At 39.5% G+C, this 144,179-nt stretch overlaps 5 protein-coding genes, 1 long non-coding RNA gene, 1 other non-coding gene and 1 pseudogene across 7 annotated transcripts in view; 4 read left to right on the top strand and 4 right to left on the bottom strand.

Annotated features, from left to right (window-relative positions):
* Positions 1-2,168, bottom strand: part of LOC139739939 (uncharacterized) — a 7,625-nt gene extending 5,457 nt beyond the window's left edge. The window contains exon 1 of the mRNA XM_071650539.1: positions 2,111-2,168. Coding sequence (XP_071506640.1) covers positions 2,111-2,168 — 58 coding nt within the window. The remainder of the gene's footprint in view (positions 1-2,110) is intronic.
* A 21,438-nt stretch (positions 2,169-23,606) lies between these two features.
* On the bottom strand, positions 23,607-26,816 carry LOC139739887 (uncharacterized). The gene is made up of 3 exons (XR_011711532.1): positions 26,775-26,816; positions 24,370-24,467; positions 23,607-23,929 (listed from the first exon to the last, which is right to left on the bottom strand). It is a non-coding gene; the product is annotated as an uncharacterized lncRNA (long non-coding RNA).
* A 5,566-nt stretch (positions 26,817-32,382) lies between these two features.
* LOC139739938 (tudor domain-containing protein 1-like) lies at positions 32,383-71,366 on the top strand. Its single transcript, XM_071650538.1, has 20 exons — positions 32,383-32,419; positions 42,168-42,395; positions 45,455-45,533; positions 47,061-47,149; positions 53,017-53,142; positions 53,802-54,652; positions 55,126-55,228; positions 56,109-56,199; positions 58,017-58,154; positions 58,761-58,940; positions 59,738-59,912; positions 60,874-60,951; positions 63,090-63,209; positions 64,768-64,878; positions 65,484-65,654; positions 66,229-66,534; positions 68,058-68,168; positions 68,839-69,009; positions 69,750-69,913; positions 71,121-71,366. The coding sequence occupies exons 2-20, from the start codon at positions 42,307-42,309 to the stop codon at positions 71,364-71,366; spliced, it is 3,399 nt and encodes a 1,132-aa protein (XP_071506639.1). The 5' UTR covers positions 32,383-32,419; positions 42,168-42,306.
* LOC139739886 (uncharacterized) lies at positions 32,874-33,589 on the bottom strand (annotated as a pseudogene).
* A 19,670-nt stretch (positions 71,367-91,036) lies between the features above and the next one.
* On the top strand, positions 91,037-99,674 carry LOC139739937 (uncharacterized). Its single transcript, XM_071650537.1, has 9 exons — positions 91,037-91,100; positions 92,406-92,624; positions 93,884-94,038; positions 94,368-94,512; positions 95,701-95,877; positions 96,786-96,918; positions 97,321-97,478; positions 98,596-98,775; positions 99,388-99,674. The coding sequence occupies exons 1-9, from the start codon at positions 91,037-91,039 to the stop codon at positions 99,672-99,674; spliced, it is 1,518 nt and encodes a 505-aa protein (XP_071506638.1).
* An 8,510-nt stretch (positions 99,675-108,184) lies between these two features.
* LOC139739885 (testis-expressed protein 36-like) lies at positions 108,185-111,578 on the top strand. The gene is made up of 4 exons (XM_071650488.1): positions 108,185-108,275; positions 109,528-109,668; positions 110,381-110,461; positions 111,204-111,578. Exons 1-4 carry the CDS (start codon positions 108,225-108,227, stop codon positions 111,531-111,533), a joined length of 603 nt encoding a protein of 200 aa, XP_071506589.1. The 5' UTR covers positions 108,185-108,224; the 3' UTR covers positions 111,534-111,578.
* A 2,447-nt stretch (positions 111,579-114,025) lies between these two features.
* Positions 114,026-131,579, bottom strand: LOC139739884 (oxaloacetate decarboxylase, mitochondrial-like). The gene is made up of 3 exons (XM_071650487.1): positions 131,377-131,579; positions 116,900-116,999; positions 114,026-116,213 (listed from the first exon to the last, which is right to left on the bottom strand). Exons 1-3 carry the CDS (start codon positions 131,505-131,507, stop codon positions 115,728-115,730), a joined length of 717 nt encoding a protein of 238 aa, XP_071506588.1. The 5' UTR covers positions 131,508-131,579; the 3' UTR covers positions 114,026-115,727.
* A 4,555-nt stretch (positions 131,580-136,134) lies between these two features.
* LOC139739948 (U2 spliceosomal RNA) lies at positions 136,135-136,326 on the top strand. The gene has a single exon (XR_011711533.1). It is a non-coding gene; the product is annotated as a U2 spliceosomal RNA (small nuclear RNA).
* The last annotated feature ends 7,853 nt before the right edge of the window (positions 136,327-144,179 follow it).

Raw genomic sequence — 144,179 nt, 5'->3', positions numbered from 1 at the left:
GCGTAAACAGCTATTTTGCACAATAAATTTATAACCTATCATGCAGTATCGTAGCAGTGAATCATACAATCGAATGCTGGTGACCATTTTCCCCTGATCAGGCGAAAAATGTCCAATGATTAACGCTATTATTATGAACTATGATTATTTTGGTACGTAACAACGTGCTCTAAACGAGACTTTGCCCATTGACTGTTGATAATTATCATAAAACTATCGGGAGTGAGTTGCTCAGTTACGTGTATAATAATGCGTATAGGACTTTGACACCCTCTCTCGGATAACAAAGTCTATTCTCTCTGAAACTTTCAAGGGCGTGAAAAACCTCATAAATCAGCGTAAATTCGTCATTATGTAAACTGCGGTTATAGTTATACACGATTTCGTGCACTTTGAACAGAAATCCATAATGAGGGTGAGCTTGTGAAACGAACTTCCGGATTAAGTTGGCTGTTGGCATAACAATAATTATGAAATGAAAGAAAGAAAGATATCATTTAGAGGGGTGAAGGTTCAGGTGTGAGTTTCTTCAATTTGTCTCCCCCTACAAATTGAATTGAATTAAACACTGGTTCCTTTTTTTCCCGACACGTTTGTTAATTTACAGATCAGTAGTTGCGATCTTAACAAATGTAATTTGTAGAGGGAGACAAATTGAAGAAACTCACACCTGAATAATTATGAACTTAGAATCCAGTTGAACCAGCATGTTTCCCATATGAGATGGCGTAGAAATCACAACACGACAGGTATATACATAGTAAATGCATTATTATGGAGAGAGAACAATATGACGAGTTAAATCAAAAACAAAAAAAAAAACAACAACAGATAAACATCATTTTCGAAGTTTTTTTGTCATCAACAATACAATGATATGGTAGGCCTATGTACTAGAGTTTTTCGTCACTGACGGAAAAATGAGGTGGAATAATGTCATCATTATTGAAACTGAAGAGAGAGCGGTAATGAGGATAGATTTTAGATGATTTATAATAACCATGCCTATAATCTTAGACTTAAGGCAGCGTCCACCCCCCCCCCACCCCGTTTCACGGTCCTTAGAAAAGAGGGCTATTATAGGCCTATATGCATATTAACCCAGTTAGCTTTTTTTTTCAACCTAATCAGCGCGGACACACTTACGCTTGTTTTTGTTTTTTACTTCACATTATTCATTTATTGCACCTATACCTAGCTGTCCTAGAGTTGTTTTTCAGCCATTAAAATACGTTGTTACAAATATATAATATCACATATAGGCGTTTGCACATCAGCCCGATGTTTCGAAATAGCGCGCTATTTTCTGACTTGGGAAATTAAACCGATCACGAAATAGCGCGCTATTTGGTAATGTGAATACAAATTTGCGCGCTAATTGATCGAGAAAATTTCTCGAGTCCAGCTCGGGAAATTTCCGAAATTGCAGGATAATTAATGCGAAACATTGTATTCATCTTTGATATTGCCTTATCTAAATTATGGAATTTTGGTATGGGGAAACACGCATCAATTATTATTGGATAGTATTCTACTGTTACAAAAGAAGGCTCTTCGCATTATTTGTAATACTGTTCCATATTCTCGTACAGATCCTTTGTTTTTTGATAACAAGATTCTGAAAATTAAGGATTTGTTTTTATTACAATTAGGGCAGTTTATGTATACTTATAATAATAATTGCCTCCCGTTTGTATTTAACTCCATGTTTATGCGTAACCGGACATACCATAGATACCCAACTAGACAGTCAAATGAATTTCATTTACCTCTGTTAAGAACCTTGTTAGCTCAACAGACTTTTATTTTTGTAGGTCCAAGACTCTGGAACTCCCTTCCTATGGATATAAAAAATGCATCTTCATTGAATTCTTTTAAAACGAGATTGAAAATGTTTCTTTTAAAGTCTTATAATGTAAGTGAATGTATTTAATTTTGTAATATATTTTGTGAGCACGATATCATCTTCTCTTCTTTCACTGTAAGGCTGCGTTCTCTTGAGGCATCAATTATTTTTACTACATGGTAGTATTCTATACGTGCTCTCGTTCTCTCGTCCTCACAGTTGAATCTCTTCCGCTGGAAAGCTGCTCGACAATTTGTCACTTACGAAAACAGTTGGCTAATTGTCTCTGTGGGCTTTCGCCCTTGGTGTATGCATCAACCATTTTTTGGCTTCTCTCTCTCTTTCTCTCTCTCTCTTCCTCTTTTCCCTGTTTTCTATTCCCTTTTTTCACACTTTTGCTTTCTTTTTTTCCCCTCTATTCCCCACTTCCCCAGTTTCCCGCACTCTTTGTAGTTGTAAGTTTTCACCCCATTTTCCCCCTTTCCCTCAGAGGTATCCACATGTTACAAGCTTAGTCTTTTGAGTGGGTACCTCCACTTTTTTTTTCTCCTCAGGGTGTATATAGAGTGTATGTATCTTTATTGTACTGATCATGTAGACAAGAACATGTTGTCAATCCTGTCTAGTTATATATATTTACAACGATTCGCATGTCAAATTTATGATATTGTTTCTTGTACATTCTGTTGAAGAAAGAAAGTGAAAATAAAGTTTGAATTTGATTTTGAATTTGAACTAGCGCGCTATTTGATAATGTTCGGGCTGATGTGAGAAATGAAATAGCGCGCTAATTTGCGATAGCGAAAAATATCTCGAGCTTGGATTTTTATCGGGCTGATGTGAAAACGCCTATTGAAATTAACTGGAATGCATGACTATCACTATATAGTTTTTCACAGGGGTAACGAAAGTGGAGTAGAAGAAGTCTATCATACATTTCAATCCTAACCCACTCCATTCAATACACATTTACATACCGCTATACATCTTGCTCTTAACGAGAGGAAAAAATCACCCCAGAAATGAAAAGGATTTTAAGAGAGGATGTGTGCAGGTGGAAGTTACGGTTACAGTTCGGTATTCCGAAGGTTCCTTATCCCGAAGGTTCCTTATTCCGAAGCTTCGTTATTCCGATGGTTCGTTATTCCGAAGGAATTCGTTACTCCCGAAGCGAAATCTATAAGTTTCGTTATTCTGGAGGTTGGTTCGTACGCATCTTTTTTTTTTTTTTTGTTAATCAATTTTCGGATTAACGAACCTTCGGAGCAATAAACATTACCCGAAGATTGTCAAGATTTGTCCATATGGGTTTACGAAAGCATGTTATGACCTCCCAAATGTCATCTTGTGGCTTTGAAAACTATATTATCATCAAAACGGAAGAATAAATTATAATATTTTGAGATACCATACGAAATCACACGGCTTATAAACTTAGGTGAGAATGGTTTTCCTGGAATAATCATAAGTAATTACAGTACGTCAGTTTTTTCTTTCGTGCACAGTAAATTTAGCCCATGCATCGCTGCCTGTGTAGCTGTGCTTTTTATCAAATTCCTTGAAGCGTCATTATTCATCGTCAAGTCACAGTGACTGATCAAAATTTCTACGATTTTTTTGTTTCATCTATAAGTTTGTCTGTCCTGAAAAGAGGTCTCGGCATATTATTATCTTAATAGAAACATGAATTATCACAACTACAATCCATGTATAATCATTATTTCTACATTATCAATTATCATCATTTTATAAAATTAACGTCATTAGCGTAATCATTTTGTTACTATTATCATTATCATAATCATATCATCATCATTACCATCATTACAAGCCATTAAGGCCAGTACGTAAAGTAAGATGAGTACGCTTAAAGTAATACGCAATACTTTACATTATCAGTAATTTTTGTGTCAATTCCGTTCAAATTATAGTCACACTGGTCCTTGTAACCCGGTTGTCGAGAACTTCATTAACTACAAAACTGTCATCACAGAGCCTAGACTAATTTTGATATGTCAATTGATTGACAGATTGTACAGGCTCTGTTTTTTTAAAGTTCCCTCCATCCTTACTATCTAGTGCTATTTCAACTCAAAGTGATTTCATGAAGATCAAAATGTTTGTATACTACGTATATAGGTTCATATGTGTTTGTAGGTGCAGGTGTGTATGTATTATACTTCTGTTATAATACTATTGTTTGTAAATTTCCTTCATGACATTGCACCTTCTTGTACAAATCGTCAATAATACTTTGCAATAATTTTGTATCATTTGATTATGGAAATGAATGAAATGAAATGAAATAGATTCGGCACTGTATCGATTATATAAGGTTGTTACAGGTCGTCGTCTCTTCTGCACCACTTAATTTTTCTCTGCATAAAATTATCTCTTTATTGATAAAGTCAAAGGAGACATCGAGGGGGCCCCTATCACATGCAATGTTCTTATCTGATATGAATACTCACATTATCTCATACTTTTGTATTTCATAACTATAGATTTTGCAACCATCATCCTCAGGTACATAAGGACGATCGCTGCACAATCGGTCTTTCTGGTTATCAAGTACACTCAAGAGAATAAAAATTGCGATAAAACTTTTCAAGATCATAATTCAAATATTTAGATTGTATAACAGCTCCCTATTTGAACCCCGTGCAATAACACTTGTGCTCTTAACCGCATGACCCGTGGCTCTATATCAAATAATTACATCTGGAAAAGCAAACAATGAAGTTCAACGTGAGCCAATTCTATTTCAATCCTGTGTGGGATAAAATGTACACTCACACAGATACAAAAACGCATCTTAAAAGGAAGAAATGAAGAGAACGAACTTATAAAAACGATGTCAGTGTATGACGCAACCTATATGGGGAAAATGACTGAGTATCATAAATGAGAAAAAATGACTGAACAAAAGCAATTTATGATGTGCATTGTCCCCCCCCCCCCCCCACACTAAAAGGACCACAGAAAACCATTTCACGAGAAAAATGAATAAGATTTATAGAAAGAAACACAGAGTTGGTAAGATATAGTATGTTTACTTGCAATGTGCATACATAAATTATTTCTGTCTGTTTTGCTTTATTAGAGGGGCCGCGGAACTTTTGCTTCAAGAAATAAATATGGAAAATTTGGGGGAAAAAACGAAAGAAAACCCAGAACTTTGGAGGGCTCCTTGATGGGCGGCCCCCAGCTGTTTTGAACTTCGTGCCCATGCAAGAGCATCTTCCTGACAAGATAATCTCAATTCTTATTTTCAATCTAAAATTTCCACTTGGAAGATAAAAGAGTGAACGCAAAAATGATGGATCCTCGTTGGTTACAGTAACACAGTAACTCTAGGGAGGGAATAAAGACATGTCGACAGCCATTGTCATCAAGATAGATGTCTGCATTCTATAATAGTCTTTCATTCAAACTCGTCACCAGCACACGCATGTCACAACATAGATTCTGTTCATTTGCCTTTGCGTTGGAAGTTTAGGCCCTAATTATGTGTGCTGCAAAGTTTTCTCGTCAGGGAAAAGTAAACTTGTCACATGGATAATAAACTTTGTTATAAGTATAATATGACAAAAATAATGATTTGGTTCCTCTACATCAGGAAAACTTCGTCCGTTCTAAATTTGTGGATACATTATACTTACAATGTTTTCTCATTCTGTTTCTGGCTTTCATGGATATACATCATACAAGACATCGACAAACATTTTGTAAAATGATACACATCTGATTCCTTACAGGTCCTGTTTACCTTGGGGAGCGGTGATTTAAAAAATGTTCAAGATGTCACATTTGTCAGCCATTTCAAAACCGATTTTCATCAAATAAACTTTTGATAACCCTTAGAATCGCATGCTCTTTGACATCTCATATATAAGAGTGGTTTCTGAATATGTCGCAAAACGTTAAAAGCTACATGTAAATCCTCACCTGAACCAGAACTGTACACACCCTTTAAACCCTTACTCATCTTCAGCCATGGACTCGTTTATTTTGCCGTCATTATAATCATCAAATATTAACCAGCCTTAGCAACAGGCATTAGCACGTCAGCTGTCATAAAGCCTTGCCAAATTAGATTCCCATGCAGATAGCACAGCTATGCCAGCGGTCATCCGTACCCTTGCAAAAAATCACGCCGTAGACCAGGGAGGTGGAAGAGAGACCACCTCCCTGCTAGACCAAGGGGAGGATTTAAAAAATGCTTCGAAATGTCACTAAATTGTTTCTAAATGACTGAAATCTCGCATATCAATAGCAGGGAATAGAGTTATCACTCTGGCCATGTAATGGAACTACTATAGCTCCATGCTCTGGGTTAGGCATGATATTGTATAGGCCTACTTGCTCGCCACAAAAAAAAGCGTGCAAGGCCACAATGTCCGACTCAAAGGACGAGGAGTTACGTAATCACTCAATAATTCCCTCAGGATAACAAAGCACACGGATAAGATCTAGTTGATAATGACGCACAAGGTAGCAGGCATGCTTATGATGCTGGGCTCTCATTTAACTGATCTGCAACTAGTATAGTTCTTGGCTATGGGACAAAATAAATCTTTTGACATGATGTTATCCTGCGATGTAACGTCATGTTGATATCACAATACCAAATTGATATATTCATTATCTCGTAATTCTCTGGTTACTTGTCTGTTTATATATTCTGCATTTCACATTACAAAAAAGCCAACACAGAGCAATACACGAATCATACATAAATAAAAAAAAAGATAACAAAATGGATGCATTGCCCATTTCAGCTAGATTCGCGATTATAATGGGTTCGTTTTTCCATTTGGATCTATTGCAGTCACATCATCATTTTGACGCAACCTTGTCGAGCACGATGTATGCAGCAACATAAAGCTCCCATCAATGTTTCGAAATTAGTTTTTGTGCTAACATAAGCAGCTTCAGTCTTATCAGCTTACTCAAACAGAGGCCCTGAAGATAATTGTGTATAGTTATCATGATAATTATACTTCATAATGAGAGCAGGATCATGATTGTAGGATTCTTGTTTTTCATTGAGATGAAAACTAAAAAAAAAAAAAAAAAAAAACACGACCAAGCTAATGAAGATCGGAAAGTGGGGGAACTCGATTCAGTCTATGCATGTTCTAGTTGACTTGCATGAAAAGAATAAAGTAAAACCGATAGAATACATAAATGTACTGCTTTGAAATGTCGTCAGAACAATAATTATTATGTCCATAACTACGCCACTAAAATCATTCCGCATGAATAAGGGAATCCTTCCACCTTCCGGGGAATGATAACCTGTTTCGTTACTCATCATATTTCCACAATGATTTGATCCAAATCACATGATGTCTTGTTGTAAGAGAAATAGAAAGATTGGTAAAAAAAAAAGGCAGCGAGACGTGTAATTCCCATCATAAAGATATGACAGAGATCACTGCTTAACTAAACAGGTGGAACTTTCAAAATGATATTCCGAAACAGCCTATATGTGACTTTTCTTCTGGACTGAGTTTACCATAGTTGCTTGCTAACTTGCTAGTTGCTGTAAGTCAAGTTGGTAATGGATTGAAATACCTTTGATTTCGACTGGCGTTGACTTCTTGTGGCCATTTTGTCCGGCGATGTGTTTTTCCTCATCGACCGTCGAATCGACCACGCTTACAAGCTCCACAGAATTCTTCTCTTTCGATGTCATTTTCGATCATCTGCTGTCATCTGCAATGAATATCCAAAAAGAATAGTTCCCCTCTATCACAAACTCACGACCAGGTAAACGGTTAACAATATAAAATGGCAGTTTTTTTTTTTTTTTTGGTGGAAACAGATAGGCCTACAGCAGGTCCACGTAGATCTGGTCCAATCGCGATGATGACGTTGTGGCGCATATTATGGCGCTGCTCGCAAAATCTACAACATAATACACTGTACAGTGTATATAATCTATAGATGAAGAACAATTTCAATACTGCGAAAAGTGCAGTTGTTCAAGCGGTGACATGGTATTGTTGAAAACAGGCACCAAGAAAACTCACATGAATGAATGAATTGTGATCGTCAGTTGACTGGTAATGAATAGCACGCATCGCCTCGTGTGAGGACACACGAACATTCAACGTGAATGTACGCAGAACGCATTGATATAGGCGGATGGGAAAAGCTCCTATATACCTCAATGTTCAATTACTATATCTGTATGGATAATAGATAGATAGATAGATAGATAGATAGATAGATAGATAGATAGATAGATAGATAGATAGATAGATAGATGGATTGATAGATGTTGTATAGATGGATGGATAGACAGATATAGGTATAGATGCATATGATATACATACATAGAAACATGTGAGATAGGCGAATATTGCAGATACAATGTAGATATATATAGACAGAGAAGTAAGACATGATCAGTGCATTATCATAATGAATTCAATCAACGTAATGGAATAGCATACCGCTATACTATATACCCTCACTGAATCCAAGTGACGCCTGCCATATAATAATCTTACAATAGATTGTCCTCGATCATCCACCTCCGTCACGATAATAATACAACAGATATATACTCTTTTTGAATTCAGTAGTCTGTATATCATACTCACGAAATACTCTGTCGAATCGCAAAGGATGTCTCTTGCACTCTTTTCCTCGATCTTCGGCACGACCAAATCTTGATTTCAGTAATGTGCAACTGGAAGATCTCCCCCACTCGCTACAAAGGAGATTCAAAGACCGAGAAAATACGTTCTATGAGAATGAGGATACCTCCTTGGAATCTCTTGCGCTTATGCTGTCGGGAGTGGGTGTAGAGGGGAATTAATAAATCATATCTCAACTGTGGGGTCATTCAAGGGGGGGGGGAGGTTGAGAACGCTATCAGTCTCCTTCAGACGCTGTAGAAATTGTACGGGACTGTCAGAACGGCGTACTATCACGCAGGAAAAAAAGAATGCGCCAAATCCTTCCTAGGTCCCATGCGCGAAAGATGTGTTTACGTCACAAATGTATTAAATGATAAGAGCTACACAGTTTGATAATGGTCTTGCAGCAGTATTGAGAACTACAATATAATTTTGAAAAAAAAAGTACTTGCAAGTCCAAGCGAATACACTGCGCAGCGTCGTCTACACATGGAGCTGTACACAATAGATTGGTCAGTGCATTGGTCTGTGACAGGATGAGTGTTGCTATTCATTAACCGGACTAACAATAACACACGTGGGGTGTCCACGTGCAGAATGGACTGTCCACGGTTGAATGGCATCCTGGTTTGTGAATGGGCGGGGCCTAGAGAGGGGGCGAAAAAAAAGGTTCGGTGTAATAATGTCACAGGTAAAAAAGTCAGAGGTGAAAATGTCAGAGGTGAAAATGTAAGAGGTAGTAATGTTAGAGGTAAAAATGTCAGAGGTAAAAATGACATTATTACCTCTGACATTGTTACCTCTGACATTTTTACCTCTGACATTTTACCTGGCACTGGAAAAAAGCTCCCCCTCCCCCATCCCCACCCCCCCCCCCCCCCGAAAGAGAGAGAAGGAAAAACACGCATATTATACACACCAAAAAAAAAAAAAAAATACCACAGCAGCTTGAAGGTCAAGTTCGTCATTCTCCTTTTCTGTAGAAAATTTCAGATTTCTTTGGTATTTGCAAAAACTAGACCTATTATATAGGACTTTAACTAATATTGACAAACCACTCGGGGAGTACATGACATAGGAATTGGATATCCAAGATATGCAATGACCACAAAGAGCGAGGACTCATTCTTTTCATGGTTTTATGTTTATAAGTGTGTATGGTGGTGTAGTTGTACTTATATTAAGCGGAAGTAGTTGGACTTGTTCAAAGCCAAGCATTAGGTATATTGCTGACTAATTTTCATCGACGTGAAATGTTGCACCTCCTCATTTTCCATCATGTAACGGTTATTATTGTCACTTCTGGGAATATGAAAACTTTGAAGCTGTAGCCTCTTTAATATTCCCATTTTAATGTCTTAATCAAGATGAGATTAGACCTCCCTGTTCTAATAAAACTATTTTCAATAAAGTTGAATCGATTTTAAAGGGGGCTGGAACCCTTAAAGGGATGGTACAGTATTGGTGGAGATGAGAATTCTAGGCTTTTGATATTTTGCGAGGTACCAAGGAAACACTTATGAAATAGTACAGAGCATACCATTTTAAGAGGAATTCAAAGTTTATTTGATGCAAATCGGGTTTGGAATGACTGAATCATCCAAAAACAAAGTAAAACAAAGTGATCGTAACAAAAGGTGGGTCCTACACCTTATTAGAATCGCTCTGTTTGGGATATCTCAGCCATATCAAAACCAATTTTCATCAAATAAACGTTGAATTCCTCATGGAATTATATGCTCTTTCATATTTCATAATAGGTTTCTCATTGTCTCTCCCAAAAATGTTGGAAACCTGAAATTAGGTCTCAACCAAAACTATACGATCCCTTTAATATAATGGTCCCTTTAATGTAATGTGGATTATACGTGTTATAGAACATAATCCAGTGGCGGATCTAGCGAGGGAGCGCGCCCCCTTTATATATTTTTTTTTTCGTTAAAACAAAAGAAATTAAAAAAAAGTGAAATAAAACCCGTAAGTTGCACCAGAAATATTTTTTTTCGCTCCCTCCCCCCCCCCCCCCCCTTTGAGGAATTCCTGGATTTGATCCTGCATTAATGAAGCTTCAGGAATATCAGATATTTCAAAGTTATGATTTTTTTTAAAATTTCGTCAGGATAAGAATGACCTCAACAATTCGTAACGTCACAATGGAACGATATAAACAAATTGGACACAAATAATTCAATACCTTGTCATTCTTCCAGCATAATGAAAGTGCACTTGGTTTACCTCTTTCAGAAGGCAAGGAGAACAATTTTACCCTGAACATATCACTAACAAGACTGTGTGGGAGGAATGTGCAATGCCTGTTTTTTCCAAAGAAAGAAAGAAAAAAAAAGACAGAGAAATCATATGGAATGATCAATTCATTTCCCTTTAACTTTATCGATAGGTAAACATTACTTTAGATTGGATTTATCGACTGATCTTGAATATTACCTCCTTACCTCGGATCCTCTCAGAGGTTGATGGTTAACACAACGGGGTAGCCAGGATTTGATCTTGGGGGGGGGGGGGGAATGGTGTGGGAGGGGTTGCTTTTTTTTGGCACTTTTTGCACTTTGATGTTGCAAATGGTGCAATTTGATGCATGTTTTTGCTTGTTTTGGCGTGTTTCATCGACTTGAAACTACTTTTTCCTCAGATGCCATCTTGGGAGTGTAAAGGTGGGTCAAAGGTCATATGTATTCGTTGCTGTATCTTCGTTATTCAGTGTATACAGAATTTGGTACCAAAGATGGCAGATATGACTCCCTTTTCTAAATGAGAATCCAAACATCACACGGCCAATGTCTCTAAACGCAGATGAAACTTGTATGGTCATGCCTATTGCGATCAGGACTCGAATCATTGATTAAAAAAATCGGATCACCTTAATTTGTCAGTGATGACAAATTACAATCTCTAGTTGCACTTTGATGTTGCAAATGGTGCAATTTGATGCATGTTTTTGCTTGTTTTGGCGTGTTTCATCGACTTGAAACAGTCCCTCTTAATTTTCATGTCGATTATTATTGAACATTGTCGCTATAAAATGGTATTATTTAAATAAACGTCTTGTATGAATTCTTACACTAAATATCATGAACGCTGTCTGTTCAGCAATCAAACAGAAAAAGCATGCACACGAGGGTGTAGATAGGGGCATTTCCCCTCCCACATCGCACGAAGGTGATTTTGCATTTTCAGACCTTAAATTCAGCGATCTGGTGAAAACTTTTGGTGAAATATATTCTTTTTCATCGAAGTGTTAAAATCACGGAATGTAGCTCTTATTCCGAATGTGCATCATCTGTGTGTATGTACAAAGTCTATGTGAGGAAGAGCATAGAGGAAGGGGATTCCCCCTCCCGTTTGGCGGAGTTTTGCGTTGTTTATAAGAATTGAAATAAAGCGATCTGGAGTACACTTTTTGTGGAAAATTCGGAAATTGTCATTCCCAAAAATATATTAAGTCTAAAGTGGGTAACAAGCAATGGAAGGGTGGCAAGATACCTCTCCCATATTCAAGGGAGCCTTTTTTTTTTTCAGTTTTAAGCTTTTTGAACTGAAATTCAACAATCTGGCGCAAACTTTTGTTGGAATATCTGGAAATTTTTCAATCAGAAGAGAAGTGTAGCAAGTCTGTGGAAGGAGATTCTGTATAATTTTCTGATTGCAGTTAAACGTTTTGGTGCACACATTTTGTGTCATTTGGAAAACTGTTTATGTTCACAGCGTAGACATAGTCTACTTCTATGCTGGGGGGGGGGGGGGGGGAGGGAGGGGCGGGTGAGCAGGGAGAAGGCGTGTATGGGCGAGTGTTGTCTCCACCCTTCCCGTACGATGGAGCTTTTGAAATTGAGATATCTTGTATACGCATATTTGATGGAATATTTGGGAAATCATTTAAAAAAAAAACTGATGGGGGGGGGGACTGAGGGAGGAAAGGGTCAATTAAAAGGGGACATTCCCCTTTTACATGAGGAAACTTTGAGTTTTCGGAATGTAATAAGTCTTGTGCACTCAGAATAAATTATTATTCATAATTTTTTGTAAATCTAAAAAGTGTACTAAGGCTAGGGAAAGAGGCACAGAAGGGGAGGGTTTGGGAGGGGAATACCCCCTCCCAAGCACGAGAGATTTTGCATATTTTGAATTGAAATTCAGCGATCTGGTGCACACTTCGAGTGAAATATTAAAAAAAAAATATGATCATATTGATGAAAGGTTGAAAAGGAGACCCGCTTCATGTGCATGCATACAGTATTCTGTACTCGCATTTTTTTTCCGCCTCGCAAATCCCCGGTCCAAATCTTAGGGGGGGGGGGGGCACCGCCCCCATCGCCCCCCACACCCCCCCCCCCCACCCCCGGCTACGCCAGTGGGCTAACATAGTGCTACGAAGTCAGTCGCTTTGTTAGTTCACGACTCCACATATTATTTCTATTATGAGAAGACTCACAGTCATCGGAGTGTAAAGATCGCGTGAGACATTAATGGAGTGGCTGAATATGATACAAGGAGATTATTACGTGAAATCATCCGACCTTATCGTTATCAGCATACAGTTGTCGTATAATATCTGTTATTTTGAGATGTATTCGGTATGTCTTCCATGTACAAAACAAATAATGACTATTGTATCATTCACGTGAAGTGCAATCAATAGCTGTCTAGAGTATCATGCACATACAGTTGCGCAAGGTCGTTTTAGTGTCTGAGGTTCCCACGGGTGATATAGAGAGAATGCTATAACATTGAGTGTGCAACCGGTTATCAAACATTGCATGTTCGCAATAACCAATGTAAAGAATGTACCATGGACCTTAAATTGTTATACGTACTGATTCAGTCAGAGGGGTAGACATTTAAAGGTATAATTTACCATTTGCAGATGAAACAAAAACTCAGCATTAGTGCTTTAAAAAATAGTTCTTAAATGTGAGTTAGGGATAGAAACAAGCACTGTAAAAATTTGAATCTGTATAACCAATGTTAAGTATTGTTAATTAGACAAAATGCGAACAATAGTTATAATAAAAATGTTTCCAGACTAAACCGTCTTCAGATATGGTTTATTGAAAAAAATACTGATATCTCCTTATATTTTAGATTTTATTGTGAACATTTTATATTCCAGGATGTTTTGTGATACAACAGACCTATACACATATGGATGCGTTATATGTAATATCATGATTTTTTTAAATCACTGCTCCCAAAGGTTAACAGGACCTTTTATTGTTGCAAAGCTTCTTTGCTGAAATTATGTCGTAATCATCTGTTCATAATCATAGAAACTTGAATTAGGTCTGTGTTCATAGCAGGAAAATCATGATCTTATGGGTTCCTCAATGATCTCTCCTGGGTCCGCTTTTATTGATTCTTTGCTTGATCTACCTCAAAAGTTTGTCAAACGTCATGCCCCCCTTTTATGATTGCAGAAATTCCAACATTTTCCTTGTCACAAAAGCCCTTTATAGCTCTAATAGGGATTCAAGCTAACAAAATGTCTCTATAGGCCTAATTGCATAAGCAAAGCATTTTTTTTTTCATTTGTTGTTAATACCTTCGTCATATTTATGTATCATCTACCAACAACTTGCCAGACATTATCTGCGAATATGTTCAAATAAAAAACCATGCAACCCATACTTATCAGACTCCACGAGACAAAAATATGAATTTCACCTTCCACGTGTAATACTCAGTACTTGCGCTAGTCTTTTTAAAAGACTATAGAATTATCCCAGAAAATTGCATTTACCGGACCCACTCATTTTGGAATTATCTTTCTGAAGATATTTTATCAAAAGTTCTTTATCTCTGTGTTAGTTTACTTTTGAAACAAAATTATATTACGTTGCCTGATAGAATGCATTATGTTATCTTATCATTATCCTCTACCTTACGTGTGATAATAATGTTTAGACCTATTATGGAGTGTACGTTTGCTTTACTTCTTGTCTCAAAGGCAAAGAAAAATATTTTTGCTTTCGCTTTCGTAGTCTCTTTGCGCCCGTTTTCTTAAGTCCGTGACGAACCTGACGTTAGGTAAATATGCTCGTATACTTCTTTACCCTGTTATCCTTCTCGTTAATTCTTCTTTCGACGATTTCCTTTCACCCTTTTTTCTTTGCTATTACAGCTCATACATGTGTCCTTCAGTACTTTTTTGTGCCTCATCGCCATTTATGATAATGATAATGAAAAACATTTATATAGTGCCATTTATCTGCAGCACATTCGAAGGTGCCCGGCCTTGTATAATAAGGACAAAATACTTCACCCTTTACCGCTGGAAAAAGCTACGCAGGGTCTACATACAGTACATATCCCTACATCTTATTAGTCAATAGAGGGCGTACTAATAACATAGAAGTCGAGAAACCGCTTGAGAACAGTACCCTTTGGCTCTGTGTGAGGCCCACCGCCAGCATCTAGGGCTCTGTATGTGCAAGCCAAACTTCATCAGTGTGGCGAGTGGATTCAGCTACAAATTGTACTTTTGAGAAGTTGTTCACTTCATATTGCAACAACATGAAAAAACTCCTTACCTCGGCCAAAGATGTTTTATTTCTACAGCGGTCGTTTATCTGATATTTCTGTTCTGATACCAATGTTCCTCGAAAACTTGAGTATGTGACTTCATTGGCTATTTATTTTTATTTTTTAAAAATTTCTTTCTCTTTTTAAAGTTTGACCTAATAATGTATCATTACTTTTCACTTATCACTCCCTTGAAGGCGTTTGTCACGGACCAAGGAATGTTTAATTGTGTTTTATTCAAAAATCTGCGTATTCATTAATTCGTAATTGTGTTTTATTAAAAAAAAGATCTGCGTATTCATTTCGTAATTGTGTTTTATTAAAAAATCTGCGTATTCATTTCTGTCATTTTTTTTTTTTGGGGGGGGGGGGGAGGGGAAGGGGCAGGGGGTGTCAGTGCCCAAGGTTGGTGAAAGTGTAGGTCTCTTAAGGCACACACACACACACACACACACACACATAACAGACAGACACACACACAAAAAAAAATCAATGAAATGCTAGGATGATTGAATCTTTGGAAAGTGATGAGTTTTCGCGTCTCTCTCTGTGTGTGTAAAGGTGTTTTTTTTTCCGTCGACAGTCTTTTTTTTAATTCTAAACTAAAATTACTGTATATCAGTCAACAAACTACAATATTCAATTCATTTTTTCTCTCTCTCCCTCCCTCTCTCTCTCTCTCAAAAGTGCATGGGGCAGGGGGTGCCTGATTTTGGGGGGGGGGGGGCGTGCTGCAGTTCCCCACCCAATTCTGAGACCCCTTAGCCTAACTTAAAAGAGCACTTCAAGTGGTACAACATCATGTCCTCACTCAAGTCACGCAAATCAAACATAAAACAATTATTATGAAAACAAAGTCGAAGTCAAATAAATGACAAATTAAAATCATTTTTTAAAATAAATGTCAATGATTTGAATGCTTGGCAAAAGCTCAGTAATGGAACTTCATAACAAAGAGGTCGCATATAACAAAACCGTCTTAAAACCAAGGTGGTTTTCAGGCCCCATCCCGATAGAGCATAAGCCCTATATAAGTAATACTTTTCCCTATCATTTTAAGTGTACTTGATCTGATAACTGTACGTAAGTAATTCTATAGGCATTTTGTGTGTTGACCGCTAATTGCCGTGTTTTTTCTCCATTTTCTGATCAAAATAAGATACCGTGCCTTATATATATTGATTCCAATAAGCATAAAATATCATAAAGACCCTATCAATTATAATGAGGATGATGAATAAATGGCTATGTATATTATGTAATTACTATCATTCTTATTATTTTCATCATTATTAATAAAGGGTTAACAATGTACTGATAATCATTTTTTTTTTACTAATATCATTATCTGATTCTACACCTTTTTCCTTCTCAAATTCAAATTCCATCTGGAGAGAAAACTACTAGTATATCGCTCGTACACCTTTAATACATCGTGTACCTCTTCTTTACATTTATAACTCGATCAAAATATTGTATCTTCCTTAATTGCAGAGCTAAATCATCAAAACTTTAAAACAATCATGGTATAGATCGAACCACCGGGCATGAGGGGACCTTGTCTGCATGGCGCCATGAACAAGATTAGGTCTTATATACCTTGATAATCAAAAAGGTTCTTGTCCATACGTGAGTAGCCATAGTGGTGGAGGCGAGGACTGAGATTTTAACTTTGAGAAACCAAGAAACCACTTATGAAATGGTACACGGCAAACCATTCCATATAAGACAAATTCAAAGTGTTTTGATGAAAATCGGTTTGGGAATGGCTGAAGCATCCAAAAACACAAGTAAAATAAAGCGATCGTATAAAGGTGGGTCTCATCTTTTACAAGGATTACTCTGTTTTGGGTATCTCAACCATTTCAAAACCAATTTTCATCAAATGATCGTTGAATTCCCTTTGGAACTACCGTGATATCTTTCATGTCTCATAAGAGGTTCAATCAATCAATCAATCAATCAATCAATCAATCAATCAATCAATCAATCAATCAATCAATCAATCAATCAATCGATCAATCATAGTTTATTTCCAATCAACAAAAAGTCAAAAACATAGTACAGGGCTCACACGGGTAAATAATTCCCCATAGAGACGTGTGTTAAAATTCAAATTTCAAAAAATTCTGTAAAATAGCTGGGAGAAATGAGGTGTTTCATCTTCACTAACCTGAATAAGTGAGATATTACTTTTCATCCATCAGATTGCCAGGGTGGGTTGTTCTGCTCTAATTCTGTCCAGGGGTCCGCAAAGCCAGACTACGAGTTCTTGTCACTCAAAAAATCACCTATTTTCCGTACACGTACCCAATGAATTATAGTCCCCTCAAATTCCATCAGAAAAGCTTTCATCTTCCAACCAAAATGCAGTTTGTAGAGGAATTCATACTCAATATCTACAGCTATTCAGTTTTTTGCCAAACTACATCATTGATTTTTAATTAATTTTTTTCTTCATTTATTTTGGTATCTTTGGTACGAATTTGTGAAGGGGTCTGGGACAGTCCCTTTTATTTACAGGTGTGAGCCCTACAAAGTATACATGTCATGAAATAATATTGTTCAAACGTTTGCAAAAGATTCATGTAATATACGAGACAAATTATAGAACAAATTATGTACAATAATTAGGAGGAATACTGTATAACTTCGTGGGCGAGCGGAAAATGAATTCGATTATGGAAAATAGTGATCCACTCATTACCTCACCCGAATATCCCAGAAACCTGAATTTAGGTCTCGACGAAAATAAAATAAAATCACAGTTACAAGTATATGTCGTGTAAGAATCTTGAGTTATGCGATGGGCATGTCTGACCACAAAGGCTGATTTTGATATGGATGCTGTTGAGCAGTAGGAGCAGGAAGGTGTTTCGTCTCACCTCCCTAGTAGGAGATAATACCGGTAATATAAACCAATCAGCTTTCCCCGAATCCCGTTTCCTATAATGGGCCTCATTTTTGTGAGAAGTGTTGTTGCTTGAACTTAAATTTGGTAATAAATCATTCATTCATTCATTCATTCCTTCATTCATTCATTCATTCATTCATTCATTCATTCATTCATTCATTCATTCATTCATTCATTCATTCGTTCATTCATTGATTCATACGTATATTCCCATATAATTTGTACGGACATTGAATTATTAATGACTGTATTGGCGAGCGTTCGGGCGGGTTTCCAGCATCATGCTTCTCTTTTCCACCAATATAGACCGGGGGCCCAGAGCATTTATTCAGCTGAAAAGGGTCACACTTTTTGATGGTCTCATCATGTAAGGATGTGGCCAAGGGTCAATAAAATGAATTGCTGGCAAGTCACATCCTGTACCGTAAGCCTAGGGGCCACAAAAAGGGACCCCGAAAAATGGATTTATTCAGCCGAAGGGGGTCACGGACAAAAGTTGGTGGATATTGTTCCTTTGGGTGTACTTATCATGAAAACAGCAATGCCAGCTATTTTATCCTGTACGGGGCCCCAGACAGTAGCCCCAAAGGGCCCCACAAATATGGTGTTATTCAGCTGAAAAGGGTCACGGCTAATTTCTTTTGCAATGGAAGTAGTTCCCATCAGAGATATCCAAAACACCAAAGCCAGCTATTTCATCCTGTACGGGGCCCCAGACAGTAGCCCCAAAGGGCCCCACCCCCCATAGGCCTACGTACAAACACACAAAAACATTGATTTTATTCAGTTGAAAAGAGTCACGGCTAATTTCTTTTGCAATGTAAGGAGTGCCAATCAGAGATATCCAAAACACCAAAGCCAGCTATTTTATCCTGCACGGGGCCCCAGACAGTAGCCCCAAAGTGCCCCACCCCCTATATGCCCTACGTACAAACACACACACACGCACACATTGACTTTATTCAGCTGATAAGAGTAACGGCTAATTTCATTTGCAATGGAAGTACCCATCAGAGACATACAAAACACCAAAGCCAGTTATTTTGTCCTGTACGGGGCCCCAGTCAGTGGCCCCAAAGTGCCCCCCCCCCCAACACACATACTCACACAATAGTTTCATTCAGCTGAAACGGGTCACGGCTAATTTCTTTTGCAATGGAATTAGTACCCATCAGAGAAATCCAAAATACCAAATCCTGCACCCAATCCTGCATGGGGCCCCAGACAGTAGCCCCAGACAGTAGCCCCAGACAGTTGCCCCAGATTGCCCCCTTACCCCCTCCCCCTCCCCCCCCCCCCCACACACACACATTGATTTTATTCAGCTGAAAAGGGTCACAGCTACTTTCTTTTGCAATCGGAAGTAGTACTCATCAGAGATATCCAAAGCACTAAAGCCAGTTATTTCATCCTGTACGGGGCCCCGGACAGTATAGCCCCAAAGTGGCCCCTACACACACACACACACACACACACACACACACACACACATATTGGTTTCATTCAGCCGAAAAGGGTCACGACTAATTTCTTTTGCAATGGAAGTAGTATTCATCGGATATCAAAATACCAAAGTCAGATATTTTATCCTGCACGGGGCCCCAGACAGTAGCTCCAAAGTGTTTTGCTTTATTCTCTTTATTGTTTGCATCTCTTCTTCTTCTTAAACCGTGTAACGAGCGGATAAAGTAACGAATGAAAGCGAATGTGTACAGTCCATCCAACGGATACTGATGAGCGGACAAAGCGAATGAGCAGCGAATGCCCAACATATGCAGAGCGATACTGCGGCAATTACCTGACGGATCTCGGATGACGCACACTTTACCAAATCATTTTGAGCAGTGACAGTGTCAAGTAATGTTGTCTCTCTAAAAAAAGAAGAGTGAAATTGTTCACTCATAAAGGAGTAAATAACAAAAAAGAGTGAGTGTCGAGTGAAATTGGAGTAACTTTGGAGTGAAAATGTTCATTTTCACTAATTTTGGAGTGACCTCAGGGATCACTCGAAGATTTTGGAGTGATCTTCTTTTTTTTAGATAGTTGTGACTGTGAAAATGGCCCCAAAAAGAAGGAAGCCGAAGTAACCACCAAGTACTCGCAGCAGAATTTATATCGTTACGAATTTAGTACGTCCTTATCTTTTCCTCGGGCCGGCCATCTTTTCAAGCAATGCTTATAATGGCGGCCCTCTGCATAATCGTTTCTTAACTATAAATGTTATTCTTATCACTGCTGCATAGACATGCATACTGTATATTAAATTTCTTTCATATCGTTGTTTATGCAAGTCAAAAGACTGTGTTAAATTTACTTTACATAATAATTCGTCGGCGTTTTCACGAACCGACGCTATTTCGTTTTTGAGCGAAAATGCAGTTCTGAGAAAATCGCGTTTAAAGATCTCACAAGTTTTAGACAACGTTTTCAATGACTTTTCCTGTCTTGTGTGTGAAAATTTTGACAGGGTGATGAGAGTGGAAGTTGTTCTTCCTATCCATAGTGTAATTTTAGTGTGAATTCAAAAAATTTACGATATTTCTGTCTTCAAACTCACTGCGTCGGTTCGTAAATCCATCGTTTCTTGCGCGCACCATAGGTTATGTACTTAAGCGCGGGTCTCACGAACCGACGTAAGTTGTATTACGCCGGTTCGTGAGACCCGCGCTGTAGGGCCTGTACAATAGGTAACGTGCAATACGCGTGTATTTACGAACCGTCGCTATTTCATTTTCGTATGTGTTTACATACAAATACTATTAGGGCTATACCTGCTTATCAACAATAACCTTATTAATTGAAATTAATTGTCATGTTATGATTGTTGTGATGATTACAATACATTTAGTGATAATTAAGATGATAATACAAGCCAGTTTCTCTTAATTGTTCTAAAAAGAGTGTTGTCATTGTTTTCATCTTCATTTAGTACACGCATGTATTGTTATTATAGCTGTGGTTGATCGTTCCAAAGATTTCTTTGCCCCCCCCCCCCACTTTTTTGTGGATATATTATTATTTAACACTTTTGCATTTGGACATCTATCATTTGGTAATACATGTATTCGGTATACTGTGTTTCATATTTTTTACTTTTTACTGTTTTGTTTTTTTACTTAATTAACTTACTTTTTCATTTTTTCACATTATTTTTAATTCAAATTCAGTTCACTTCTTTCATAATAATTATGAATGTTTGTTCTAAGATGAAGGATACCGCTAAATCTTGGGAAAAAGACGTGCCAGTCAATAATAATTACTTGTATTTACTCATCTTTCATACTCATGCATGCACTCTGTTATTTCTTTCTCTGAAATAATATATTAATTTCTTTATTTCTTATTATTCCACATATTTGTGACATTTACTTTGTCACAATTTTTATCAGTGTCATTATTGTCATTTGGCTCGCATGCGAATTCACTCATAATTCCTCATTTTCCATCTTTCTCTTTCCTGCTCAACAGATTCTATGATAGCTGCACCTGATCATATAAAAACATAAACTCATCCTGCATGCACTCTTCGAAACTGATAAACTCCTAAAAATACATGAATATCGACACTATCAGAATTTCAAGCTTCATTTTAAATATATAATAATGGTCATGTTTTATTATGCCTTTTGCAGCAATATATTGAAGAGGTACATTATGTAATCGAAGAAACATAGGTCCTCAATAGAATATCAAATTTGAATTATTCAGAGATGAGTAATGACAATGGGAAGGATAACAATTGTGGAAGAGCTCCATAAATCAATACATATCTAATGGCAAATGGAGATGGAATCAAGATTCAAGAATATGTGTAATTCAAGTTCATTATTATATCAGTTCTTGTGTGTTCACAAAAAGAGGAACACAGTTCGAACATGCACACCAAATCTTACATCGTACATTTACATCTATAGAGTGCGGACGGAACATATACAAGAGAAAGAATAACATTCTCAAATTAATATATCAAGCATAACTACATGTATGTATATGACCACACAAAGATGTTGCTGCATATGCATGAAGCTTGAGAGTGCTGCAACACCCATATGCTCAGATAAAAACTTGATGTATATCATACAAAAGAGAAGAGGTACTGCATGTACATGTAGTTACACTATTCACAGGACAGTAGAGAAAAAGCACGAGAGAGAGAGGGAAATGGGTGTCTAAAATAGGTCGATGTAAGGAGTGCCAAGCCAATTAAGTCTCTAATAGAAGTCATACATATATAAGGAAACAAATTAATCACAACATAAATGATCATGCTCATGTTAACCAATAATTAGCATCTAAAAATGTGAGTAGAAAGCCCATAATATCAGCCTTTCGCCCCGAAGGCTTGTTACATATGAGAAAAGAGAAATTTTGGCCGACCCCCCCCCTCCCTGTGAATCCTTAATCCACCAGTACTATAAACACATTCTGAGAATGTGTTTTAGTACATGTACTAGCAAATTCACAAGAGGGTTGGGGAAATTCAGCCAAAATTGTGTGTGGCTAAAATAATTAAAAAGAAAGGTCATCAGCAAAACTACGGGGTGGATGCAGACGAATTTTCATGTGATGACTAAAAAATATGCAGCTAAAGGGAAAAAAAAAGACGGCGGAGAGGGGCCAAGGCTAATTTGACTCCCCTCCTCCCCCCCCCCCCAACCAAAAAACAAACAAACAAACAAACACCACTGTTTTACAGCACCTTTAAAGGACTCTTAATTTTTTGTTTGTTAAAAACAAACGTCTCGAAGTAAAGAATTCCATATTGTAGGCGAAATGTAGACCGATACAGTGTATAAAGTGTACATCCCAAGCTATTAAAGAAAAAAAAAAAACAGATTATGAATATCATTTAAAGTAAGAATTTCAGTGTGTTTAATCATCTTTAGTTGAGTTGCAAATGACATGTACATATTTAATAAGAGCAGTAAACTTCGAAGCGCCCCCAAGCCCTTCTATACTTAATTATTCATGTGTAAAGGTAGCGCCAGGGCACTCCGGTGGTCTAGTGGTTATGACGCTGGTCTAGTAATCCAGAGGTCGTGGTTCGAATCCTGCTTGGGCTGCCTGTGATTTTTTTTTTTTTCACAGCAGCCTACAAACTGCACACTGCAGTTGCGTGCGTTACTACGGATGGAGACAAATGAATAATCTATTATTTTAATATACGATGTTTGACATCCTTATTGCAATCACTTTCTTTAATTGTAAATTTAGAGACATAATGAATTATTATTAAAAGAAATCAAATTTCTGTATTTTGTTGTGAGTTTGCATGGGAACATACACGTATCATAATTTACAATTTTAGTTAGATAAAGAACATCTTATAACAGAACTGTCTAGTGATGGTTGAATAATTATGTCAATTTGTTATAAGTCCTATCATTTACATGGAGTGCATGTTCCCATGTTTATAAGAATCATACGTGACACATTCAAAGTGGGTTGAAGACAACAAAATAATAAATAAAAGAATAAAGGAGAATAGAACTTAATCTGATTACAGCATCATCTAAATATTGCCAATGTGCACTTTGAAATCTATCAAGATTTATCACAAGGTTATGATTACCACACAAAACCTTCAAGATTTATTATCATGAAATACATACCAATGAACACTTAAAAAAATCTAACATTCCATATCCACATGAAGCTTTCCTTGATATAAATGTCTCTCTGTAGTGTTATTAAAGTGTAGCAAAATTGTAATTACGACATCACAGAATGGAATGCCTTGTTTTCACCTTCAATCTTAGGATCTCCTTTCATGTTTCCACTTTACAATCACATTTCACTGTAGATATACCGTCCTTATGTTGTCGCCCTTCATCCCAATTTCTCCCTTCTATCCTATCTGTAGATTGTCTTCTTTCCTAAGCCATTGTATTCACATTCCTTGATGATCAGCACGATGCTGTACTTTTTTCTTCTTCTCTGAAACAGTCCAGCTCTTCGCTACTGCATGGCATCAGTCATCTGAAAGAAAAGACAGAAATTAAGAACTTTCAATTAAAATCAAACATCATGATACAAGATACAACTTTCATTTTGAGAAAAAGAAATCAGCCAACTAAACTGTAGTTGAAATTATTTTGCTCTATTTATATTAAACATAAAACAAAACGGTATACAGGATCAAAGAATGTCAAAAAGATACTGCTGTTTTTGATGCGTATTCAAATTGTCTCGCCTTTTACATATTTTAATGATGCAAGATATTATGTCTAGCACTTAGTAAGTCTCATGTAGAATTTAAACTATTATTCACATGAATAAATCTGCATGTCCTTGTAAACAAGGCATTGCTTTGAAAAAGCTGAATATTACTAATTGCATTTGGGAAAGAGTCTACGACAATCAAACTTGTTTATTATCAGAGACTTTAACATCTTAATTAGACCTAGACTCTACATTACCATTGTATTCACATCCGTTGGTGATGTACACGACCCTGTACTTTTCCTTTTCTTTTCTGAGACAGTCCAGTTCTTCGCTACTACATGGCACCAGTCATCTGAAAGAAAAGAAAGAAATTAAGAACTTTTGATTAAAATCAAACATCATGGCACAAGATACAACTTTAATTTTGAGAAGAAAAAAAAATCAGCCAACAAAACTGAAGTTGAAATTATTTTGCTCTATTTATATTAAACATAAAACAAAATGGTAGGCCTATGCAGGATCAAAGAATGTCAAAAAATGCTGCTGTTCGTATTTGATGCATATTCAAATTGTCTCTTCATTTACACATTTTACTGATGCAAGATATTATGTTTAGCACTTGGTATGTCTCATGTAGAAATTGAATTATCATTCACATGAATATAAATCTACATGTATTTGTAAACAAGGCATTGCATTGAAATAGCTGAATATTACTACATGTACCTGCATTTGGGAAACAGTCTATGACAATCAAACCTGTTTCTTATCAGAGACTGTAACATCTTAATTAGACCTAGACTCTACATTATCATTCAGCTTTTAAAGGTATTAACCATTCACCTATAAAACACTGGCATTGTCATGTGCATCATATTTCTTTGATACTGCACATATTTTCATGAAGTCTGCACAAGAATGCAAATGAAACACGTCTGCTGTTTGGTATTTATGAGAAAAAAAAAATCACTAACCCGGAAGTCCTTGGCCTTAGGAATAACACGTGGCGAGTTAGTAGGAATTGACGTTAAAATAGAATAAGAATAGATCTACTAAATAGGCCTTTGCCTCATGAATGTCTGGTCTAATTATAGACTAAGTGAAGTCTAGACCTTTCACTTTTAAGTTACCAGTGGTTCACAAAATTTATATTATAGATCTAGACTACATCTAGATCTAGACATCTAATACTATTAGATCTAGGCAACTTTTGTCTTTGTGACACGAAATTAACACGTCACGGATGATATTGCGGCGATATCCAACAGGATGACAGTACCACTATTACTGACTCAGTAAGTTGACATAGATAACTAACATCAACTTGTTAACGTACGTTAGAGATGGCACCATATACAATAACCGGTGACACTGACACTGACAGATCTAACGACTACGTTTAGACTAACGTTAAAGAGTTAGACTCGCCATCTCAGTAAGTCGGCCAAAGACAAAGTCAATACAGGGCTAAGTCAGTGTTACTGTTATGTTAGGCCTAACAAATGTTAACGGTTACTCGGTTAGGTTAGGTTTACCAGGACTCAAGAGTCCTGGTTAAATCAGTCGAGGGACATTTCTTAGAAGTCCTTCGATTCCAAGAATAAAAAGGGTGAAAGAACAAAGGGAAAAAAGGAAAGAAGAAAGGACAAAAGATTATGTATGGATGCTGTGGAAATCGACAGCGCTACTGTATCACTATCAATCACGCGTGAATATGTAAACGCCATTTGGTTGGGCCGCATTCACAAGTTTTAGGGAAAAAAAGCCCCACCGCTGTGCTTCAAAGGTACTCCACTCGAACTAACGTTAGACATAATGTCACATATCTACACACAGTACGGTACTAGGGCTGAATTCACAAGTATACTATAACACTGCACTGTACAGGAAAGCCACCTAACCTGTAGAGTACTACTCGTAGTGTTTAGGTAGTATCACTAGACCACATATTGTCATAGATGACATCTACAGCAACGCTGCACACTGGCACTGGTCTGACGGTCCCTGACCAGGAAAAATCACTGTTGGACACTGACCAGTAACTTTTTCAGGAATGGACAAGTAAAAATTGGGGGAAAAAATGGGTGGACTCTACCTACTATTACCACTAGTCTAGATGTAGATCTAGAGCTAGACTATAGACTCTGTGTTAATTTGACTTGGTCTTAGACTTCAGCTGATCTTAGTTTTAGTAACTGGCATTACAAGTAAAGTCTTAACTTAGACTTAATAGTTAAACTTGAAAGTTAAAGTCTAACATGTCTAACTTTATTCTTTACTCTTCCTTTGAGTTTTACTTTTAGACTTTTTACTTTTTTTTTAGTTTAGTAGGCCTACTTTGTCAATCTCATGATTTCATTTTCAACTCAAGTCAAGGCATAGCCATGAGTGTCTTCGAGACTTTGACATCTTGCATGTCTTGCACACAGACGTTACGACTACAGTACTCAGTAGTCTCAGAAGTAACGACATAAGTTGAAAAGAAACTATAAATAATATGATTTGGGATCTAATTTGAAATTGGATGGCGTTTACAGACTAGGCTTCATAAGCATCACGCGATTGAATACATGGGACTACACTCTACCGCAATTAATGGTTATGGTAGTCCAACTGAAACTGTTATTTTGAGCATGATTTTAATAGGATTATAGCTTACCATTCACTTCACTCGTGGACAGTGGGCTGGCTTAGGTCGTCAGTCATCTTTCAGATGGTTTGGTTCTCACTCTGAGATCTGGATTAGGGCCAAAACCTAATTCTAGGCCAGTAAGTTGAACAAAGCTCAAAATAATGCAACTGCGACGGTTCGTAAAACCCGCATTGCTCTTCACCCTCGCAATTCGGGTTTCACGAACCGGCGTATCTTTACTGCGTCGGTTCGTGAAACCCCTTTTTCTCAATTTCTCGATATTTCGAGTACCGTCGTTTTTTTCTTTCTTTGATAAAATTAAGAATAATTAATTTTGTGATCTAAAATTTTGGGATTTGGTAGAGTTTTGAAAGCACTTTCATTTGGTACCAATATCTCGATTTTGAAAATTTTGACCAAAATCGAAATAGCGTCGGTTCGTGAAAACGCCGACGAATTATGTCCTACATGTTCATGATTATGTACCTAATATGTATCGTGGTTTATGCAAGTCAAACGACTTTGCGTTGAATTTACTTTGTATATTTCCTGCATTTTCATGATTATGTAACTTATGTATATTGATTTGCAGAAAATAAAGTATCTATCAAACAAACTCCTGATGTCACTCATTCAAGATTCCCCTAAAAGTGTACTTCCTTCTGATGATCACGTGACGATGATGTTGGTAGTCCAACATCCTCCATTGCGTCTGGTGCCTCCAACTGGAGTCGAACTTTCACAATTCCCAATTTCCATTCAGAGATTCCCATTTACTACAGGTTGACTTTTATAGCAGTGGTTTAGAATAATGTTCTCTTATTACTTAATGTCAGAATACGTATAATGAAATGTCATGTGGGGGGGGGGGGGGGGGCTGTGGCATAGTGGATCCGACTCCCGAACCGAGGACCCGGGTTCGAATCCCGCCTAGTGCTTACATCCTTGGACAAGATTTTTTTACCCATACGATGTCCTGCTCGACCCAGGTGTATAAATGGGTACCTGGCAACGCTAGGGTAATAATAATGGCAGGGCCCTCTGGTAGAGCAGTGACAACACTGAAGAGGCTACCCTGGGCAAATAAGACCTTTTTTTTCTTATCATTATAACTATCATTATCATTATTATGTGCTATATATGAATATCTATTTTTTTATCTACGTTTGATTAACGTGTGTTGCTGTGCACATTTGCTGGGCGAATTTGGACGAACGGCGGACGAATGAGAAACGAATGCAGAGTGACCAAAACTTTCAATCAGCGGATGCTAAGCGAACACAGAGCGGATTGTCATTCCGTTCGTCATCGCCCGATCCGCTCAAGATTTTGGACATGTCTGCGAATCTCTGCGAACAACGAACGTCAAGCGGGTCACGAACGACGAGCAACGGATGTGAGCGTATGTCCAAATTTTCGGATCCGATGGGCATTCGTTGGCTCGATCCGCTCCAGTGTGACGGGGGCTTAGTGAGAGCGTCGTTAAAGCGGGAAGGTCGTGCTTTGATCAAGAAAGCAGCAGCGGGACCATGTCGTCGGTGTCTAGTTTAGACTATTTTTCCCGTTCTTGTGCCGCTGTTACTACGGTCAGAAAAACCTGGAATTGTTACGCTCATCCCGCGGTATTTACACTGTCACTGCTCTCTCCCCGTTTGAGCTACGATTCAAAATAGGTCAATCTTGATGGGGAGATGAGGAAGAAATTTTGAACCAGTTCAAAATTTCTTCCCGATCTGTAAAATTGCGAGATCCAACCCCATCACCCAAACGCTGCTGCTACGATGCTCCCGGTCCCCGTACACTTTTGCCGCTCTCTCCCGATCTGACAGATTGAATAGATCGGGATGCAGATCTTGATAGTGGAATTACATGTGGGGACACTTTAGGAACACTCTGTGGGGCCTCGTACAGCTATATAACTGGTTTCGGTGTTTTTGATACCTCGTTGAGTACTACTTCCATTGCAAAAGAAATTATAGCAGTGATTCTTTTCACTTAGAATAAAATAATACGGGAGCACTTTCCAGCTACTGGCTGGGGGCCCCTTAACTGGATAGGTTTGTGTTTTACGTATCTCAGCTGTTAATTCCACTAGCTGCCAAGGAAAATAGGCATACATGACTCTTTTCACCTAAAAACACTTAATTCATATGGGGTGGGAATACCTTGGGGCTATACCTGTCAAGGGCCCTGCATCCGGGCCAATATCGCACCTCTTTTAATCGAATTCTTTAATGTTGAATTAAATTTAGCAAAAATTTCGCCTAGATGACATGGTAGTTCAATGTCATATTAATCTCTTCATTCAAATTTATTTTGAAGCATTCACATTACCTCTAACCTTATTCTAAATAACACTTTTTCAACTGAAATCCATATATAAGACAAGTACCATTCCACTACAATATCCGTTCATTCATAAATTCATAGTGATATAGTCACGTGATTACATGCTGCGCTCGTTCATTCAAATTGATTTCTGGCCATCTAATTCAACATGTTCTGCAGTCAATTAAACAGATATGTTCATGCTTGGCCTCTTTCCTTATTTTCTTTCATCGTAGTTATTGTTTTGTAAGCATCATAGCATTTCATGTTTTCGTATTCTTTAAAAGAGACTTTGACACCATTTTTTTAACGTGCTTTTTGAATCCAAAGAAGTAAGAAGCCACAAATTATCTGGCCGTTACGAGCGCTTTATTACGAGCGGTCGGCCAGTTCCAAGAAGTCAAGGTTATGATCCTCAAATGTTTTTTTTTAAATAATTCTTTCTATGTCTTCTAGAGATATACGTCTGTATCTATTGTGCTGTCATGACTGTAAAAAATGAAGTTAATCTGCATTACTGGTACACGTATAGGCCTATAACGACATGTACATGAAAGAGAAGGAGCGTTACCAGTCTGGTTACAGAACAACCAAATCCAGTTATATTAGATAAGAAATGTGATACGTTTACTGCTTTATAACAGTAATTCATAGATGAAACGAAAACACACATAGAAAGACATGTTAAAATGATCTGAAACAAAGAAATAGCATGATTTGAATTTGAATGAACACGTTTGGAATTTGACTGTCTTTCGCAAAATTTAATGGCTGAAATACCCTTTTCGGCAAGTCAAGGCGAATTTTAATGAACGTAGGGTACCAGCCAATTTGAATACCCATTTTACGAATTCGAACCTTCTATCAAATGAACCAACAAAAGTGCGAAATTGGCTGGGAAAACCTAACTGGCTTTGATGTTTTGGGTATCTATGATGTTAACTAAGGCCTACTTCGATTGTAAAAGAAAAACAACTATGACTCTTTTCAGCTAAATGATGTCATAATAATTATGTGGGGGAGGGGCACTGTATGGCTATTGTAACCTGGGCCCAGTACAAGATGAAATGACTGGTTTTCGTAATATGGTCATCTTAGTTGTGCACTATACAGACGTATGCTTCTTTTGCAAATTTCTTGAGTGTTTTGCTACTGTAACCTATGGGACCCCGTATACAGGATAAGATGACTTGCTGTAGTGTTTGTGATATCTCTGTTCAGTAGGCCCTGATATTAACGCTACAAAAGAATTTGTAAGACCATTTTCAGCTGATTCACAGTACATGTATAATGGATGGGACACTGTGGAGCTACTGTCTGGGGCTCTGTGCAGGATAAAATAACTAGCCTTGGTGTGTTGAATATCTCTGATAGGTACATGTACTTCTTCCAGTGCAAAAGAAATTACCCGTGTTTGGGGCTATACTGTACGGGGCCCCGTACAGGATAAATTAACTGGCTTTGGTATTTTGGATATCTCTGATGGGTACTACTCCCATTGCAAAAGAAATTAGCCGTGACCCTTTTCAGCTGAATGAAACTAATGTGTGTGTGTGTGTGTGTATGTGTGTGTATGTGGAGAGGGGGGGGGGGGGGGGGGAGGCACTTTGGGGCTACTGTCTGGGGCCCCGTACAGGATAAAATAACTGGCTTTGGTGCTTTGGATATCTCTGATGGGTATACTTCCATTGAAAAAGAAATTAGCCGTGACCCATTTTGGCTGAATGAAACTAATGTGTGTGTGTGTGTGTGTGTGTGTGTGTGTGTGTGTGTGTGTGTGTGTGTGTGTGCTGGGGGGAGGGGGTGCACTTCGGGGCTACTGTCTGGGACCCCGTACAGGATAGAATAACTGGCTTTAGTGTTTTGGATATCTCTGATGAGTATGCCTACTACTTCCAATTGCAAAAGAAAGTAGCCATGACCCTTTTCAGCTGAATAAAATCAATGTGTGTGTGTGTGGGGGGGGGGGGGGGAGGGAGCAATTTGGGGCTACTGACTGGGGCCCCGTGCAGGATAAAATAGCTGGCTTTGGTGTTTTGGATATCTCTGATGGGTACTACTTTCATTGCAAAAGAATAGCCGTGACTCTTTTCAGCTGAATGAAACTAATGTGTGTTTGTGTGTGTGTGTGTGTGGGGGGGGGGAGCTCCTTTGGGGCTACTGTCCGGGGCCCCGTACTGGATAACATAGCTGGCTTTGGTGTTCTTGGTATCTCTGATGGGAACTCCTTCCATTGCAAATGAAATTAGCCGTTACTCTTCTCAGCTGCACGAATGAAATCAATATTTGTGTGTGTTTGTACGTATGACCTATGGGGGGTGGGGCACTTTGGGGCTACTGTCTGGGGCCCCGTACAGGATAAAATAGCTGGCTTTGGTGTTTTGGATATCTCTGATGGGAACTACTTCAATTGCAAAAGAAATTAGCCGTGACTCTTTTCAACTGAATAAAATCAATGTTTGTGTGTGTTTGTACGTAGGCCTATGGGGGGTGGGGCCCTTTGGGGCTACTGTCTGGAGCCCCGTACAGGATAAAATAGCTGGCATTGGTGTTTTGGATATCTCTGATGGGAACTACTTCCATTGCAAAAGAAATTAGCCGTGACCCTTTTCAGCTGAATAACACCATATTTGTGGGGCCCTTTGGGGCTACTGTCTGGGGCCCCGTACAGGATAAAATAGCTGGCATTGCTGTTTTCATGATAAGTACACCCAAAGGAACAATATCCACCAACTTTTGTCCGTGACCCCCTTCGGCTGAATAAATCCATTTTTCGGGGTCTCTTTTTGTGGTCCCTAGGCTTACGGTACAGGATGTGACTTGCCAGCAATTCATTTTATTGACCCTTGGACACATCCTTATATGATGAGACCATTAAAAAGTGTGACCCTTTTCAGCTGAATAAATCTTCTGGGCCCCCGGTCTAATAGTTCATAACTCAAAGAGTGCAACCACAGATTTTCACACAGGCCCCCTACTCTTTTTTATTTTCATTTATTATTCTTTTCTTTTTATGTGGGAGCAATCCGAGCTTGCACGCATGCACTTTTTATTTTGGGGAGCACGTGTCCGTCCGCCGTACGCGCCGCACTGCACTACGACATTTGCAAGGTGTATGCATTGCATGTATTATCTAGTGCATGTACATGTATGTTGCATGCAGCTCGGTGCTGCTCATGCCATGCTTTCATGACAGACTCGACTCGACGTCACCCACCCAATACCCAGGCACGGCGCGGCGCGGCGGGCAGGCGCTAGGCAGGCATGCATGTGCAGCTTTTTGTAAACAACATCATTCAGCTGCCTACACTGACACTGTTGTACCTATCAACGTAGGAACACGGGTAAACAATTAATTTACTGAATTGAATCATTGTCAAGGTTAATCTACGTCATTGCTCCCACAGTGATAAGCGACTGAAGCGTATGCACGATTGCAGATTGTTGTTGGATTTGTGTAAACGAGTGTTGTTGGTGAATCGAACGAATGTTGACTGGCTATGCAACCTCTGTCTGCTGTCTGAATGCCCTAGGAAAGCACGTTGTCTCGGCCACGTGCGTGCATACATGCTGCCATATCTACTGCAGTATTGCACTAACGTAGGTTGATGTGTCAAGGTGACGGACATGTTGATTGTTGACGTGTGTTTACTCATACCATAATTACTTCTTCTTCTTGTCAGTAGTCTGCTTCCTTCAACCTTGAAGATTCTCGCAGAACTTGGTGATAGTGTGTGTCATAGGGGTAAGGTGCATGTGCCAATAATTTACAGGGTGCAAGTAAAAACTGCCTCGATTCTAGCTGTTGCTGCCTTCCGTCAGCAGGAGACGAAAGGCGTTAACTGAAGAGGCCGTCACAACATCGTCAGGGAGGGCATTCCAGGATCTAACAGTTCTAGGAAAGAACAAGTTTTGGTGCTGTTGTGTCCGGGATTGAGGGATGTGGTAGCCTTGGGTGTTCACACCTCTGGATGGTCTGGTGGATTTGGTGATGAAAGCCTCACAGTTGAATGGTACAAGCTGGGTGTGGATCTTGTAGAAACTAGAACATCACAAGACGCAGATGTTCACGTCTCTGTTGTAGTGATGTCCATCCCAGCTCCTGCAGCATTGATGATACACTTGATGTATTCCGATATCGGTTTAGAGTGTATCTGGCTGCCCTCCGCTGGATCATCTCCATCTTGCTGATATTCCTTGCAGTTGATGGATCCCACACGGAGGAGGCATATTCAACTAGAGGTCTGACCAGTGTTCTGTATGCTGTGGTTTTGAGTTTCGGTGAGTGGAGGTGTAGATTTCTTCTCAGGAAGGCCAGGGTGTTATTAGCTTTTTGGCAGACATTGTCAACATGCTTATTCCAGTTTAAGTCTGATGTTATTGTGTCGCCGAGGTACTTTGTGGCTTCCACAGGGGTCAGGATTGAGTTGTTGAGTTTGTACTGATATACAGATCCGTTTCCTCTTCCTAGAGACTGATATTACTTTACACTTACTGATGTTCAGCTCCATCATCCATTTGTCTGTCCATTCACCGAGCATGTCAAGATCTTGTTGCAGCTGTTTGGTGTCAGCATCCGAGTGGATTGTGAGGTAGACAATGGCATCGTCAGCAAACATTCGGACCTTTGATCTAAGTTGGTCAGGCAGGTCATTTATGAAGTACAGGAAGAGACACGGACCTATGTACGGACCCCTGCGGCACTCCAGAGTCTACGTCAACATGTGATGATCTACAGCCATCGAGAAGTACCTGTTGTTTTTGGTTCTTCAGAAAGCTGGTAATCCAACGATGGCTGAGTCCTCTAACTCCATAGTAGTCAAGCTTCTGAAGGAGGCGCTGGTGGCCGACCTTGTCAAAAGCCTTGCTGAAGTCCAGCACCAGGATGTCTGTCTGTTTTCCTTCTTGTAGGCTTTTCATCAGGTCACTCACCAACCCCAACAACTGGAGCTCACATGATCTTTGTTGTCTGAAACCATGTTGGAGTGGGTACAGGATGTCTTGGTGATTTCCATGCGCCATGATGTTGCTTGCTAGGATGTGCTCCATCAGCTTACAGGAGATGCATGTAAGGGAGATGGGCCTGTAGTTGCTTGGGTCAGCTCTATCTCCTTTCTTGAAGACTGGCACTATGTTTGCATGTCTCCAATCATCTGGGATTTCTCCTGAGTTGTAGGACTTCCTGAAGATGTTACACAGGCAAGGTGCAATGGTATTCGACAGCTTATTACTTATGAATTACAGCGAATTACTTATGAACCGTGCCTGTGTCACACATCCGCCTGTCATCTAGTTGTTGTCTATCAAGTATCATATTCATGCCTGGTACAGACTGATGGAAAGTGGATTGAGAAAGAGTGAAATAATTACCCTGTGCTGTGTGTGGCACACTTTGTACAGCTGAGTCATGTCTTGACCGAAAGATCGGTCTGTATCTGTCCGTCGGGGAATGTTCCGCGGAGACTACGTCTGGCTTCACGGATCCCCTCCGTATACTAGGACAGCGTCAATGGCAAAATATAAAAAGAGTCCTCCGGACAGACGGATCTTTCCGTCTAAGTCATGTCATACGACAAGTTGACCATTTTGTGTGTGTGTATGTGTGTGTGTGTGTGTGGCAGGGGCTATTTTATTCATTGATAGACAGCCTGTTGCAAGCTGCATGACTGCAAACGTGGATAATATTGTTCTAGGCTTAAGGCCAAAAAAAAAAAAAAAGATGGTTTGTTTGCCCTTCACGACCGACCGAAAATAACGGAAATTTACAAGTTTATTTTTCCCACAAATTTCATCATCTGCAAATTTGTGAATGGTTTTAAACCCAAAATTATCCATTTTAAGCTAAAGAAAGAATGAAAAAAAAAGTCTAAAAATGTTTTTTTTTCATCTCATCGACCCGTCGTAATCGTGTTCAGGCCTCGCGGGGCCGCAGGCTGCGTTTTAAAGCATGCATTGCATGCTACATGTAGCTACCTTTTTGGCTCATGTGCATAGGTAGTGCGCTAGCTAGCTACCGTACCGGCCACAGCGCGACTACCAAGATGGCTACTTTTGCAGTATCCGTTATCAGCTGCCATGGTGTGAGAAAACTGTTTAGAGTTCAGTTGCCAGCATCTCACTGGAAGGTACTTCGGAGCTTTTTGCAAAATTCAACAAAGGCTGCATTTATTATCTTTCCCTTGTTTGAAACAGCTTTCAAAAGCTTTTTCCAAAGCCCTGTCGAAAGCCGTTTCCAAAGCCCATTAGAAACGGCTTCCAAAATAGTTGCGTTTATCAACTCATCGCGAACACGAAAACTGGCCCTGTCACTTTGCAGCTGCATTGCGCGATTTGACTTAAATACTGTAACCGCAGTACAAAGCCGTTTCAAAACAGCTTTGCGTTTATCTTGCTTCAAAGGGTTCTAGAAACAGGTTTCTGGAGACCTGTTTCTGAAAGCACAAATTTGTGGCTTTCGAAAAGGCTTTCCGAACCCCATTATCAAAACAACTTTGCGTTTATCAACTCGTAAAAAATCCTTGAAAGCCGTTTGGAAAACCTGTTTCTGCCAAGAAAAAGACTTGATAAACGCACCCAAAGATGAACGTTTTAAGTGTTTGTCAGTGTTTCTGCCTCCCCTACGGGCCCTGGCAAGACGTAAATTTGAGTGAATCCCTTGGAGTTTTGAGTGCAGTAAACTTGCGCCACATCCTGTACAAAGTTGAACTAGAACTCATGCCAGAAGGATGAGTGTATTACGAGATGCCCTGCCAAAGTTACAAAATTACATCCATGGGTAAAAAGGGTATTTAAAAAGAAACCCCCCCCCCAAAAAAAAAAAAAAAAAAACCCAACCTACCGACCCTCTTGGGTTTTGACAATTAAGGGCAGACAAATTTTTTTTTTTTTTTGGCCTAACCGCAGCCCGGCCCAGGCGGGGAACTTGTATCTGTAGTTTCTAACTACTGGTACTTAAACTAGTAGTCTAATGTCAGTATCGTAACGAACACGAGTTGGGACTGGTCCCTCGGCCAATCAGAGCGTGGCTTACATTAAATGGTGACTTGAAGAGTGGCCCTCTGCCCCTGATTGCTGCAAATATGTTGGCCTAAAATGAACGATTTCACAAAGTTTTGTGGGAAGGCTGCTAAAAACAGGGCTAAATGATAGAGGGCGCATGTTCAGGTTTGCATCAGATGGCATATCAGACATGCATTTACCGCACGCATGCAATCTGCAGTGCTGTTATAACCTAGCCTCTTATTGTGCGTACCTCCTATCGCCTCATTCGATCATGCCACAGACCGGAACATTCCCCTGCCGCAAAGTCGGACACCAGCCACCAACAGGGACATACCGGGATACATACCTTCGTGCAAAGAGGGACACGCTGACTTCACTTCCACTATTCGCTTTTGACCATGCAAATCACTAAATGAGCTGATACAGGAAATAATTTTCAAACTCAAAATTGATTAGCAATTTCAGCTGATGAACAAAATATTTCACATGGTATCCTGTACACTTCTATGGAAGAAGACTACTATACAAAAGTTGGTTTGTGGAGCAGTGATGTAAAAATGCACCAGGAAATTATTCCCTGCGATATGTGTGTCCTTTGTGTTGAGTGAGTTGTTTTTGTCATATTTATAGTACAATGAGTGATCCTAGATTTCTTCTAACTCTTCTGAGAGGGTTTAAGATTTTCCAAGGGTGCAAAAGTGTTTAAAAGTACCATATATATGCCACAAACCCGTAGGATTAGTGTACAACTCCCAGGGCCCTTGGGTAAACCTTGATCTAATCAATCATGGATTTGGGTGATACGAATGGCGATTAAAAAAAAAAATACAGCAACCTCTGTGTGACTTGGGGTGTGTTTATGCTCAGTTTGCAAAGGCAGAATCAGCGTTTTGAAATGATTATTCAAAATGCTGATTCAAAACGCCGTTCACGGGAGCACTGTTTATGCTCACTTTCTTCGAGTCTTGGAAAGAGAGTTTGTGATTGCTTCGCTGACCTCAGCAGAGGCAGGTCAAATTGGAGCGCGAGCTTTTTTTGGAAGTTCTGGCCTGAGTGTGTGCATTGTTCATGTTCGTTGCCTGTCTACATAATTTCGATTGCTTTACTAATACACACGTACATGAACTGTAGACAATGATGGGAAATACTTTATTTATTTCTTCTACAAATCGTTGACAAAATGGGAATGTTTGATAATATTGTGAGCTCTTCATGCATTAATATGTCTGTCACCATGTACAGTAAGTACAGTAATGTACCAACAGGGAGCTCGAGGGTCAGCAATTGCAAATTGTGTTGCGAAGCACAGTACAAGGTCGGCTGGCCTGGCGCTCTCATTTTCAAGTGAACTGGAAAGGCGATGGAGATGACGTAATTTAAACGCGTTTGTGATGTGAGTTGTGTTTATGCTTCCCTGTCAAATGTGATTAGTCAGAAACGCCGATCGTAAAGGCACCTTTTTGTGCATTTTGGATCAGCGTTTTGAATCAGAGTTTCTATCGAAGAGCATGAACGCAACAGCGTTTTGCACTAATCACGTTTCAAAAGCCTGATTTTGGCCCCAAAATGGAAGCATAAACACACCCTTGGTCTAAGATGCATGAGCTGGAAATTGCTTTACTCGAACCCTCCAAAAATTAAAAATCCTGATATTTTTCCCATGCATTGGTGGTAAATGTACAATGTAGCTACATTAAATTTCTGCTGATCAACTTAAAAGCTTAAGTAATGGGTCGAACAATTCAATGCAATGGGGTAGACCTACTGACCGTACTGTGACAGTCTTCTGACTGAGCTGTCGGTTATTTGGATTTGGCTGACAGGACTGCACATACGGTGTTACCTTTCACTCCTAATTGATCCATCAACCCCTGTTGTACATATTTTACTTCACTCAGTGAGAATATTTCCCCCATTTTATCATTTATATCATCATAGCGAAAAAAGTGAGAATAAAGAGGGTCTCGCATCTTGAATGGAAAGATAAAGGTGAGAATCAAGACTGGTTTTGCCGAGAGTGAGCACGTGCACGTCCTGGCCTACTGAATGGATGACATGCAGTACTCCAGATATTCACACTTTCCTAGGTATGGCTGTGTGCTGTGCCCACCCACCAACAAGAATGTTGAAGATTGGAACCAGCTGAGTGTGCAGTTCATCTTCTGCAGTTGTTTTTCGTGATCGTTTTCAGTTATCAAAGGGGAATTCTGGGCTAGTTCAAAAGCTCGCCTGGAAAGGGGGGGTAAAATTTTGTAAGCATGACACTGACAGTGAAAACTTTATCAAAATATGATAAGGATGAGGGAAGTTGTGAGATTATGAAGTTTTGCTAATTTTATGCAGAGCAATGCACAAAAAATTGATCTGAATATGCTGATGATGTCGTCACCTCACAATTTTGCGAGTTAATTACAACAAATTACATGTTAAATTGTGTGCCGATGACACCATCAGCTCACTCATTCGCATTCTCATATGGACTATTTAAGGAGTGTTGCATAAATTAGCAAAATTTCATGAATACATGACATCCCTGATTTGTATACAATTTTGATGAAATTTTCCCTGTTCTAATTAATTTTCACTCTTTTCTTTTCAAACTAACTTTTTCTTGGTGTGGAATTCCCCTGTAACAAATTGTCGAAGGATTTTACCCTTTGTTGATCAATTCCTGAATCTGAACTAAAAGCCTGCAGTTTGTTATTTCATGCATGATGAAATTTGACGTAATTTATTGAGTTACTTCTTTTACTGTCATGTATGCCAGTGATTGATTGGTTATTAAAGAAATATTTCTGGCTGACTTGAAGGTGAATTGTAATGTAGACCGTTCAGTTGAAGGTAAACTCCTTTTTTGTTCAGGTTTGCTATTTAGTTCAGTTTGTATTGGTCCTCACAGGTTTTCACCACTTCTTATTGAATGTCTATGCTATTTCCCCCATCACCTTCATTCCTTTCCTATTCTGATGTACTGTAAACGCTGTTCAGTTTTTGCAGTACATAACATTGATAACTGCATATTTCACCTTTTTCGGCTAGCGCAAATTCTAAAACCTGTGAAAATATACACAATTCTATCTGCCCATTTTGAATGGGTTGACAATTTGTATAGCATGAGTTCAAGAACCTAAGAACATGTTTTTGAGCTGCTCAGTGCAAAAAAAAAAAAAATTAATCTTGTGAAAGTATTGACGTTTACAGTATGCATTAATTTCACATATCTCTTGTGTTCAAATTTTTATGCCTCCGCCACGAAGTGGTGCTGGAGGCATTATGTTTTCGGGTTGTCCGTCCGTCTGTCCTTCTGTCCATCCGTAATGAATTTTGTGGACAGCGTAACTATAAAAACCTTTTGAGGTATCCTAATGAAACTTGGCATGTATGTGTATTAGGGGGTGAAGTTGTGCCTATCAACTTTTGAGTGCACCTTAAGGTCAAAGGTCAAAAGGTCAAATATGTAAAATTTCACTATTTCCACCATATCTATGCATTGCGTGAAGATATTTTCTTGAAACTTAGTGTATACATGTTTTACCCGATCAAGATTCTATGGTGAAAGTTTGGGATCATGAGGTCAAAGGTCAAAGGTCAAAAGGTCAAGTAAAAATATAAAAATTTCACTTTTTTCTCCGTACCTTGGAAATTGTTCAAGGTATCTTCATGGACTGACTGGCAGTGATTATCTAGAGAATTTAGGGTTCATGGAATCGAAGGTCAGAGGTCAAAGGTCCAGGGCAACACTTCAAAATTTTACTATTTCCCTCATATTTGTGTAATGCCAGCAGTATTATTATAATTTTTTTTTTTTGGTGTATGCATGGATAACCCAATAGAGATTCTCTTGGTAGTTTCTTCTTCTTTTTTTTTTGCCGCAAAGGTCAAAAGGTCAGAGGTCAAGTGAAAGTGCTGAACTAACTTTTTCCTCCATATCTCGAAAGTTACTCTCCTGAAAGTTATCTTGAAACTTATTTATGCATGTTCTGCCTGACAGTGATTTTCTTACGAATGTTAGGGTCAAAGGCCAGATGAAAATGGTAACAATTTACTGTTCAATACAGAAATTGCACTTTTTCTCCATACCTTGAAAATTACTCAATGCATAAACTTCTGAATGGGTCAAAGTGAAGTTAAAGTCCTGAAATCCCCAAATACATGCTCTCCTATTTATCCAATTAAACCTAGGTCAAGGAAGGTGAACATTCAACACATTTGTGACAAACTTGTTATTTTAATATTTGGCCAATTTTGTTAAAATGTAATCACACATTGTCCACATGTGCTATAGACCTATTAGGAGAATCATGCATTATGGCGGAGGCATACCAGTCGCCATAGCGACATTTCTAGTTGTGTTATGTATTCACACAGCAGGTTGCTAGCTCTCTCTTACTTCCTTTCATTGGTAGTTTAGGTAAATTTATAAGCTCTTACATTTTAGTTGGCCACCTTCAATTCTTTTACCTCTTTGGTTCTCTTTCTTAATATGAATATGTTAATATATGCAAATTTTACCATGCATATACATCTATGTTTATTTTGCTAAATTTTGCTAAATTTTGCTGAGGGCAAGCAGCCTCAGAATAAATCAGTGCACCCTGGGACTTCAACACTCATGCTGTACTAGTGTCCAGCACTATGTAGCGTCGTAGTGGTAATGAAATGTGTGTGTGTGTTTAATCTTCCCCTCACTTTGTGCTATAAATTGGCTCAAAATAGAACTAATCACCTTCAGTGGATCAAGGTATTGTCCAGACAAATAGATTAGCAACTTTATGGTAATCAAGAGATTCATCATCAGATTACCTTGATATAATGAGATCACATGTGAAAATGCATTTGATAATAATAATGATAAACAATCAGGGCATGGTCTTAGTGAAATTATCAGGAGATGAGTCAAAGTGTTTACGAAGAACTCATTTATTGTCTTATTTCTGAAATGTGTTTCTCACACACTTCAAAGCAAGGACTTGTTAAGACTGAAATTTTGCAAATGACTTTCCATATTGAAGAGCTCTGTCACACATCCATGACCTGTCAATCACTGGTTGGCTGGCATTGGTCCTTACCATGGCAACATAGTCATAACTATGCTTCGCCTCCTCAGTTGCATTCAAAGGTTAACCCATTCGTTATGTTAACACACAAGAACAGAATTGAGCAAAACCTTATTTGAAAATTACCTGTGAGCCACAAGTGGGCATAATTTATTTGAGAAACATGTTTTGAAGATGTATGGATTTAAGTTTGCTTGCACAATTACTGAAGTGACTTTGATTTTGCATGAAATGTGTTTGTTTACATATTTATGGTGAAGTTGTCTGTTGTGTGATGATACCTTCTTTAGCTTTGAATGCTGTAGTGTACTACAAATTGTTTTGTGACTGTTGCGTATCATTTTCTGTTGTTCATTCCTGGAACTGTTACCTCCTGTTTTGACAAGCCTACGTATCTCTTGATATTATTTCCATCTGTAATACATGATGATGTTACATTAAAAGGATGTAATGTTATTGACCTTAAAATGTCACATACAGTGTACAGCAAGGCTCGACACTATAAACATGTATATCGCAGGCCACCAAAATCATCAAAGTTTTTTGATGGCCCTCCAAAATAACGAAAAACATAAGAAATGATGTAATTTGATTAAGCATTCAGATCATAAAATAAACCTTAATAATCATGTGTAAATTGGTGGATATGATAAAGTGCTTCAAATAGTCAAGGTCAAAGGTCACCAAAGGTGGCTAAAACTGGTATTTTCTGGCCATGGCTTCCACTAGCTTTGATGATAATGGTACTGGAAAAAAAGTGTTCCAATGGATGTATAAATTGGAACCATTTCCTTTATGCAGAGAGGGTAAAGGACCAATCCTTGATTGATGGTCAAGATTGCCTGTGGTCAAGATTGTCTGTGGTCAAGATCATTGATGGTCAAGAACAGTGAAATTCAAAATGACAGTGAAGGGAATTGTACTTTGATATGAATAATACCATGATTGCTTGAGAAAGTAGTCCAGTGGATTGTGCATTGCAATGAAAATGCTCATACGTTTGGTCTTATTTCTGTCTCATCTTTGCCGACAGTTCGCCCCCACTCTACAACTCGCCCCAGGTATACTCCTCTCCCCAGCTGTACAGCACGCCCCCGTGCTACAACACGCCCCCGTGCTACAACACGCCCCCACGCTACAGCACGCCCCAACACTATAATTCACAACCCGTCATGGATTCGTGGAACCCAATGGAAGAGGACTTCCATAATCAGGGCTTCAACTCTTACAACAGAGGTCCAGCCATGGGACTTGGCGGAAAGTAAGACCATCACACCTGTCACATTGAGTCTATGTCATTTGTGATGCATCACCATGAAAGCAATATTAGATAGGCCTACAGCAAAAATTATTATTTGTTGTTTAGCAGATACTGATTCTCCAGATACTGAACTGTACATTGACATATAATTTGCTCTATTTCATTGCAAGAAGATAAGAGAAAAGATGGTGAATTTGAAACTGTAAAAGCTGTATTGCTAGAATGTATTTTCCAGGCATTTTCTTCTGCTAATTATCTACTGTGCACTCCCGTTATAATGAAATGCTCGGGACCGGCAGTTTTCTTTCGTTGTAACAAAATTTCGTTATAACCGAACAAATACAATATATAATAATGAAAACAAGGAAGCCAAGCATATATGATATTCTGTTTGTTGCATACTTGTCATACACTGAAAATAACACAAGTAGTTATTGTCCCCGCCGAACGAGTTCGAGCAGGGGACTATGAAACGGGCTCCGTACGTGTGTGTGTCCGTGTGTGTGTCCGTCCGTCCGTGTGTCCGTGTGTCCGTGTGTGATCAAAATCTTCAATTTGCTACTACTCTGTCATTTATGAGCCAATTTTGATTCTGTTTGCTTTATATGATAGCACTATGTGGGAGCTTTGAAACTTCTACACTTAATTTCAGTTGTGACCTTTGACCTTGACCTTTGACCTATATTGTACATTTTGCTACAAAATGCTACTCCTTCGCCATTTCTAACCCGATTTTGATTCCGTTTGCTTTATGTGATGGCACTAGTTAAGGGCTTCAAAGCTTCTACACAGAAATTTGACCTTTGACTTCTTTGACCTTTGACCTTGATTTTTTTACCTTTATTGTGCATTTTGCTACAAAATGCTACTCCTTCGCCATTTCTAACCCGATTTCGATTCCGTTTGCTTTATGTGATGGCACGAGGTGAGGGCTTCAAAACTTCTACACAGAATTTTGACCTTTGACTTCTTTGACCTTTGACCTTGATTTTTGACCTATATTGTACATTGGCTACAAAATGCTACTCCACCATTTTTAACCCGATTTTGATTCTGTTTGCTTTATGTGATGGCACTAGGTAAGGGCTTCAAAACTTCTACACAGAATTTTGACCTTTGACTTCTGTGACCTTTGACCTTGATTTTTGACCTGTATTGTACATTTTGCTACAAAATGCTACTCCTTCGCCATTTCTAACCCGATTTTGATTCCGTTTGCTTTATGTGATGGCACTAGGTGAGGGCTTCAAAACTTCTACACAGAATTTTGACCTTTGACTTCTTTGACCTTTGACCTTGATTTTTGACCTTTATTGTGCAGTGGCTACAAAATGCTACTCCTTCGCCATTTCTAACCCGATTTCGATTCCGTTTGCTTTATGTGATGGCACTAGGTGAGGGCTTCAAAACTTCTACACAGAATTTTGACCTTTGACCTTTGACCTTGATTTGTCACCTGTATTGTACATTTTGCTACAAAATGCTACTTCCGGCAGGGACATATATTACGCACCGCGTAATTTCTACTTAAATTCCTTGTTCAATTTCAGATCATTGTATTACCATAATGCAAGTTCCCCTCGAAAACAGTGCGTGACACACCAAGCGAACACACTGTGATGTAACGCGTTCGCCCATGCAGAGACGCTGTAAATGCTTGTTCCGCTATGTATTTTCGAAAGCTATCCTCAGTTTGTTATAACGGAGCACATTTCTTTTGTTTTTCTTTGTCAGTGGTGCTCGGAAAAGACTTCGTTATCACGAGAATTTCGTTATAACCGTGTTTGTTATAAGCGAATTTTGTACCATAGACGTAAATGGCGATAATTTTGGGACCAGAAGTTTTACTTCGTTATAACGAAATATTGTTATAACCGTGTTCGTTATAACGGGAGTCCACTGTATTGTCTTTATACGGGTAACGTGATGATGTACCAGATATGTGTTAAAATGAAGCATTGGTATGCATCAATAGTGAATTCAAAAGAACACGTCATAGATACTGTATGTGCAACTACTGTGGAGCAGTGATAACTTGATCATTGTGAATTGCAGTTAGCTGTCTTTTATGCCTCCTTCATGAAAGGAGGTATTATGTCATGGGGTTGTCCGTCTGTGCTCCGAATTCAAATTTTGTGGACAGCGTAATGATCAGAACCATTTGAGGTATGCAAATTAAGCCTGGTTTGTAAATAAAAGCTGCATGTCAACTTGTGGGTGCAGACACTCATAGTCTAATGTCATAGGTCAAGGTCAAATTCCAAAATTTTGCTATACCCCCCCCCACCTCTGCAATGCCTGAAGGTATTTGAGTGAAAGTACATCAAGATTCTCTTTCAAAAGCATCTACAGGGCCATTGGGTGAAAGGTCAAATGCAAATGCTAAACTTTAACTTTAATCTCCATATCTTCGAAATGGCTCAAGGTATCAAAGGCTCAAGGCTCAATTGTATCTTAGTGAAACTTTGTAGATACACACGTACTGCTTGACTGTGATTCTCTTGGGAAGTTTGGGTCACAGGATCTAAGGTCCAGGGTCAACAGTCGTGTTAAAGTACATGTACTATGATTATGTATTTGCAGAAAGTAGTGGGCTTTGGAGTCAAAGTGGAGTCATACTTGCCCTTAGTAACAAATCTACCATCCGAATGAATCTTAGTTCAAGGAATATTGTATATTCACTCAGCACATTTTGATGTTGTGCCTTCAAACTATCAAACATTTCATTTCAGTTTCTTGCTAATCATAAGAAATGGAAATCTGTTGAGATATACCATAGACCTATTGGGAGAATAATGCGATATGGTGGAGGCATACCAGTGGCCATAGCAACATTTCTAACTTTACAAAACTGTTTTGTGCAGACCACAAGGTTTCTTGCACATAAACTGGTGAGATGTCTGGAGTGTGATGATATAACAAGTTTCACAATTTAGAATAAAGGAACGTGTAAAATATAATGATTTTGACCATTGAAATATGTTGTGGAATAGAATGGGCATAAGGTGTAAGTTGATAACAGTTTTCACCATCGCCAGTTTTGTGTGTCACCTCTGCAGTGAATCACGTGGACACACAGGGGCGGGACCACCGAATCTCAAACTTCATGTCGGTGGACTCCCAACAGAAATGACTAATGTGAGTATTCTCATCTTGGTCTTCTTTGCATCCGTTGCATTGCATTTTGCTTCATTTATTTATTCTTATAATTTCTATGAGTATTCGTGTACTTTAAAAAGAATACATATATTTATTTGTATATTTGATAGTCTATTGATCAAATCCATGAAAATTATTTTATGAGTTTCTCTTCCCAAAAATCATAGCCATGTCATAGATATCACATTGGCATGTGTCTTGAAAGCAAAAACAGATTCAATCTTCCTTATGCCCCAGTCACATAGACATCCCGGATCACCCCGGACCATCCCGGACCACCCCGGATCTGATCCGGGGAGAGATCCGTGTTGACGCTGGGAGGCCAACGCGGCAACTTTTGGAAGTCAAAAACATCTGGCGTCATTCGGGGATTGCCGTGCTGGCAGAGCAATCCGGGGTGGTCCGTGTGGCTGCCGTGTAGATGCCGTGTTGATCCGTGTAGCTGCCGTGTTGATCCGTGTAGCTGCCGTGTTGATCCGTGTAGATGCCGTGTTTGTCCGTGTAGACGCCACACTCTTCCGGCCTTATCCGTGTAACTGCCGTGTTGATACCGTGTGTACAGTCATACCAGAATCCCGGATCTCCCCGGATCTCCCGGATTTCCCTTGACGTCCCCGGATTTTCCCGGATCACCGTGTAGATCCTTGAGCGTCCTCGTTTATACGTGACTGGGGCATTAGCCCAACAGTCCCCTTTAAAGGAGACATCCAGATGATTTACATTTTTTTTACTGTAACTAATATCACTACTTAATTCTGGTAAAATATGGGAAAGATGGGAATTCCATAATTTTCCTTTGTTGTATATCTCTCAAAGTCAACTGTACGGTGGAATAGACTTAATAATCTGAAGGATTCTGCATGAATGCAAAGAGGGATGTTTTGCTGGATTAACAGGAGGTGGAAAATCGTGAAAGGGGATGGCTAGTAACTGATCAGTGGGAATCAGTGGGAATGCTGGGGGACGATTGTTCCAATTCTTGTGGGATTCATTTAAGAGAACATTATCTATTGTGTGAAAATTGTTTGCTTCAGAACAGTCTCATATTCAAGTAATGTGCAGTTTAATGCCCCATCACTGTACAGGCATGTTAACCTGGAAACATTAAACTGCACATTACTTGAATATGAGACCATTCTGAAGCAAGTAATTTTCACACAACAATAGATATATGATGTACTCTTAAATTAATCTCACAAGGATCGGAACAATCATCCCCCAGCATTCCCACTGGTTCCCACTGATCAGTTACTACCCATCCCCTTTAAGCGCAGAATGATTCCATAATGATTAGGGGCTGTGTTTTTTTTTTCTTTTTTTTTTCTTTTTTTTTTTGGTATGAAGGGGCGGGGGAGTGGGGCTGGCTGAGGTCTGAGTGGAGGTCAAAGGTCACTCATGCCCTTTTTTTTCTAAATTCATTTATTAAAATATTTTTTCATTAAAAAAAAAAAAAGAGCCCCAAAATATTCCGCGGCCCCATTAATCATGCTTCCTTTTCTCTTACAGGAGGGTCTAACCAGTCTCTTCTCTTCAGTTGTCAAAGTTAGAAATGCCTATGTCATGCCAGCCAAGGGGGATCGTCAGTTCACCTTTGGGTAAGTCCCACAATGCACTTTTTTAGCACAGACAAAGAGCTAGAGAAAGAACAAAGAGTGAAATAATGTATGACTTCTGCCCTGAGGGTATCTTCAAAGATCTGGTGATAGCATCATGATCTTCAGGTATTATGATCCTTTAATTGAATGGATCTTCATTTGTTGCCCACTGTGAAAGACCATGACAAGCACAGACCTGCTAAACTAGAATTTCTGGCCAGGGAATATGTACACCAAAGTGAATTGCATTATGAATCCTCCACACAGACTATGGAGGTCAGCAGAAGATGTCTTCAACCGCTTCATATTTTTCTTTAGGGCCGCCTGCAAGAGCATGTTGTAAGAGCGTTTTCTGAAGTATTTCAGAGATGTCAGAATGTCAATAGTCAGGCCAGCAGTTGCAATACAGTCTTCCCATGATGCCTTCTCTTTATGCTACATATTTATATTTAAACTGCTGGCTCAGGACTGAAACGCCGAATGGTTTATGATGTTTTTATTTTCGCAAATTTTACGAGTCAGCTCCTATTCGCGAATAAAATATTGACTCTGATCCCGATATGAATGTGATTTCCACGTATACATAATCTATTCAGTACTTAAAACTCCACGATCACGAATTTACCCACTCGCGAAATCGTTGGGAAGTCCTGAATCACAAAAATTTAGACTCGCTAAATATATGGCGTACGGTATTCCAGTATCTTCAGCCCAGAGTAGTTGCTTTGAATCAAGCATGTAGACATGATGTCCAACTTTCAGTTTCAGAACTCCAGTCCAGGCAAGACTGTCTATAGTCTCTTAAAAAAGAAAAAGAAAAAGAAAAAACACCTAAAACGACTCTAGCTGTACAATTGGTTGATTGCTCATCATGTGATGTGCGGTCAAAAGTACATTGCACGCTGTCGTTGTTGAGCCGTGCACTTTTTGTTGGAACCAACCTTTGAAATACTGGGCAGGGGTCGCACTCAACTTTTTTTTAAACTAGCCAGGCGGACTACTTAGAATCAATTTTGACACTGAAGCAATATTTTGGCTAGCCAGACGGACGAGTAACTTCAGAATTTTATGATTTCTAGCTAGTCCGACGTGATTTTGGGTGGCCAATGGCCAGCGGACCATCGCCAATTTCGAACCCTGCTGGGTCACACATTGTCTGAATTTAGTGTACAAGTAGAGAATGGTCACAAGTGCAATGGTAGAAGGTTTAGCATGAAGTGAAAGATGAGGCACTCTATTTAATGAGGCAAAGCTGAGTGCGTGAAGAGTGAAATCTTGTTCCATTTGTTTTTATAGAGGGCAAACAGTTAAAGAAAACTTATACCTCATACATGTATCTTCATCTCTCTGCTTAATAATCTTTTAGTTTCTTTAGCTCTGTCAAGGTAGGAGGTTATGTTTCCATTACCGTTGGTTTGTCAGAGTGCAAAATAACTCTAAATGTTGCAAATGGATTTTGATGAACCTTGCAGGAGAGGTTGAGAATGACACAAGAAACAGATGATTCAATTTTGGTGGTGATCCGGAAATTTTTATGAATTTTATGAAGGATTTTTAATATTTTGGCAGGTAGGGTCAATGAACTTGTGAGTTCAAGCTGAGCATTTTGAGGTTTTCATACGTGCACTAAAGTGCGTGCTCTAGTTTCTGCTAGGGCGAGGTACACCATGCAGCTGAGGGTTGATGATGTAACAAAAGGCTTAAATGTTGGGGAAAATTGGGCAATTTTCAGCATATATATGAATGGGTGGAAATCACTGATCTCTATGGAAGAACAAGATCATCATTGGAAAGAAGTTGCTTGGCAGAGGTTTGAGCTCTTATAGTGCTTTTCTAGTTTAAATGATAATTCTGTTCAGGAAAGTTGGTCATTCAATACTAATATTTCCTGCAAGAAAGGAGAAAGAGTTCAATCTTCATTCACCCCCCCCCCCCAAAAAAAAAAAAAAAAAAAATGGTCGTTCATTTTTTGCACAAGTGACATAATGAATGCAGGTATTGAAGGGAATGTTTCAACGTAGCATTGTGTTGCTTGATATGAAAGAAGAAAAATCAGAAAAACAGATCAATAAATAATTAAGAAAAATGTGGACACATACAAGCTTTATGTAAATTGCCAAACTGTAGAGAGTGAGGCAAATTAGTTACTGTGTGATACTGAGATTGAGCAGCTCCCCATTAGTTTTGTACACAAAATATGTTCAGCACAGACAGATGTCATGCTTTGAGGGAGACAAACAAAAGTGTATACTCACCTATCTACCAAAAACAAGTCTAAAGAAAAGTTTCTCTGGAGAAAATTAAAACTGGTGAATTTTTGTGTACAAACCGAAGGGAGAGCAACTTAACACCAAAATCAGGTGGGGGGGGGGGGCCTCCCAGGCCCCCCCTCCGGATCTCGGCCGTCGACCACGCGATCGCGACGAAAATTGGCACACGCATTGCCTATGATGTAATCTAAAGTACCATGAACTTAATTTTTTCAAAAATTATCATTTACACTAAATGTGACAGTGCACCTCAAAACAAACAAAAAGTCGCCAGGCATGAATTTTTAGCTTAGACCATTTTCTGAAAGAGCAGACTTTAAGCTTTAAAATGATATATAACTCAAATCAAATGGACTCTCCTAACCTATCTAAATATTGGAAAGAAAGCACAAACTCAGGAAAAGTGTGAACTGAGAAAAGAGGCTCTGAAGTACAGTGTCTATTCAAGCGCTTAATCTTTACCAAACCGTGCTGGCTGTGCGATGAATGGGACAAAGAACAGGAAGTAAACTACCAGAGTAACAACAATGAAGGGATTATCAGATTAAATTGAAATTAAGCATGCCTCATTAACACATTCTGTCCATAATAAATGCCAACTTTCAAAGCAGTAGCGCTTTCCTTTCAAAAGTTATTAGAGTTGAAAGTGAAGAGTGTGGACAAGGTTTTTCAGAAATGAAAAAGGGATTCTAAAGACACACCTAATCACACTATTCTACCCAATATGTTCGAGATAAACTGCTTAAAAAACACACTTTCCTGCCCGTTTTATGATACCAAATTTTAGCATAATGTAAAAGAAGACCCGCTCTTTCAGAAAATATGAAAAAGTCAAGTTCGGCTAGGTTGACCCGTTTCACTTATTTTCAGTCCTCACGCAAAATCAGTGTGTGCGACTTTATGTTCGTTTTGAGGTGCACGGTCACAAATTATGCTAATTTATGCATAACGATGCATGAAATCAATTTGGTATAAATCACTAAATAAAGCTCAAAACAGGCACATTTTTGGTGTAAATATTCTTTTTAGTGTCCTTAGCAAATGTAAGAGAAAAAAATTGCACAATCAGAAAAAATTTCCTAAGTATTTTATTGTTTTTTGAATTTCTTATGTATTTCCTTGTTTTTTCGAATTTTTGTTTTTCATTGTTTTTTCGATGAAATTTGTCCGTGACATTGTTCCGAACAAGAAAATGCGTTATTAATTGATTTTAATCAATAAACCCCCAAAATAATCATGCTTTTATGAAATTTGCCTGTAAACACAGTTTGCATTGAAATTGTACACAAATTCACGTTTTTGAGCAATTTTTGGTCCGACATGCATGTGCGTATTTATGCGCAACTTCGGAACCGCGCACTCGGGCATCGCAAATTTGGTGTCAAAAGATGCGGGAGACTCAAAAGAAAAAAGTCATGAAACGTCGCGGCGATAGCTTCTCGCGATAGCAATACATCGCGCGAAACGTCGAGGGGGGGCCTCGGAGGCCCCCCCCCCCCCCCCCCCCCCCCCCCCCCGGCCTAGTTAGGGTTAAATGAATTATAGATAGATGTAACAGATTTGAAATTATAGATAAAAATGCAAACAGTGGTAACAAGTGAATTAAAAAAAGAAAATTGAGGGTAAAAAATTGTATAAGTGTCGATAATGTGAGAAAGTTTTATGCAGCAAAAAAATAAATAAATAAATAAAAATAAAGGCTGTCTGTTCCAATTTGTGAAAGTTTCATGCCACAAATATTTCTGGTTTTGCAGTACATAGCTAATGACAAATGCAGTTATAGTCAAAACTGCCAGGAGGTAAACCAATGTTTCAAAAAAAATGTGTATGTGTCTATGTGGTTTTCTGCAAGAATATTGTCTATGATAGTTTGCAGAAACTACAGAAATTACTTTGTGTGGGACTGATAGGTATGAATGACGTCAAAGATCTCTTTTTTTTTTTCTATTGGGGAATACCCCACAGTGAAAGTTGCGCAATGCCCATACTTCCTTTCCCAGCGATTGCCAAGTGCACTGCTGGGAAGCTTACATACTCATTCTCAGGCAAACCCTTGTCGTTGTTTTCTGTCGGGTATGACTGTTCAGCAGAATAGGAGGCAGTCTGTTGTCATGTGTGTATTTTCTAAACTATGGCCCAGGAAAGTGAGGACTTACTAGCATCTGGCTTTGTTAGGTAAGAATGAGCTAGAGTACCAGGCATATTTTAGGCATAACCTGTACTTCAAATTCTCCCTAATCTGTGATAAGTACTGTATCTGACTGTTATTGTATGAAATCCTTTTGTGAGTCAGGAATTGAGCAGGTAGAATGATAAGATTACCTAGGCACGAAGGGATAAAAATTAGAAGAAATTAACAATCTGAAATAAACCACTAAAATTAATTGAATAACTGACATAATCATGATGCCTTGTCTACTTCACCTGTTCTTTGTGTGTTTTTATGACTTCACAAGTATTTTATGCCTCTATCCCTGTGGTGATGGAGGCATTATATTTACAGATTTGTGTTCATGCTAATATCCCCCTTGTGACTTTGTTGTCATTGTTTTCCCCACCAAAGCTTCTCAGAATGGTCGGTTACTTCTAGTGTTTATTGAATGTGTTAGTGTGTGAATAGTAGATATAGATGTCATGTATTCTTGTTGATCTAATCATTTGAAGTCAAAGTGAGTTTTAGTTTCTAACAATATTTTTGACATTTTTAGCTCTTATCTCTGTCATGTTTGCTTAGTTTTCTTAAGCATATTGTAGCTGAGGCAGTTGTCTATGAGACAGTTTTCTTTATTTTTCAGTTAGGTGATGTCATCATTGTGGTAATTTTGATTAAAGGCGACATTCAAACTGTGTCGTGTTTACATGTTGTGTCAATGGGAATGTGTGAAGATCAAATTGGAAGAGTCTACCTTTCACACCACGTGACCAACTGATAGTAATATGTAATATCATCAAGTTGATGCAGGGCCATCTTTGTTATGCAAATTAGGGTCAAAGTTGATATTTTAAAAGCTAAATTTGAATGTGAAGATGACCTTTAAAATACTTGGTTTCATGATTTGATTGTTATCATATCAAGTCCTTTTGCTGAAAAAACATTTTCTGACCTTGTTACACAGACACATTCACACACATTCACACTTGCAATATTCATTGTTTTGTATCTCGGGAACTGTTTGTCCAAACGTGCCCAAATTTTATGTGCATATATAGAAGTTAGCAAGACAAAGGTATTAATACTTCCCGTCTGTATGTCGTCCCCTTTAGTGGTGCAAATGAGAGTCAAAATTGATGTACACTGTACGGAGGCGGTTATTTCTTTTCTGAAAACAACTAAGTATATATTTCTAGGCTTACTGATATCATCTGCCATTATCTGATATCAAATCTGATGTACACATCCAACCCGTCTCAGTGATGAGTTTATGTCTCGTTTTTCTTTTGTTGAACTAGATTATTGCTAAAATGTTGCTTTTTATGTTAATGATATGACAGGAAGCCGTTTTCTGTTGGAGGGAAAAATGTTCCCTTTCAGAGAAGAATTGCACCGAATATGGCATGCATCTTAGAATTGTTCATGTTTTTGTTGTATTATTTCAGCTTTGTGACCGTTGCTTCTGTGAGTGATGTGGAGAAGGCCATCCGGCAGCTTAACGGCCATCGACTGAAGAACTTTTGTCTTCGCATCAACCTAGCGAGGGAGCCCTCCGCTCAAGTCTCTCAGGGGTAATGATGATTATGAAGAAGTTATTCAAGATACTTCCTACTACTAGTGCATAACTATTCCTTACTGTAAAAGTGGACATTTTCCCACATTTCGTGCAACCAGAAGCTAGCGCAAATATTAAAGTACGTGAATACTTTTGCGTGCCATATTTTCCAGTAGTTGATGTCTTGATTCCGCGGAATTAAAAACACGGGAAACTCTTCTCATGCGGCCAAGCATGAAAAATTAGTCTCGCAAAAATATCCACTTGTACAGTACATAAAACATTATTCTATTGTTTATTTTGAACCATTGCTTTGAACACAGCACAAGGACTTGGCAAACAAACGTCGCCCCCCCCCCCCAAAAAAAAAGGCATTTGGCTGTTGTCTTATCGTTCATGTCTTACCATATCCAAGCTATTAAGGGATTGCTTGCTAAGAGAAGGTGATGGTTGCTCCTTGTGAAGTACTGCAAAATTCATCAGCAGCCTATTTGGCACATCCCATGCCAGCTCACAGAAAGTTTTCTGTCCCCTTGCCCCTCCCCCAATAATGTTTTTCACAATGAGAACTGAGAGACATATAATCACTCGCAAGTATGAGAAGAAAGCTGATGTCATGTACTGTCTGTGATATTCTGTCATATTTTACTCATCTCCTATGTTCTCCCACTTTAGGTTCAAGCCCCCAAGACCAATCCGCACACCGGATGAAACGGGCGACGCCCATGACAGTATGAATGGCAAGTTGTCTCCCTCCCCATCTGTGAGCAGTAACAGCAGCAAGCGTGCCATGAACAACAGCCACGACATCGATGGTGATGCCTCTGCATCCAATGGACATGGAGATGGAATCCACAGGGATGGAAGGAGGAAGAGTGGTAGCTCTGTACACAGCCCATCTCCGTCGCCCATGGCGATGATGGGGATGCCTTGCGAGGAGTGCCAGCGGCTCTGGATGGCTTTTACAGGCCACTTCCAGGAGGAACACATGGAGGAGGGCAGCTCTCCCATGATGTACCCATTCTTCCCCTTCTTTGGCATGGGTGGCGGTCGGAGGAGCCGGGGTAGGGAGTCGGATGCAAGCGACGGCCAATCACCCCACCCAAAGTCTGGCACCTCAGAGCCCATTGTGCGCAACCTCTTCAATGGGAAAGCGGACGACAGCGAAGGCAGCACCAGTAAGAAGACTGAGTCTGGAAAGAAACTGTCCAAATCTAACCAGTACCAGCGGGAGGACCTTGCCCAATCCGACAAGACACCTCCATCTCAGGGGAGACAAGAAAAGGAACAACCACCGCAGCGATTCAAACAAAGTCCAGGTCCCAGTGCTTTTGGGAAACCTTCCCCCAAGAACCCATCAGCTAGCCCCCAACGAGTCAAACCTGTGCCCATGTCCAAAGGAGTTGAGACCACCAACGACGCCAGGAGCCCCCGGAGTCCACGAGGACAGTCTGGCAGCCCAAGAGATCAGAGGTCGAGAAAGACCCCCGGAGAACCCAAACCTTGTGAAGCTTGTGGGAAGGCGGGTAATAATCCATTCCTCTCTTTTACCCTGCAATACATCATTTTTACTCTCTGCAACACTTGTGTACAAGACTTGAACTATGCAGCAAAGTCTCCTCCATTGAGATAGGCCCTTAAAATAACACGATCTGCATATTCCTGAACTATTTCCCATAGCTTTCAAAGATGCAGACATCCCAGTCATTCTGAATTCGGAAGAAATAATCAGTGTTCTGACCATTCCCAGCTCTTGTTTTAAGGGGAGTTTTCTATTTTTCTTGATAATTTTACAACACACTCCTATGGGAACTGCATTTTCTGACCTACTTTTGAGCCAAATCAACCTTATTTTTTAGTCAGAAAGGTAGGGAGGTCTGAAAATGGTCTATGTCTTGTGTAAGCGTGAGTGTCTCCCAAAACATATCTGCATCTATGACACATCTCTGTCTACCGTATGGCATTTACTACGCTGAGAATTCTTTCCCCCCTCACGCAGGCACGAAGCACTGCTCAAAGTGCTATGTGACCTACTGCTCCATCAAGTGTCAGAAGGAAGACTGGGCTCGTCACAAAAACAAATGCAAACCAAATCAGCCAAGGTATTTACCAATGATTGTTCTTCCACACGCAGTGATTATGTTTATCCTTTATGCTTTCCCCTTATACTGTAAAACCAGAAATTTTCGCGGGAACGGAACCTTTGCGAGGAGCTAGGATTCGTGAAGGGAGGAGGAGAATGCACACGTGAGTGTTATGCTTACACAATGCGTGGAATGCTAGAGGTCATTGGCGAATGTTTCACACCGCGATAAAATTCCGTTGGCTGCAATTCGCTGGAGATGCATGCCGCGAATGTTTCTAGTTTTACAGCATCACTGAAGCAAACCCAAGGTAACATACCACCTGATAGTTACGAAAGATAATGAAATTATATGCCAAATGCATGCATTTTCCACAAAACAGTAGTGTTGGAAACATAATTGAACCACTTTGTGGTGCAAAGGTGTGCAGCTCCGACTGCATGAACTCCCGATTATTCAAAATGGCCGTCAGTGAGACGATGTACCTTTTGCACACACTACATATAATCTTCGTTTTCAGTAAGTTGGGAATAATGTATGTCAATATCGATAACATAGAAATGAAGTCTAATTAATGAAGATTGTCGTTAGTGAGTTTGAGGTGACAGACACAATGTCGGGTATCACCCACCCAAGGCAATTGCCCTTTTCGCTTTGTGTTTGCTTTGGTGTTGTGCACCACCCTGGTACAGCCCTGTCACTTTTTTACTGCAAGTGGGCTGTGTATAGTTAGCAGTTACATATGAACAGAAAAGGATGCAAATAAGTACTATCCAAGAATCATAACAACTGTAAGAGAATATGCAGCCCCAAACCATAGATGAAAGTTTTATGGAACTAATTTTTTGGGACTAATACAACTCGCCCCAAAATAACTGGTGTTCTCTTTTGCCCGCAGTGACCAGACTGAATCTGATACGTCATCAGGACCGTATAAGTTGTCTGCCAAAGATCTGGTCTACGTGAAACCAAGACCTGAAGAACAATTGGTAATCACAGGGTTTCAAATTACTAATTAGTCATAGTGGAAGGGGACTGAAAAAATTTCTTTGAAAATTTCAAGAAAGTCAGCCCCGCCTCAGTTGAATCCAAAGAGACAAGAGACAATTGTGCGAATTTTGACTTACACAATAGATTTGACACATGTTTATATCGATATGGGTAAAACCCCACCTCGGGTTTGGGGGGGGGGGGGGGGTTGTAGAGGTGGTGAAAACTTCTGGTGTTACAGTATGCTTGATTAAAATTGCTGCTGCATAGTATAACTGAATGTGATGAAGTATTATAACAAGGATTCTAAACATGTTGTTATCAATCAACAGCATCGCTAAGTTACTAATGGCGTGACCTCGCTTTCCACCTCAAATTTAATCTTTGAGATTTTCATATCAGCCAGTAAGTGCCAGAAGGGACACGCATTCAGAGCAGAGACACGAAAACTTCAAGAAGGGGATCTGTTAACCCTGTTTTAACTGGGCTATTTGAGACCAAGTTTTTACTGGGGGGGTTGGTGGGACCCCCCCTTCAGATCTCGGCCGCCAATCGCACGATCGCAGCAAAATTTTGCCTGAACATAGAGCCGGATGTCAACTACAAGATTACATGGTCATACAATAGAAAAATTTTGATTTTATATTTTTTGATAAATTAGTTATGCAAATTTACGCATGAAATCATATTTTCACCTATATCTCCATCAAAAAGAATGAAGGATTGCTAAATTTTTGTGTCAGAGTTCCTCAAGACACATCAAACAATTTTCTTGTAAAAAGATAGCGCAATCAAAATCAGTTTCTTTTGTTTTTTATTGTTTTTGTTAATTTCTTATGCATTTTATTGTTTTTTTGACCTTTTGTTTTCTATTTTGTTTGCCAAAATTTGTTGCAGGCACTTTTTCAAGCTTATCTACATTAGACTTGATTAATTTCAATATTCAAAAGTTGAAATAATCTAATTTATATCAATTAAACAAAAAAACACAATTTGCATTGGATTTGCACACGAAATCATGCCTTTGAGCTGTTTTCGGGTTGACGTGCATATGCAAAACATTGCGTAACTTCAGAACGGTGTACCCTGACGTCGCAAATTTGGTCTCAAAATATACGGGAGACTTCAATGAAAAAAGTCATGAAATGATGCGGCAAAATCTTTGCGCGTTGCGGAATTGTGGCACGAAATGTCGAGGGGGGGTCAATTTGACCCCCCCCCCCCATTAAAATAGGGTTAAAGCTTACATCTATAGTATAGTTTCCTCATTCAGAATAAGAAGATCTGAAGGTGTCATACAAAATTTGTCGCAAGGTGCCTTGTTCAGAATGAGATAGACGAGAGGGCAGCTTGCTGTAACACACCAACGTGCCTACTTGTCTCAGTGCACCTCGGCAAGTGTTTAGTAGTTACCTTAGGTCTGCGACGTGAATGGTAAGACATTGCATACTCCAGGGTTGGACAATGGAAACGTCTGTTTCACGCATGTGCAGAACATCATTTTTTATGCATCTCAGATGCATCTCAGATTTAAGGCTTGCCATCAGTCTCCTGGGCTAGATGTAAAATGTTTCTTCTTTCTCTAAACAGGGTGCCCAAATGCATCGTAAGTTGATGAATTTGTGAAATCGCCTTCTAGCCTTCTAATCTAAAAAGAGGTCTCAGGGCCAGATTTGAAAAAGTTGTTACCTTTTCTTCTATTCCTAAAGACAGTGCTTAGGCAAGTTTGAACAAGTTGCCTGCTGGATGCGCATTGACTTCAAGGTTTCTGTTTAAGAGTTCATGGCATGTTACAAAATGTCTCTTGCCTTCATAGGTGATAGTCACTGCAGCATCTCACCCAGGGTCGGTCTGGGTACAGCTTGGCGTCAAGAGCCATGTGCAGGAGTACCTGCAGCTACAGCAGATGATCAACAAGCATGTGAGGACTGCCGGTGCCCTAACAGATCCCAAGGTATGGTGTGAAAAGGAAATTCACTGCAAATTGCTTCTAATCAAAGGTTGCTGTATCTGATAGGAATCAATGAGATACACAAAAATTCTATAGTTAATCATGATTTGTGAAATTCCAACTTTACTCAAGTACACCAGTGGCACCATCATTTCATTTTATACGTGATCAAATCTTTTATCAGGTCATAGTCATTTGGGCTGTGTTAGATATACAGAGCGTCACTGGGTCTGTCAGTTACTATTGCTTCTTTTTCCAAAGATGAAATCTGCAAATCAAAATGACAGGATTTGTAGGCATAGGGTAGGGACAATTTTGTAGTATGCCCATTTTTCTGTGCCTCGCCACTAACAGAAGTCAGCATTATATATGTGCAGAACATCAACTGCAGTTTTAAGTAGTAGATGAATTTGCTTCATAACAGCTGTGGATATTGGTGTTTACTATGTAGTTGGAGATCCCTTGAGCATTATGCGGGGATAGGTAATGTTCATTGGGAATAGCATTGTGCTATAGAATGTATTTCATGTTTAGCCATATTGTGTATTTTTGGTTTTGTTTTTCAATAGAAAATTGGTTTAAATTGGCATGCATTTTTTTTCCTCACAGCCAGAAATGGTTTGCCTGGTACAGAGTGAACAGAATGAGGGTTGGTACCGAGGAACCATTCTGTCAGACCGAGGCCAAGATGTCTTCACAGTGCGCCTGGTGGACTTTGGCAACCGTGAGGACGTCCCTCTTCGCAACCTCAAACCGGCCACTGCAGAGATGATGACCATTCCAGTGCAGGTCGGTCACTGTCGTCAAATCACCATCACTGTCTTCATTTTAGGATATCTCCTCATTTTCCTGAGAATTGTTGCATTAAACTGTTGTAACTTTGTGATAAATGGTAATTCTGAAATCAGTGGCAACCAGTAGTGATTTCTTGGTTTTGATTGGCTGTGGAATAGTGTAGCTATGGTAGTTCCACTGATTTGCTGAGTTACCATTACTGTAAAAGTGGAAATTTTGCACATTTCATGTAACCAAAAGCTACTGCAAAAATAGAAATTTGCAAATATTTTTGCTTTTATATGTACCACTATAAATATTTTGATTATGATATTTTAATAAAAAGACATTAAATTCACCTTATCCAGCCCAAATCAAAAAATTACTTGCACAAAATATCTACTTTTACAGTACTTGTAAAGTTGCCATGGTTTTATGCAACAAGTGTTGAAAGGATGATGAATAAAGAGATTCTTACTGGGGAAACCCTTGTCACATTTACTGAGCACTTCAGCATTCATTTACTGAGAAGTACTGTGAAACTGTGAGTACTCTAAAATTGTATCGCTCTAATTGGAGTAATCTTTCATAGAGAGCAAATTCTTCAAAACTTGAAAAAAAAAATTAAAGTTTCATCTGCAGTGCAAAGCAGAAACCTCAGGATGAACTACTGACCTTTGAACTTGTGAAAGGGTAACTGTTAAGCACCTTGATGACAGATCTTCAAATCTATTTCACCTTCTTTGATTTCTTTGCACATGTGTGGACTTTTTTTAGTGTTCCCTCAAATCAAGAATCTTTCCTCCCTCTAGGGCGTCCACTGCGCCATTGCAGGCGTGGAGCCCCGAAGCACCACCGGTCAGTGGACACCAGCCAGCGGCAAACTTCTCCGTTCGCTGACCGAGAAGCCGGAGATGAGGGCAGCATTCGTCGGCAAGGAGGCGGGGGTCTACCAGATCATCCTAAAGCTTGAGGATGAGAAGCAAGGTGCGAACCTAGCCTACCCATTGGCTCGAGTTGGTGGTTGAATTTCTGCTAGATTATGACAGCAATGAGCTTCACAAACTACTGTATGAATGGACATTTTTGTGCTGCATATTTTTTTTTTCTGTGTTATGCTAGGTAACATGAATTTTGCATGTCTGTAATTTGTTGGATAGTCAAGACAATTGAGAAAGGACTTCAAACAGCTCACTGCTGCTTTAGCAGCCACGAGCTTTGGCAGTACATACTACGGCATAACGTAACTTTTGTGCATGACAACAGCAAGTCCACTCATGCAACTGGACTATTGAGTGGAATGAAAATTGCAGATAACATACATGTAGGTTTACACACCCTTACAATACACCCAGTGTGAAATCAAAGATAAAGATTGATAATACAAGGATATAACAAGCAGAAATTTTGTGTAGTTTTATTGTCATGCTCGCTTCATGTTCTTTAAACTGTGCAAAAATGTCCACCCTATGAAACTTTCCACTTCATTGTATACCATTTTACTTTGATTTGGTGACCTTATGTAAAGATTTCTTATCTGCTTGCTGTGATGCTATGCCTATCAACTTTTGGACAAACATGCTTGAGAGCAAAGGTCAAGGTCAATTGCTAAAAATTCACTCTTTCCTTTGATATTTTTGCAATGCCTGCATGTATTTTCATGAAACTTCATTAACATGTATTACCAGATTAAGATTCTGCATTGAAAGTTTGGGATCATAAGATCAAAGGTGAAGTGAAAATGCTAAAATTTTGCTTCTTTCCTCCATGTTTCAGAAAAGGGTCTTCATGAAACTCAGTATATACATGTATTGCCTGACTTTGATTCTTTTTGAATTTTTTGGTTAGAGGTCATATATATCTACATCCATGAGTCGTGATTGGTGGTCATGTTAGGTCTCATCTTGTACTCAAATCGAAAACTAATGCTTCATTCTCAACTATCCAGGTCTCATCTCTGTCAGTGATGTGTTGGTGGAAAAAGACGTTGCATGGCCAAAGAAAATTGCAGACGGGAACGAGGGTGGTATGTTTCCTCTGCTGTATCATCTTTCAGTTGTCAGTGTAATTTATTCCTCTTTTAGTATCTCATTTGCTGAATCCTCCATTCTGATTTGTTGATATTGGGAGCAAAAATCCAATAATTTCCTTTAGTCCCATAGTACCTAAACTGCACCATAGTACTAAGTGCCCCATGGTACAAAGCACCCCATAGTACTAAACTGCCCTCTTGGTATGTATATAGATATGTATGTGCCATGTGTTGTAAATGCTTGGCTCCAATAGTGCCAGAGGTGATCCTTATGCGATCACAAAGCAAAAGTCATGGCAGCGCCTGATGTGTGAAATGACTTTCATCGTAGTGATGGACGGACTAAAATTTCATTAATTTTCTTCAAATTATAAAACATTTGGACTGCATTTATATGAGGCGTTGATGATATTATAGCCCCTTGGGATCTCAACTCTGTACGATGTCTCTGGGAGGAAGTTCCTTGGGTCATGACATGGAGTTCAGATACCTCGGAACAATTTTATACACAATGCCTTTAAAAGCAGTCCATATCTTTATACTAAGTGGTGTCTAGTCCTGTCATAACAATAGGTCGTATTTGTACCAAGCCCCTGTATCTTTGGGCATTTTTATGCCTCCGCCAACGAAGTGGCCGGAGGCATTATGTTTTCGGGTCGTCCGTCCGTCCGTCCCGTTTTGTTTTTGTCGATATCTCAAGAACCGTGTGGTGGTTTTACATCAAACTTGGTATGAGGGTATATCCTGGGGGGATAATACTTTGTTTAGATTTTAGGGTCATGGGGTCAAAATTCAAAGGTCACAGGTCATTTTGTGAAAAAAAAGGTTGAAAATTCATGTTTTTCTCCATATCTCGCAAATGGTTCAAGGTATCTTCATGGAACTTAGTATATATGCTTGTTCCAATGGGCAGTGATTATCTAGGGAAGTTGGGGGTCATGGTTCAAAGATCAGGGGATCAAAGGTGATAGTCAACTCCTCAAAATATCACTACTTTCCTTATATTTTTGCAATTCCTGAAGGTTTTTTTTTTTTTTTTTTTTAAACTTGATGTATGCATGTATTACCCAATATATATTCTGTGGGAAGTTTCTTGCCAAAAGGTCAAAGGTCAAAAGGTCAAAGGTCAAGTGAAAGTGCTGAATTGCACTTTTTCCTCCATATCTCAAAAGTAACTCAAGGTATCATCATGAAACTTACATATTTATGCATGTTCAACCTAACAGTGAGTCTCTTTGGAACTGTGAGGTCAAAGGTCAAAGGCCAGGTTTAGATAATGCTATTTTCCCATTTGATACTGAAATTATACTTTTTCTCAATACCTTGAAAATTACTCAATGCATAAACTTATAAAAGGGTCAAAAGTCAAGTAAAAATCATCAGTTCCCCAAATACCTGCACTCTGACATTTTAATCATTCATCCAATTGAACCTAGTTCTAGGAAAGTGAACATTCAGCACATTTGTGGCAAACCTGTCATTTTAATATTTTGCCAATTGTGTGGAACTGTCATCACATATTGTCAAGACATTGTACTATAGATCTATTAGGAGAACCATGCATTATGGCGGAGGCATATCAGTCGCCGTAGCGATATATCTAGTTTCCCCTGACTTGAAGGTCAGTCAAAGATTTGAAATAGCAAAATTGTGTGTTAAGAGAAGTCATGAGGAACTTACTCTGAATACTGTGAAAGTGATAATTTTGTGCTTTGTCAAGTGAGATGAATTTCACATCTTTAATCTCATTTTAGACAAGTATTACATCCTAAACTGAACTCTCACAGTCTAAATACATTGTGTAAAACTTTCTGTTTTCCTACTAGTATCGCTTCTGACTGCAAAATGCTCAAATTCCCACACTACAAACTTTTTCATGTTTGGTGTAGTTGACAAAGAGCATGAATGTAAACATACTTAGCATAAAAGTGGTAGACTGCTTTCATGTAAATGTACAAGAAAGGTATTAAGGAAAACAAACAAACAAACAAAATTCTGTCTACTTATGATCTCTCCATGGTAAGAATAACCTTGGATATCTCTCATGGTACATGATAAACTTGTCATAGCAGTGCTGAATGAGATTGAATGTCACAACTGTTTGGCCCACACATCATTTTGAACATCCTCAGTTCCCATGATATCATCGCTGAAGACGATAACGGTCCCAGTCAGAGAGAAACCCGTGAAGATAGCCATCAACAACTACATCGACCCCAGAGAGTTCCACTGCCAGCTGGTAGATGATGAGAGTAAGATTAGAATCAGCAAGTCTTTTCATTTGTTTGAGAAAAGCTTAAAGGGATCGTATAGTTGTGGTAGAAACCTAACTTCAAGTTTCTAACATTTTTTTGTGAGATAATGAGAAACCTCTTTTGAAATATGAAAGAGAATGTAATTCCAAGAGGGAGTCAACATGTATTTGATGAAAATTGGTCTTGAAATGGCCGAGATATCCAAAAAAGAGCAATCCTAATAAAAGATGGGACCCACCTTTTATTAGGATTACTTTGTTTTACTTTGTGTTTGGATGTCTCAGCCATTCCAAAACCGATTTTCATCTAATAAACTTTGAATTCCTCTTAGTATGGTATGCTCTGTGTTATTTCCTAAGTGTTTTTTATATCTTGCAAAAAGTTAAAACCCCAGTCCTCATCTCCACCAATACTATACCATCCCTTTAATGTCCTGCTATGAAAACAGGAAGAAAGTTTTGTTTTCAGAAACAAGCCATAAAGTCTGTATAAAGCTTGCAGTCTCTCTAATTTACAAGTATACATACCAGTTTGTCTGTGCTTTGTATGACAAATTCATGTTTCCATTGACATGTCATGCAATGTACTGTAAAGCAAGATATTTTAGTTTCTTGAAACTTCACAAATTATAGCCGACGGCCTTTTTCTTTGCATGCATGTTAATTTCGTGAAACTTGGCTCGTGCGAAATTCACAAAATTAAAATGCACACGACCAATTCCGGTTATACAATAGTTGGTGACAATGATGAAAGTTGAAAAAATATACAACATCCAAGAACCCTGAAAAGAAGAAGAAGAAAACAATCCCAGAGAAAGAGAATGATGAATTACTGATGGTACAGCAGAGGTGAAATCAGTGAACGGAGTTGTGTCCGTAACCATTACAGATATAGCGTTGCAGGGTCAGATGAGGAGTAGGTAAATTTAGAATTTTTTTTGGACTACGGAAGTTTTATGACCTAGCTATTTCTTGACAGACAAGAATATAACACTGGTGGAAAAACAAATAAGAACTTAGAATTAGTCCTGGTGTCATAAATGTTAGGAAATTTATATTATCTTGTGCTCATTTCCTAAAAAATAAAAGATATATGTGGATGATTGATGATTTTGTGTATTTTTTTTTTCATCTGTAGCATGTACTATGCAAGGGTCTAGATGAGTCCATGGATTGTCATTGAGAAAGATAACAGGCTTTAGATCAGAAACTCAGTAGCAGAACACGGATAGTGTGAGCTACCTCGTGGAAGAGGGAGAATGTAATCAATCATGATTGTATTTTGCCGAGATTGATTATCATATTTTCTGTGGCATGATATCTATGTTTTTATCTACCAGCCCAATGCTATTTAACACTACACAAAGCAAAGAATGAAATTTGGTTGTTGAAATGCTTTTTGATATTTTAGTCTCTTACACAAAGTCATCATTCTGATGATATCTGATGAAAGCTGAATAATTTCTGTATGATTTCCAAAGAAGTGGCCTAGTTTAATCTAGTCATTTTTTATTTATTTATGACCTCCTGTCCAATGTCTGACTGCTCTGTTGCAGACAAGCAGAAGCTTGAGAATTTCTCCCGTGCTCTCAACGAGGCTCTTGGAAGTCAGGAAAGTGGTCAGTTCATCCCCAAAGTTGGGCAAGTCTGCACTGGTCGCTTCACAGGTGAGGCACTGTTCCCCCATCCACCCACATGATGCAGTCTGTATTTGTTATAGCCCATATTTCTCTTGTAACCATGTTGGTCAAGACAAAATGGTAATCATGGTACAGTGCACTCCTGCCATAATGAACATGGTTGAAACGATATTCTGGTGACAATCCGCTCTGTTTTTTTGTTGTGTATTTTTAAGGTTAAACAAGTGAAGTGAATGGGCTTTCACCTCTTGAAAGTTTGAGGCCTGTGCCCATTTGCCAATTCTAACAAGTTTGAGAGATATCGTTTGTAATGCACTGAAATTAATGTCAATCTTTAACACTAGAATGTTTTTATTGTCCCCCCCAAAACTCCCAAAATGAGGGAAATGAATAGTTGGGGGTATATTTTGATAGTTATGCACGAGCAGAGTGCATTATTTATTCATTTTTGTAATTACTGTACTCTTGTAACACTTCAAGCTACCTTTGGGAGATAGTTGTGAACCATGAATTGACCTACGCAGGTTGTGTGTTGTAGTGCCAAACACCATCTGTTGTTGCTCTGCTTGGGTGTATTTGCTCTTTCATCTTCATCAGTTGAAACATGATGATCTCTTTTGTATTAAATCCAGAGGACAATACGTGGTACCGGGCTCACGTCATGTCTGCAAAGGGAGATGGAGAATACGATGTTCAGTACATCGACTTTGGGAACTGTGAGACCATCAGTGCATCTAGGATGTGTCCTCTCCCCGCCCGATTCATCGACTTCCCAAGACAGTCATTCAAGGCCTCCTTTGCAGGTGAAATGAGTTCTGTGTGCACCCATCTGCAAAACTGGACTTTCCTATGAATAGGAAAATGACCTAGCACCCATCAATGCTGTTGTTCTTGTTCTCTTATCAATTAGTCCAGAGCCGTAACCTGCATGTCCAGCTCAAAGTTTTCATATTGAATAGCAAAACTTCAGAAAGATTCAGCTGAAGAAGTTTCTCGTGTCTCGAAAAGGAATAATACTAATGTTGTCACTCCTTGGCTGTGGTTGTTAATTGCAAATCTAATTGCTTGCAAAATTATATGCCAAGTCTGGAAATGTGACACATGCTTATGTTATTGATGTTGAATACTCGTACAGCATATGTTGATTTCATACATATAGTATTCAATCTTCTCGTCTTTAAAATAGTGCTACTCAGTTGAGATTGTATCCTCCTTTGAAAAAAGAAAAACTGTTTCCATGCCCATATCATTTTCTATCTGCCAGTGTGAAACACTATGTTATCTGAATAGGCGAGTAAAGTACCTTGGTAGAGAAGTTGAATCTCTTTTTTTTTTCTCTCTCTCCATCTAATTATATCTCGTCTCTGACAAACCCAGACATCCCGCCTGGGGATATCTCCCAAGACGTTGCCACGGCAACTCTTCAGCGTCTTGCCCAGTGCACAGAGGGATTCTTCATGGCGACCGTATCCAGCAAGGTGGATGACACATACCACCTGAGGGTCGCCATTCCCAGCACAGGCGAGGACATCGCCATGGTGACAGGACTAGCACCAAGGGTGGAGCATCACAGACTGTCTGACCTTCCACGAGAAGCGGTTCCATTGAAATGTGACCTCCAGTACATTGCCACAGAGGTTGTCAGCCCGGCAGAGTTCTACGGTCTCTTCGGCACCCCTGAAGGTAAGTATTTCGTCTGTATCATTAAGCAATTCATAGTCGTCTTGGAAATGGTTCTCCGTAGATAAAAAACTAGGCAAATATGTGGGATTGGTGGAGAGTAAGCAGCATTCAAGGGCCTTCATCTGTGCTGGTAGGATTTTTTATGACATGGGCTTTAGATTCTCTGCAATCTGATTGGTCAAATATCATGCATTGATTTTCACTGATCAACCCTGAGCCATATATCTGGTAAAATCTGAACACATGGCTCAACCCGTGTATGTTATTGTGTAGGTGTACCGGATGCATGATAAGGAAAGAGGTTGAATTTCATGAATATACAGGCCCATTTTATAAAACGAATGATGCACAGGCATATTTCACGGATCAGTGAGAATTGGATGCTCTTTAACTTTGGAAGCAGTCTAAAACCCACTCGCTACACTTGTGGGCGTGAACAGTTCCAGAGGTAAACTCATGCATCGAATTCTCAATGATCCACTTTGTCTTGTGCATCATTTGTATAATGGTCTTCATGGAAGATTTGAAATACTTCATGGTAGGAAAAACTAGGCAAATATGTTATGAATAATGACGGGTTACGAATGTTCATGGGTAATATCATGACAGCCTTGTGTCGTACCATGCACGGGACTGTCGGCAGAAATTGGCCTTGATGTTGAAATCCGATGGTAGAAAAGTATTACTGTATTGATCTTTGGCTTTTAAATACATCCCTTGCTTTTAACCCTAACTAGGTGGGGCTATTTAGGTAGTTGATAGAGCCGCGGGCCGTCGACCGCGCGATCGCGACGAAAATTGGCACACACATTGCCTATGATGTAATCTAATATACCATGAAGTTAATTTAAAAAAAAATTCTAATTTATGCTAAATTATGCTAATTTATGCATGATGATGCATAAAATCAGACTATTTGGTATAAATCACAAAATAAAGCTCAAAACAGGCACATTTTTTGTGTAAATATTCTTTTTAGTGTCCGTAGCAAATGTAATAAAAAAAATTGTGATATCAGAAAAAATTCTTAAGTATTTTGTCGTTTTTTTGAATTTCTTATGTATTTCTTTGTTTTTTCGACTTTATGTTTTTCATTGTTTTTTCATTGAAATTTGTCCGCGACATCGCTCCGAACAAGAAAATATGTTATGCATTGATTTTAATCAATAAAACACCAAAATAATCATGCTTTTATGAAATTTGCCAGTAAGCACAGTTTGCATTGAAATTGTACACGAATTAACGTTTTTGAGCAATTTGGTCTGACATGCATGTACATATTTATGCGTAACTTCGGAACCGCGCGCCCGGGCGTCGCAAATTTGGTGTCAAAAGATGCGGGAGACTCGAAAGAAAAAAGTCATGAAACGTCGCGGCGATAGCTTTTTGCGATTGCGATACATCGCGCGGAACGGCCTAGTTAGGGTTAAACCATACTGGGAAATTTTCTCGAAGAAAATGTTGTAGTTACAGATGAAATAAGGGATGAACCCATGAGCCTTGTGTGGTCTTTGTTATTACAGTGCAGGAAAGGAGGTTGAAAGTGACGGAAGGAGCAGCGAAAGCTGGAAGCCAGCCAGTAGAGCCAAACTTCAAACCTAGAGTGGGAGACCTGTGCTGTGCCCAGTTCTCAGGTTTGTCCTCTTCCATTTACCCCCCTCCTCACCAGGATTTCAATTTGTAATGGCAATAGGCTGATGTCAGTTGCTTGTTCAGAAAGTGTAGGTGTATACAGTGCACTCCCGTTATAACATACACAATTATAATGAAGTTCCGGTTACAACGAAGTCAAAATTCAGGCCACAACATTATCCACTCCATGTACTTTTATTGTTTGTGTGTTGGGTTATAACAAAATTTCAATATAACGAAAGAAAACTGCCGGTTCCAAGGACTGCGTTATAATGGGAGTCCACTGTAGTAGTGGTAGCAGCGCTATGCAAGATTTTGTGTTGGGTAAACCATGGCACATTTTCTGTATATTTTGTAGTGTGTGATCTCTTTTACATTGTCTGTACTAATGGTTGATTGTGTGGTCTGTGATCAGCCACAAAAACGAAGCTTGAGTAGTCCCTGTGCAACTGCTCTGCAATAGATATATGCGACATTGTGAATGAATGATTGAATACGTGGGTATCACTTCAGATTATAACCATGTGATTTGATGATGTGGTCAACAAGATCAACGTACAGTGCTTGAAAATGTACTGTAGGGGACACTTCAAGGGGATAAAAGAGGTGCTGAAAAATATCAGATGGTTGAAATCAAATTGCTTTTTTTTTGCTCCTATTTGCTCCTTACAGAGGACAAGGAATGGTATCGGGCAGCTGTCCTGGAGGAGTTGCCTGGCAACAAGTTTGAGCTCCAGTACATTGACTTTGGTAACAGGGAGCGGGTTGGGCAGGCCACCATCAGACCTATTGACAAGGAGCTTGCTACAATCCCCTGTCTGTCAACCAGATGCTGTCTAGCTGGTAGGTGTCTTCTCTCACTAGGCACATCTCATCATATGTTTTCAAATGTGTGCATGTTTCCTTGACAACCTAGTCGTTATCTTCTTTTTTTTCTCTCTTTCTCTCTTGTTATTGCAATTGAAGCTGATTGGGCTCCATTTTACAAAATTTGCTATGATAGCAACTCATACTGCAGTGACAAGTGTTGACGTGATAAGAATTTTGCTTCCTGAAATGCTGTTGCTGCAAAAAGTTGCTATTCTATAGCAAGAGTCGCTCTCCTAACATCTGTTATGAAATTAGGTCCTGGTTTTAAGTCAGTAGAATGCTTACATTAGTCACGGCTGAGTTAAACAAGTGTTTAGAAGAGGTTTTTTTAATATGCTTGGCTCATTTGAAATAAAAGATTGAAATGAAACATTTCTCAGGGATATCGGTTTCCATGCAAAAGCCCTGAATTCAGGCCCTGGCAGTTTCAAATTTCAGGCTCTTTCATGTACAAACCAGCTTCGTATAGATGGTTTTCAATTCCTTGTACATTCTAACGTGCATTCTGGGTTCCATGATCATAGATCTCTCTACCCTCTTTCTCTAATTAAGTTTGAACTTGAGAGGGGAGTCTCCCTTTCATTATCACTATGTGTCAGGTCATGTGATAGGTCATGTGATAGGTCATGTGGTAGGTCACATGACAAGAAACCTAGGCTGCAGCACCTTGCTGCCATTGAGTTCTGGCTCTTTTTATCTCGTCCTGACATCAGGCCTTGGGAGTGAGACTGGACCATGGAAGGAAGAAGTGACCACTAGCCTGAAGGAAATGACCGGTATGGGAACCAAGGCCGTCACAGCCAGGGTGACAGAGTTTCGGGACGGCACCGCCTACGTCGAGTTAGAGGATGCCTCGACGGGTCTAAATATCTCAGGGGTGAGTGAAGACATTCCTGGAGATGCTGATGTCTGGAGCTGCAAGATGATGTATTGGTGTAACAGAGATGCCAGCTGTTACTTTTTTGCAGTATTTTTGTACTGTTTATTGCCAAAAATACAGCAGGTCTCTCTGAAAATGCTGTAAAATATGATATTTTAGTGGCATGAAATTTCTGCAAATTGGAGCCGACAGCCTTTATCTCGGCATGAAATTTTCGCAAAGTGCCTCTGGCATTCAGTACATATAGTGTAGACAAGAGCTTTCGCGTGCATTTTAATTTCACGAACTTGGCTCTTGCGAAATTCGCAAAATTAAAACGCATGCGAAAATTCCTCGTTTTACAGTACTATATTTCCTAAATTGTATAACTATGAATGTCTGATGCAGGAAAGTTAGGAATTACTAAAGAAGCCCAAGAAGCATTGTAGGCCTCAGAATACTGAAGTGCCATTCACTAGGTTGGCAGCATTGCCATTCAGATATTCACTGCATCTCTGTGTGTATGGGTGTGTTCGAGCGCTCTCCTAAAGCGAACTGTACCGTACCGTACCCGCGCCAGAGGAGCGTTCGAACACTCCTAAAGTGTACCGTACCGTACTGTACTGAGCCAAAAGTGGACCATTTCCCGATGTGCTCCAAAAGTGTACCAAAGCGTACCAAAAGTTTGTTGTAAAGCATGCGCGTATCATGCGCATACATCACAAGGCAAAGACATCATTCTCTTTGTTCGGGACAGGTGCAAGTAGTTCAAGCGCCAGGTGGATGACATTCTTCCTACAAAATGCGTTACCTTTTCTAAAAATAACTTGTGAGGTACGCTTTCTCCACAGAGCGCTCGAATGCTCCAAAACTGGCACAGTTCGGTACGGTACGCTTTAGTTCAGTTCACTTTGGTTTGCTTAAAAAGCGCTCGAACGCACCCTATGAGACACCACAAAGTCATACGAGGTGCCACCATGGGCTAACTCAACAATTTTTGTAATCAGCAACATGAGAATATTGATCTTGAATAATACGGACCCAGCTACAACCTCCGTCAATAGATTTTGATACACTATCAGTTGGTGCCAAGACTTAATGTAATAATACTCTCCATATTTATGCAGGAAATCATGAACTTCATAAGTAGATTTTGATACATTATCAGTTGGTGCCAAGACTCAATGTAATCATACTCTCCATATTTATGTCTATATTTATGTAGGAGATCATTAACCTCATCAAGGAATCCTCCTCAGAGCCCAACCAGTCTCCCAGTGGACCATGCTCCTTATCCTCCAACCCACAAGCCGCCAGGGGTGCCCGTGGTCAAGCTGTCGACCACGCCCAAAGTGGGAATCCCCCCCAGAGTGCCCCGCCCGGTATGAGCCCAGACCAGATTAAGTACATGGAAGAACAACTGGCCATGCTGCAGGCCCAGCTTCTGAGGGCAAAGGGCGCTTCCACCTAAGACTCCACCTCTCACCTCGTGTCTCTCATTGCTGCTCGGAAGCAGCTCATCTTAACTTTGCCTTCTAACCTGGTATGGGGGAAGAGATTCACCCCCTCCCCCTCCCCATGCTTTTTGCTTTCTGCAGACAGTTTTGACCACCATTTATGATTTCTTTACTCTTCAGAGTAAGAGAGAATCAGTTGTCTCCCTCTTGTGTGTAGAGGAAGGACTTTCTGTCAGAGATGAGGTTGATGTGAAGGAGATTTAAGTCCTTTTGCACTGCACAATGTAATAACCATGCATTTCTGCACAACTCTTTGAATCTATCAAGGCTTCTATTAGCTTTGTGCATTTTCTCACTCTTTTTCCACTTGACCCCTGTCATCATTTGGCTGTATTTAAGACTGCAGATGCTGACTCTTTTCTATTTGTTTGTATTTCTATCATTAGTATGTTGTGAAAGTTATTTTGTTGCTTTTGTCAGTAGGCTTGTCGTTTTTCATATGATCCAAGACTTTGCTGATCTAAGCGCAATTTTTTTTTTTACGTGACTAGACTAGAAGTAACAGTTTGCGATCAGGTTTGTAATTTGTTAGGGAGGGGATTTTGTTGTTGAAAAATGAAGATGTGCAACCAATTTGTAAGGTAATTAGATAATTAATCACAGTTGTATGGTAATGTGTCCCAAAGGGATCAGGTTTTCAAACTTGACATTCTATTTGTTAAAAAGATGCCTAAAGTATTATGGCTCAAAAGGGATAATTTCCAGGTGTTTTGTTAAATAAACTTATTCTATACATACATCAATATGATCTATCCCCCATTTGTGTTCTCATCTCTTGCCCAAAAGCAGAGATCCAAGGCAATAACCTTACAAATTTAAAGCACTCATGGTAAAAAAAAAAACAAAAGAGGAAAATCCTTTCCTCCAGATTAAGCAATTCACTCCCGTGATATTATTGTGAGGTGCATAAAGATGTACTGACAGTTCATTTAAAAACTTTCAATGAGTGGGCATGACAGGGATAGGAATGTTGCACTAAGGTTAAGTGTGTCTTGAAACTCGGATGATCGTCTTTAGTTTTAGCTTTGTGTTTGTAATCAAGTGGAGTCAAATCAAGTCAGATTCTTAAGTGCAGAGCCTGTGATACACGATGAAAAGGAAAAAAAACCCATCAAAGGTGACATAAATTGGAAAGATCATGACTGGGTGAAATGGGGATGAGGGGAACTTGATGCCATAATGGTTAGAAGTCAAGGTCGGGGGTCAAGGTCACCACTGAGGCAGACAGCCTGAAATGAGTAACTTTACGTTTTTCACGAGAAAGGATGTGCACAGGATGTGTCTTGGTGTTGACGTTTTATATCGTCTATCTCACACATGATGTGATTGACTCTCCTGCTTTTCTTAGCCCATTGTCTCTTGATCTGGTGCGTGCGTTAGCAGCTCTGTCCAGCTGTCCATCTCTGTGCCTTTTATTTTGTCAACACGATATAAGAAACTAGAAGAGCACTCTGAGAGAGCAGACCTCTGCCAAGGAGTTAACTTCCACCCATACCCTCATGATGAAAATCACTTCATTTCCCAATATAGAAGCCTTTGTTTATGTCATCATCTTCCAGCTATGTGACGCCTTGCCTGAGGTTTGTATACCGCTATAGAGCGTATATGCAAACCTCAAATACGCACAGCTTGAACTCCCAAGTTCATTGACCCATCTGCAAAATGATAAAAAATCCTTCAAAAATCCATGAAAATACCCGGATCACTACCAAAATTTCATCATCTGTTCCTTGTGTCATTATAAACTTTTCCTGCAAGTTTCATCCAAAATCCGTCCACAACTTGGTGACTTACTTTACACACAGACAAACAAACAAACGCAAATGAAAACATAACCTCCTTATTTGGCGGAAATAGATATCAAGTGTGGATTTCAAACATAGTCCAGGAACTCCTTCCATTGAGTGAATAGACTGATGACATTTTTAGGCAAAAATCCCTCAGAGTAAGAGGTTAGAGAATACTGAACTTTTGTTGTACGTAGTCAGTTTCTATCCATAACTTCAGATGGGAATGCCCAAAAGTAACATGATTTGCCCAATAGGATAGAAATAAAGAAAAATATTTACATGACATTACACTGAAGAGTTAAGTTAAAAGTGGCTAAACTTTCGTTTTAAATGTCATTTCAGTCCATAGCTTTCCCTTGAAATGTCGCATAGAAATAAGATTTCATGGAAAAAATTGAAAATAAAACTGTCAATCATGAAGCTGATATGATACAGGTATAAGGCAAAAAGTCATGGTCTCATACAGGTTGAGATGTCTTGTTTTGCAGCATTCAGCAGATGAATTGCTCATATTTCATCATGCTATCTTCTACCTTATTTTTTTATGCCTCTGCCACAAAGTGTCTCCGGAGGCATTATGTTTTCGGGTTGTCAGTCCGTCCATCTTTCCGTCTGACCTGTCTGTAATTTATTTAGTGGATATCGTAGCTTAACCATTTCAGGACAGTGTCCAAATGAAACTTGTCATGTGTATGTATGAGTGGCCTAAGTTGTCCGCCCATCTTTGTGTCCATCCATCCGTCTTTCCATCCGTCCGTCTGTCCGTCCATCTGTCCTTCCATCTGTCTTTCAATCCATAATCAAATTTGTGGACAGCGTGACTCACGGTTTGAGGTATCCATATCCAAATTAAACTTGTCATATGTATGTACATGTATGAGTGGACAAAGTTGTGCCTGTCAACTTTTAGGAGCACATGCTGGAAGTCTAAGGTCAGGGGTCAAGCTCAAGTTCTTAAAATTTCACTATTTACCCCTATAATTCTGTAGTGTCTTAAGGTATATTCATGAAACCTAGTGTATACTTGAACCACCAGGGAAACATTCTCTCCAGAAAGTTTGGGCCATGGGGTCAAAGCTCAAAAGTCAAGGAAAATGCTAGCAGTATATCCCCCCTATTTTGAAAATAGCTCAGTGTTGTCATGAAAATTGGATATTACCAGATAGTGATTATTTTAAGAAAGATGAGGGGCATGGGGCCAAAGGGCAAGGGTTGAAGGTCAAATGATAATGCATAAATTTGTGGATACTTGCTCTCTGAAAAAATTTGGTCATCCATATGAAACCTGTTCCAAGGAATGTATAAATACTAAATGCGTTGGGGTTGTGCCATCAAATTTTCAAGCATATCATTGCGGGTTTTTACCATTCATGTGAAGCTGTCATCTCAAAACTGTCATCTCAAACTGTCAAGATGTACATCGAAAGTGTCAGACCTATGGGAGAATAATGTGATATGGCAGAGGCATAGCAGTCACCATCGCGACATCTCTAGTTTTTTAGTCGAGCCCACTGGAGGTCAGGGGAGACTAAGGGATCGCCGTCCGTCGTCTGTCCGCAACGCTACAAAAACTTTAATAACTCTTTACTCTGGGCTTCAATTGCAATCAAACTTCAATGGAAGAGGGGTCATACAAAGTTTCACATTTTACCATATATGAAGGTCACCTCAAGGTCAAAGCTCACAGGCAGGGGTCAATGAACTTTAAGGCCCAATGTTAAGTTTTTATGGCGCGTTTCTATTATGAGTCATGACTTTTGATCCATAGATCCATTTGTGACCAAACTTGGATGGTAGATGTCCCTTGGGGAGTTGAAGATCACCACAAGTTCAAAGGTCACAGACAGGGGTCAACAAACTTTTAGGGCCCAATGTTAAGTTTTTACGGCGCATTTCGATTATGGCTCGTAACTTTTTATCCCTTTGTCCATTTGGGACCAAACTTGGATGGTACATGTAAATGTCCCTTGGGGAGTTGAAGGTCACCACCAGGTCAAAGGTCATAGGCATGTCAACGAATTTCCGGCAATTAGATTAACATTACTTTCTTCTACGCGAATGAGCGAGACACAATTTGGCACGTGCCTTGTTATTGTTTTGTTCCTCCAAGTAATTAGTGCAGCGGTATTCTGTGCATGATACTGTTGCGAAGGCTATCCCAGATTCTGGAGGGTTCAGATTCTTCATGCACATGTTTTCAGTTCTCGTGGTGTAGACAAATATTAACGGAACGCATTTCACGAAGGAATGGCAAACATGACAAGATTGTTTCCAAGTCTTTGTCCAAATATTTTGGATGCCTTTTCCTTTCTCTTTCCTCAATAACCCATCTGCAGCTGCAGTTAGATGTTCACTGTAGAGTATCCGTAGGTGTTTGGTTACCTGGTCATGTCGAGCAATAGGGATTGTGGCAGCCATATTACAGGCAGTCGGAAATCAAGATTGTAAATGTGTGGAGAATTCCATTGCATTAAAATGAAGTCAAGGACTCATTATATCAAGGGACAAGATTTTGTTCAGCTTGCAATGTTTCCTATAGAGGTTATAGCACAGTGTGAACAAGGGGTACATGTTCGCAGGGAGATACAGTCAGTTCTTCTCTGTGGGATACCACTCCACTTGAGAGGGTAACAAGCCCCAGCCACTTGCACTGTATTCATGGCAGAGATAAGTGTCGTATTTCCAGCGTTCGTAACCAATCTGCATGTGAGCCACCATTGGCTGTGAATTGGTTTGAAGCGTGTCAATGCTGTATGTCATCAAGCAATGACTAAGGCCTTCCGTGTTTGTATGGACCTGCTTGTTACACCAGAAACCATTGTGCTTTTTCATCTAATCGTAAGAAGAAAGAAACTTTAGAGACTTTCACAACCTTTGCAACATTTTTAGCACACGTAATGGAAAGCTAAATCAGCTACTGTGATTGCCATTTAGTTACCTTGCGTTTGGTTTGATCTGTAAGATTGTTTATGTCATAAAGATCAGTGTTCTTAATAATGAAAATCATGATTGGATTCTTATCAAATTTTGCAGGAATAACCCTTTTTGGCAGAAAATGCAAAGTTTCTCAAAAATATCTTTTGTCTACAGTTGGCACCCCAACATGTGCCCCTGAAGCTGTGCAACTTTTTGACATCTTCCTCATATCTACAACTCGCTGTATTTTCATTATTTTTCATCATTGTATTGTACAGAAAGAGCTGTATTTTCCTTTAATTCTTAATTTCCTTTGAATTCTAATAAAGAGGTTGTAATAATCCAAATCAGATTATACAGTTTTTCCAGGCTGTGAATTCATTGCTCAAGAATCTGGCAGCATTAGCCACCCTGATACCAAGAACTTAAAACAGTAACTTCAATGGGCTAATCAGATTTGAAGTGTATATCTCAAACAGTCAGGTCAGCATAAATGGATTGATATAGAGGGTAACACGGGTAGGCATCATTTAATGGTGCTGATTTAAGACATCCAGAAGTCTTGATCCACCGGAAACAACCTGGAGGCAGAAGTGTTTTTGTGGCACACCAGAGCTAAAATTATCTTCTTCTATAAAACCAAAAATGCTTTGAGTAAATAGACCAGTGATTTTACTTTCATGTTTATAGCTGATCCAGGAGTGACCCCTTTGAACCGGCACCAAATAGGGGCCCAGTTTTCACGTTTTGATTTTCTCTTAAGTGGCAGGTAGTGTTACCAGTGTGATAGAGAATGCAAATTGACATCATGCCCTCCTAAAAGTCCCGCAAAGCTCCCAAAGTTTGCTTTGTTCTTCTCGGTCTGTAAGAATGCGTTGAGATGAACTTGTGATACTCGGTTGAGTGCTAGACGCTTGGGTTTCGTGCTGCTCATTGGAGGATTTAACATCAGTGTCTAAATGTGGGCTTGTTTTTTTTAAGCTTTTCTGTCTTGGGGTGTATTTACATAGTCCTTGCGTCCATAATTCAATCGTCTACTTCTTTATGGCAGTAAGTACTATCATCTCGCATTCCTCGCTATCTCCGAACCTTGTTCAGTATTATTGTGCCTCTGCCATTAAGTATAGCCAGAGGCATTATGTTTTCAGGTTGTCTGTCCGTCTGTTGTCCTTCCACCTTTCTGTCTTTCCGTCCTTCCGTCTTTTTGCCCAAAGCCAACTTAGTGTACAACGTAACATTGGAATATACAAATACTTGCTCTCTGAAACAGTTTAGCTATCCCATTGAAGCCTGGTTCAAGTAATGTAGAAGCACTCAACACATGTGGGGTTGTGCTATGAAACTTTAACACATGTTATTTCGGGGGGGGGGGGGGGGGGGGAGGGTTGCCAATCATGTGAAACTTATCTCACATTGTTAAGATTTACTATAGCCCTATTGGGAAAATAATACAGTATGGCGGAGGCATACCAGTCACCATAGCGACATTTCTAGTTTTGCGGGGTTATTCTGTCTGATGGTAAGGTCTGATGGTAAGAAGCCGCAAATGATTTCTTTTAAAATCATTATGGTACATTCAGCAATGATTGGGCCTGTGTAATGAGACTGGAATCCTTCATGATTAAAAGCATGACCAAATTTGATGCATGGGTCATTTGTGAGCAGCAATAAAGGCAAGTAGATTTATCCATACTACTACAAACTGTTTAGTTCTCCTGAGATCAGATAATCGAAATAGTCCGATTTTGTTGCATGCAAGATGAATTTTCTAAGTATCCCGTCGTAACTGCGTGCGCACACATCCTTCTCAGACAGCCAGAGGAGAAAGTTGTGTGGGGAGATGATGTTGCATGCCTCTTGTTCTTGAAACTTGTGCAAGGAAACTTCTAATCATACAGTCTGAAATCTCCCATACATATCTAGTTGGAGCATTCACATCTTTATCTCCAAGGCTGTCTGATTCACTAACAGTTGATAGTGAACAGGAACGTCTGCTGACACGTCTACTTACACGTGTAGTAATATATCATTTCCAGTGTGAAAGGGTGGTCAGAGTGAGTAAGGTTGCCTAAGTGGCAGAGAAGATGCTATTCTTCTTACAATGTTTCTTCGCATAACAGGGGTCATCTTCAGATCCGTGTGTGTCATCTTGTATGCATACATTGGAATGCATACATTAGAGATGGATTGTCCGATTTTTCTGCTCTAACTTTCCTTCAATCGAGGCTGAAAAATGTCCAGTAAATCCATCTCTTGACTCAAGTCTGATGTGGATCCCCAAACACAGTCACAGGGTGTGATTCAAGGTGCATGTGTTAGAAAAGGTTGTTCCGCCATCCTGAGTAACAGATGGTTTCTTTTGCTTTCTGCACCACAGTAGACCTATCTTCACTGAGCTCTTAAATTTCAGATTTTGCAGGAAGTTTCCTGAACACTTTGATATCTCTTTCTGTCTAGATAAGAGAATATAACAATCTTCCAGATTCAGGACTCATCTTTTACCCATTGAGATGCATGTAAGACACAAGTGTCTCCCTGATTGTTCTTTACAATCTCCCGATTTGGATGGATGATCGTTAGCAGCCCTGTCTTCCGTGAGACTGGTGCGTTGTGAGATCTTCTGTTCTCTTTCTCTGTTTCAGGATGTAGGAAACAGAAATGACTCCAATGTTTCATTCTTTCGTGTCCCAGTAAGATCTTTACTGTGGCATTCCGTATCCAGCCAGGATGGGGTTTGACCCATCATGCATTCCAGATCACATTTTTAGCTTATCTTAGTCAAAGGGCCAAGTGAGCTATTGTGATCATTCATTGTGTGTAAATGTCATACATTATCAGCTTCTCCTGGAAAATCCCATGATGGATTTTCACCAAACTTGGCAGGTACGTAGCATGCATCCCAAGGGGGATAGGATTACAATTTGTTCAAATGGGCACAATGCCCCAAAACCTTAAAAATGAGGAATCTTTGAAAATATTCTCCTTTAGAACCAGATGTGTTAGTGCCAAGTGTGCTATGAATGAGTACCAGGGGATTAAAGGGCAAATGCAAATTTTTCTTTTTTATTTTCCTCTGATAGACACATTGTCAAATTTTCTCTGAACCTGGCAGGTATTACACCTTGGAGATAAAGAATCTGCAGTTTAGAGAATATGATGAAAAACAAATCATGTATAAAACCAGAAATGATAGAGCTAAAGCGCTTCAAGTTAAGAAAAGCATGTTTGTGAATACAGTTACTTTAAAGTTCGCTTCATGTCAGATCCTGAATGCCTCCTTTGGGCGCCTTGGGGAGGGGACCATTTTGTGTGCTAGTCATTAGTTAGTTTTCAGTAAGATGAATCATGAAAAGCCCTTATCATCATTAAAGATAAGTAAGATGCAAGCTGTAAACTGTTCAAACTCCAAAGAGAAAAATGAAAAGAATGGCTGGAGTTTCCCTGTACAAGTGCAAAGGGTCTCCATTTGATACTCTTTGAATTCATTAATTACTATTACATACCTTTCTTTATTTACATTACATACATAATGAGGATTTTGTTGTTGTTTTTGATGGTGATACTTCAAAGATGTAACATTTTTTTTTTTTTTTTGTGCATTTGTTTCTCTTAAAGTCCAGACTGTGATCTGCTTATATATATGTGGTATTGGGACAAAATGCAAACAAAAACATTTGCAAGTTCCTGTGGTTTAGGTTCTTGTCATTAAAAATTGAGTTTTCGGTTAAAACAGTCCTTTGCCATTTGCCAGGATTGGACCACACATCACTAACATCAACCATTCAAGAGCTGTCAGTGTGTGTAAGGGTGAAAGGAGATGGTTAAGGAGGTGAATGCATAGTTTGTATTTATGATATTGCATTTAGTATTAATTATCTGTTATATTTTTGTTGTAGTTACAGATAAAGTTAACTGTTTTAACATTTGCATTCTTTTTGCCAAAGTGTTACACTCATTGAGATTCTTAGCTTGTAATTTTGCGTCATTTTCACGTATGTCAACTAACATGCATTGTCCAGGCTTGTGTAACTAGTAGAATAGTGCTTCAGTATTTGAAGATATATATTCATGAAAACTAACATCTTGCTTAAATCATTTCATATGCTGTAATTAATAGATAAGGGGACTGTCTGTAGTGTTTCTCGCTTACTAGAGAGAAAAAAACAACAACAGATGAAATGCGTATTCCTTAAATATTTCTCTTAAATGTAACTTAAGCGACACCTATGCATAATGTATTGAGTAACACTGTGATTATTCATTCTTAGAAGGCTTTTTTATGTGACCTTAGTTGTCACTGCTTTATGATGCTTTTTTCATCCTGTCACAGGACAAGATTACTTAAAGGACAAGTTCACCTTCATAAACATAAGGATTGAGAAAATGCAACAATATTAGTAGAACACATCAGTGAAAGTTTGAGGAAAATTGGACAATCGATGCAAAAGTTATGAATTTTTTACATTTTTGTGTTGGAACCGCTGGATGAGGAGGCTACTACAGCTTGTGAGTCATATGCGTACAACAGCATAAAGAAAATGTAAAAGAAAATTCAACATATTTTCACTTTTTTCGCATAATAAAAGAGCACTTGACTTGCCTCTTTCTAAAGGCAGGGGGAATAATATTACCCATAACATTTGTCGGTAACGAGTCAGGGGAATGTGTACTTTTTTCAAAAGATGGAATTTTGTGAAATTCTCTTTATATTTTCCTTATATTGTTGTACGCATGTGACATCTAAGTTATTCATACACTGCAGTAGTCTTCTCATCCAGCGGGTACTGCACAAAAACTTCAAAAATTCATAACTTTTGAACGGATTGTCTGATTTTCCTCAAACTTTCAATGATGTGTTCTACTAATATTGCTACATTCTCTCAATCCTTATGTTTATGAAGGTGAACTTGTCCTTTAATTTACAAAAAAAAAAAAGAATCTGTATGCAGAGACAGTATTATAATTAGATAAAAAATCTCACAGCTCTGTGAAAGCTTTATCAAATAATTGATATGTCATATGCTTTATAAAGACTAGTACAATGTACCACAAATAAAGCAGATGGTAGGTAAACAGTAATGAATGCTTTCTGTCAAAGCTGCAAATGCATACAAAACATAATTCTATAGGCTCATAATGGTGCATTCTCTGTAAGAAGTTGCATTGATGCTATCATTCTATGTAGCACATCACATCGACGATCTTGATTATGATTATTATTATTATTATTTTCTTCTGGGGGGGGGGGGGGGGGGGGGGCTTTGGGCTCTGGGCTCTGGGCTCAAAGTATGCCATAAAGGAGTGCCAGTATGTGTGTGAAGGACTTTTGCTTCCTCAAATTAGGAGGGTGTTTTTCACTCTTGTTGTCATTAGGGATGTAATTCTATGATTTTCCTATTATATTTTATTTATATTTTATCAGTACATCAGTGTAATCAGTACATTTGTGTAAGCTGGCAGGGTGAATTCATATGTGATGTAATACTTGCTCCCCGAGATATGGTCAAAGACAGACTTGAGCATAATTTTCTAAACCTGGTAAACCAGATGAAGTTCAAACTTAGGGGATATATGAAAGGAAACAAGCCAGTGATTTCATAGGGAAATTAAACATGCGGATATGTGGTAACAGACTTACATAAAAATTAAATGTTTAAATGAAGAGAAGTTGTTACTCACATAGTAAAAGAAGAGATATTGCACGAAGCTGCAGTCACTAAATCAGGGTGGTACCTCCAAGAATGATAACGTACCAAATGGTAATTAATTCATGGTCTCGGTCTTTTCAGTGACAAGAGAAGTTGCTACCACAAATAGTGGTGTTGCTGTTACCACCTCTATTACTGCTATTACCACTATTTATTCTTCAGCATGCAACACAGCTTCAACTACGAAATACTGCTGCCACTGCAACAACTGCTGAAAGTACAGTGATGAATACTTCTTGGTGTTTCTGCCAATACATCAGCAGTGACCTTATATCATTCTACCATCCACAAGAATGGACTGGTTTTGATCCTCACGCAGGGATTGGATGACCTCGCTTGTGTCATTCAATGTTTCTCGTTCCATCATTCTATGTTTGCCTGTCTTAGCAATGTTGATGTTGTGTGTTCTGTATTTCACTATGGCTGACCTGGTTGGTTGCAGGCCAGCAATATCAAGGGTTGCGGTATCCAGGATCACTGGATGTCATTGTTGACCGTCTTTTCCCGAAGATAAGAACATGACTAAATAGTCTCAGAGCCATCCTTTCCCGCTCTTCCATTAATCTACTTTCTCTTTGGGTGAGGATGACATGCTTGCTACGAAAGTGAGAAAAGGTGTACCCGCCCTCACCCCAGGCTTTTGAGATATCAGGTCAAAGGTCACTGTTACATTGTGAATGCTGTGGTTGCCATTTCTTCACTTGCTTGTGGCAGCAGTTTCCTTTTACAGCACCATTCACAAGTTCTTTCTCATGACTATATAGAGGAAATGGATGTTGAGAAATTCTTTTTTTTTTTTCGAAGATTAGTGACAGCATGTGACTATACAGAAAGTACGATGGAGTTGAATTTATGAAACCAACATGTAAATGCATGTAATCCTCACAAAATGCTTCACGAATAGCTCTCGACAAGATTGAGAAAAGGTTCACAAAGTGTCGGCAGAGTTCAGGCACAGTGGTATTCTCAGGGGAAAGCGAGCAGCTTCTTTCAAAGTTTGCTGAAGTTAAGTCGTGGAAAGTTCACAAATCAGACACTCGCCAGTTCATTGAGATAAGAGTCCTGAGGCTGAAGCATGTGCATTGGTGAAGTAAATTGAAATAATGGTGTGAAGAGGTCACTGAGAGGTAACAACAAGCCACTCTTGTACGCTTGTGTTGAGTTGCTGTTTGTATTTTGATTCTTATCAATTGTCTGAACAGGAAGTTAAGGAAAAGTAAAGTGGCAAATTGTGGTACTGTTTACATGTGGTTGCAGATTTCTGAGAGGTTAGAAAACCAGAAAAAGATTCCCGCTTGTCTTGTATCCCACAATGGAGAGCCATGGGCCATCTCATGGTTCTCTTGAGTAAATCGTTTGGCAATCATTGCACGGAGTAGAAAGTTGCAGTGCTTGGCATAAGCCAGCCAAGCAAAATAGCGGTTCTCAGCGAAAGACTCCTTTTCCAAGTCCATTCTGAAATTTTTGCTGCTATTGACAGAAGTGGCAGTGAAAAATCCTTCTGTCTCCTCAAGAATTTGGAAGTCATAGATCGGTACAGCTATGATCCTTGGCAGTGAGTCTTGGATCGCTAACCAGTCTAGAAAGAGTTTTCTTTTTTGTTCAGATCTATTTATGGTTTACTAAATCTGTCAGAGAAATGATTAGGAAGAAAACAGATTCAGTACCAGTGGTCTAACTTATATTTGAGACCACAAAATCAAGATCTCTTATCTGAGGGGGAACTGGAAATAAAATAACAAGATCTTGTACCCTTGCTCTGAAACTTAAAATGTGATTTTTAAACAGAGTAGCTTCCTATTTAAGTGCAAATGGCAGTGTGATATTCAACCCTGTCTCCATTGATTCTCCAACATCTCATTGATAGTAGAGTAATATCCAAAGCATCATGTAGTAGTCACTTAGAGTATCTATTTCTATCAAATTAGCTTAATTTGCCCATTTTAGCTCCTTTTTCTGAGACTATAGATGTAATAGAAGCTATACATGTTTTTTTTTTTTTAATTATAATAATGTTTTTTTTTTTACATTTAAAGAATGTGCCTGGCTATTAAAAGAGTGCAGCTAAAAATCATTGATGCGGTAGCTTACTCTTGAATAGAAATATGTAAAGAGCAATAAGTCTCAGAAATTCCCACATAATATAATCACTGTGTCTAAATCAGTTGTAATTGTAGTAGATGATGATTGTAAAAGAAACAAGTCCACTTCGTATCAGTTTAGTATGATTATACTTTATATGTTGCCATTCTTCAAGCAAGAGGTGCAACAGTGCCAAGAAGAAAATGCACCTTTTCCTTTCAAGAGCATCTTGTAGGGGAAACATTGGTATTTCAGCTTCTTTTTTAGTGTAGAGAGACACCAAGATGTAGTTATGTAGCAATGTGCTACACCAGTGTTGTACACCAGTATTGTACACCAGTGTTCTTCACCATTGTTCTACACCAATAAGGTGCAGCTCATTGGAAGAGATCATGGCAGGCCCTTGTGCTAAAATGAGTGATAAGATGGTGCTTAATTTGTAAACATTGACAGTATGACATTGTAGAAGCAAGATAAATAGCTCTTTCAATCTGTCATAAAATAGTAGTTTTTCCTGGCATGTTTCATTATTACTCTGTTCAAGAAGAAGCGAAGTAGCTGAACAGTGAAACTTGATGATCAGTAATTCTTTTTAAATTTGTTCTCTCTCATTGTAGGAGATTTTTATCGTTTACATCAAGGACGTTTGGATAAAAAGAAATTTGAGGAAATTGTGAAGAGGTTTGACTTTGTATCTTAACTTAGTTTTTCATCATCCTTTGAGTGTTACCAGGTAATTGTGCCTGCTTATTACAAGCTGCATGATTATGTTTGAACTCAAACTCAAAGAGATGAGCTTTGAAATGTTGAGTTGTTACAGTCCATGTTGTTTACCAAGTAAAGTTCTTTGAAAACAGAATACCTTTGCAGAGTTGTTATATCAGAGTATTGTGTGTAATTAATTTTGAACAAGTTTGTAAGCAGTTGTAATATAATCAGTGAGGAGATGTGAGAAATAATGACATTGTAAGACTAGAGAGAAGAGTGGTTGGCGAGAAAGCTTATACCATACCTGTGTATGTTGAATAAAATCAAGAAAGAGATATTGGAGGGGGGGGGGGGGGGGGGGGTCTGCAGCCCAGATACACACACACACACACACATACACATGCACACATATTAAAAATTTAGGTATCAAATCTGACATAATGTTCCACTTTCTCCATGGAGGGTTTCATAAAGCTGTTCATAGAGTTAAAAACAGTGGTCAGTTCTAATGTGCTATACTTATCAAAATTTCAATAATTCAGCAAAAGAACTAATCACCAGTCAGACTCATTCTTAAGTCGTTCGTAACTTTAAGAACAGCGTTATGAACCCCTCGTTCAACGTATTGCCACTCATAGCTAGCTCGCTTCACCGAAGAGGCTCTGAAGCCCCGTTTTAACAGAGCCTTGTTACCAGGTAGAGGGTAGAGTCCGGGTATTTTTTTTTCTTCCCAATGTTTCATGTTGCAAAATGTTCCTCGGACGTTGTTGCGGTAACTTCTGCCAAATTCTATCCTAGCCAGCTAGGGTAATTACGGCAACATCACCCAGACATTGCCCTGACATTACCCGGGTAACCCTTCTGTAAGAACGCAACTGCAGTAACATTCCGTTGTTACACTCAATACGCAGGTGCAACATTGCAGACAGAGAATAATTGACACACGCACACCAATCACGTGCATGAATTGTAACCTCTGGGCCCAGTTTTATCAAGAGATACAATTGATTATAAATTTTCTTACCACACAGGCTGCCATAGACTTATGATAGAAATCAACTACAGTGTTAGTGGGTGTATAAAATCTGTTAACTCTTCATGAATCAGGGCTCTGATCTTCATAGTTGAGATCAGTGATTGTAGGTTATATAATGATATAATATATATATGTAGATTATATATTGATTATATAGAGGTTTGGAAAGTTTGTAATATTTTTGTAAGAACAAGAAATATGATGAGTGAGATGCAATGTATACGCATGGAGTTGAAGTTTGGTTGCCTTCCCAATTTGCTGGTGTGTACAGCTCTGTGTCATGAAGCTCAATCGTGATTGAGGAGATTATGTTTCAACTTGTCTGGTGACCTGCCTATGTCTGGAAATTCAGTGGGAATATTTTGTTTGTTTGTTTGTGTTGTATGTATGTGTGTGTGTGTGTAAAGATAAAGCTAGGTGAGGAATAGCATAGTACGTACATGTAGGTCCTATACATCAGCGAGGTCGTAGATCTATGTTAAAAGTCATCTACACCAAAATATAATTGTTTTGATATCCAGTATCCCCACTAAATACTATTGTCAACTTCGGTCCACTTTTATGTTCTTTCATCCAGTGTCTTATGCGACAGATCGTTATCATGAAGTGTTTTTACTACAGGGCAATTCACTAGAGTTTGCAAGTTTGGCAGTTATCTCGATTCTGTGTACGTGTGAACGGTTGCAAAAAACCCCGAGTTTCCGAGCGCGATCGCTAACCCGCTAATTTGGAGCGTCTGACCGGTTGCGGGAAAAAAAAAAATCGAGTTTCCGAGCGCGCTCGGCAACCCGCTATTTTGCACATGTGAATGCGGCTAGTGGCATAGACGAGTGACGTACTCCAGTATTAGCGCGAGTAAGCGCTGACTTTGTTGCCAGAGTCGGCATTATTTTTGACGTTTTGACAGCATCTAGCATTCTGCTAAGCATTATTGGGCTGGGTTTTTATGCCTCCGCAACGAAGTGGCTGGAGGCATGTTTTCGGGTCGTCCGTCCGTCCGTCCGTCCGTCCCGTTTTGTTTTTGTCGATATCTCAAGAACCGTGTGGTGGTTTTACATCAAACTTTGTATGAGGGTATATCCTTGGGGGATAATACTTTGTGTGGATTTTAGGGTCACAGGGTCAAAGGTCAAAGGTCACAGGTTATTTTGTGAAAAAAAATGAAATTTCATGTTTTCCTCCATATCTCGCAAATGGTTCAAGGTATCGTCATGGAACTTAGTATATATGCTTGTACCGATAGGCAGTGATTTTCTAGGGAAGTTGGGGGTCATGGGTCAAAGGTCAGGGGGTCAAAGGTCAAGGTCAACTCCTCAAAATATCACTACTTTCCTTATATTTATGCAATGAATGAAGGTTTTGTTTTTTTTAACTTGATGTATACATGTATTACCCAATATATATTCTATGGGAAGTTTCTTGCCAAAAGGTCAAAGGTCAAAAGGTCAAAGGTCAAGTGAAAGTGCTGAATTGCACTTTTTCCTCCATATCTCAAAAGTAACTCAAGGTATCATCATGAAACTTACATATTTATGCATGTTCAACCTAACAGTGATTCTCTTTGGAACTTTGAGGTCAAAGGTCAAAGGCCAGGTTTAGATAATGCTATTTTCCCATTTGATACTGAAATTATACTTTTTCTCAATACCTTGAAAAATTACTCAATGCATAAACTTATAAAAGGGTCAAAAGTCAAGTAAAAATCATCAGTTCCCCAAATACCTGCACTCTGACATTTTAATCATTCATCCAATTGAACCTAGTTCTAGGAAAGTGAACATTCAGCACATTTGTGTCAAACCTGTCATTTTAATATTTTGCCAATTGTTTGAAACTGTCATCACACATTGTCAAGACATTGTACTATAGACCTATTAGGAGAACCATGCATTATGGCGGAGGCATATCAGTCGCCGTAGCGATATATCTAGTTTAAAGCATAATTCTAGCATTGCTACAGAAAGAAAATCTCCAGCTGTTTTGTGTACGGTGGTACCTCTTTTTGGTTGGTTTGTTAGTTTGTGAGCTGATTTTGGACGAAATTGACAATGAAAAGTAATGAAGACGTGTTTTGCGGGCTTTTTTATGGTGATTGAGCGCCACAGTGGTTGGGAGCATAGACTTTGAGGAATGTTTTTTTTTTTTTGCTCGTCAGCCGATGAGGCACCACAGTTAGTGGACACAATTTAGTATACCGTAATTTTAGGCCGCTTCAGGCGTAATCCCATGTTTTTTCGCTGGTCTCACTAAATGCGCTGCCGCCCGCGTTCGCGCTCCGGCCGCGCGTGCCTGCTCTTTCGAGCAATATTTATCTCGGGGGATTTCATCAAGCATATACATTTTGTCCGATTTCTTTTCAAATCAATCACAACTTTACGATTGAATGCAAATCCATCTTATAGAAAAGTTATGATTGAAATTAAAACGGAGAACTGCAATCAATCAAGCACACTTGCGATTTATTGTAGCTTTCAAGAGATTTGCGATTGATTGATTTCTATCACAAGTTTTTTAAGACAGGGCCCTGGATTTGGAGTATAGCTGAAATCATATTAACGCCAGCAGTGTCATGCATTTAGTGTGCGCAGTTTAGAACTCTTGACACTTGTTAATCTGGCAAGTTTTCGTGTATGGATCTTCGAGACTTTTTTTCCCATATTTTATTTTGTTTTGCAATTTCATATCAAATAAAACTTTGTGATTACTGGTACAAACTTGTGTCGATTGTATTCACGTACTGAGGATCGGAAATAATGCAGTGTCGATTTGTATATACATGAAAAAATCAACCCTAGCCAGCTGTCGTGATACTGCAGCCAAAGATCGTACACTCGTAAAGATCTGGCGTATATAGGCTTATACACTAGTTGAGTATTGCCCGAAGTCACGAAGGTGGTACAAATGAAACCATGGTTTAAACCATGGACAAAAACCATGGAGCGCTAAGTGTCGCATGGAATATTTCGTTACGAAATCAGACATTTCGTCGATGAAATGATTATTTTGTAACGAAATGACAACATTTTGTCACTAAATGAACATTTCGTCCACGAAATGATGATTTCGCTAACGAAATGGTCATTTTGTTGACGAAATGACCGATTTCGTTACGAAATATTCCGTGCGACACTTGGCGCTCCATGTTTTTTGTCCATGGTTTAAACCATGGTTTCATTTGTACCACCTTCGTGAATTCGGGCCATTGAGTGTACGATCTTTGCTGCAGCTAGCTAGCACTTCATTTATCAGCACAGTTGTATAGGATCCGCTAGCACAGAAGTAGAATACTTGCTCATCATCATCATCATCATCACTACACAGCTTCTACTATGTATACAAGCGCGCCGGAACACTTTGTTTTTGTTTTTGTTTTTTATTTTTATTTTGTTTCTATTTTTTTTTTTTTTTTTTGGGGGGGGGGGCAAATCTCGACGGGGACACATTATGTGACGGCGTGAAATCCTCGGCGAGGGAGCGAAGCGACCGAGCGGGGGTACCACGGTAGAGACTTTTTGTAGAAACATGAATACATAAGTCGCATATAGAGCATTTAAAAGCAAATTTCTGGGAAATTAAACATGGCGGAAAAAAAATAGTGTGAAGGACTGCGATTATGACATGCGCGGGTACATTGATGTGACGGTGTGAGATCCTCGGGGAGGGTGTGGGAGGGGAGTATCACGGTAGGGACTTTTCAATTTGTAAAAAAAAAAAAAAAAAAAAAAAAAACATTGTAAAAGTCGCGTTTACAGAGCATTTTAAATCAAATTTCATGGGAATTAAATGTAGTAAAACAAACATTACTGCGAAGGACCATCATCATAACTTATGAAAATTGTTCATTTTACCATTTGTATGGGCAGAGCGAGCGAGCCACTTTTACTTTGCCATTCGTCTGAAATTGATTCATTAAAAGCTTAAACGTGATCGCATTGTTCGAGCAATAAAAAAAGTTTCTTATGTTGCTAAAAAGCATAGAAGAAAGGGAAAATGTAAAGGCTACTAAAGGTATGTTTCAGGGGGAACACTCGAGGACGCGAGGCTACCATCTATAGACTAAATTTACTCATAAGTGAATATCAGTGTATAGATGTTATAACGTATATTAATAATGAATTACGATTTACGAAACTTGCATTTTCAGTTATGAAATTGACAACTTTTGGACAAGAAAATTGCCTTTTTTGTTAATTTTGGTCTTTAAATGGGGGGGGGGGCAAAAATCGTTTTGCCCCCCCCCCCCAAAAAAAAAAAAAAAAATTGGGGGGGGGGGGGGGGGCAAGTGCCACCCCTGCTGCCCCCCCCCCCCTTTCCGGCGCGCGCCTTGATACTAGGTATTATAAAATGGGTTCAAGAATGTAGCCAATTGGAAGCGCTGAAATGAGTCACGTGTGCGTGCATTAATTTTTACTATCATGCACGGCCTTGCAAAAAAGCGTAAAGTCACTGTCGAAGGCTCTGACGTAGGTACTCGATACTCTTTGGTATACGCTGTACAGTGTACTGTAATACTTGTACAACTATTATGCGTAAGGCGCGCACACGTACGTCGGCACGTTTTAGTTCGGTGCCCATGCTGCATGCTAGTATGCTGCACCCATGCCATGCCGGCCAGCGCCAATGCATGGACGCCCAAGCTAGTTTTTAGCGAGCATGGTACAACGTTGACAACGCGAACGTTCGCGGAACCCTACGCTAGGCGCCTAGAGGCTAGGCCGACCCTGCGTTAATGCCGCCTGACTGCTGTAGACTTTGCACTTGCAAAGATTGGTAAGATCGTTGTGTGTACCGGTATATCTTTTTGGCATCTATTTTGAGGTCTGTGTGGAGGACGTATTTATCTTCGGGAAAGTGGAGCACTGGTTTATAGATCTTTCTTAGTGGGATTTGGATGTACTTGAATCCCATTTTTGTGTTCCACGATCCAAGCAACGTCGAATCTTGTGTCGTGGGATTTGCGCGCTGCGCTAGCTAGCTCTAAAGTTAGCTCTATAAACTCGTGTTAGCTGCAATCAAGGCATCTCGGTGTGGGCACCAGCGGCCGGATCCTTGATCCTGACCTGGGAGCGAAGAATTCAATACTGTATCTATTCACGACAACGTTTTATACATCTCTGACTGAGGACAGTGACGAACTCTTGCTAGTACCAAGTGTACTGTGGACTGGAAAGGTGATAAATTACATACGGTTTTAAAAACGTTAACCACAGTCCATACAGCTACCGCTACTAACTTGTTACAGGTTAAAAACCAACGAAGGCCTCACAGGAGTCATCACTAACCGTTACATCAGTCTTCACCCAGTCATCACCCCGCATCCTTGAGAGTACTCAGCAGTATTAAAATCAACCCAAAGGCATCCTTCCCATCTCCCTACATCAGCGATGACACCAGATTCCCTGTTACTGTTCATCGTAACTGGCTTCATCATCGGCATCGATTGTGATAGTAAGGTCTTCTGTTTCTGACTGGCACGTCACTAGCTAAATTTACCATGTTAGATTGTTAGGAACTTAGTAGTACATAATAGTACTCTCAGGTCAATAGGAGCTACTGTAGAATCTATGTATTATATCAAAATAGTAGTAGGGCCTATGGACACAACAAGTCTAGTTCCATACCGTTCTAATGGCAGTCTACTTTTAATTTTACTTTAACTTGTGCTTGGCCTAGGGGGTTTCTACCTAGTAGTACATTTTGAAGGGCCCCTGAAATTTGATTTGTGTTGATTTTTGAAATATCATGGATACTCTCAACATCACTTTTGCGGTGAAATGAATATCTAGAAATATTCCATATATTTTTAACGATTTTCTTCTTCTATTTTTTCTTCAGATTACTTGGGAACGCCCACAAAAAAAAAAAAAAAAATCCTTCCAAACCATTATTCCTCTTATGACCTCATCTGTCAATCATTGCTAAAGTACTGAAATGTTTAACAAAAGACATTTGAATGCACCTTCCCCTCGACTCAGCATAACTTGCATGTTTCTGTGATATTAATGTGACTAACAAAAGACAATGATAAGAACTGTTTTAAAACTTCTCGACCATAGCCCAATTCAAAGCAGGCCCTACATCTTTAACACTACTGTAATCAGTGTTATCTGCTAAAACTCTAGTAGGCCTAGTAGATCTCGGCCTACAGTATACAGGTTGGTGTACCACTTAGTACAATACCGGTACACCTTCAATTTGTGACTAGGTCAAGTTGAGCAATGTTCTGCGTAATCGTCCCCTCTCCTATCCTATAAAGAGGCCAAACACTTATAGTCCCTCGGATGGGACATGAAGTGGAGGTCCCGTGTGTAAGAACGTCATACCTCATGCGGCCCGTAAAACAAAAGATTCCGCCCCATTCATTCATTCATTCATCGCAAAGAGCAAGATGTTTAACCCGGTGAAGTAGTCCCGCCTCACACCCAACTGGGCCCCATGAAAGACCAGATAGTGCTGCTGAATATTGATATGGAAAATCAAGCCGTTTTCTCAAATGGAAAATGAAACAAACAAACAAACAAACAAACATACCGGGTGTTTTTTAATTATGATGCAAAATTGAACAGAAGTCATGTTTGACCTCGTCTTTTATACATCTGTTTACCTGTCTCTTCTGGTTTTGCATATGGTAATGTTTTCTATGGTCTAACTACGTACAGTTTCAGTACAAACAAGAAAAAAAAAAAGTAATTGTGTAACATCGTGTTATTATTATTTATTTACCTGTATAATGCGCTGCGTTCCGCAACGCAGTCATCGATTTCGAAGATGCCGACCTGTTATTCGATACGGGTGAGTGGTCGAGCATTCACCTCGTAACCGAACCCACCGAGCAGTCTTACTTCGACGTTTTGCCGCCTCTGCCGGAAGCAACTGCTCAGAAATTTTTCCTCAGGTTTCGGGTCACTTCGGAGAGTGCTGCCCACGTCATCTTGGCTCAAGGCTCAAATCGTATCGACTCGTACCATATTGGTAAGCACAATACAATCATCTTTCAGCCGCTTTACGAAGCAGTTGTTATACGTGTATTGAATTTAGTCAAATAATTTTGAAGCAGCTACTGGGTATCATACTAGAAGTTATGAAATTTGCAGTGATAAAAGATGAGAAACAATGAAAGAAAAAAAAATCAAGAATAGCGACGAGCTGTGACTAAAATAGCACAGTTCTTTAAATCGTTTTTTATTCCCTTCTTTCTTAAAAAGTAGTGTTGTTCATCTTCTGCAGTATCATCTTCCAGGTGTTCTCAATTACACTCAGCAAAAAAAGAAAGTAGGGGCCTGAACACTTTGAAGTTCATATTTTCATAGAAAATTTGACTAAATATTAATGTTTCATATACCACTGTTAAAGGTCATTTAATTGGCTATCAACTGGTAGGTCAATAAAAAGGCAAACTTTACCCATGAGTGAACACATTCGTTTTTCTCTTCCAAATCACAAGACTTAAAATTGCAAAAATGGACAAGTTGTCATTCATACGTACATGTGCTCTTCCATGTAACAACGACTGCAAAAGACAATTCATTACAATAAAGAATACAAATTAAGTTTCAAAAATCATTCTATGATCTCTATAATGACTTTGTAGCCCGCAATGATAAAGAAAGGCGAAAAGAATAATGGAGAAAATTAAGAATCTTCTGTCAAATCAAAATTTAGATGGCAAGAAAGAGGTAATATAAATAAAAATGGTAGAAATTTCAAATCAAGAACTTTAATGATATGTGGTTCTTGAATTTGTCTTAGGAATTCTAAAATTCATAAATCAATAGAATGAAATAAAGATAGTCTGTCCATTTTATCACCTTTGCGGCCTACCTCCTGTGTCATCTGAAGTAAGATTCGACAGAAAACTCCCGTTTTTCCCCTTTAGTTTCTCAATTTGAGGATATAAAGAGAAGGGGACGAAAACTTATTGTTGCTCTTACATTCATGTCTCTCGTGTTGAATTGGTCTTTTGTTATCATTGCTATCTTAAAGGTTTTTTGAAAATGAACGACAAAATGTCAATTTCTGCAATCTTTACTTTTATGTCTTGTAGGATAAGCATCAATGTGTTCACTCTGCATGAAATGTCCCTTTGTATTATTCCTACCAGGTTGATATTGCCAATTAAATAAACTCTAATATGGTATATATGATACAATGATTTGATTAAAATGTTTTATGAGAAATAATTATGTTAGCTGAGTACAGACGTTATACTTAACATAATATTTGATTTTCAGTTTTCGGCGCGCACAGGAATAACTATGTGTCAATCAGGAAGTGCGTTAGCGACAGCTGCACCGAGATGGCTAGGGCTCTCATGCCGGACGCCGTCATTCTCGACAAGGCGCACGCATTCTGGATTGCCTACGACCACGATGACGGCCTCGTTCAAGTCAGTGACGTCATTTAACATGATAACAAATCATTTCAGTCAGCTGTGTGTTGCTGTTTTGTTTTTGTTTTTTGTATATCGATGTAAGCGTTTCATACTTCTTTTGAAAAAGGTTAATCAAATAATGGGGAAACCCTGCGGAAGAACAGGTAGATTCAGACTATTGATATCCATGTTTTTTATTCATCATTTCAACCAGACTATTTTTTTTTGTGTGCACATAACACGTCTGAAATGAAGTATAGCGCTCATTTACATAGCGTTGTTATTGTATTATGTTACGTCTTGTCTAATTAATGACACTGCACCACAATAATTTCTCCGAGCAGGCCGGCCGAGGAGGGGATAGCTTCCCTTACATCGAGTGGAAAGACCCGACTATAGTGCTGACAATTCGTGAGCTAGGAATTAGCACTTGGCACGGCAGTGTGGGCAACTGGTGGTTCCCAAAGACTTATGTCGACTCAAATTGTGGTAATTACCGACATTCAGAACTCTCCTTCACGTTCATAAGAAAAGCTTGACGAAGTTTGTCTCTAAAAACTGATCAAACTTATTTCGTCTGAGTTTTTAAATGGACATCATGTAATTGAAGGGTTATATGGGATCTGATCTGTCTCTAACGCGATTCCCCGCGGAGTTCTGGCTATACTTCGCACTTCCAGTAGTCTTGGTTTATTTATGTAGGCACCTTTCTTCCCCCCTCCCCCTTTGGCATTTCTATTTCCGCAAATTTTAATTAGGGACGTGGTACAGAGTGATTTTGCAATTGAGGAAAGGAACTTTCAGGAATGATGACTTTAATGATGATGGATATGATAATGGTGATGTTTCACAGAAACTGTCTGGCGCCATACATCTGTTTGGCAAACACTCAAAGGCGCAGAGTCCTCCAAGAGAGATAATAATTTAATGTCTGATGAAAAATGGGAGTGTCGACATTAGCAATAACCATAGTCATCATCGTCATCGTCATCAAAAAACAATACTACATGTAGTATAGTGCCTCTGGATACCGCTTTGGATGATTATTGTACGAATACTGTTTTACTGATCCAGAGGTAAGTCTTCATTAAAGACGAATGATAGTATTTTATTGCAATATTACACTACTGTAAGGCAAGTTTGTAATATTCTGCAAGTATTCTGTGGTTTTACACATTTTGCAAGCTGTCATGTCTGTAGCATTCGCCGAAAAAAAAAAACCAAAACAAAACAAAACTAGGGATGGTATTCGCAAACAGCTACGACAGTTCCTCGTGAATTTGTGCAGAACTTCTTCGTTCTGCACAAATAGAAATGAAGGTGATGATATGTTGTCATATCCGACCAGGAAAAAAAAAATCAAATTTTAAGGGTTAGCGAACTCAACAGAAGCATCGTACTGTTGGGGAGAGACCTTAGTACAGTAATGCATAATTTTGCTATTTTGACGACTACTTGGCCATCGAAATTTTCTGCGTGTCTGTCCGACTCCGATTTTCCGTCGTGATGTATCCGTCCGTTTCTCTCCTTCGCTCCTCCGTCACCCCGTCACATTCTCTTATTGCACTCATGGAGGATTATGCCGTACAGTTTATCGAATTCTATAGTGTATAAATTGTCCGTCTTTTCTGTTTCTTTCATGTCTGCCTGTTTTCCCATCTCCCTCTCTGGACCCAGGTTCCTTGATATACCACGTGGACAGCACATACTCCTACCGCTACACGCTACCTGTGATACCAGTCGAGTTTGCGATGGAATTCGAGTTTGAATTCTACGTCCAAGCCCTGGCTGATGCCCGCATTCTTCTGGCCTCCGAGGTCGGGCTGGCCGACAACGACGCAGCTTATGAGATAGGTCGGTTTGGTGAAACCCTTTTGGGGGTCCCAATATGTCGCAGAAACCTTGCAACACATTTTCCCTTCTTACATAGAAGAATTGTCTGAATTCGAAACAAACATAGAAGAGAGTCCATTGCCTAAGAAACGTAGTAGCCTACAACATTTACTCGTAATAACATTAAGAGCCACAACAGTGCGGCAGAATATGGTACACATATTATAGCCAAGGTCGTCAAAATGGTCGGAAGTCAATTTTGCTTCAAGAGCCCTAAAATTTTGCTGAGTGTAACATAATGTCGACATTGATATTGACAACTGAACTATCTGCAGTAATCAGCTATATATATTTATGTAATTCAGCCCGTGTTGCACCATTTTCATGTATAAGTTGGGTACCTCAATCATTTCCTTTTTCATTAACGTATGCAGCTCACTATCGTACTTCCATATAACATACTAGATTTGCCGTCATTTGCGGAAAATATAAATTATATTAGTGTCCATGTTTATCTCATATTCACAATTTATCAGTGTGTATATTGCTTTTTTAAAAAACACGACCAGAAGTACACACTCTTATGATTTACTCAGACTTTGTCCGTTATCCGCAAAACGTGCATTAGGGTGATTCTTAAATCGATTTATATTGTCCCTCGTGAGCCATAAATTTCAGTATCCTATTGACATCAACTGGAAAATACAGTTCAAAATGTCCAATATCTTCTTACAACAAAACGAAGCCCCCTATAATCGCCGTATTCTTCGCGGGCAGTATACGTGCTATCTCACCCAGATCCTATGGAACTTGATCATTGGATTCTCCATGTTCAGAGTAGAGCGTACTTAAAATTGCCCGTAATGATTTCCTTCGTATAAATTTCTAATTTCTTTTGTTGTTGTGTTTTCTTTGTCATTTTTTTTCAGTTATTGGTAGCTCGTCCAATACAGAATCCGAAATTCGACGATGTAACAACGCTGTGGAATGCTGCCCTGCCCTTCAAACAGCTTCCACGCCCGAGATTCTTAATGAGTGGAGCCAGACGAAATTCTTCATTAGGTACAAAACCTCCTAAGTGCGCTCGTGGGTTATCTGACTCTGATCCATGGTATCTGAAAATAACAACAGCAACAACAAAACAACAACAACAAACAACCGAACTGACAAACATAAACACAAACGGGAGTTTCACACATCCTCACATTTTGTCACATGTATCAACCTGGTACTCAATATAACAAATATGATTCTTCGTGCCTATTTGAACTTTTATGACATCAACAATTGTTGGAAGACTTTCCAAGGGTGGTAGGCCCTACTTGGAATCATTCAAAATCCACATGTAGCCTGTCTTGAACGGCGGGGGAAAGGTATAAAACCCATTACGACTTCAGAAACAAAATGCAATATCCCTAGCTGGTAGACTCGCCTCCTCTTCACTCATCTTTCTTTCCGTCGCAGATACCGCCGTGGTCTCATCAAAGTGTTTACGGACGTGGAGCAAATCCCATTCTTGACCTACGAAGACCCAACGCCGATCGCCGTGCGAGCCATCGCCTACTCCAGCGGGCCACACAACGACGCCACGTTCGAGTTTCCAGTTAAGGGAATCCTTATAGGTATGCATCGAGAAAACAAGCATCAACCACCAAATAGGGCCTACTTTTAGTCGCAAATTCATTTTCCTTGGTACTTTGAAGGCAAAGAGGAGCACTAACGATACTGGATAATGCTGTGGGCTTGTGAATGGAATACTAGTATCTCGGATTCGAGTGCAACCAACGCGTGCATCCGTGAACCAGGGCCCCATTTTCATAAAAAGTTACTATCATAGCACTCTTGCTGGAATGGCAATCGTCATGGTAACGACAAGAATCAAGCTTCCTGATTGGCTGTTGCTATGTGAAGTTGCCATTTCAGCCAGAGTTGCTATTCAAACATCTTTTATATCATGTTTCATCCGGCATGTCCCCTTCAACCCAGTTATAACCAGTGGTGCCTGGGAATGCTGAGGTAATGAAAATGACAAGGCCCTTTGTGAGAGGCCCTCCAGTGTATAAGACCGTATCATTTGGTATCACTATCAGACTAGTGTCAGTGGTACCATTTATTATGTGTACAACCAACCTGATTTGACCAAATGCAAATGAGATCAGAGGTGAAGTTAGGAAAGGCTCTCAAAGACATTCGCAGTGGGAAGTCACCTGGGGTAGATGACATTCCAATGAACTTAGGAAAGCAGCATAGAAGAGGGGACCTCTGGAAACTATGTAGATTGGAGAATCAACATACATGTAACATGATCAGATTGTTATACCCGAATACAAAAGTGAACCGTCACAAAAAACAACAACAACAAACAACATAACTCGCTTTAGTCTAGTATCTCAGGGAGGATCATTTAATTGTTTTCTTTACACTCTCATAAGTAACGGTTCGATCGAATCCCTTAAAAGCAGATGCAGTATACCCCTACTGGCCCTAGGCAAAACATTTCATCCCCTTGCCGTTACCCTCGGGCCTCTGAACGGAACTCACACCCGTTTGTCCCATGATTACTGACTTCTGTGGCCTCCTTACCTCGGCCTCCCTTCGTGGCTAGCATATTATTGTCTGCTCTATGTGGCACATGTTGGGAGTTTAGAGGGTGGTATCAAGGTTTACAACTTTTACTCGATGCTATCATATTTTGCGTAAAGATTGTAATGCCAATTTGTTATCATTTTTGCAAACCAGGCAACGTAGTATTCGAGACCAAACCGAGGTACAAATACCGCTACGACCTCCCGCTCGTTCCTGATCATAACAGTGGTGACATCGATTTGGAGTTCCTGGCCCGGGCTACCAGTAACGTCATGATCGGTCTCTCGCCTACCATCGCCAATGACGGATTAGATGGATGGTTCTATGAGATATGTAAGCCATTGTCTTAACGACGAAAACAAAGGGAAACTGACCAGAAATCAATTTATGTATGAAAACTAGAGCTAAGGAAATGGGATTCCATCAGGATTCGAACCCTAGACTTCTGGATTGCTAGACCGGTGCTCCCGTCTGAGCTATAGAAAGCCTTTGTCCAGTGTTAGTCCCAGAAGCCCTAATTCTCAATGCTCATGTGGTCAGAAGAATTGTAGTGCACATTGTTTTAGTACAGATATTTCTGCTCATGTTTCGCACTCGGTTGAAACTGTATTCATACAAGTGTATGCGTGTGTGTGTGTTTTCTCCAGTGTTGAACAAGGTATCGCTTATGGCAGCTTCAAAAGGGTATGATACACTTATGTTTCTAGCCATTCATAGGACATAGCTCGCGTGCTCTGTTCTTATTTGTATAGAGAGGTAGGTTGCTGAATTACCCTCAAAAACAGTAAATTTTCACGGAATTTCACAGCTCGAAGTAGGTCTAATTGTAAGTTATTTTTCCATAAATTTTCAACGAGTTACGACCGATTATCAGATTTTAGAGTAAAAAAGGCTGTGAGTGTATACCAATAAATTTTGATGTTCTTTCTTCTCGATTTACTCCAGTAATTGGCGGTCATGGCAACCGGAAGACCGTGATCCGCCGCTGCAAGTTGTGTTCAGGGGAGGTCCGACTCGACCACCATCCCCTGGACGTGCCCCTAGACGAGAACCAATTTATTTACTTCCGGATCACATATCGCGCGGGCACAATCACCTTGTATAGGCGGGATGATGCCTTTCCCATGATGGCGTACTCCGACCAGGATCCACTTACTATTAAAGACGTTGGCTTCACCACAAGGCACGGCATCACCATGACAGTACTCTTCCCTACCTGTAACATCTACTGAGAAGTCGGAAATTACTTCCACCTATTCTGACACTAGCGAAGACTTTGATTCACCCCCGAGTTTCTTCCGTATACAATGGCCTATATGGAGTGTAAATATACAACACAACATTACAGGCCCCCCTCGCCTTTCACTTCGAAGATTTGACGGATTTTGAAGCTTTGATTATTTAAAAATATCAATGCAGAAAACCTCACATAAAATGATGGTGATAACTTGTGGCTGATGACTGATGAGGATGGATTTTCCACGAAATCCATCCAACATAGAGGCTTGACATGGTTTCTTTTTGTCGACCTATTGATGGCTATATTTCCGTCTGCGCAGTTTCAACAAAGTCATACATTTGTGTGTGTGTGTGTGTGTGTGTGTAAAGTGAAAAGGGGGAAAACCTGCCCATAAGGATCCCATAGGAGAGACTAAGCAGACCCTCACTCCCCACCCACCTCTCCCTTCAAAACTTGAAGAATTGAAGTCAAAACAAGTTTCTTCACTCGGATAGCAAACATTGAAGCCATTGAATACCTTGGGTATGGGTCTCGGACGATTACCCCTCGGGCAATTACCCGGACCCTCCCCCTGGCCTTAATCCTAACCCTAATCCTGAACCTAATCCTAACCTTATCCCAAACTCTTAACCCTAACCCTAACCCTAACCCTAACCCTAATCTTTGCTCTAACCTTACCACTAACCAGTATTTAGCTGGGGGTAATTACCCTCTGGGGGTAATTGCCCGGATACGCTTGGGTATATACATGTATCAGAGAAATTTGTTGGTGTAGATTCAGGAGGAAATTGTTTACGGGTGTGAAACCTAATCATCATTTCGTGTCATTATAACTTGTGTTTATTTCACTCTCCACTGATCTCTTAAAGAGGAATTCCAGTCCCACTATGTTTGCATGTCTGATAAGAAAGATTAAAATCGTACTGAAATTGTAAAGTTTTGCTAATTTCTGCAAAGCAGTTCTCCTACAGTTGATATGAATATACGAATGATTGAACTGATGATGTCATCACCTCACAAGTTCACATTAATCGTGCGCAGAATAAAAAATGACATAATTCAATGTCGTTAAAGTGTGAAACATGAAGTTATTCTTGGTTGAATAACTTCAGAATAATGATCACTTCGATATATCAGGATTTGAGACTGGAGCGTGATTGCGTTTGAAAAACGGGAAATTCAAAACATTCTATGTACAAAGTCTATGGCAAGTTCTGATGGGATGACACTATCACTACACTATTGTTGTATTATGTACATGTACTCATATTGACCACGTTGACTGTTCACGAAGTGTTCTCTGAAAATTAGCGAAACTTCAAAATTTCATAACTTCCTAATTTTTCATCTCATTTTGATCAAATTTTCATTGGTGTGCTTAACAATTTTGTAGTTCTTTTCAGACCAAATTTCAATTGCACTGGAATTGCCCTTTAGGCAATAATATTGAACACTAACAAACATGCTGCAGGGCCCGTTCATAAGACTCAGTGTCAACAGTCAACTTTTAATGATTGAAACACATTGTAATATAAGGAGAGTAGTCAAGAGAGGGGTGGGGGAGACAGATGAAAAAATACGATTTGATAGGTAAATTAGTGAGAGAGAGAGAGAGAGAGAGAAGGTGGTTATCAATGATCACTCGATTTAAAACCGACTGCTACTGAGTTCAGTGTTTTCAACTTTCATTCCCGATGTATTGACAACAGAAATTTAAATTTGATCGCTTTCTTAGCGTAGTTCTGTTTGATTAATACATAGCACTATCTTTGTGCCTTGTGTTTGTTAATGTATCTAGAATGTATGCCATCTCTCCGGGCCCATAACATCAGGAGAATCACTGCTTGACTTAAAAATCACAACCACGTCGTAAACACTCTGAAAATGAATGCTCGCAGTCAGGGGCGTCGATCCTTGGGGGCGGGCAGTTGCCCCAGATTTGTTTTGTTTTTGGTGGGTTTTTTTGTCCAAGTTTTGCCCCCCCCCCCCCTCCTGAAAACGGGTCGACGCCCCTGCTCGCAGCTGATTGGTTCTTGCCCATCTGTCACGAATTGTACAATACTGCGCTATAACAAAAGTTGCACGTTCGCGTGGCTTATCCTTATGAGACAATGGGTCACGCTGAGAGAAGAGAAGTTGTCATGTGAAATTTGGATTCGAATGTACCTGGTAGCAGTTCGTGTAATTATGATGATAATAGGCACTTTAGGCCTGCTTGTGTTTCGTGCTGGCAAGCCGATTAATACGAATATCGTCCTTGGCTGCCAAAATGAATGGGGTTTTCCTGGGCTTGCCTCACCGAATACCATGTACACATACGTTTCCACGCAAATCAAAGCGTGCGTGTACCTTCGATACGTGTTGCTCATATAGTCATATATCCTGTGTAAAATTTGGAATTTGTCGATGTCTAATAAACTAAAGCATTCTTGAATTCATTTGTGTGTTTTGCAGTACAACAAAAATGTGCGTTGTCCATATGTCGACTCTGAAGCCTTTGACAGGCATGTTCCGTTCCGATAGAGAAGTTCACTTCCATATTCATATTCAAATTTTGTGCACACCTTTACAACAAAAAAAACTTTTCCCAACGACCAAAAAGCTTGCACAAGGTTTACTTAAGGATTGCCCGATATGGCAGCAATGAATGCATGCAAATGCATTCCAAGTAGGCCTATATTACCAAGTATTGAACTTCTGTGGGTGAGGTACATATAATGTTCAGTGCGAACCTTCCATATAACGAATACGAGTACTTTCAAAACGAAACTCTTGTTACAACGAAATAAAAGATGTGGTCCTAAAAGCATTGTCTCTTATATCTATATTATATATAACTTAACAAATGAACGTCAATTTCCATAAATGTTATCAATTTTCCTTACAGTCAATCGCCTGTTTATATACAATAGACCAGTCAATAAAATTTATTCGAATCAATGCATTCTTACGTAGCATCCCCTATTGCAACTGATTGATAATTGGTAATCAGTTGCAACATTCAACTTCTATGCGTACGTCTATGAAAAAGGCTCTTACTGACCGCCAGAAAGCTTACCAGAGGATTGCCAGAGACTTGCCTGACATAGCGACAACAAACACATGAAAAGTATACTCCAGTTGCTGAAATGCATATAATAAAGCCCGTAACTAGGGTGTTTTTTTTTTGTTTTTTTTTTTGTATGGGAGGGCTCAGAATTACAAAAAGATAGTAGACCATACACTTCCGGGTTTAATCAACTGTGGATTTTAAAGTCGAAATGCAACGAATTCATACATCTGTAATGCTGCCAACTATAGAGCCTATAGAGGCAAGAAGCTATAGGCCTACGTGTATACTGAGATTTCTCTGAATTTCATTCAAAATGAAAGAAAAACAAGAACAAAACAAAAAAGAAAACGGAAATGAAACGAATACATAAACACACACAATGCTAGTGAAATTGGTACCGGTAAACAATAATCACAATACAGTACTAATGATAACAATAGCTAATACACCCTGTAATGCAAACACACTCACGAGACTCTTCGAAAGACATAAATATACATATATGCATCATACTCCTGAATTTAGAAACTCCAGCAATCTTTACGACCATATCCACATACACACCATGGGCGTCACCAGGGGGGGTGCGTTGGGTGCGAACGCACCCCGCTCCAGAACCTTAAAAAAAAAAAAAAAAAAAAAAAATCAGTCTGCGAGCGACCTCAACGCCGGACGCTAAATAATTATTCTTTTCTATTGTTTTTTTGCACCAGGGACACACACACACACACACACACACACACACACACACACACACACACACACAAATCGCACCCCTGGTTCTGGCAGCACTGATTTTATACATATCTATTAGTATTCTACAGTGTTTACTATTTATCGACCGTATTGTACATCCGTACCATACGGAGCACTTATACACGTTTGCATGTATACGTGTGCTACTTACAAGTACGTGAATGTAGGGTCTATGTACGTTACTTCTGACCAATCCATATTGCCAGCCCAAGAGCGAGCCTTAGCCTCATAAAAAAAAAAAATGAAGGGGCAAGCATATTTTAGTTTTGTCCCCCCCCCCCCCATATTGATAATTCCCGAAATTAGAAGATTTTCTTGCTTTTGAAAGAAAACAAAAATGTTGCCCCCATAAAAACATTGGAAGGCAAGCGCACCATTTGCCCCACCCCACATAATCATAATTTCCCGCGATGAAAAGATTTTCTTGCTTTTTTGTTAGAATTCAAGAAATCTGTCCAATTATTTCACCCAAAAGCAGTGGCGTAACTACGGAGGGGGGGGGGGGGTGCGCCCCCTCCCAATCCGCTGGTTAAAAAAAAAAAAAAAAATTACCGAAATAGTAGTTCAAGTGTTAGTAAACTGCTTTTGAATGAAAGGGTGATCCAGAAATAAGATATTTTTCTATGATTTCTTTTAACCATAACTAAATAGGTATATAGTGTGAAACATTGTTCAAAAAGCCTGGCCCCGACAAAAGATTGTGATTCCTGGTTGGCATTCTGCATATAAGCAGGATGTGCGCAGTGTACTCAGTACATCCGAACGAAGAGTCGCTACAATGTTGCGCAATGTGATGTAGAATGTACACCTTTGTACCTTAAACTTCGTTATATCAAAGCTAGATCGTTGATTTTGCAGTGTTGCTTTACATACTAGTCTATATAAAAATGTCTTGCATTGCCAATAAAAAGACTTGACCTGGGCTAATTCCTAACTTTTCCATGTATATAATACATACACACAAACAAACACGCAATTAGTTTAGGGATACTCTAAAGTGCAGATTTTGGACATCCTTTCCCCGCTTGGTCACTTCGACGTCACCTCGCTGGTCATACCTCCCCCAGTCATGAACATAAACCCACACCCTTGACTACCAGTGGCGGATCCAGGGGAGGGGTGCACCGGGCGTCCCCCCCCCCCTTAATTTCCAAAGCAAAAAAAAAAAAAAGGAAAATAGCTGCAAACGGCAGTTTTTGGACAGTAAAATGTCAAAATTTTCAAGCTCGCTCGCTCCTCTCCCTCGCATTTAGTCGTAATGCCATTCTCCTGAAGTTGCTGCCAGCAATTGCCGGCAGTTGCGCCTGGTGCGCCCCCCTTAATTTCCAAAGTGAAAAAATATAGCTACAAACGGCACTTTGGGGACTGTAAAATGTCAAAATTTTCAAGCTCGCTCGCTGCGTTGGCTCGCATTAATTGTTATGCAATTCACCTGATGTTGCTGCCAGTAATTGCCAGCAGTTCCGCCCGGTGCCCCTCTCCCTTTAATTTCCAAAGCGAAAAAATATGGCTAAGAACGGCAGTTTTGGGACTGTAAAAAGAAAACTTTTCAAGCTCGCTCGCTCGCTCGTATTTAATTGTTATGCAATTCTCCTGATGTTGCTGCCAGTAATTACCGGCCCCTTCCCTCCTTTATTTCCAAAGCGAAAAAATATGGCTCCAATGGCAGTTTTGGGACTGTAAAATGTCAAAATTTTCAAGCTCGCTCTCTTCGCTCGCTCGCATTTAATTGCTATGCCATTCACCTGATGTTGCTGCCAGTAATTGCCGGCAGTTGCGCCCGGTGCGCCCCCCCCCCCCTTAATTTCCAAAGCAAAAAAAAAAAAAAAAAAAAAAAAAAAAAATGGCTACAAATGGCAGTTTTGGGACTGTAAAATGTCAAAATTTTCAAGCTCGCTCGCTCGCTCGCTCACTCGCTCGCATTTAATTGTTATGCAATTCTCCTGACGTTGCTGCCAGTAATTACCGGCAGTTGCCATAGTTGCGCCCGTTGCGCCCCCCCCCCCACCCCTCCTTTATTTCCAAAGCGAAAAAATATGTCTCCAAATGGCACTTTTGGGACTGTAAAATGTCAAAATTTTCAAGCTCGCTCGCATTTAATTGCTATGCCATTCACCTGATGTTGCTGCCAGTACTTGCCAGCAGTTCCGCCCGGTGCACCCCCCCCCCCCTCAATTTCCAAAGCAAATAAATATGGCTACAAACGGCAGTTTTTGGACTGTAAAATGTCAAAATTTCCAAGCTCGCTCTCTTTGCTCGCTCGCATTTAATTATTATGCCATTCACCTGATGTTGCTGTCAGTAACTGCCAGCAGTTGCGCCCGGTGCGCCCCCTCCCTTAGTTTACAAAGCAAAAAATATGGCTACAAACGGCAGTTTTTGGACTGTAAAATGTCAAAATTTTCAAGCTCGCTCGCTCCCCTCGCTCGCATGTAGTCGTTATGCCATTCTCCTGATACCGCTGCCAGTAATTTGTCGTTTCACACCGTCATTCCATAGTCCATTTATAGGGGGTGCAACCCCCTCCGGCACTTCCACACCCTCCCCCCACCCTTGCTCGCTCCCTCGCATACTACCCCCCCCCCCCCCCCCCAAGATGAAATCCTAGCTACGCCGGTGCCCTTTCCCCGCTTGGTTTCCCTCAAAAAAACAGTAAAAGTCTAAGGATTGAGAGCTTCCTATATTCAAAAATAATGTCTGTCCAAAAAATCACGTAAACATTTAGTGTCAAAACGCACCCCCCTTGAAAAAAAGCTGGTGACGCCCCTGCACACGTATACGCCTACAAAATAATTATGTAGCTTGGTATTTGTTTTAAAAAAAAATCGAGCTAAAACGTGAACAAGCTGTCATCTGTGCCCATTTACTGAAGTGCAATGTTCGAAAATCATTTTGTAATGATCGAGGGGTTCCCATACCTTATTTCGCCCGTATCATTTAATACCATTCGCATCTTGTTTGCCTCGCATCTGGCAATCCTTGTTCCCCGAATTTAGAACTTCACGCTTCGTCGCTCTTGCTTCCGAGTTCTGTGAGTATCGCGATCGGTCGCTCGCCTTTGCTCGCTGCACAACACGGACGTACTGTGTACTGTATCTCTGGGAGAGCCCCCATTGTGTACACGTTACCATGGCGAGTCTACTATTGTGACGTAAGCGTGTTTAACAAGCATACAATAAAGCGCGTGAAACCTCACGACAACTGTCACAGAAACTTTCGAGGAGAAATCCCAGTTTGGAGCAAATGATTAAGCACTGAGTGGGACTGTGTGAGCAGCAATTTGCACCAAATATTCGAAAAGTTGTTGGGTAAGTTTTGAAAGGTTTGTAGTTCGTAAAGTCTGGAAAGTTTGACGAAATCATAACGAGAAACTTTGGCAGGCAGCTATTATAATGTGCGGAGCACGGTGTCGCCGCCGCGCCACTTACCGGGGTGTTGATAGTTGGTGCCCGGAGCTCTCGGCCAAGGAGGGGCGTTGCGGGCCGGGTTGATCCTTGATCGATGTAATAATATGTATGATTGGTAGCATCTGTAAAGGAAGGGTATTTCTATTTGTCGCCTGTCCCCCACTAAATTGCTATTTTTTTTTTTACTAATATTAATAAAGGTTATGCCATTTATGGGAAGACTTCCTTTTGAGACATAACCCTTGCTCTAATTGTAGCATAACCTTTGGTTATTTAGTTTATTAACGTTAATATTATTAGTAAAAAGAAGGGGGGGGGGGAATAGTAATTTATTTATTTTGTGCAAATTAGTGGGGGGGGGGGGGGGGGGACATAAGGAACTCTTTCCCAGATTTGTTTGCAAGAGTTGGTGTATAGGTGACAGAATAATCAGCATGTTGATTGCGGTCACTAACCAGGAAGAAGACGATACGTCTAGGCTCATTCATAATTCTTTCCTCTGCGTTGGGCTGCAACAACTGGAGAATATTTTGCGTAAGTACATTGTAACGTTACATCGTATGGTAATTTTTTTTTTTTTTTTGACAGGTCTACTCCATCATGGCAATGATATGTGACTCATTGTGAGTAGACACTATAAATCCAGAACTACTCTAGAGCCAGAGCAGAGGATCTTTCTAGCTGTAGAAGTGAGAACAGGACTTGAACTACAGAACTCTCTGGCCCGAATTCACGAAGGTGGTACAAATGAAACCATGGTTTAAACCATGGACAAAAACCATGGAGCGCCAAGTGTCGCACGGAATATTTCGTTACGGAATCAGTCTTTTCATCGATGAAATGATTATTTTGTAACAAAATGACAGCATTTTTCAACTACATAAACATTTCGTCCATGAAATTATAATTTCGTTAACGAAATGGTCATTTTGTCGACGAAATGACCAATTTCGTAACAAAATATTCCGTGCGACACTTGGCGCTCCATGGTTTTTGTCCATGGTTTAAACCATGGTTTCATTTGTACCACCTTCGTGAATTCGGGCCTTTATGTCTTTGTAACTTTGTTCGAACTGATATTTTAAATGATAAATGTTTTACAGATGAAGTAGTGTCTACATGTTCATGTAAACGCAACAGCGACCCCAAAAAGCATGTGTTACAGCACCCTGCAACGGGGTTAATGTTCATGTAAATCCAACCTAATGAAAATGTTGTATCATTCTACTTTTTACAGCTATTCTGGCATCACTGAGCAACCTTTTTAAAAGAAGAAAAAAAAAAAACACCTGTTGACTTGTTGCCAGAAGGATCTGTGCTTGCAAGCATGCCCAAGTCACGAGCAAACGCCCCCTCCACCAGTGAAGATGGCATCTGGGTATGTATGCAATGCCAATAATTTACACATTGCAAATTCTCACTAGATTCGTAAATCTGACAGCTAGTATTCTTTTTAAAAAGGTTTTAAATGCTGAACACTTGAAAAGCCATGTAAAAGACATTTTATTTGCAAAATTCAAATACTACAGCTGTAGATGTTTTTACACTCATGACACCAAATTTAAGATGAACTATTATAAATGGATTCCAAGCAAGACTACAGGTAACACATGGAATTACTTCCTACTGTGCTGGACTTAAGAATTGGTAAAAGGAGCCAAGTACACAAGGATCCCAATTCGTAATAAAATTGCAACTACACAAAGCTGCAATAATGGCAGCAACTGTGGTAGCAACTCAGGAAACATGATTGTTAATTTTCCATTTGATAAATTATCTTATACCAAGTTAGATTTATGAAACTCATGCTTTTCAATGAAATAGTACACATTGGTGGTTCTGTTTCAGGGGCTGTACAGTACTGGTTGAGGTGGGGATTCATGTTTTTTACATTCCTAAGTGAGATAATGAGAAACCTCTTATGAAATATGAAAGAGCATGTAATTTTAAGAAGGATTCAACGTTTATTTGATGAAAATTGGTTTTCAAATGGCTGAGATATCCAAAAAAGTGCTAATAATAAAAGGCGACATGCCACAACTTTATTAGGATCTTTGTTTCACCTTGTTTTTGGATGTCTCAGCCATTTCAAAACCGATTTTCATCAAATAAACTTTTGATACCCTTTAGAATTGCATGCTCTTTGACATCTCATAGAGTGGTTTCTGAATATCTCACACAACATTAAAAGCTAAATCCTCACCTCGACCAGAACTGTACACACCCTTTAAACTGCAATTTGTCAAATCATTTTAGCTAAATGTAAGGTGAATTCATAGCACCTTTATTGAGCTTAACTATCAACTGTTTTGTTCGAGATTATCAATTAGTAGGAAAAATGCATTGGAAAGTATTAGCTATCAGTATGATAAGTGAATTTTTGAATAAAAAAAAGAATATTAACCTCATATTTCTTTTGATTTTTATGTAAATCTTATGACTTAAAATGTTTTCAATATATTTCTGTCTCTTCCTCAAAATTGTAATGTCTATTGAATCTGCCCGTCACATTTGCTTATCAATTGATCCTAAACTAGCGAATAGAGAAGTCATTGACGACATGTACCAAGTACAGTTGCGACGAAGAGTAAACATTAAATGTAATTGTTTGTTAAATTTTCCCAAACCAGTTCCAAACCAGAGGCTGGTCAGCAGCGCCCTCAATGAGAGACACGTCCACGACGACGGGATTGATGCTGAGTACCAAGTTCAACGAGGACGTCTCAAACAAACCTCAACCCCCTCCACAGCCTTACAATGACCTTTCCGAGGTAAATCATTCATCAAAGGTTAATATCTCCACCAAGGAGGTTATATTAAATGTGGATTTTTGTTTGTTTGTTTGTTTGTGTGTTTTTTGGGTTTTTTTTTTGCAGGCATTGATTAGTCTGTCTGTTCAAAAATATCTCAAAAAGTTGTAATCGGATTTGGATGAAATTAGCACAGAACGTTGGTAATAATACAAGAAACAAATGATTAAAGGTACATTTTGGTAGTGATCCAGATCACCATCTGGATACAGAAATTAAATTTTTTGTAAGGATTCTTTATCACTGGCATATACATGTAGGGACAACAAACCAGAAAATTCAATCTGTGCATATTTGAGGTTTGCACATGTGCATACTCGAGGCACAGTAGGAAGCTATAAGGTGGAGACACAAAGGATTCTTTATACATGTAATTTCGTTCCTAGAAATTCTGTAGTGTTAACTTAAAAGGACTACAATATCTCTTTCATTGTCGTTGAGTGCAAAACTGGCTGCAGTCGGACAGCATTTACCTTGTCTGTTGCTCGGATCTGTCCTGTTGATGAATTGGAGTTATGAGCTTTATGGGGGAAAGACAAATCATGGGAGTTCTACTGTGGATGGTTGTGATTTCATCATGGTTTCTCCATCTTGTGAATGTAATAAAATCATGATTCTCTTAATTTGCTGTTTTTGTATCTTCCCTCCCCCCCCCCCCCCCACACACACACAGCGGAGTTACTTGCATTCCAATCCATTCTCCATGCACGACAACAGGCATTCCTTCCAAAGCCACGGTGTCTACTTTGGTCATGTAAGTTCATATCATATTATCAATTTTTCTAGAAATTCTTAGCAGTATTCCAAATAAAGACTTGGAACACATTTGCCATTCACAGTACAATGTACATGGTGTCAATTTTATCAAGTGTATATAGGCTTTGTAATCCATAATCCATTATTTGAAGTGTACTGCCAATTGCCATAATCAAAAGAACATCTTCAACAGCCACCCTTCGCCCTTTGAAGGCTACTGTGGTGGTACTATAATTTGCAGTACGTATTGCATATGAAGGCCAGTAAATCAGTCAAAGCAGTTTCATTATCCATGAAGCACTGGTGTTTTGATTCGATTAATTTTGCTCGTGTAAAAAAGTGTCCATGCTGAGCAGTAATATGCTACATACATTGCGGAAGTTTGTATAGAGTGGATTTAGCAGATAAAGAACTTCATATTTCTTGAAAAGAATTAACCCAACATTGTAATGTTTCTGATGAATCCACGAAATTTTTTCCAGAGAGCAAATTGCAGTACTCCGAAAACTACAGGACAAAAAACAAAATCAAAGCATAATTACGACATTGACAAAAGAGTGTACATTACTTAATTCATAACCGTGGTACTTAGATATCTATCAAATAGACACAGTTTTGTATTTTATGATCATGAGCCAATGGTTTTCATTAGTCAGCTGCATTTAGAATGGACAATCCAATATCATATCGAGAGAGATCTTCAATATGTTTTGAACAATTCATCTTTGATGTGATTTCAGGGGTTGGGAAAGCGCCTCGAGCATGGATCCAAGAGGCAGCACAACTCCAAGGACTTTGTGACGTGGAACTCACCAGACAGGTGTTACCAGACTGACTATCAGGCTGAATATGAAGGCAAGCCAACCAGGCATCCTCCATCCCACCGCCGGTTCCCCCGTACCTTCCCAGAGCGTGAGGAGGGTCTCATTGACGTACCCACCAGCACTACCCACATGTACCAGCCACCAATGGTGCCTTATGCCACACCCACCCAAGTGTTGGTCTCCAGTAAGGAGCCCCACCTCAAACCCAATCCCTGGAAATACTCGTACAAGGCGTATGTGAAATAAACTGTCTCCGCGTAACGTGATGTGCTGCTTAAAGACAATTCATACACAACAGAAGCACTGTTTCATGTGCAGTTGCCTCTGTGTACATCAGGAACAAAGGGCTACTGAAGTCCATAAGATTGCATTGATCAGCTTTGGTCCGAGCTGAGACATTGCAATTAACAGCCTTCATTGATGTGTCCAAAGTCGTTCATAATTTGCCTTAGAAGGTATTCTTCAAGATCTTAAAAAACAAACAAAAAGGCTTTGGCACAATTGATGCAATAGCTTGAATGGTCTATGCAAGAAGAAGGTACTGCTGTTGATAGCTGTAAGCCTACATGGTATGTATGACAGAGAGAATAGTAACAAATTGACATGACATTTCTATAATTTCTATAAATTACACTACTTTTAGAACAAAAGTAAGTCAAGATTATACATGCAGTTTGAATTCTTGGTTTGTTATTTGGATGTTAATCGTGTATTCAAAATTATCCTAGGGATAATTAATCATGTGCCTTAAGTCATGAGCTGGTCTTTGAGTGCTATTTGAATGAAGTTTGGATTTCTGTAGGATCAGTGCCATTTCTTGCCAAGCTTGTCGTCATGTAAACATAGTGGATACCACGTTTGTAATAATAATACATGTACTACAATGGACTCCCATTATAACGAAGTCCTTGGGACTGGCAGTTTTCTTTCATTATATTGAAATTTCGTTTAAATCAACAATAAAAAACATAGAGCTGATAATGCTACAGCCTAAATTTTTATTTCGTTGTAACCGGAATTTCGTTATAACCGTGTTCGTTATAACGGAAGTGCCCTGTAATAATGGTGGTTACTTGAAAAGCCCGAATGTCAGGTTTTCTAAACAATTAATTACACATGCCATGATTCAAAGGAACAGAGGAGCAAGTGAAACCCCCCATGAGTGTTTGACTATTGGTACATGAAATTAAAGGCATCTGCTGAAGAACATCTATAGATTTGGGGTTGGTTTGCACAGTGTGATGGAATGGTTTACTCACACAGTCAGTAATTGCTATTTCATACAGAGGAATGTACCAGGTATTTATCCATGTAACTCCCGCTATTACAAAGTCCTTGAGACTGGCATGTTCCTTTCATTATTTGGAAATTTTGTCATAGCTGAAGAAATCGAGTACATGTATATCAAGTATAATTAAGTAAATTTTGGGACCCAATTTTTTTACTTTGCTATATAGGTCTCTCAATATAGTGAAATCCTTGGGACTAGCAGTTTCCTTTTGCTATATCAAAATTTCATTGTATTCGAACAAATAAAGTGTATAAACATATCTAGATGATAATTTTTGGCCCTGAATTTCTACTCATTGTATCAGAAATTTCATTATAACTGTGTCCGTGATGGGAGTGAATTGTAATAAATGTTCATTATAACCATGTTCATCATAACAGGAGTGCTCTGTAGACTGAGGTTGACTGGCAGATGAGAATTAACTCTTTACGGACTGCCATCTCAAAATTCCATAATATTATATGCAGTCAGGTTGCTCATGGGAATGAGAGGCCTAGTAACCAACATGAATTGAGTGTTCATGCCCTTCTGGGTCTCAGTTGATGAAATCATGAGTCAATCAAGATTTGTGACAAGGTTAATAAAATTCTGTGCGTCTCTTATGAATATATGAACACATTTGTAACCTTTATGCTATCAAAAATACACACATACAGGATGTATGATGCACCAATAAATTCTGATATACATCTGTAAACGTGTACCTACTTACAATGGTATCGTCTCAGTCATCATGCTGGGTAGATATTTTAGAACTTTCATGTGCATGATTACCTGTTGAAAGTGGAATAGTTAATTTGACCGTCACAGAGACAATCTCGAGTATTTTTTTGGGTACATTTATAACATACTCTTTTCTTGTTCAGTGCCAACAATACTGACCAGACCTTTTGTGTAGTATCACGGGCTACATATTGCCTTGAGCAGCTGTTTTGTTTTTCACTTTTACTATACTACTTTTGTAAAATGTGTCTGTTGATGAACTAACTTTGGTATAGATATTGATTTCCTGAAGTTACGTGTAAATAAATGTCCATAAAGTTACACATTCTTTTTCACCTTGAACAAGAGGGAGTGGCACTCTTATGACACAATATTAGACAGATCCCCGCTTACTTTTGACAACTTTAAAGATGACTGTACAATCTCTGTAGCTGAATGAATCTACCAGACTCAGACCACTTCAATTAATGTTCTGAACACATCATTTTCATTGAACAGATGTCACAGTTCTTGGAAGTGTGAATTATTTATTTGAAAGTCTGATTCATAGATGTAAGCCATCTGAATAAAACATTGGCATAATGACATTGTGTATGCATGGAAATGTGGAAGACAAGCATTTATATGTACAACTTGTATAAATTCTTGCAATAAATCTGTAAAAACAAAATGGATTTCCTGGCTACATACTACATTGTATACTTTGGATGTTTAACTGTTTTATGACTGAGAGTAAAGATTGAACGTGGAGTGGTTCCTAGATTATTTGTGTGAAAAGTTGACTACAGTCAAATGCTAATCAATTTACAGGTATATGCCTGTACATGTATTTTCTGTGAAGTCAAGCTCCATACCAGCCATCAATACTCAACTAAAAATTACACATAAAATGAGCAATGCACAGAACACATTCATGTTCTCTGAACAGACACTTCTCTCTTCAAAGAAGTTCAGCTATACTTGTTTGCCTCTGCAGAATAGATGGTACATGTATGTTATGTGCGTACAAATCTTACAGGGAGCATCACATTTAAATATGGATAACAATTTGCTCTAAATTGTATCAAAAATACTTAAGTGCACACATCTCACAAGTAGATACCCAGGTAACAAGTCTGCATCTCTACTCGATACATCAAACACTAGCCAATGATTTTAAGATATGGTGGCAGGAAAAAAGTATTTTCCTTTCTTGAGCACTGTGACATTATTCAAGAACTACACTGCTGTGCATGTGGTCAAATGATAAAATTAAATATTACTGTATGTTACATACAGACAGGGACCCCTTTCTCAATAGAAACAATCCAAATCCATTTATATTGAATAAAATCGAACAGAATTTTACTTGGTTGATTGCATAAGCCAGTTCACACATCAGGTGCTACCATACAATTTAGCTGTTTGCACAGCGACTGCATTAGACAAGGTCACCTCCTGCACTGTGGAAGCCAGGTGCGCAGTACATGTACAATGTACACACATACCACATACCTGTAGATTCCAAAAGACAGCAGTTTAGTAATATGGGGCAGTTTGGGTGCCATGGGGCTGTCGGTATTTATCAAATTTATATTCTCCATTTACAATACCAGTAATAAGAATAGAGGATGCATCAAATGAGGCACAGTGGAACCTCATTACAAGGTAAAATGTAGCGAAATACCCGATATAACAAGGTAATTGCAGGTCCCATTCCTTTAGCATTCTTTGTTATCCCTGATATAACAAAATCCCCAATTTAATGAGAACAATTCACTGGAACCAGTCAGCTTGTTATAATGAGGTTCCCTTTACCAGTATATATAAAACTAAACATACTCCTCAAAAAAATAAAATGAACTCAGGAAAAAGTTGACAGATGTACGGAGTAGACAGCAATGGAAATTTGTCTATCTAAAAGAGAACATCAGATTCATAAATGGCAGTGAGTCATCTGCTGAGGCATTTGAAAAAGCAATGGGAAGGAGAGACTTATGCCCCTTATAAATCATCCTCACTTAGTTGGGCTAGGGAGGTAGTTGTGCATGGAATGTCCCTATTTATATCACTGTTCTTAAGAAAATGATTTTTCATAAATTTCCTATTTGTGACACAATCATCAAGGATATTTTGCATTAGAACAATTTCAATACAGAATAACTTTCTTCTTTCAAGCAAATTCAAGGCACATCACATGTGCTTTTCTTGTGTACTAAAAAGATTGCAGCACATACATGTCAAATTGTATGACAATTTGAGTTACACTAAGGTACTGATAAGAAACTCTACTGGATGACTTTAAGTAACATTCATACTCTCTTAGTATTGTTAATACTGGTTTGACTTTGCAGTTTCGCAGATCCAAAGCCTTGATCTTACTAATTATCCTTTAAAATAACTTTCTCTTTCCAATAAATTCTTGTTTCATATCTGGCACATATCATTCATGCCACACTGAACTCCATCTGCAGTAAATTATCCCCAAGTCCCGCTTGAAGCACATCCTTGCTTGTCACTGGCCCGACACCAGAGGGCGTCCCTGTGAGGATGAGGTCCCCGGCCTCAAGAGTCATGAACTGGCTGATGTAGCTGATGATGCGGGGCACCGAGAAAATCATGTCCTTGGTGCAGCCGTCCTGTTTCATCTCTCCGTTAACTTTGAGCCACAGCCGGACATTGCCGAGGTCACTGATTGCAGCCTTGTCCACAAATCCACCCACAGGGCATGCGGTGTCAAAGCCTTTGGCAAGAGCCCATGGATGACCTTTGCCCTTGAGGGCGCTCTGTAGTTTCCTGTCGGTCATGTCAAGGGCCAGAGTGTATCCCCCAATGTGGTCCATGGCAGTGGATTCTGGGATGTGGTCTCCAGCTCGTCCAATCACCACTCCGAGTTCAACTTCATGGTGTAGCTCTGTGGCGTCTGGTGGCAACTGTGTAGACAAATCAAATAATCAGTGACTTTTACATATACGTGATGGTGCATGTATTTATGTTTTGGGGGATCTGTCATATACTATGTTTTATTAATCTTTATGTTTCGTGCAGTTCCACTGAAAAAAAAATATATATATAAAAGAATCCCACTTACTCTGTGCATGGATGAAATCTCAATTCCTAATACATTGTATTTTCACAGTGACAAAATGTAGTTTACTCAGATCAAGGAGCTATCATAGCTCCTTGCTCAGATTCATAATACAAAGGAAGACCTCCATGCCTATAATCGTTATAGATAAATAGTCAGAGCTCAAGTGTTCAATACATAAAACTAAAACACATTAAAACAGCTGAAATGAGCCTAGGTAATCGTTTCCTGGATTTTGGGGTATGGCATGCAATTACAATTATTTGCCATTTGAAATCTATGGCTGACCCTACAGACACATACAAAATGTACTACTTCAAATAATTAAACACTGATTATAACGATACTTGATATTTTTATAGCACCTTTTACACTGGATACAAAACGCTTTGAGATGTCATTCCTGGTTGCCATAGGAGATAAAAGATATACATGTATATCAGACCTGGCTTTCATCATGTCATTAATCAACTTGTTAATGACCACTTTTGCAAGTACAGTACTACAGTTGAAGTACGGGCAATATCATACCTTAATCTTTCCTTGACCTTCCTTCAGATATGATGAAGTTGGTTTGATGAAGATCAGAGGTTTTGTGGGAACCACATTACCAAGTTCAGCAGCATGCTCTCTGTAATAGTTACACATGGGGACCAAAAATACAAGTACTATTATGTAAGGAGTGACAAAGACCATGTGGCTGATGTAAACAGAGAGAATAAGATCTAAAGAAACATGATATCAAATAAATGAGCATATCAAACACCCTATGCCACATCAATAAGTGGAATTGACCATATGCACTATTAGTAAGCACTCATTAAGCAATACTCGTGAAGCTCACAGGCTCTAGAAAGATCACTTCTTTGCAACTGATTGACAAATTGCCCATCAACGTTATTAAGCACATATCTTTCAGTGTTTATGTAATTAATCATGAAAGAAAATCATGGGCATGCATACTCGGGTTGCCCATGCCAATGATTTATCAGTACTACTACTAAATCACTGAATAATCAGTGATTATTTACGTTGATGAAGGGCAATTAGTCAATCAGTTGCAATAAACACAAATCAATGCCAGAATACATTAAATGGGAATTCCTGTCTTGTTAAAATTTAGTCTGATAAGAAAGAGTGAAATCTTATAAGCACAACTGTGAAATTTGACCAAAATCAGCTAAAACTTAAGGAAGATATGAAATTGTGAAGTTTTGCTAATATTCACAAAACACTTCATGAAGTAAATATGAATACAAAAATTATATGCAATGACTTGATGTCATCCCCTCACAATTTGCCACATACATAGTCTGTACACTAAATCTTGGAATTTTCAGACTATAGTTCATACATCTGCTAGTTCATATCTGATTGATCATTATTCTGAAGTTACTCAGCTAAAAATGACATTATATTTTACAATTTCACAGCAGAAAAAAACTACTTAATTATTGCAAATTTTTGCGCAAGAACAACATTGCAAATATTAGCGAAGTTTCACAACTTCATAACATCCCTAATTTTGATCAAATTTTCATTGTTGTGCTTATAGAATTTTACTCTCTCTTTCCAGATGACCTTTCAACTGGCCTGGAATTCCCCTTTCATTTGAATAAGATCACTTTTTGTCTGTTCCTATACTACAGGCGACTCTTGTTTTAAGAAAGACCTCATGACTGGCAGTTTTCTTTATGAGATTTCATATTCACAGGGAATTTTGCACAGTAGATGTTAGTAAAAAAAACTTTGGGACCTGAATTTTTAATTCGTTACAAAATGTTGTTTCAACCATGTTTTGTTTTTGTTTTTGTTTTTTGTGACAAGGGAACTCTGTAACTCCCATTAATTATTGGCTGATGCACAAATACTATACAAATAATAACATTTTTCTTACACAGACTAAAACCCTTTCCAGTCTCATTGCAAATGTAACAACTGATGCAAAGGACTCATGTTTTCATTTTATATCACATCAAAAGAGAAATTGGTAAAGTCTGACTAAAGATTTGTGACATTGTGTGTAATTTCTGTAAAGTGGGAGACAAGGCCATGACATCAACTCCTCTACAGTTGGATTTGTGGTAATCTATACATCAAATTCATGGAGATACTTGTGTGCTAGATGCATCTCAACAAGCGAAAAAAACAAGGAAAAAAAAAAGTTTCTTGACGCCGGCCGCGTATTTTTTATTTACACGCAAGCCTGTGGCGTTTGGCAATTAAATTCAATGAAACCGCTCCTGATGCGTCTATGCTTACTCCGCTCGGGTTGTGTGTTGCGAAGAGTTCTGTGAGTATTTCTGTGGTACTAGTACCCTCCGCTCGCGACGTTTCGATTCGTACACGTTCATCAGTGCACGCGCTGTGAAAGTTTTGCTTGCCGTGGTAGACCTGCATCCAATTACTAGTAGTACGTATAAATACGTGTAAAAACGGGTGAGAGTGCGAAAAACAACACAATACGAAAAAAAATCTGACAAGAAGGAGGGGGGGGGGGGGGGGAGAGAATCATAAGGAAAGAGATAAAAAAAGCAATGAATATTCTGTGATATCTCATCAATCATCATTCATGCACAACAGTGATCAATATTATTATTGCGGGTTCCATGGAAGACCACAACTTTATTGGTGTATGATGGGGATGAGTATAGGCTGGCTCTTCATGGGCTACAGTGCACCAAAGATTATACAGTGTATAGTCTATAAGTCCAAACATGTTGCGAATTCACGTATTGGCTACAATATATGTGGGGGGTGGGGGACTGAAGGTGAAGCCAATCCTGCCCGACCCCTCCCCCCCCCCCCCCCCCCCACCGATATTGAAACACATATCGACCAATATGCCTACACATGACGAGTAATGTATAATGTAATAATGTAACAATTTTCGATCTCCGTTGATTGGTGATTGAAATATTGACAGGAAAGATTGAAGGGAAAAGGAGTGGAGAAGAAGCGCATGGATGGAAAGCTTGAAGGGAGAGTAGTTGAAAGTTATGGAATAGGCTATACAATGGTATATGTACATGTATCAGAAAGTTGTGAAATAACATGATCGCTTAAATCTATATACATTGTATGTACGTGTATTTATTTCTCAGCCTCCAACCCCTCTGTTATATCTGTTGCTATTAAAGGCCCCTAAATTCATCTTCATACTGATGGTATATTATTCTGCTTCTCAAACCTGCTCCTCTTTTTCTTCATACTACTTTCAAAGACTCACCCTGCATATTAATTTTCCGACCTCTCTCGACTTCCTCCTTTTTCAAATGCATAAATGACTCGTGTATATTTTCCCTTCCTCGATCACTGCTTGAATTATCATACAATTTATTTGTTTCTCATACTCTCTCTGTCTCTCCCCTTCTCTCTTTCTCATTTTAAAACTTTACAATGTTTGTTTACAAGACCACTTTCTACTCTCTACATTGATCAGTTTGTCTAGAAACATGTTAAGTCAGTGCAAATATGCATGAAGGAAAATTACACCACTATTGCAGGAATTCATTATGCATTTTATTCACTTCTTTATGTTCAAGCACTTTTTTTTCATGAAGGTATACTGAGTATACAGATGGAATCTGATCCTCCAATATCCAAGAAGTATTGTAATATATACAAACTAGAACTATCACTCAATGTTGTACTAACACAGTTACTGACATTTGCCACATCTCAAGTAAAGTGCTCAAAACCTGAGTGAGTAAGTAAATAAATCAACAATTTCTATGATTTTCATTAAAAATACTGTTACCATGGCAACACAATGTTTGACATTAAGAAAAAAAATGAAGTTTGCCCAACTCTATCATAGCTGTCACATGTGCCAAATTTCAAGTCAAATGCTCAAAAACTGACGGAGTTAAGTTAATTCACATATTATTGTATGATTTTTATTCAAAATAAAATTATGCTGTCACCATATTGTGTCGAGCCCATGCACTAATGTCAATAATATTCGACCACTAATGGCTGTCGTATCTTTAAGCTATATGCTTATTTGACGACAGTCTTCTGCATTTACACTCCCGATCTTGTGCCATAATTCAGTGAGATCATATTCCGAATGGTTCCCAATCGACGTGTTCTCTTACTCTTTTCGTTAATCTGTACACGTACATGTATAATTATCTCAGTTTTATATTCGAATGTACACACTGTACGTTCCATTCTCTTGTAAACAACAAGAAATGACTATTTCATTTTTGTAATATATGATCGATGCAGAAAATTCCTAATAAATCAATGTAAATTTGGATCGTGTAATGTCATAACAACCACTATATGTCATAAGACGTCGACGACAAATGTCATAACGACCACTAATGTCACGACAAGTCGACGACAAATGTCATAATGACCACTATAATGTCTTAACATGTCGACGATGAATGTCAAAATCGGATTGACCACAACATAATGTCATAACACGTCGACGACAAAAATGTCAAAATATCAATTTTTACTGCAAATGTTATAACATGTCGACGACAAATGTCATAACGACCACTAATGTCTTAACACGTCGACGACAAACGTCATAATGACCACAAATGTCATAACATCGGACAAATATCAAAGTCGGATTAGCCACAAATGTCATAACACGTCGACGAGAAATGTCATAATGACCACGTAATGTCATAACATTGGACAAAATATCAAAGTCGGACTAACCACAAATATCATAACACGTCGACGACAAATGTCAAAATTTCTGTTTTTACTGCAAATGTCATAACACGTCGACGACAAATGTCAAAATCGAATTAACCACAAATGCCATAACGCGTCGACCACAAATGTCAGAATTTCCAAATTTACTGCAAATGTCATAATGCGTCACAGGGGAGGATCCAGGAATTCCGTAAAGGGGAGGCACCTTTACAAAATCAAAGGTTGGCGCAACCTCCTCCCTTTTTTGATTTTATCAAAAATAGAGACGGGGAGGGGCGCCTCGCCCCCTTTAGATCAGCGACTGCGTCAGCCACAGGTTAATGGCAAAACCCAATGCTTGCATTACAGGGAGGCGACTTTTCAAAACTATACAAGCTGGCGCAACCCCCTATTTTTTTCTTTTTATTTCTGTTGTTTTAACAAAAACAGAAAGGTTCATCAAAGGGGGTGCGCCCCCTCTCAACCGGCGATTGCGTCATCCACAAAATAATTATGTCAAACTCATTGCTTGCATTTCATGGGCGGATCCAGGAATTCCGTAAAGGGGAGACACCTTTTCAAAATGAAAGGCTGGCGCAACCCCCTCCCCTTATTATTTTCCTCTTATTTCTTTTGTTTACACGAAAAAAGAAAGAGAAGAAAGGAGTGGGTGCGGCAGTCTTTACTTTTGCAAAGGCGCTTCGCCTTTATGGAATTCCGTGATCCGCCCCTGTAATACAGCATTGGTTTTGCCATTAACATTTGTGGTCGTGTAACACATCGTGTTATGACATTTGCAATAAAAATGGAAATTTTTGACATTTGTCTTCGACATGGTATGACATTAGTGGTCATTATGACATTTGTCGTCGACGTGTAATGACATTAGCGGTCGTTATGAACTTTGTCGTCGAAGTGTTATGACATTAGCGGTCGTTATGAAATTTGTCGTCTACGTCTTATGACATAAGTGATTGTTATGACATTACACGATATAAATTTGAATTAATTAGGAATTTTCTGCATCGATCATATTTTACAAAAATGAAATAGTCATTTCTTGTTGTTTACAAGAGAATGGAACATACAGTGTGTACATTCGAATATGAAACTGAGATATACATTGTACGTGAACAGATTAAAGAAAAGAGTAAGAGAACACGTCGATTGGGAACCATTTGGAATAAATGATCTCACTGAATTATGGCACAAGATCGGGAGTGTAAATGCAGAAGACTGCCGTCAAATAAGCATATATAGCTTAAAGATACGACAGCCACATTAGTGGTCGAATATTGTTGACATTGATGGGCTCGACACAATATGGTGACAGCATAGTTTTATTTTAAATGAAAATCATACAATGATATTGTGAATTAACTTAACCCCCTCAGTTTTTGAGCATTTGACTTGAAATTTGGCACATGTGACAGCTATGATATAGAGCTGTGCAAACTTCATTTTTTCTTAATGTCAAACATTGTGTTGCCATGGTAACAGTATCTTTAATGAAAATCATAGAAATTGTTGATTTATTTACTTACTCAGGTTTTGAGCATTTTACTTGAGATGTTAGTGTTAAAGTACAACATTGAGTGATAGTTCTAGTTTGTATTACAATACTTCTTGGATATTGGAGGATCAGATTACATTTGTATACTCAGTATATCTTCATGAAAAAAAAGTGCTTGAACATAAAGAAGTGAATAAAATGCATAATGAATTCCTGCAATAGTTGTGTAATTTTCCTTCGTACATATTTGCACGTGACTGTACATGTTTCTAGACAAACTGATCAATGTAGAGAGTTATAGAAATTGGTCTTGTAAACAAACATTGTAAAGTTTTAAAATGAGAAAGAGAGAAGGGGGAGAGACAGAGAGAGTATGAGAAACAAATAAATTGTGTGATAATTCAAGCAGTGATCGAGGAAGGGAAAAAATACACGAGTCATATGCATTTGAAAAAGGAGGAAGTCGAGAGAGGTCGGAAAATTAATATGCAGAGTGAGTCTTTGAAAGTAGTATATATGAAGAAAAGAGGGGCAGGTTTGAGAAACAAAATAATATACCATCAGTCTGAAGATAAACTTAGGGGCCTTTAATAGCAACAGATATAACAGAGGGGGTTGGGGGCTGAGAAATAAATACATGTACATATGGATAGATTCAAGCGATCATGTTATTTCACAACTCTTATGCATGTACATGTACCATTTTTTATAGCCTATTCCATAACTTTCAACTACTCTCCCTTCAAGCTTTCCATCCATGCGCTTCTTCTCCACTCCTTTTCCCTTCAATCTTTCCTGTTAATATTTCAATCACCAATCAACGGAGATCGAAAATTGTTACATTATACATTACTCGTCATGTGTAGGCCTATTGGTCGATATGCGTTTCAATATGGGGGGGGGGGGGGGTGGCGGTAGGCAGGATTGGCTTCATCGATCTTCAGTCCACCCCCCCCCCCCTCCTCACACAGCCAATACGTGAATTCGCAACATGTTTAGACCTAGACTATATATATCTTTATATATATATATATATATATATATATATATATATATATATATAAGAAAGCTTCTTTTTGATTCGCGGGATAGGCTACAATCCTTTCTCAGGCAGAGGTTCTGAATTATCGGGTCGTGCTCAGTCTGCACATAGTGAGCTGAACACCATATCAAGTATACGTGTATAATGATTGTGTGTAATGATATGGGAAAAATGCATGGGAAAATCAAAATACATGTTTATGTATTTTACGTGGAATCAGTTCCCGTCTGTTGTCTTGGCAGAAATGCACCAATCTTGCAATGTTGTTGTTTATTATTTTCCCTCTCCATCACGGGTACATATGGAACGTGTTGATCAAAGTTTTTGTGATGTCGGAAAATGCGAGGATGTATTGCAGGTGGCCTATTGCAGGTGGCCTTCAATTTGTTTTTCACATTATATTGGCATGTGTAACAGACTGTAACTCACCAAGATGCCTCTTGAAATGTTTTGAAAAAAGTTCTGCTTGATTTCACATGAGCGGATGATTATCAGTTGTCTTTCTGCTATCATCTTGTGTGAAACAAAGTATTGTTTCTATTCAAAAGATAGCGTGCCAATTAATCTGCACTTACTGTTGGTGCTCTATAGGCCCTATAAGACAATCAAACCCACCTTCAGCCTAGACATTCGTAGGCGTTGTGGTGTAGAGGGGGATCTGCACATCTCTCATGAAGCGAGACTTCTCTTTTCTTTTCTTTTCCCCACTAACAATGTGAAACAAAGATATCCGTAGACGTTGTGGTATGTAGACGTGGTAGAGCGAGACTTCTCTCTTCTTTTCTTTTCTTTTCCCCACGAACAAATAAGTTTAGCAGGAAACATAGAAGCATTCGCACATACTGTTTACATTTCCCATCACATGCTTTTAAATCGGAATTTTCATGTAATTTATACATTTTGCCTGGAAAAGAATTACCAAGAACTTTTCAACACAACACATGTTCAAAAGAAACCATTTGGTTCATATATGATTTACTCTACAGAGTGATTCATAGGGGCCTACTTATCACCGTCCACGTACTCGAACAGTTTTCGCTAAAGATACAAGTATGTTTACAAGACTGCAAACATTAGAATGATTTGCCCCTTAACAAATCAGACTACATCTCTTGAAATGTCTTCAAACGTAAATTAAAGTAATTCCTCTTAAATGATTACTCTCTTATCTACATATATCTATCTATATATATATATATATATATATATATATACACGTACTGTCCTACTTTAGTGGGGGGGGGGGGGAGGGTTCGACAAATTGCTCAAATCCGATTTAGTGATATTTTCCTGGAAAAAAAATATGGCTTGGAAATCAATCCTGTGAGATATGTCATTGGAATCGCCAGCGCAATATTATTTTGTTCATTTATAAGAAATAAATCGCATTTGTCACTTGCTGCCTTTTGCCAGGGTGGGGCGGTACAGGTTTGACAGATCTGCGAGAGCATTATACAGTGCAATTAATATTTCTTCACCGGGGACATGGTGATGTGCACTTTACAATTTCATGTTCAATTTTCCTAAAGAGTACACCTTAAGTGGGGCGGCGGAATTGTGTGTGTGTGTGTGTGTGTGTGTGTGTGTGTGTGTGTGTGTGTTGTTTTAAGTGTGGGGGTGGGGTAGGGCTCCGGGGCAGCGTTTTTGGCAAGGGTCAATGGTCGATTTTTTAATTATGCTTTTTCCGTTTTCAGTATGCACCAGACCAGATTAATAAATAGGACCATCCAATGCTCTCTATAGAACATCATCATGTTTACCATTAATCATGATGTCAAACATCAATATTCTGATAATTTGAGGTCATTAAACTGTCGAGGTCATCAGAGGTCAAAGGTAGAAACCTGCCTGTGCTCTTTGGAATATATGAAGACAATGTCATTATTGTGTAAGTTCCCTAAAACTCCTTACTACTTTCTCCAAGCCGGCGACCAATTATTGTACAGAGGCGGATAGATATTGGATTGGTCTGTCACCTTCTCTCTGTACTGGTCGGGGGTTAAATACTCACATAGACACCAATCATCACCAAAATTCCAAAAGTAGAAGAAACTAAATATTGTTCCACAACACCAAATGCAAAATGCGTTAGAATGATAAAATTTACATGGATAACACCAATGCTACTAACGGCATATTTATTCCAACGACCTGCCTTCCTGTAGGTCTGAAACAAAAAACTTCTTCACAAACAAGTTTCTTTCCTCACAACTTAGTTTAGCATTCCACTCATCACTTAGGAACGTCTTTACGGCTTTTGAGACCATTTCATATACCGTCTTATTCTATGGGAAATGGAGGGATTTAGTTAGTAGGGAGAAATGATGCTAGTGGGTGTGGTCACTTATCTGGACATCGGTACGGTCGACGAATGAGGTCCTCGTCTGTATGTCATTGTCGATCTCGTCAGTGCGGCTGGGCCGTCCGTTGAGTGGTATGCTGTCGCGCTCTCATTAGGCTCTTCGTCACCATCACTGTCCACTTTGTATCAGTCTAACAGGGCGCTTCAACATCTCCGATGACACCAGTTGACTCTTTGGAGTTTGTAATTGCACTCCAAATTGGCGTAAACCAAAGTTTTGTCTTATCGTGACGCACAGTTTCTCCTCATGTGCTGCTGCTCGCCGATTCAGTTACGACAGTCAGATCCTCATCACATTCACAGCGTCGATAAAGATTAGTTGATTGACTTGGAGGGGGCATGATGTACCAAGGAAGGGGAACTCCTGTCTTTATCTCTGTGGTCTCCAACTATTCTCAAAGTTCCTCAAAGTTCCAAAATGCTCTGCAGCCTTTGCTTCACTATATAGTGTGAAGCCGCTCCCATTGTGCTTGCCACTCTAACTGATTTCTCGGCTCAGACATGTTTTTTATAACTAATTTACTAACAAACTTCCTTTCTCTAAAGAATTTCATTGGCTCAATCTTATATTGGGGTGTGGTGTTCACTAGAAATTAATTCCTTATTGGTCAAAATGTTCAATTTGCTCCTCCTATTCGTTTCTGTGAGAATTCAATTTTCTAATGATTCATCTCAATTTCTGATTAATTCGCCCACTGTCTTTTAGTTTCTTCATTCACTTCTTCTCTGTAACCACTGGTAAAGACTTTATTGTTTCTTGTATATTAAAATGACAAACCAAATGGATATTAGTGTCCTTATGACAACCAACGTCATCGTTGTTCTGGGTCGTTGTCCCTGAATTTGTCTTTGGAGTTCCTGTTTGACCCACTCCACTCAACAATAAATGCTAGAATAGAGGGATACATTCTGGCAGGAGGGCCACCTTCCAGCTCAGAGGGTCATTTATGTTTGGGGATCAGAGGGCAAAAACACGTCATCACGTTATTCCCCGTAATTTGGCGCGGGGCTTTGGGGATGGAGAGTGCTGACCACTAGCGGGGAAAGTAGCCAATGTCAAACTCATGAATTCCTTTCACCATAGAATTTTCTTGGAAGAGGGGGGTTTGAAAAAAAGGGAACAGCTGGAAGGAAGATACTAGTAAACGGTTTTAAAAACTCCAAGAAGAGGAAAATACTTAGCATATTGGTGTCACAGGGTGTCTAGGAAAACGACTGCAGTGATCTGTTTTCTTTTACTCTCTATCCTATTCTATTCTATTCTATTTTATCCTTTATTATAAACATGTGCTAGTAGCCATCTGGGCTACAATTGTGTTTGTTTTGTACATCCTCTAAAGATCACCAGAGGTCAAAGGTAGAGCCCTGTCTGTGCTCTTTGGAATATGAAGACAATTTCTTGTAAAACAGATATGCTTGTTTTGTACATCTTAACCATGTTTATCATTAACTAATGCCACCACAGATCAATATTATGATATTTTGAGGTCATTGACCTCTAAAGGTCTCCAGAGGTCAGAGGTAGAAACCTGTCTTTGCTCTTTGGAATATGAAGACAGTTTCATTGTAAAACAGATAGCTTGTTTTGCACATCTTAATCATGTTTATCATTAACTAATGCCACCACAGATCACTATTATGGTATTTTGAGGTCATTGACCTCTAAAGGTCATCAGAGGTCAAAGGTAGAAACCTGTCAATGCCCTGTGGAATCAGAAGAATTGTAGTACAAATGCATATTTAGTGCAGCGTAACCAACGTCTAGGCCTATCTTTCACAAATGCCTTCAAACATCAATATTCTGATATTTGAAGTTCATTGACCTCTGGAGGTCATCAGAGGTCAAAGCAGACTTATCTCCCGATCTTAAAATGAATCTCATGGTATGTACTAACACTGGTGAAAGTTTCATGCTTTAGTCAAATTTTGCACAATTCTCATGATTTTGAGGGCTTAAGCGCTCTACTATATCATCTCGTGCATCCTGTACTCTATGTGCAATGCACTCATCATAGAGACAAGGTTGCCTTCACCCAAACTGTTTAGATATTGCCACTGGAAGACTCTGATGACTGATCGCATACAGTGGCTGTGCACCTATAAGAACGCTGGGCTGACCTCAGGATGTCTATCCAGTTAAGTCGTGGAGGAGATCCTGTGTGCCGATCGCGTGCTTCACTGAAGACGCAGATGCTGCCCTGTCTTGAAAGAGATCAAGGGTATAGATCTAGACCAATTTCAGCAGGTTACACTGAATCATCACTTGCTGGCAGAGAGTCTTAACCGGATCATGCAGGTGATATTACCCGCTGTCAGGGTACCCTGATTCACACATTGGATGCAAACCGGATGGCGGCATATTGGAAACAAGCAATATTTGGGCATGGGGACACAACTCTTGGCCAGGCCCAAGTGTTAAGGAGTATCGAGCATAAAGAAGACACTTAGAGTAAATAGTAGTTCCACTCCTATTTTGAATTGAGGGTACCTAAAGAGGTCATTAAAAAATGCCCAAAATTGCCTGACGTAATGACCCAAACTTAATTGGATGACAATAGCAAGTTGCAAGACACAGGGTTGCTTCATGTGGAATGCATGTTATGCCTCACAGTATGTCACTTTCCAAATGGTCCATGACGTCACTTATATGCTCCAGGACCATGAGTTATTCATCGGAACCATACAGCCCACGAGCTTGACACTGACCTACACAGACCCGCCAGCTCGAAACTAGGTAGCATTGCCCATGAGCTTGACACTTATAGCAGGGCTCCACACTAACTTTTATTTTTGGTGGCCCAAAGGCAAACATCCGACATTTTTTGGTGGCGCGATCAGGCCACCAAAGTCTTCATTTCTGAAATTTTGGTGGCCCGATGTGCGTTTTTGGTGGCCCCGGGCCACCGGGCCACCGTTAGTGTCGAGCCCTGCTTATAGTATAGGCAAACCAGGCCCATAAGGGTCCGACACATGGGGGGAGGGGGAGGTCCACAAGACCTACACTGAATAGATTAAGCTTTCTGATGTAATACATATATTAACCTCATGGGCCTTGTTTTCGTCGTGTCGAGTTCGCGGACCGCACAGCTTGTGGGCCTACTATATTTGATGTCGAGCTCATTGACCTTGTTCATCTAGTGTTTAGGTCACGGGATGTATGACTCGTGGGCTGCGTAACTCATGTGCTGTACGACTCGGGTTGTTTGGCTTGTGACGTACACCTGATGAGGTGGGCCTGTTGTTTTCTAGTTAGCATCTGTCACCCCGTTCATCCAGTTCAAGGGACTTAGTTTGCCATAATGCCTGTTCACAAACTATTAAGCATCAACCCAAAATATGGTACTCCTCTCCCCACCTTCCATGTTTAAGCGTACAAATTTTGTCCAGTGCAAATTGGATAATGTAAATATGTTGCACATAATTTCATGCAAGCTAGTCTGCATAACTAACCCAAACATAAATATTATATTTGAGGTCACTGCCATCACTGATGAAGGCACGTAAGCTTCATTTCTGAAGTAATTGACCGCTCACATTCCTGAGACCTGTTACTATGAACCAATGCTTTGTGGAATATGCATACATATACTTTGATTATAACGTCAAGGCGTGATTTGTACATGATTAAACATTCAGGATTAAACCAATGAAGCCAAACATCAATATTTGCAATCCTACACAAATTTTGATATTCTAAAAGTCTGACCTCACATTGTCCTTGGAGGTCAAAGTTGGATATACATAGGGTACCGTAATGGCCAATGTTCTGTGGGATGAGAAGACACTTCTTGTAGCATAAATGCTAATAGCATAATGCATAATTGCACACCAGGTATACAGTTAACCATTGAATATACATCAAATATCAATACCGTTTGTATTTTGATATTTTGAGGTCATTGACCTGTCACAATCCTCAGCGGTCAAAGGCAGAGACGTGTAAATAATTTCCCTTGATCTGAGGAATAAGAAACGATTCAGTTGTAACACAAATGAATGTTTAGGACATCGTTATCATGTTTATCATCAACCAATTGCACCAAATATCAAAATTCTGATAATTTGAGGTCATTGACCTCTGGAGGTCATTAGAGGTCATTGACCTCTGGAGGTCATTAGAGGTCAAAGCTAAAAACCTGTCAAGGATCTGCGGAACATTGAGGCAATTCCACTGTTTAAAAAAAAGGTTTTAGTACATCATTGCCGTGTTTATCATTAATCAATGACAAAATATCAATATTCTGATATTTTGAGGTCATTGACCTCTGCAGGTCATCAGAGGTCAAAGGTAAACCTGTCAGGGTTCTATGGAGCATGAAGACAATTCCACTGTAAGAAAAATGAGTCTTTAGTACATCATTACCATATTTAACATTAATTAATGACGCAAAATATCAATTTTTATCAAATTTTGAGGTCATTGACCTTTGGAGGTCATCATAGGTCAATTCAGACTTACCTCCCGATCTTAAAATGAATCTTATAACATGTACTATCAAACACTGGTGAAAGTTTCATGCTTTAGTCAAATTTTGCACAATTTTTCGGCTTATCTGCTCTACTATATATATATATATATTATATATATATATATATAAGCGTTAACTATATAATCTTTGGTCACTGCAGGTAGCCCATTAGGGGCCTACACATCCCCATCATACACCAATAAAGTTGTGGTCTTCCATGGAACCCGCAATAATATTGATTCCTGTTGTGCATGATTGATGAGATATCACAGAATATTCATTGCTTTTTTATCTCTTTCCTTATGATTCTCTCCCCCCCCCCCCCCCCCTCCTCCTTCTTGTCAGATTTTTTGTTTTGTTTTGTATTGTGTTGTTTTTCGCACTCTCACCCGTTTTTATACGTATTTATACGTACTACTAGTAATTATTGGATGAGGGTCTACCACGGCGAGCAAAACTTTCACAGCGCGTGCACACACTCACTGATGAACGTGTACGAATCGAATCGTCGCGAGACCACAGAAATACTCACAGAACTCTTCGCAACACACAACCACAGAATATCTGTGCACACAACCCGAGCGGAGTAAGCATAGACGTTTTACGAGCGGTTTTATTGAATTTGATTGCCAAAAGCCACAGGCTTGCGTGTAAATAAAAAATACGCCCCCCGGCCCCGTCCTGCTCATCATTTCTTTGCTGCTCATCAACAAATCTAATCTAAACTACACCTGAATACAACGCAAACCCGCGTATAGTGGGTGTTACCAAACAAAGTAGGAAGCAGATATGAGACATGTTGTTGGGTGATGCTGATCTTAGATCTAGATTCTATTCTAGATCTAAATCAAATGAAATTATCTCTGTATCTCATCACCGAAGCTCACAGTACACAGATCTTCGTGTGTGGGACCAAATATTTGAACTTTGCATTTGCCTGATGATGTACTAAATACTCACGCGTAATTTCTACCAATGCAGACGATCTTCTTTCCAAAATCGGCAAATTTACTCAGTTGATCGGAGGTGATACTATTAGAAGACATTTTCCTTGGTGGCACAACAGCAATCCTCATGTTACGGAGGAACATACTGCAAGAAACTGATGAGTTGTTCTTTGACTATTTTTGTCTGACGCGGCCCACACTCGTACTCTCGCGCAACCGCACTCCGCCAGCCACCCAACAAGGGCACTTAGTTATTAGCAGAGCGATAGCGCTAAGTGGTCCCCGCCCCCTTGGCCTTGTGGGTTAGTGCTGAGGTGAGATGCTGAGCTGCTGAGTTGACCCGAGTAGCAGGGCGGCTTGCGAGTTTACGATACTTTGGCAAAAACTTTTTCGGCTAAGTTTCACGGCATTCCCAGCTGCTGCTGTAGAAACAATTAATTTAGTAATTAAATAGCCGTAAATTACTCATCATGAAATTGGGCGCTGGGTCCTCTGAGAAAGCTAACGGAGGTCTCGCTCACACTAAACTCCACCGACACTTCTTCCACCTGCACAACGTACACCACACGCCATCAGCGCTATCCGTGCCGGTCCGCCGCTCGCGCTCGCGGACGGAGCGGTGCAGCTGCGTAGCTTGCCTGGTACTAAGTAGCCAGTATGTCGTGGTACCGTCCTGTGCACCTGCACCTGCAGTGCTCATTGCACTCCACGTGTGTCTACATCTCTCCTCATGATCGATTACGTGATATACCTTCCTTGCCTCAAAAAGTCTCTCGAACTTTTAAAGTGCTCCATTGAACATAATTGATAGCCAAGGGTTGGTCATTTAGGCTACTGGTGATCTTGATTGAGTACAATAGAATGTGATCTTATTACATTTTAGGGATAGGGCTTACTTTGCGACAAGCGGCCGAAGGCAAAAGTGGAGGGGACAAATCAAATCTCATTGGATCTCATTGGATAGGGCTTACTTTGCGACAAGCGGCCGAAGGCAAAAGTGGAGGGGACAAATCAAATCTCATTGGATCAGCATGCATGTGGAAATTTCACACTGGAAAAAGAATGCCGAGACATTTACGGAAAACTAACGTTGATTACTTAATTAAGTCCTATCACCTTTTCCTTAAAAAAAAGAAAATTATAGACCTATAGATGCAATTAAAATAATCGCCAGAACCAATATCTCAATATTTTGTTAGAGATGCAGTCCCCTGCAGTCACTTTCGTTATGCCTCATCTCAATTTTCATCTCATCTATATATGTGCGTTGATGCAGTTCAGCAGTTGATGGGAAAGTACATTTCATGCACCTATTCATATAGAGCATTCGCGTTGATATTAATGGGCTCTCAAAACCATTCATCCTATAATAATGGGGTTATTCATGAAGCTACACTTTGTAGCTTCATGATAAAATAGACCACTTCTTGTCTGACTCACTTCCTCCATTATACCTGTAGCAGCTCAACTTTTCTGTTTCTCTCTCCTCCACAATCAGAATCTCCTTCTCTCCGCTCCGACCTCTTCGTCTTCCACACATGCACTGCCCCCCCCCTCTCTCTCTCTCTCTCTGTGGGTCACTGACCCTCTCCGCTATTTCGTTTTCTCCTCGACCAGTTTCCTTATCATGTAATTATGTAGACAAACTCTCTCATGATTATTCGCGAGCCTCTGCTCGCCAGTGTGTTTATCCTCAATGTTATTGACGGATACAATTCCTAGTACTGAAAGCCACTCGGCGTAATATATTTCTCTCTCGTGGCCCATCCACGGACACCGCCCGACAAGCACACGACTTCTGAGGCAGCCGCCGTAAGAAAGATAAGGCCGCCGATTGATAATAATATCCGAACATCGTGGATTGCTGTCAGAAGTGACAATTGATTTGTAAATTTCTTTAACTACGTTGTTTCACCGCCTACCAGAGAGGTGAGTCATTTCCCTGCTGAGATTGTGTTATAAAATGATTGCTGAATATTGTAAAACGTTACTGGCTCAACGACTCGTCCACGTGAAACTTCCTCCAATAAAAGCTGCAGTATTTCAAGGAGGTATGAGAGAACCTCCTTGAGTATCTCATGGCGTACCCCGAGTCTCATTTCTCCAATTTCGATTAGTGAGAAGGTGTTGCTGTGGAAGTGTATACCTGCACCGCACTACGAACAAAACACATTATACATCTATCCCATTTTTCTTTTTCAAAATAATTTCACAATAAGTTCACACTGAATGCAAAAACTACAAAAAGTGTCATTAAAAAAAAGAATTCAAAATTAAACTTTCCAGGAGAGCTGTGTTGCAGAGCTTTCACGATGTGCTTGTATTATAAATCTGTTGCCAAAGCTAAATGCCTATAGATAGGGGATACGACTTGAAAGCTGATATATTCAAAACTTTTTGAGATATATGAGAAGTGTCTCCCACTTCACCCGCACCCCCAGGTCACCCCACTCTCCCCTATACCAAGGACTCTTCCACCAAAGCGGGGAGAGTCCCCCCCCCCCCATTACGAAAGAAGAGAAGATGAATCGGCGTCACGAGCATGCGTTACATCACCTCCCTGGTCACATGAAAGGTGTCTCCTTCTACGTGCGGAACTGCGGATGCTGTTCTTTTTGTGACGTGCAAACTAATCGACTTATAGCACCTTCTGCATGCTACTTCAGGAAAACCCTAAATCTGTCATCGCGCATGGAGGGTCAGCACTGCACCTGTACGGAGGTTTTTGCCAGGGTATTTGGTTGCATCATAGATTACTGGCATTATGAGACGAGGGTGAGGCCACGTGCGCACAGAGATCACAGCACCTCAGTGGAACATCACAGCCTGTTGATGGCATGGACAGGGAAAACATACATTTACACTGCGAAGTGGGCCTATCATCACTCCTGATCATGCCCGCATACATCGAGGAGTAATCAGATAGGGCCTGACACCATGGAATGCCATGAGCTCGTCAGGCCTATGATACCCACTTTGAATCCGTCTTCGCACCATCTCTTCATAAGCACATCCACGTGAGTTAATTGATATCCGTTATAACCTCATGTCATGTTTATAGGTATATGAATCCTGATTATGTGAGGTAATAAATAGGGCCTATCCCGTGCATTTATACATCACTCGGCATGTCATTATAAATTGCAATAGGCCTGTTTCAATGACAGTGCTTTCCATTCAAGATGGGGATAACATGAAGTATAAATTAAATTTGTTAAACCATAATGGATGGCCCTCAAGCATAATGGTTACTAGTACACTAAACAAATGCAATATATCGCTATTTTCATAGGGCATTAGTCGGGGGCATCAGAGGGGCATCAGAATGCTTTTTGGTTAGTAATCTCTAACTGTATGTTATTGCCTCTTATTTTCACTCCCTGAAGGCGGACTCCCAGACTTCGCAAGTTTACTACGATTCCTTTCTTTGCAGGTTATCAATGTAGTTGTGAAATAATAAATCACTGATCAGTTGTTTTTGGCTTCAATTCACCAGTGATATTCAAATTGCAAAGTGCAGATTCGAATTAAGCGGTATTATTATGATGCGTCAGTCATAATGAATCGATTACAAGTTTCTTCCATAATATACATCGATACACGACCAAGAGAAGAGGGGGAAAAACACGGATATGCGCCGTGCGTAGTGAATGTAGACCACACACACACACACACACACACACACAACGGACCCACCGATGGTACGTGTAGGATCTACACAATGTACTATAGTAACGAGTCATTATGAAAAACGAATTTCACGGTCTTGTTTAAATGGAGTTGACCTAATGATTTCAAAGCCTTTCACAACTTTTAAACTAAAACAGACCTCACGAAATATAGGTTGGGTACAATGGACACAAAGTTTAGTAGACGACAGCAAACGAATGACCACACGAAACGTTGTGTACACATTCTACTGGAATATTTAGTGTTCGTTGGTCGAGCGCTGTATTGCTTCTACTTTCCTGTGCTTCACACCCGTAAGTGCGAGGAACCAAGTTACTCAATGAAGACTGCATCGCAAAGTGTGTGGTTGATATAGAACATACCATTTGATATATTGCTTACATGTAATATACTATATCTTACAGCTTCAACGCACGTGAAGCCACATTGTGTATACATTCCATTTATACAAAATGAAATTTACCGTATTAAGACTATAGAAGAAAATCTGCCCGAAGATTGGGTCGTTAGAAGGAAAGAAAATGCCCGGCATTTTCAGCATGCTGAGTGTACCGTTCCATTACACATCATTTGAATTTTACTAATTTTACTCGTCTCTGTCAAGCGAGGGATCACTGACATGGTCAAAGGAGCACAATAATCATTTTTGCAAGAAGCAGACCCAGGAATGAATAGCGCAAGCACTATACATGGGACGCGTCTGGTTGACTATCGATAGTAGTCGGTGGTACGGTATGGTGCGCACTGCGCGCACGTACGCGTTCGTTCAGGCAGATCGTGAGGTCAATATTCAGAGGTCTTATTATCATGCAAATATACAACGTGTATGGGCGATCACGTATACGAGCAAAGTGTGCTTTTTCCAAGATTTCCAATCATTTCTTGGACTTTATGGCAGAATCTTGTGACGAAAATGCGTAAAAATGAATGATATTTTGAAATATTACAGACACCTACATAACTTTCTCTCTGGTCGGCTATGATCATACTAATTTTGAAAATATACGGTGGAATCCACTGAGTAACTGCGACCACATATTTGCAATCGGAGTTCAATTTCGTCCATGTAGCAATATTCGTTATCGCTTCTCGGCCTTTTGGCTAAGATCATGTGTAGTATCTGTTCTTTTCAGCTTAATATCTGAAACGCGACTCACCGAGTCGCTTGTATATTAAACTGATTTTTGTACCTAGGCCATGGAATAGGGGCTTGCTCCATCCTGGCCACGGGTTGGCCCGGTATTGCAGTACCTCCGGGATCGGCCCACCCCCACGGGGGTAAAAGTAAACCAAAGAAAGAATCACCTAACAAATATCCTCTGCACATTCTCCTCATCCGATCCCATATCCATACCTTTCTCTATATTTCTGCTGCACCATTCTTTCCCATGCTTTTCGTCTATTAAATTGTTTAAGTTTACAAATTATTTTCACAGCTACAGGGACCTAGAGACGATGTGGGCACAATCCACCGTGCAAGGCTGAACTGTTTTCCAACCAACGCAGCCAGCCACCAAGCGGTGAAAACCCTGTGCCAAGAGCAGATGTTAATTCAATTACGAGGAAACTCTTCCAAACATTATTAGGTGTAACCATTGTCAGCCAGTGGTACCAATGGTACCAATCAGACATGGTACCAATCGGACGTCGCCACGATGCTATTCAACACTTCGTTGGGCCAATCAAACACCGCGACATCTATGTCAACCAAAATGTCCCAGGTCGCATGGCAGATCGCATCACGAGTTGGGCCTGTGACAACGATCTCTTCAGTGCTGAGCAGAAGAGCGCCCGTCCATGTCAGGGGTGCTATGAACACACCTTTCTCCTTTCGTCAGCTCTGAAGGGCTGTATGTAGGAGAAATCAGAAACAGGCATCCATCGCATGGCTAGATTTGAGAAACGCTTTCGGTAGCATCCCACACCAGGCGATGTACATCGTCCTTGAAACTCTCGGTGTCCCCAACGATGTTGTTCTCCTCTTGAAGGATGTCTATACGGACGCTACGACAACGTTCTCAACGCCAAGTGGGGAAACTGAAGCTGTACATATCCAGGCAGGTGTAAAACAGGGCTGTCCCATGTCGGCGGTGCTCTTCAACCTCACCATACAACTCATCATAAGAGCCATTAAGAGGCGAGCTGCAGATGAACATCTTGGCTTGACAGTCCACGATCAACAGCTGTCCATCCTGGCCTATACTGACGACCTCGTGCTCCTTAGCAAGTCACCTGAGGGTCTTGAAGGGCTACTGGCCACGGCTTCCGTTCAAGCTGACATCTTGAATCTCTCCTTCAAGCCAACCAAATGTGCCTCACTCTGCCTAAACTGTCGACATGGAAGAACTGTCCTCCCACGGACGTTTACCATCCAGGGTCAGGAGATGCCGGCACTCAACGAAGAGCAGTACCGCTACCTGGGAGTACCAACAGGCTTGCCTCGCTTCACCAATATCACAAACCTCATTGAAAAGCTGAAACAGAATCTTGACACAATCATGGCATCGCTCCTAGCTCCATGGCAGAAGATATAATATAGTTGAGACCTGCCAGGTCTCAACTTTGTGATGAGGGCTGCCGACTATCTGAAGTCAGTTGCAAACAACGCTCCTGCATCACGAAGAACGTAAAGAAGGTCTGCAAGCTTCCGACACGTGAAGTGGCTCAGGCAACCAAAATGTCCTAGGTGACCCTCCGTAGAGAACGCCCAGACAAAACGGGTCATACAAGGATATCCAAAATCACAATCATTGACGTTGTGCCATTCGACAGCGGTCCAGAGGATTGCACAATCAGCGCAAATGCCAAGGTGGAAAAGTACTCCACCCTCCGTAAGGCACTCCGAGATGCTGGTAACGGCGTGGAAGCACATTGCTTCATCACTGGCGCCTTCGAGACCTGGCATACTGCCAATAAACGTAAAATGGGCGGACTTGGAGTCAGCCGTAGATACAGGACTCTGACGCGAAGTTCAGTGCTGCATTTTATGTCCTTTTTGATGGACTTTAGCACTTTTTAAGGGGCCATTTATTACTATTATTATTGTGATCATTTTTATTATTATTAAGTCTTCCCGAGACATCTACTCGGAGCACCTCATCCACGGGACGCAGACAGGAATAGGAGTAACACCACCCTGCGTCAAATTCAACTCTAATCGTCCAGATAAATCTTATAAATCTTGGCGTGCAAATTCATTAACATCTTGAGTGGTCAAATCAAATTGATTCATTTTATAGAAAACTACAAACCGTTTTATTCTTGTTAAAGAGCAAACGACATTATTCTTATAAAACAATAACGATCAGTGTAAGATTGGTTATTGTAGTATAATTTTTGGGGAAAGCGGGGAAAACAGGCATTGACAAAATTCAGATACAGATACAGTACACGTATAGAGCACTTAGAATTGCTTTGAGTGTGAAGCGGAGATTTCCAAGTGAACCATTTTTAGATGTGTTTTAAATTCAAAATCGAAGATAATGCTAAAAGAAGAAAGATACTCACTGGTCTTGCTGTGTGTTTTTTTATTAAGGTGCACGCCACGCACCGACTCCCGAATATTCACGTTTACGTGAATATACTCACTTTCCGAGCTTTCCCGGAATTTTGTTCTCGCTGCTGAGCTTGCTGAATGATCTGGTGTTGACCTGGCTTACGATTCCGGTGATCTGGTGCAGATCTGGCTGAGTCTTCACAGCGAGCGGTCTGGCCCCGCCGAGCAGCGAGCTGGTGCAGTCTCTCCCGGCGATCTGGTGCAGTCTCCTCAGGCGATCTGGTGCAGTCTCTCCTGGATGTGTGCCACAAGTCGATCTCCCGTGAAGCCTTCCCAGCGGTCTAGCCGTGAGCTGGCCGAGTCTCCCGGCGGCGTTTTTTTTAAAGACGGCACAGATTGGGGCATGGCGCGTGTTAAACCTATGGGAAAAACGTTGGGTCAGGGTTTTTGGTTATGGTTATGGTTAGGGTTAGGGTTGGGGTAAGGGTTAGGGTTAGGGTTAGGGTTTGATGGTTAGGGTTAGGATTAGGATTAGGGTTAGGTTTAGGGATAGGGTCCCCGATAGATTTTTGGTTTCCCCAATCTGTGCCGTCTAAAAAAAAACACGCGGCGATCTGGCGCTGAACTGGCTCACTCTCTGCCGTTATCATACCTCCCAGTGATCGGATGCTGAACTGCCCGAGTCCTCTGGACTTGAGCCTCTGCCTGCCCAGTCCAATACTTGTGATGACTGCCACAAGGTACTGTGATGGCGACTGCTGTTGGACTGCGTCGTCATCTGACCAGGATGTATCGTATAAATCCAACAGCTACATCGGCAGACAGCTCCACAGATTCATCTGTCAGGGAAATCTTCCCCTATTCACTCTCAGACAGATGGACATTTTCTCCCTGTGGCGAGCTGTAAATCAGCACACACTTAAACGACATCAGCTACGGCAGCACAGTAGTTTGAGGTTTATATACGCCTTTAGCTGTAGACAGTGCCCACCTGAGTTTGACACAGCTAGAAAATGCTGCGAATCCTTACCAGACCAACGATAAGGCTTCGTCGAAACTTATCCCGGATCCGTCGGGAGAAGGAAATACATTATTATGTAATGGGGCTACACTCCAGCACATCGCTTGTACAGCTTACAACTCATCAGCAGAAGCCCGCCTTAAGTCTCCCTTACCACTCCCGACGTTGCACCAGACACCCCCTGTGCCCCGTCGCTCACACCGTATGAAGCGTCATCTGTATTATACGGCGGCCAGCCCAAGTAGTACCAGACTTGCCTTCATCAGATAGCCGTCATCATCATCACGACTCCTACGACTGAGGCCGTGACCACGAGTCACCAGTTAGCCCCCTGCGAATTGACAATGCTGCTGAAGTCATGCAGCCTGCAACACCAAGCCTTGATGTGTCCCCTATGCACGTCAGCCCAACTCAGCTGGATAATACAGCTTCCCCAATAAATGCCTCAAGAGACCAATTACAAGATGCTGAAATGCCCCTGTCAACTTCATCTCCAGTTGAGCAACGGCTCCCTCCATCTCAATTGCCTGCTTCACCTCGTCAACCAAACGAAACACGACAATGGACTCCCTAACACTGGGTGGACATCACTGCTGCCAATGCCACTGAATGGAATGACTTCGAGAAGGTCTGTGAGGATTTTACCCACTATGCTGTCCAAAATTTCCAGCTATACCATGAACCTTCTGCACGGCGACGGCAGAGGCGATCACCGCGCCGAGCTAAAGGCAGCATCAGCCCAACTACCATGTGAGATGTGAGAGAAGTAAGACAGTCCATAATAGCCATTCAATACTCTAGCCTATGCTAATGACCTCGTACTTTTTACAGCAGAAAGGGTCTTGATAAGCTTTTACGACCTGATATTCTAACAAGATTAAAATTCAGTAGGGCCTATTGATATTCGTTTCGATTTATAAGCAATTTTGTTATGTAATTTTAGATTATTCTCTTATATTATGTGCATATCTTATCTATTATTGATGACATAAAGCTGTATATATCTCTTCATAATGTAGTTATCTGATTTTTTTAAAGTGAATATCATACCTCTGAAATACATGTATAATTGTAATACTTGTATATCTAAGTTTTGATTGTCTTTTATGATTCTTAATTTGCAGCTCGTTCAAGCAATGAATTTTTTTTCCCCGTATGAGTATGATTTTGTTTTTCTATGTCAAGCTATCGTACTGTAAATGCTTATGATTGTTAATACTGTATGTTATTTTATATTATGAAATTGTTATTTTACACTATGAAATGATTTTAAAAGTATTGATGTAGAAATTAATTCAATCCACTTCCTGTTGTAACAATTTTTAGAATTTTATTCCAATTTTATTTTTAGTGTACACATTTCAATTTATATTTTGTAGTTTCTTTTTAATTTGTATGTTTCTATACAATGTAGTTGTAGAGTTGTCTAAAGTTATTAGGTTATTAATCAAATTAGAAACTTTAATTTGATAGTGTCAATATAATGATGAGATAGATCTGACGATGTATAAATCAAATTCATGGCTTCTAATGGTATCAGTTATATTGTATGTATGTTAGTTTTTCTCCAATTAACCTCTACTTGTAATAAGTTTTTTATTTCACTTGTGTGTAATTTTCAAGACGGTTATTTTGGTATTATAGTTCTCTACAGACGATTAGACACATCAGCATCACACCTATTATTATCATGATTGACATATTTGTCTTCCTTCTATTAAGATGCACATAATTCTTTATCGTGCTATCTTTTTGTACTAAATAACTATATTTCGTTATATATTTATTCTCAATACAATTTGTTTGGGTGAAGTGCTTTCGAGCAACAATCCATACCAAGACCAGCATGCAGTGCATGTAGTTTCCTTTCTTTCCTTTCTGCATTTATTTCCTGTGCCATTAAATGTGTAATGTATTTGCATTAGTACAGTTGTATTTTGTATTGTTTGTATACTTGTGTCAGGAAGGTGGTGATACCTCCCTGTCTGTCTCTTTGTCAAATAAATGAAAAATAATAACACGTAAAAGCAACTGCCTATAAGGGAAGTTTGATCCTCAGAAGCTGTGCTGTAATATCACAGTGATCATGACAAAAATAAGTGTTCCACTAAGGTACACTTTGTGCATACATCTCTTACATTTGTACAACTGTATACATGTAGTACAATGTAGTGCTATGAAAAGTGCTGGATCAGATCGGAGTTGATGCAGCTATCCTTCAACAAATTAGGACGTTGGATAGGAGTCACACATTTCACATCTACTAGTATTTGTCATTGAAGGGTGCACAAACAAAAAACTTCGAGGGGATATATGAAGGCTGTTAGATTATGCCAGACTACATTTACTGCAGACATGCCGAGAATGTATAGTTCTCTGTTCTAAAATATTAAAGACTGTAAATAACAGAGACTGAAAATGCTAAAAGAACCCAACAGAGAATCAGCAACGTGTTTCCCGACGTCTAAAATGCATCAAGAACCATCCCTTTGAAACAATTGATCACGAATACTGTATTATGTCGGCTATCGCAAACTTATAGACGCACGTTATGGTAACTATTGAACGCAAAACTACTGCAGTATATCATACAGGAGTGGCCCTGAGGGGTTGCTAAACCTTTACACCGTGTAGCTTGTGAAAATTGTCATCCTTGGCATCACGACTACTCTGGGAATAATTGACTCAACAAGATACCATCCTACTGAGCTACTGAATTATTTTGTATGGAGTTGGAAGACGCAGAATCTCCACTACAGTGGATACAAAACAGTAACGAAAACCTTCTAGTGTTCTCTAAGAAACGGGAAAGAACAGTCTATTAATATGCAAGTTGAGAATGCATTTTTTTTTAAATATTACAGTTTATTTGCCTTAAAATTACAACATACATGAAAATGGGATGTGCCCACATTGTCCAAAAATTTTTGAAACGACTATTCACATTTCGTGTGAACATCATGACATGTGAACATTTTGTGAGTCTGTTTTGCATGCATAACCAATCTTAGCGAAGCAGAGATGTACATGCACCCACATACACATACACATACACAATATACGTAAAAAGTACAAAGAAAAACAAAATCTGCTGGATTTTTTTTTTTCAAAAGCAACAGTGGTTTTGTTTAAAAGAGGGATGGTGGTGTGTTAATTAATACACTGACTCAATGAGTGGCTTTACTCAGTAAATATTTTTGGGGCATTGTGTGTGGTACTTTGTAGTGTATACTGTACAAGTATTTGGTAGTTACGCTTTATATTTCTACCTTCCACGATGCCTCCTGATATGTACTCGGACAAAAACCAAACCCAAAACCAAAACAAGTAAACAAATTTGCCGTTTTGAGGATGCATGAGATTTTCTCCCAAGACAATCTAATACACTGTACATGTATATCCACTGTAAACTCTCCCTTTACAAATGATAGATACAATATAATATAGGTCTATTCGCCTCCATGGATTTCTTTTTCTTTGTATTACAAATACAATTTAATGATATATGAGATTTTGTACCAGGACAATCCTATACCTAGCTTCACTGTAAACTCCCCCTTTCAAAAAGGAATACACAATTTGATACATACTTTGTAAATGTAGTAGGAATACTTTTTTTTAATACAATGCAACAAAATAATATACAGGCTATACAAAATTCACAGTATACATTTCCTTTTGCCCATATCATAAAAACCAGGCTAACAAGAAGTCACTATACACACTGTATGAATAAAAATGAGTAACAGAAGTCTGAAAATGCAAAACACATATCTATTCAAGATTGTCAGTTCACTGGCAAGAATTTTCACAGAGAGTCATTGTCACAGCTTGTCATGGGTATACCTTGGCTAAACTATACACAACCCATGTCCAAAGGGATGACTGGGGAGGAGACTGGTGAAATGTCATCTGCATCCTCTTCGTCTTGATCAACCGGTGTTGCCTGGGAGATGACACCTGCTGTGGTACCGGCAGAGATGCCTCCGCTGGGCTGGGAGATGGGAGGAGGAGGAGGTTGGTGCAGGAGAGCATCAGGGGCCTGGGATTGAGAGCAGCTGCTCCTAGGCTGAGAGCCGCAACGCCGAGTGGCTGGAGTGAATGTGGCAGCAGGGGGGAGGTCTGGCTGCTGGATGCCCTGGCTACCACCAGATGCCGCAGAGGATGGCTCAGTGGTATTGGAGACTTCTGATGAGCTGGTGGACTGCAGGTATTTCATGGATATTCCAAACACCTCTGTCTGGAAGGACCTGAAATGCTTGCTGGGGACCTGATGGACAACAGAACGTAGCCACGCAGCAAAGATTTCCCTCTCCGATGACTGCTCCGCAGACTCACTGATCTAATAAAGATAAGATTACATATCGCATTTCAACCAATAAAGGTCTGGGGAAATAGAAATTGTCATTATGTAAAGAAATTGACACTTGATCACTGTATATCTTTCATTGACCAAAATTTCCATGGAATATACTGTAGATCAAATTCCTTAGATCTCTGCAAAATCTGAAGAAATTTAGAAACATTTCCCAATTTGAGAGAAAATTTTAAAAGATGTTTTATCACATGCAATTAAAGATATGACATTTTTTTTATTCTCAAGAAATAG

The sequence above is a fragment of the Diadema antillarum genome, unplaced genomic scaffold (genome assembly GCF_040938485.1).
Source record: "Diadema antillarum isolate AM-2024a unplaced genomic scaffold, OU_Dant_1.0 seq00000821_RagTag, whole genome shotgun sequence".
NCBI lineage: Eukaryota > Metazoa > Echinodermata > Echinoidea > Diadematoida > Diadematidae > Diadema > Diadema antillarum.
Note: the sequence above shows the minus strand (reverse complement) of the source record. Positions and strands in the feature narration are given on the sequence as shown.

Coding starts and splice junctions, on each gene's coding strand:
- LOC139739938 (XM_071650538.1), top strand. CDS start 42,307: ATGGATTCGTGGAACCCAATGGAAGAGGACTTCCATAATCAGGGCTTC. Junction 58,941..59,737: donor TGATGACCATTCCAGTGCAG/GTCGGTCACTGT, acceptor TCCTCCCTCTAG/GGCGTCCACTGCGCCATTGC. Junction 65,655..66,228: donor ATTCAAGGCCTCCTTTGCAG/GTGAAATGAGTT, acceptor TGACAAACCCAG/ACATCCCGCCTGGGGATATC.
- LOC139739937 (XM_071650537.1), top strand. CDS start 91,037: ATGACACCAGATTCCCTGTTACTGTTCATCGTAACTGGCTTCATCATC. Junction 91,101..92,405: donor CATCGGCATCGATTGTGATA/GTAAGGTCTTCT, acceptor TCCGCAACGCAG/TCATCGATTTCGAAGATGCC. Junction 98,776..99,387: donor TGGATGGTTCTATGAGATAT/GTAAGCCATTGT, acceptor GATTTACTCCAG/TAATTGGCGGTCATGGCAAC.
- LOC139739885 (XM_071650488.1), top strand. CDS start 108,225: ATGCCCAAGTCACGAGCAAACGCCCCCTCCACCAGTGAAGATGGCATC. Junction 108,276..109,527: donor CCAGTGAAGATGGCATCTGG/GTATGTATGCAA, acceptor TTCCCAAACCAG/TTCCAAACCAGAGGCTGGTC. Junction 109,669..110,380: donor CTTACAATGACCTTTCCGAG/GTAAATCATTCA, acceptor ACACACACACAG/CGGAGTTACTTGCATTCCAA.
- LOC139739884 (XM_071650487.1), bottom strand. CDS start 131,507: ATGTTCCTCCGTAACATGAGGATTGCTGTTGTGCCACCAAGGAAAATG. Junction 117,000..131,376: donor TGCATTGGTAGAAATTACGC/GTGAGTATTTAG, acceptor TAACTATTACAG/AGAGCATGCTGCTGAACTTG. Junction 116,214..116,899: donor AAGGTCAAGGAAAGATTAAG/GTATGATATTGC, acceptor TTGTCTACACAG/TTGCCACCAGACGCCACAGA.